A 121,896-nucleotide genomic window follows, 5' to 3' on the forward strand; every position below is an offset into this window, starting at 1 on the left:
TTACTGGTTATACCATGAAGGGGAAAAACTGCGTCTGAAAATTGGTTTATGTTACGCTTGGAGATCCGACAGGACTTTCTGCTATTGGATTGTCTGCACACACACACACACACACAAACACGCACGCACACATTCGCATAGACACACATATATATCAAAAGCACAGGATCAGAGTCTTAAGTGGGGAACACTTTGCAGGCCTGGCCAATTTTCCCGGCGATTTGCGAACTTGAGAACGCGGAGACCGTGTGAGTGATGGGGGAGCTCTTCACGCTGCAGCGGTAATCATGTTTTTACAGTGGGGCGAGGGGATGGCAAATGGGGGGAAAAGTGCTGCAGACAGAAAGAATAGGACACCATTACAAACCACACATTCTACACATTCTACCCACTTTAGCCTAAATTACACATTCATCATCCCGCAGGAGCTGGACGTTTCCCTTTGAAAGCTGAAGCTACGGTGAGGGCGAGGGTAATCCCTCTTGTGCACACACACACACACACACACACACACACACACATGAAAACACCCTGACTTTCTATGATGAAAATCACCTCACGCCAAGTTCTGGGCGGTGAGAGCAAAAACCTGGAATGACAGTTTCCCAGCAGCATCTCCATTCCTGCTATGATGATAACATCTACAACGTGGCGTCTGAACCCATGAATGATGTGTGTGCGGCGCTGGGTGGGGCACGTAGTATTACTCGACTCTTCGTGTGAGTGTGTGTTATTCCTCCGGGACTCTCCTGGTCTGTATATTCAATTTGAATAATGCATCAGAAGGTCTCCCTCTCTTCCTCTCAGTGTCTGTCTGCTCATCTCTGCCACCCCACCCCCACCCGCCCCGCCTGCCCCTCGGTCCACTCTCAGGGTTACTCATGCGTGAGATAGTGGAGGCAAGAGCTCTGTTCTCAGTGTGACCTCAGCACGCGATCGGGCTGCGGCGCGCCGAGGAAAACTGGGCCGAAGGAACGCCGAGCGAGCGAACGAGGGGAAAAAGATGAGGGGTGATGAATTAAACAAAGATGACAGACAGAAATAGAGATAAAGGAATAAAACAGAATCACGATAGAAGATGAATAATGAACAATGAGGGAAAGAACGCAAGGATGAGTTAAAAAAAAATAATCCCCATGGCCCTTTAGCAGTTTGTCAGATGCTGGAGCAACCTTTCCTACAGACAATACTCCCATGTTGTTGTTTGGGGTCAGTCTACCGGGTCAAGGTCACGGCTGCCACTCACAGGATGCGGCAGAGGCAAAAATAAATTAACCTGATAAAACCGAGAGGACACAAACTTACAGCATCAGACATGAAACCTCTGCAAGCAGCGGCCACATTAACATCTCTGTTGCCATATTGACTGTGTTTACGAGGGTAAGCGTGTGTGTGTGTGTGTGTGTGTGAGTGTGTGTTCACATAAATTTATTATTCTGCTCAAGGGCACCATCAGATTAACCCTAAGTGAAAAGGTTAATTAAGGTTAGTTTTTCTAAAATATTCGCTATTTGCCATTTATTCACTATTGTGCTTTGCTATCATTTAATGTTTTATGTGATTTTTTTTTTCCAGACCAAAAATGTTATCCAACAACATTTTGAGGGGAAAATGTTCCAGCATTTTTTGATATATGCGTTTTTTTTATTTCTTGTACCTTGTTCCATAATGTCCCCTGAATGGGGAGGTGCTGGTGCATTTCTGAAAACTGAAATCTGACCTTTTCTGCATATGGTGGTTTTTATTTAATACAGTTTGTGACCAAGAACATATGCATCTTTAAAATGCTATCTTTTTTTCTGTTTAAACATACAGGCTATTATAGCTCCCTGTTTATTATAATTGTAATGTATTTTATTTTAAAATGATTGAAAAAAGATTTAGTTTTTTTCACATACCTGTTCACATCCCAGTACTAATGTTGTTGTTGCAATTTCTTGTCTGTTTGGGTTTCTCCCCTGGTCTCCGTTTCAGGATTGATGAGAGGTCAAACTCAACTGATCTCTCAATCCACTGCAGCACCGTTTTCACATTCTGATGGTCTCCTTTCTTGTTTGGGGGCTTAATGATCTTTCTGCTATGATGAATGTTCCTAAAACTGCCCACACATACAAACGCTCCGTCCCAGTTTAAATGCTGCCTCCTGTGTGATCTTACACACTTTAAGTACAAATCTATACACAATACATATTTTTAATAAAAGATATATACATGCGCAGAATTACTAATGCACACAGGGACTATTAACCTGAATGCCAGTTAACACACACATGTGCGCACACACACACACACACACCGATGCAGGCAGGGGTTAATGTTAATGCCCCTTCTGTGATAACATGCACTTTCTCCTGATTGCAGAGAAGTATGAACTTCAGGATCAAAGTCAATGAGCCAATGGTATATAATATTGCACCTACAACAATAAACCAGCCATACACACACACCCACACACACACACACACACATGATCAAAGTAAGTATTGCAATGTTGCACCTTTAAGCTACAATAATAAACCTCTGCAGACCTGGGTCAGACTGGCAGGGTTACTCATACTTTCCCATTTGATTAAGCCAATATATCATTTCTCTCTCTTACTCACACACACACACACACACACACACACAAAGTATGGTCATGAAATTACTTTTAAACTCAACTTCACAAGTACAATAACAAAACACAACCAACCCAAATGAAATATACACAATTATTATGGGAGGCAGGGACCAACCGAGTTCTGGTTCCATTTAATGGTCTTCAGTCCCACATATTTCTTATTTCATCGGACGTGCGGGTGGAGGAAAAAAAGGGATATTTAATATGAAAATCCCTTATTGTAAATGGGTATCGGTCATCTGAATGAAAACTGGATGTATTTCAGTTTAGTATTTCTGTTCAAAATGATGAAAGCAGAGTGCAGTTATGACAGAATGTTAACTCCGTATACATCTTATGAGAGATTCTTTTCACCGGTGCACATGTGCACTGGTGTGTGCAGGTGTTCATGTGGGGTGGAGACATCACTCTCTGTGTGTGTGAGAAATAGAGGCATAAAGAGAGAAAGAACAAATGCACGTCTGTGTCTTTAGAAGGCACAGGTGTCAGTGTGGGTGGGCTGCAGCGCCGCCGTCCCTCGTAGGGTTAATATCCATTTCCCATCTCTCCTCCGGGCCCCTCAGCAGGCTGTGGCTTTCCCCCGCTGCAGCCTGAACAGAGCAAGAAACCCTCACTTATGAAATTACAAACACTTGAAAAGATCTAATGTGCTTTTAATTGTGTCTCAGCATTCAGAGATGGAGTTGTGGGGAGGGGAGTGGAGTGGAGAAGAAAGCGGGGGGGTCTCAAGTGTGTTTCACATTTCAATAGAAAGCGAATGCAATCGCCTCACAAAACCAGCGTATGCTGCATAACCTTACCGGCATAAAGGGAAGGGGAAGGGCAGTGGTGGGGTTGAGTAGAAAACACTCATTTACACACACACACACACACACACACACACACGCACACACAAATGCACTTGAGACTTCAAACACACTACATTTGCAGACCTAATTGACATGGTCTTTAGGGCCGGTGTTTTGTATCCCATTTTTGTTTTCTGCTTCTTTTCAACTGGGTGGCATGGAAAGATGCTCTGGCAAACGTCATAGAGGGAAGACCACCCTTCCCCCACCTTTTATACTTTTCAATCGATAGTTTCAGAGAATTCACATTCATGTTTCTTATGTATACATATACGTGTGTGTGTGTGTGTGTGTGTGTGTGTGTGTAATTAATTAATAAATGTATTTTTTATTACTTTGTGACATGTGGTTTGGTTGGCATAGAGAGTCAGAAAGGATTAGCTTGCAGACGGCACTAAAGAAATACCAGGGTACCCCCGGGCAATTTCACACTAATCATCCAATCATAGTGGCCAGTCTGCAAAGCCCCTCCACGCTAACGACACTGAATGTATTTAAACCTGGCTGACCCATAATTCATAAGCTCTGGTGATTACAATTTCCCTAAAAAATCCACAGCTCTTTTTGGTTACAAAGGTTAAATACATAAATCTCTGTTTGCTTAGCTTCAGACCCTGAAGGCCACTGGGGCTTAAGTGTGTCCCAGGTCAAAATGAAAAAGGGAGAAAAAAAAGGCAGACTGGGGGCCCCACGTGTCACTCTATTAACCCACTGCAGTCACTACAAAATAAAACACGATTAAACTATTAACCCCTGAAAACCGCAGAAATCAGCACCGTAGACAGCTCCTCTTAACTACTCACAAACTATGTTTTATTGCTGCAGTAACTACATGGATCAAAGACGTGGAATGGGTGTCCACCAAGGTTGAGAGTTCGAATTCCGGGGACTTCGGTGCGAGTGAATGGTGTGTGTGCGCCATGCACTGGGCTGGTGTCCCATCCCAGTGTTTCACAACTCTTAATTAACCCATGGGTCATGTGTTAATTTATCACTAAGATCACCAAGAACAATTCTATTGCGAGTCTTAGGACAATGGGTAAACCAGCAGACCATAAACATAACCCTATAGTCAACCCTATGTTCCTGCAACAGGACTGTGTGTCATGGGATCCTGGCCCTCTATCCTGGTCCTTATATGATTTACAATCTAAATATTCAATATGTATGATGTGATAACATGTTAAACATCATTACCATCCCAAATTTTAAATACTGGAAACTACCCTATCCCCAATTGCTATAATACATGCCATGAGCTCCATCTCCACGTCAACAGATTTAGATTTCAAAAAGCCGAAAAGTGAAAGAGAGATGAACAGTGGCAGTGAGGGTCATCAATATGTACAAGGAGAAAGCTACAATAGTCAGGTTGGCGGAGTTCCTTTTTTAGGGGAGGGGTGGGAAATTCTCTGGGCGGACAAAGCACGAGAAAGGGGAGGTAACCTTTCTCGTTATGATGACATAAGGGGAGACATTCCAGATCCAACCGTCTGAGCTGCCGCTCTCTGAGCGGTGAAGCGGAATGTGCACAGAATGCTTTTATACATATCACCAATGCTAGACTAGCTAGGGGAACTCATATTAATGTTAAATAATATCACAAAGTGAAATTTTCATAATTGAGGAGCTTTAACGTGTGTCTGATAAGCCTTTGTGCAGTTAACTATAAATAGAAAAATAACTAACATATTTATTTTAAAAAAGAGAACATACGAGTGTCTCCAATCAGATGACAGTGTAACTTTCTTTTTTGGTTTATCTCCTGTCAAGTTTAACTCATGTTATGAATAAATCATATGAGTTCATTGCTTGTCTGTATTCATATATATATTATATATATAAAATGTGATACATTATTGCCAGAAGGCAGATTTTTGGCGGGAAAACTGGATCTGGATAAACTCTGAAGTGTCCCTTCCCAACCGCATGAAACGAACAACTGTGTTGGTCTTCTCTCATGTGCAAGTCAGCTGTAAGTTCATCAGTAAATGTGGCGACATGTCTTGCTCAGTTTCTTGTGTTTTCTTCACCTGCAAAATGAAACAAAGAAGCAGATTCCCTGGGCACCACAGATTTTCATTAAAGTAAGATATACTGCATACAATAACTTAAACAGTATTAATATTGCAGTAACACGGCAATGCTGCATTACCACATCAATGAGAACAAAGTGAAAGTGTGAAAGAACCAAAAAAACACTTCAAAGGGAAAATTGTTACATAACAAGTAATCTAACTTAATACTCCAGTTAAAGAAGTAACGTCCCCAAACAAATTATGTATTTTACTGTTTATTTGTAACGTAAAATTCGATTAATTTGAATTCGATTAATTACGATTACAGACCATGAATTCTGTTGCATTTGTGGTCCTGTTAGAAAAATAACAGTAAAACGTAAAACAACGTTTTTTTGGCATCTTTTGTTTGTGTTCATCCATATCAAGTCTTTGTAGGCATACACTCAGGATTTGGAGTATGGATAAGGCCACCAGCCAGAAAAGATATTAGATGATACTCCACTTCAAGTGTTTACTGGTAAATTTCCCTGAATGATTTAGGGTCTGAAGCCCACGTCGCAGCCCTTGTTATGTGTGGTGGCAGATATGATCTGAACCAGCATTTGTTTCCTGCCAAACTTTTGCACTGCATCTAATGCCAACCGCCACAGCTTAATTAGCCTGCCAGAGATTTACACTGCCAGAAAAATGTGTTTTTAACTTGTGTGCAAATTTTTTGTGGCATGCCCCCCTCGCTCTCGCTCTCCTCCAACTCACCCCTGTTGAAAACAACTGGCCTCCCATCCTGCAGAGTTACTTTGGGTGGCACTCAAATAGCAGCACAACATCTGTGTGACAAGATGCCACCTCTAATACCAGCAGACGGGGCCTCAGAGGGCCGTGGCTGCGGCTGGAGCACAAATGTGCTGGCTTCACCGTGGGAAAGTATGGTAATACTGCAAAAGATATTTTAGGGCTACAATATGTTGTAATTAGTGTAACTTGTTCTGTGCAACTACACATGCTGCATGTCACCTTCAGTGAAAGCTATAGATAGATCAACTGGATAAAGACACGTTTGTATAAAATAGAATATTATTTGTCCTTTTTTTCACCATTTACAGGAACATCACCAACAATATTTGTAGGCCCACCTTTATACACCACCCTTAGGAAAAACCAAGGCCCAATGTCATTGGTTTAAAAAAAACTCATTAATTATTAGCCTGTTGCAGTTCTGTCATATTTTGTTATCTTCATATCCCATTACAAAAAAATGCGTACCCTAATCAAAACCCAATCATAAGTACACACACATGCACAACACAAAGGCATGGTATTAAATTTAGTTACACAAGACACAAGTTGTGTTAGTTGTGAGAAAAAAAAACTTGTATGCAAGCCCTTTAATGTTTACATTTCTATCTTACAATTGTACAAGATCGGGTGTAAAAACAGTACAACTTAATGTGTCTATGTATTTATATGACAGTTAGTCTGCAACCAACTTAATCTCTTGACACTGAGATCTTAACCCGATGGACACAGCCCGATTAGTGTCGACAGGGGAGAAGAACGTCTTATCTCTTAGGCTTTGTCCACTTCTTAAAAGATATAATCCATCTATTCACAGCTAATAAGTGGTGTCTACTAACATTACAGCACACACACACAAACACACGCGCTCCATCATCTGACATGTGTATGCAATGTTTGTGGCAGGTGTGCTGACCGTGCAGGGCCTGTATTGAGAGCCCTGCTTGTGTGACACCTTTATCCAGCATTGTCCCAGTGGCCTTATCCACTGATCTGGAGCCCGTGGACCACAGCCTAATTTGGACCCTCTAACAAGACAGACCACCGGGCCACCTTTAGTCCAGAGGCAATGGGCCGCGCAGAAAAGTGTCTCCGCCGTGCCCTTACAGGACCTCATTAGACGAAGAGATAGAGAGGGGGAGGGGGAGAAACAAAATGAAAGTGATAAAGACAGAGAGGCAGTGAAGGGGAGATAAAAAAGAATCCTCAATGAATGAAGGCATGTGAGGCCATTATGAGTGACACAGAAAGAAAGATAAGAGAGGTGAGAGTGCGTCTGTGTATGAGCATTTATATCAGAATCAATTGTCCCCATAAGGAGAGCAGTATTTTGTTGAAAACATTCTCACAAAAATATATGTATAAAAAACAAACAAACGTGTGTGTGTGTGTGTGTGTGTTATGATTGAGGTTAATCTAACAAATGTTCATGATTTCAGGAGCACACCCTCCAGTCCCCCCAACACGCCCGTACGCGACCAATTTAAAAATAATTCCTGTTGTTGCTAAGCAGTGCGAGGGCATGGCTCGGAGTGCAGCTCTGGTTGTCTTGGTTCTTACTCAGATGATAATTTAGGGGCTTTGGTGAACAGCCCTTCAAAAGCCCAGAGTCTGCTTCTGCTTACATTTATACAGGCCCCTGACATTATGTGGGTTTAAGAACAGTTTTGAAAAATTATACACCACTGATAGTAGGGCTTAGGTTGCGGTTTTCCCAATTACATTAAAGCAGAATCCTTGTGTGGCTTAGATGACATTAACACACACATACACACACAGAGCCCTGTGCAGTCCCATTACTGAATGAATACATTTTACGTGGAGTTTCTGGAAAATTCCTCTTGTTCATTTCAAATCTTGTGGAATGGATTACTGCCAGACCTTGAACAGATATCACAGAATGGAGAACATTTAGCGGTAGGAAAAAAAACGCTGGCCACGTGACAATCCAAGTGGCCTGACCTGCTTGGGGTGCATGTGCAAGGTACCGTCCCCACACACTGCTCCCCGGGCTCCTGTCATGCCTGCCCACTGCTCACCGAGGGTGATGGTTAAAAGCAGAGGACACATTTCGTGGTGTCACCGTGTGCTGTGCTGCAGTTTTTCACAATGACAGTCACTTCACGTCCAGGGACCTGCTGGATGTGACGCACGAGGAAGTAGACCTTGTACAGCACTGAGCACGCTGATAATGCCTTCCTGTAATATTTAAAAGTTTGCGGTGTCACAACGATTCTTAATCAGTATGGCGGCCATATAGCGCAAAAATAGTCAGGAACTGTAATAAGCTTTTAGCGTCGTAGCTATATTACAGGAATGCATTATCAGCATGCTACGTTTCGCCCCAGAAACTTGTGTGATCCTTACTTATGGCTGCTTTTTTAATGAACAACAGATTTCCCATAATGTCACACTGTAAAAACTGAGTAATTAATTAATGAGGTAAAAGAAGCGTATCTGTGAAATAGATTCACGTTTGAAGCCACCCTGACATGTTACAGAATGGAGAGCCAGTTCTAAAGGGGTGGTCCCCGCTCTGTTCCAGTGTGCTTGTCAGACATGAGCTGAGAATCTCTAATTACACTCAGTCACCCCCTAAAAGGCGGAGGGGACACAACCGCAGGCTGGGGGGGCTGGGAGTGCTCAGGGTGTTCCCACTTCTCTGCCCCCCTCCGAGGCACTGAACACTTTCCCACCCATTCCTATTAGAGGAGACAGTGAAATATTCAGAATTTTGGGGTGTATGCGTGTGTGTGTGTGTGTGTGAGGAGGTGGCAAGTAGGGTGGTGCAGCCGTCTCCACGGCGAGTGTTATGATTTATGATGTGGGCGATGAAATGCATCCTGGGACGGCGTACACAGTAATCAGACAGTGCCTGTGAGTGCTGGTGGTCCTGCAGCGACAGCACTGCAGTTGGGAAAACATGGCGTGCGCATTTTCATAGCGTCTTGAAGAAAGAAGGAGCTGCTATTGACAACCCCCCACCTCTAAATACAGCCTTTATCCAGCGCACTGTGTGATGTGTATGAAGAACACATGCTGCTCGGTCAACGGCAGGAGGAAATACGACATCTCATGACACAGTCACACAGTCGCTCATGTCAACTGTGTCTTTATTGTGTTTCTAGTACACAACGAGGGGCTGTCACCAGTGTGTGCTTTGTAATCTGTAATCAATGGCATAGCCATAAATATGAAAACGTTTCTTTTGCTCACACACAGCACTGCATTGTATTGGTTGGGTTCATGAATGCACGTTTTTGAGAATGCGTTCTTGTCCTGCCCTGTGTGGCCATTTCAGGCGGCAGGCCACACGGGGATAAGCAGTTTCTAAAAACGCGCGAGTGACTTATGTCTCGGCACCACTCCGATTCGGCTACTCTGGCCGAAAGTGCCGTGACATGAGAAAATTAGTTCTACGATTTACAACCGTGCTGGTTTTTAAGAGCAATTCGAACAATTGTGGCCGATCTGTGTGCCTGGTGTGAAGGTGCTGCAGTGATCATCTCAGACGGATGGACCACACGCATCCCACCCCAAGGCCCGCGCTGGCCAGATCAACCCTGCAATCATCGCATAAAACAGCATGATTTACACGTGCGCCCGGGATGGGTCAGCTGTCTCTTTCACAGTCACGCACACACAAACACACTCAAATGTCAAAACACTCTCTCACACACACACACAAGCTAACATTGTATTTTTCCAGAAGAATTTATGAGCTTGACCCTGTGTGGTTGTTTCGTTCTTCTTTATCATTGTCGTTTTGAGAGGAAAATGGTCTGGAAATGTGATGTGCTGGTGACTGATACTGTTGTTTAATCTACACGCCTCAACAAATATTTATTCAGGGCATGTGTTCCTCATCCATTTTACTCTGTTCTGCCGTCGCTCCGTCTCCAAACGTCCACCCCGGCGTAATTTTTCATCAGGCTTTTTGGCCTCTTAGGTCAATCACACCACCCTGACTTTACATGCAGTTCGGTTAGGTCTGTTTGCAGACGAGAATATAAATTGAAAGCTGCACAAAGCGTATAATCTATAACCATGATGGAACACCTTTAAAATAGACCACAGACCCCCAATGATCCATAATCATTTTTTTAATAAGAGACACAGCTGTCATATTTCAATGAATCCTTGTTTTAAATAAACAAACAATTAACAAATCAAAAAATTAAAAGCTCTCATACCAATGCAGAGAAAGCAAAAAATATAGATTCGGAATGCCATGAAACGTGCAGGAGTCAGCACGACTCGGTCCGATAGACGTGAAAGTATTTTGGCAGAGTTGGTTGTAAAAGCCTCATTCTGTGGAACTAATCTTCGACGTGTGCCAGGTCTGTGTGTGGCTCTGTGCTGAGCTGGGTGTATTTCTCTATGAAACACATGCGGACATATTTCTGTGTTTTTATCCTGCCAAAAGCCCTCGCCTAGCACGTTTCTTTCCACAAATTATTCAAAATGATTTTCTTGTATATAAAGGGGGCATGAAATCCAAATTAGAGCCAGAGGCCATTCATAAAAGTCTCACTGAAAGGGGGGGGGAAATTATTTGACTAAAGAACATTCTGGTTGCCATTCAGAAGCAATATACTGTAGATTCTTAAGCAATTATTTCAGAATTTGTTCAACCTGAAAACTGTGAAATAAAACTTGCACGTTATATATAATGATAATAATATTTATGAAATACCAGTTCCGGAAAACATTTACTGAATATCGTTATTTTTGTATATAAGTGTCATTATTATAATACAAGTTATTGTTTTTTTTTTACCCATTTAAATGTTTTTTTTTTACCCATTTAAACTTTACAATGTTTGAGGGACTCCAGAGGAGTAGACAACTCTTCATCTGTGTGTGAACTGACGTCATGCAATTTAAGCCTTGAAAATGCTAACAGGATGGAACAGTATGAATCAGCGGAAATTCAGTTGTTTAAAACGTGGGTACAGGTTTCCAGGACCCCTAATGACTTTGACGCAAATAAATAGCTCCAGAAAATGCATTGATAGAGATGGAAGGAGAGAAAGAGTTTCTTTGCACTGCAAATGACAGATGGAATGAAAACACTGCCTGATCTGATCCACTTGGGGTCTTCTATTAAACAACCCCCTTCCTCTCCCACCGCAACCACCTACACCAACACCACGTATCTGTGGACTCGCACAACATCCACCGTATCTCCTGGGTTGTATTGGAAGGAGCGTGCTGGAAAGCAAACATCAATCCTGCGAAAAGTCCAAAATATCGGTCCTGTCATAACAACATTCCGGCCCCTCGAGCTGCTCTGGAGTCCGCGGGAAATATTAAGTGCAGATGTGTGGAAGAGCTGGGCATAAACACAGGTTTCCAGTGTTTAAAAACGGGCACTAACGCAGAGGGGCTGTGGGTACCGGGTCAGATGCTGAGTAAATAAGTGGGTTGTAGCAAGACAATAAAAAAAAAAAAAAAAAAACAACGCTGCCCATCATGACTTAACAGAGCGCTCAGGCTTTCCGAGAAGGGCCCTACCAATCAGGGGCAGCGTATCCAAGCCTAATGCAATTAACCTACCACTGCAGTTAACAGGCGTGCTATTCTCCGCCTAAACATAGGTGTGGTTACGTAATGCATGACCCCCCCCAATCTCATCCAATCCCTGCTCCGAGGGTACACTTGGCCCTTCACAGGGGCGCAGGCGGACGAGCACCTTCCTACAATTTTACTTGGAGCCAAGCGAGCTGACGTTAATAAACGCTGTTCCGCGCATGCGCGGAGGCCCTAATACATGCGCCGCCAGGAGGGGAAAAAACCTGAAGGCATTTTGCTATTCGCTCCTTCTTTCCCCAGTTGGCTTTGTCCATTTTTATTATTTTTTTTTTTTTTTACCGCTCATACTTCCTCGTCTAATCCAGACCGTTTGTTACACAAATACAAATTTCAGAGTTATTATGTCGTTAGAAATCGTGTTTCGCTGCTGGAAACTTCAAAGCGCATCTGCCCCTTCCCCTTCCCGCACACATAGTTTGCCGCTGATGTAACAATTTCCCTGGGATATTTAAAACAAACACATTAGCCCCCAAGAATTCAAAACCTGTCTTAAAGTATAAGGCGGCGGAGCCGGTGATCGGCGCGGGTCCGAGTCGTCCGGCCGGCCGGCCGGCCGGCCGGCCGCCCCCGGGCTCCCATGCCGTGGAAACGACAGGATAATGGGGTGCAGGCGATAGCGGCCGCTGTTTATTCAGCCCATTTCTTCACACGGGCTTCCCAGCGCCCCCTTTTTTCTTCCCAGTGCGCGGTGGTCCCGTGATCCGCCTGACCCCGGCCATGTGGTTTCACTTTCTCCTCTGATCTCGCCTCCATGACCAGCGGGGAATGAAATACAAATTGAATAGTAACCATTCACAGGCCTCCCCCGTCCACGCCGCCGTTCGGGGAGCTTTGTCCGTTTCGGGGCGGGGTGGAGATGTCTCTTTTTTTTTTTTTTTTTTTGGTGTCGTTGTTGTCGTTCTTGCCTTTGTCTCCTGGCAGTGCTCCTGAATGTCTTGTTTAAAGTCGCTTTTTTAAATGATCGTCGCAGCGACTCTGATTGGCTGAGACGCCACGCACACCTGCGCGTTAATTCTGCGTTCGATCCACTAACTTCCAGTAACTTCCACCGCAGCACGTGAAACGACCGTATTCACAAAACCATTACACGTAAAATACGTTTGTGAGGTGATCTATAGTTTTACCCATTTATTTTTCTTTTGCCACACTCCTGGGAGGTGGATAGTTTTATTATTTATAAAGTATTCTAAAGAAAGCACGTGGACTGAATACAGAATACATTTGTTTTGTATTCTGATCACTAACCCAGTTACTTTACTCTGCGTCTCAACACTTCTTCTGTTTATTGAATACCAGTTTATACCCAGTTTATAAAAGTCAGAATAAACCACATGCTGCCATTGTCTTGTTCCTTGGCAGTGAAATCATTCATTCATATCAATGTTTATTAATTATCATCGCATTGAATGCGTGGGCGCTCCCGATCGCCTCCATGTCGCGACTAGGTGAGGTTCGAAGGAGGTGGCAGGCTCTGTTTGTTCAGCTTTCACCGAGGGCCCCGGCCTGGAGGAGTTTAAAAGCGGCTCACTATTGTTGTTCGGGCCTCGTGTTTTCTCTGGAGCTCTTCCACGCGCACTGCTCTGAGAAGCTGTGGAATTCAAGAGGGCTTCTTCTTGCCCGAGAGAAGGGCCGAGGGAAATCCACGGTTCCTTGGCTGTGTGAAGAGAAAGGTCTCCCGTGGGAGTGGAGAGAACGACCGAGCCCAGCCACATCCAAGCAGCGCCGCTATCGATTGTTCGTTTACACACAGCAGGCCAGACCTCAGTCTTCATTCGCTGAGCGAGAGTCCTCTAACCCCTGAGGTCGAACAGGTTCGAGGTTATTCTTTATTAGGCCGTAATCCACTTATCTCTTAATAAAAAATCGTTACAGGGCGATTCTCCGTTCTTAACTTGTTCCTGGTTACGAAGTGCATCCATCACCTGCTTCGCATTAAAGTTTCACGCATTTCTTCCCGTCCTTTAAACTCGGCTTCTTGTAAACTGCGCCGCGTTTACTTAGCCTGGATTTCATTGCGGCCGTTTTGCACGGTTTACCTTTGTTTGGTTTATTAGCCCGTGGGGTTACTTAAGCTAAACACCACACTCAAGTACTGGAGCTTTTGGTTTCAGATACCCTGACTAGCTTCTTTCTTTCTCTCTTTCTCTCTTTCTTTCTTTTTCTTTTCTTGGAGCCGGCTGAATGTCATTGGGTTGTGGGTGTCGGGGTTTACGGTGCAGATTTACTAACCATTGCAGAAAATGTCAATCGGGGCAAGTGACGTCTGGAGGAGAAACGTTCGGAGGGATGTATGGTTTTGGTTTGCACATTTCAACGTCATACGCTATTGATTGTTTTCACCCCAGAAGGGTAGCATACATACATTCAGTTACATACGAAAGAAGCCTCTGAATCTTGGCCTAAAATATTCAGTCGGTCAGAATCCCGTTAAGAAGCCTTTTAGACGATCGTGCACGTTTGTACAGTTTTAAATCCATTTAAAACCATCAACATATTGAGATCCATGCAAGTGTGGCCCAACACCTCCCTGGCTGCAGGGAGCAGAAAGATGGGAGGGTGGGCGTGCGTGAGGATTCATGGGTGGTCCGCCCCCCACGCTCTCGCTCTCTTTGTGGTTTGAGTGTGCCCTGCCTCCAGGTGCCGGGTGCCAGTCCCCCGCATCGGTGCGCGCTCCGCATTGGCAGTAAACGTGCAAGCGCATTGGTTGAGACCCTTCGCGCTACCCCGACTGACCTCGGGTCAGTGTGCTGATCTCTCCCGGACTTGTGGCGCAACGTAAGTTACTGCATTAGTATTACACGACACCTACGAGCAGTTCCAGTTCTGGAGTGATATTCGGCATGTGACGTAATCTGGCACTCTACCACAGAGGCCATATAAAATGTAATATAGAAAGCATTTTGAGGTTTACCTACACCACTAATTGAGAGTAAAAAAGTAAAATATGACTCCCCCAACATCTGCTAAATCAGGGGAGCGGCGATTAGCCATGTCGGCTTGATGGGAATCATGTAGAAAACAGCGCGGGCGTTTGTAACGTGGGGTGGGCCTTCGGGTGTGGTCTGGTTTCGGGGTGCAGGCAAGGAAGCCTTTCATCCTTTCCAGAGTTCCCCTTTAGCGATGAACCCAGCAGTAATTATCCTATTTACCCCAAACCCATGTGCACAATGCCCTGGTCAGGACCAGTGTCAGCCCACATTTTCCCCCCTTTTCCTGAGAAAAGCCCCTTTCTCAAGCAACCGGAGCCCAACTGGGAAAACACTCATTCTTTTATCTCCAGAATGGGCCGAGCAAATAAATTCTGATGAAGTGTTTACCTCCGCTAACTTTTTCCTCAGTTCAGAGCGTCAGCATAAATAGATGCATGAGGAGAACGGGATACGGAACAAACATGTAAACATCTTAAATCCACCCGGTTGCATTTTTGATTCTCTGCTATGGGAAGTAATGGTTTTCAAGTATGTTAATACGTAGGTACCACTTGTGGCCTTGGAGAAAGCAGGAATGGAGACAGCTGGAGTGGGGAAGTGTGTGTGTGTGCATCATCCCTTTAGATGCATCACTCACATGGCTGTAACAGCAGCGTCTGTTTCTGTCGCCTGTTTGGATTAAGACAGGGGGACGTGTTTTACGAGCTGCTGACTGCTGTTTCCCTGCCCCCTGTGTCCACACATTTATTTTTCGACCTCGTTAGAAAGCCATCCTTCACTCATCCTGGGCTGCTTGGGATTAAAGTCATGCGGCTCCTGGCGTAGTCAGGAAGAGAAGTGTTCAGGTCATTGGCAGTTGGCACCTTTAATAACTCGTGTTCATCAATATGTCATGCAGCATGAGGCCTTTTGCATTTCAAACTGAAATCAAACCACCACACCAACATTCTCTACTACTGATAGAGGGAGAAGTTGAGGGACAAGAGGATGAATGAAGTTCTTATGGACATAACAGATCATTACTGAAACCACAACTAGTCACCTGCACCGTTATCCCTGTGACACTTTGAAGGATAAAGGAACGTTTTTAGAAAGTATCATTTAATCGGAATATCGCCCAACCCCACCAAAAAGGATGATCCCAGAGCATAACGAAAGCATGGCTGTATATTACATCTATATCTTAATTCTTCCTTCACCACCGAATACTTTCTCATGGCTGAATTTTGGATGATTTCTTATTTTAAACTCACAACAGTATTCCCTGGATGTGGGTTCATATACAGAGGAGGCCTCCTGACTGTCCTCACAGTAAGAAATCACACACTGAATTACTGCTTTTTTGGGGGGGAATGGTTAAAGATGTATTTTTTTTCCAGGCCCTGATCTCTTTACAGGCACCTTATTGTAACTCATCATGATATTGTCTGTTTTTTTTTTTTCTTCACACCATAAGACCGTGAATATTTCTGTCCATGTGATGATTACCAGTGGGACGCAGTGCTCTGTGGTTAGTATTTATGCATTTGGATGCCTCTGTGCGCGGGGGCGGAGGGGCGCGCTGCGCTGGATTTATGTGTGGAGGAGTTGTATTCGCCCGTAGGTGTGTACGCATGTCTCTCGGACAGTTTCAAAGCGAGGTAAATGTAACCCAAAACTCAGGCAAGGCTGACTAAACATACCAGGCCCAGGTGGCTAATGGGCCAGTTGAAATGACCAGATGACCACCGCAAGAGCGGATCCATGCCGGCACTCCCCTCCTTCTCACAGGGGCTAACCTCCATCTGCTAAATATTACAGCCATCAGATCCTCTGTTTGTCCAAGCGCTGCTATGGATGGGTGGTCTTCAGATAACGGAACACGGGGGCTTCAGTGTCACTAAATTACCCAGGCCCCTCTCTGTTTTTCCTTCCACTCTTTCCAAAAACACAAGTTTGGGCCCGGGGTTGGACCTGAGCAGATGCGCGTCCATCTCGTCCATCTGTAAACATTACATGTCTTCCCACCACAGCCACACCTCCAGAACCCCGGGGGCTGTCAGTGCTGTTAAAGGAGCTTTTCACTGATCCACATATTCTTTTAGTTTAACTTGAAGCACCTTGCCCTGTTCTACCTGCTTCTCGGTCTGCTTTATCCTTTGTATAAGGACTGGTGCCACCTGGTGGTGGGAGGTTTTATTTTCCATCAATAGTCTCTTTGGCCTCACCTAACTGCAACACCACTCCTGTAGCACATTGAGGGTCCAAATAATTGAAATTGTTTCTCAGATACCTTCAGTTGCTGGTAGCTTGTTTACCTATTATTACCTATTACCTATTACTATACAACAGTAATTATGTTTGATATTGGCCATTTCTTGTCCTTGACCTGAAAGAAATTTGAGAACCGCTGCTGATTACATTTACATTTACATTTACATTTACAGCATTTATCAGACACCCTTATCCAGAGCGACTTACAATCAGTAGTTACAGGGACAGTCCCCCTGGAGCAACTTAGGGTTAAGTGTCTTGCTCAGGGACACAATGGTAGTAAGTGGGATTCGAACCCGGGTCTTCTGGTTCATAGGCGAGTGTGTTACCCACTAGGCTTTTAATCAGATCAACATGTAGAAATATCATGCAAACACATAATTTGAAATGCAAATTACATATTTTGATTTTGTTAATTACACTCCATTTTCTTTGAGTCACCAACAGCAACAAGTCTAAATGATATTTGTTATGTTCATTATTATTTACAGTGTAAAAATGCCCCCCCCAAAAAAAGTGTCTCAGACACTACATTTAATAATTATCTACAATTTAATTGTTTAGACAAAAATTAAGCAAACATCATTTTAATAAACCAAAATGTTTTAATTTTGTCAGCAACATTTAAAAACTAGAAATCCACCGATCCACTGTAGCCATCTAGTCAAAGCCTATAAAAAGTTAAATAGATCACCCATGTAAGCCTTTCACAATTAGGCAAAAGGGTTAAACTGTGATTCAGCAGGGAAGCTCTCTTTGTCCATGCTAAACCGACACACACACACAGTCACACACATAATGAAAGAGATTTAAATCAGAACCTGGTGTAATCTCTAAAAAGCTACGCTACTCTGAGACTCACAGACAAACAGGCACACAATGAGGGGCTTTAAATGGTGTAATCTCTGAGTGCACACAGAGAAGGGGCGAGGGGTTAGAGGGTGAAGGTCACCACAGCGATGGTCAGAGTGACCAAAGGGTCGGACAGACATACGGATCATCCCCTGTAATTTTATGGTGGCTAATCTGCCCAGATTGGCTGTGACTACAGGGATTATGAGGACAGAGATGAGCGCTGACTAAACAGTGATCACACATAGCTTTTTCCAGACAAAGATGTCCTTTAGGGGTGTGTGTGTGTTTCACATTTGGGGACACATTTCCCCACAAGGTCAGGGATAATATACAACACCTGCAATGACTATCTGCAAGTCCCCACATGGATTTCATTTCATATTGAGATTTCATTTTGAATTGAAAAGAATAAAATCCCTCTTTAGGGTTTGGGGTTATGAGTAATTGGGTCATATTTCTACATCTGAGCCACAAAATATGTATGGCAAAGATAGCACTTTCTGAAACACTTTAACAAGATCTGAGGTACTTTTTAGACCTTATTACCACTATGACTTCAACAGGCCATTCAGTGCTAACTAACGTGAGAGATTATGATGGCAAATTGCAATATAAAAGAAAAACTTTCTTTTTTTCAGCATTATATGGCATGTATTATCACATCATCCACCTTTTATGTAAATCTATGCATCAAATATGTCTGTAGAATTTGACAGATAAATCAGTCCTCAGATCTGGTCCTAGAATTAGTCTTTAATTTTAAATAAAACATGCAGTTTTTTTGTTTATTTAATGTCATCATTGCTACATGTATTCAAAAAGTCAGGAATCTTGCAAAAATATATATTTTTTTTATTAGATAGTATTTATTACATAATTACATTGTATTGTGAGGTGATGGTCAGGTGATAGGAATGTGAAAATGTGTATTCTGTAATTAATGAGCTATGGTATTCGCAGAAACCGTAGTTCATCATCCACACACCTTTGATACAAAAATAATGTTTGTCACACGTCTGTCAGTTGTACAGATATGGGAGGGGGTCTGAGATATTGAGGGTAATCAACCTAAATCGCCAGCCGAGCAGAATTAAGAAGACCCATCAACCTCAGCAGGAGAGGTTTCTGGGATAGCAAAAAGGCTGGGTTTTCCAAGTAGGAAGTGGGGGGTGGGGTGGGCAAAATTTTTTTAGGTGGGGATAACTACGCTCTCGCCAACACATGACCCACTTTCAATCATCCGATTGGAGCAAGGATTTCATGCCAAGGCGCCAAGGGAGTTCAGACTCACAAAGACACAACATTTCACTCAGTGCCAATTGCATCTGACCAAAAAAAATCGGCATGATGCAACACTTCCACGCAAATCAACCATGCAGTGGGCGATACACTAAACTGCTCATTGGACAGATCTCATGCACTTTTTTCCAAGATGCCTGAGTGTCCCTGTATCCATTCCTACATCTTGAATGAGTTGAATGAGTTATTTCCCCACTTGTCTATAGTGGGATCACCTGCTTAGATGTATTTTAATAAATTCTCTTTTTTAATATTCGATTGCTTTTGTAATTCTTTTCAATGTACTATATGTATGTATGTTTAATTGCTGGCCTAATAGAAAATCCTTTCATATATATATCACCCTGAATTCATTTGACAGATGCTTTCATTCAAGTTTTATCTGTTTAATTGATCCTAATGGTAAAGATTTTAGTGTCTTGGTGGAATTTACTATAGCCGACTTTATAGAGCAATTACTATTTGCATCACACTAGTTTTCCAGAGTCAGTCTTTCCAAAAGGAAAACTCTAAAGCTTCTGGTCAGGGATACTGTTGTGATTCACAACATGAATCTATTAAGATTCAAAACAGAGAGGCGAATCGGAAAAAGGGATAAAGGAGCTATTTGAATGAGAGAGTGAGGGGAATTCAAAACCTGTGCAGATCTGGGATTCAGTCTTCTAGGAATGGAGTCTAGGTTCCATTTGGATGCGCGCACGAAGCAGAGCACGAAATAGGAAACGTGGGGGAACTATATCAAGACGGGGCGAAGAGAAGGGGGAAAAAAAGCAAAAAAAAAAAAAAGAGAGAGAGAGTGGAGAGATTGCACATGGTGAGGTGGCTGGCAGACTAGCAGTTCCTTGAATTAACAGCTGAAGTTTCTTTTGAATGCCCAGTGCGTATAAAAGCCTGCCATCAACACGCATAATCTCTTAGCTGAGCCCATTGAAAGCTGGGTCCTTGGGGTTAATTCACCCATCGCTCCGCGTTTGAATCAACTCTAAACTCACATTGAGATGAAAGCCGGAGAGCCCCACGGACGAGCTGCATCACAGGGCCCTACTGGGCCTCATCGGCAAGGCCGGATTACTGCATGTTCGTCTGGTCAGACCTCCATTGGGACAGGGAAACTGAAAAGAAAAACAATAATTAGAGATAATTGCTTGTGTCCAAACATGAGCATTAAAGCCCCTCTCCCTGGCTCTGCCTCCTCCCCGCTCTCTCTCTCTCTCGCTCGCTCACTCGCTCTCTGCAGTATATGGAGAGGTAGAGAGGGACAGCCCCTGTTTTGACAGCTGGGCAGGCGAACATAATTCGTGACAGCTGAACTGAAATGTCTTTTAAACACGGAGGAGAGGGCGAGGTGGGGAAAGAGAGTCAGATTTGGAGAAATATTGGGGTGAAAAAAGAAGCAGTCGGTGTAATGGCTGGTGAAGGGGACTACGCATCATAAACCTTGAGGAAAGCGAGAGGGACTGCAGAGAGGCAGAGGTGGACCTGAAACCATCCGGAAAAAGCGATCAACATCAAACGGGCCACGGCGCTTAAACAGCACACCAAAAAAAAAAAAAAGAAATATTTTCCCCACAGATCGCAGCTGAACATGGTGTCATGCCAAGTTTGACGCATTGGGTTAATTTGCTGCTCTGCGGCTGTGACCCCTCACCCCGGAGGGTCGCCAGGGGTCAACCTAAACCCAGAACGAGGCAGCCAAAATCATGTCCGTCTGAGGGAGCAGTGTCAAAGGTCCTCTGCGAGATCCACGGTATATAGGCCAAAACAAGGACCATATGTGAATGGATACACTTCTGAAACAAAAATAACTTCTGATTTTCCGCCCCCTAAGCCCTCTGTACACACACGCAACATACACACCGACCCACCACAGACATCCAAATTCAATAAAGCCATAAAGATCAACATTACATAGACCTTAGCGTGGAATTGACATCATGTTGGCTGCCGCTGTTGTAAATTGCCAGTGACAGAAGTTTTCCCTGAAGGAAAATACTAATACAAACAGCGGATTACTTTTCCAAAATAGCCCGGCTTCTGTGTACTCCTCTCCTCACGTCCCTTTCCAGTTGGCGTGTGTGTGTGTGTGTGTGTGTGTGTGTGTGTGTGTGTGTGTGTGTGTGTGTGTGAGATGGACGGTGTTCTAGCGACCGGCCGCTGGTTCGACCCCTTTCACAGAAACAGGACGGTTGGGCTTTCCAGCACAGTCGCCATTTGGGTTCCCCCAGCAGTGTCTCTAATTCAGATTAGGAAATCTCTCTCCGATGCTTTTGATCCATCCCGCCCCGGTGTTTCAAATGGAGAGCTGCTAATGCGGCCAAGCTGCCATGGTGGCTTTTTACCAGCCAGATCATGTTCTTTTTTCATGTTCTCCTCACACACACACTCACCATGCTCCATATTCATTAAAAGCCATAAATCTGACAGAATTACACAGTGAAACTTCTGCACTGGCACTTTTACTTTCCTTTAACTACCAGCATTAAATTCATCTGAGTCTTCTTCCAGCTCACAGTGTATGTGTGTGTGTGTGAGAGTGTGTGTGAGTGTGTGTGAACATCTGAGAGAGCTTTACTTTAATTTATCAGAGTTAGTTAGACTATGCAGTATGGGTGTGTGTGTGGGTATGAAAGATATATTTATGAATATATCTGAGTAAGGTTAGATATGTATGCAGTGTGTGTGTGTGTGTGTGTGTGTGTGTGTGTGTGAGTTTGTATGCATGGTGTAGAAGGACAAAACACCTGAATACTCACCAGCATTAATTGGTATGTGAGGACACTTCTAGTTTCCCTGTAATTCAGACTGCATGACTAGTCTTAATTTAACTTGAGAAACCCCCTGTGAAGTTTTGTCCTTCTATACCAGCATACAAACTCACACACACACACACACTGCATACATATGCAACCTTACTGAGATATATTCATAAATACAGGTAGGAAGTGGTAATCTCCCGCCAATTATTATACAAAACTGCGGCAGAAGGGAGGCCGCGTCTGACATCGTACGCCAGATTTCCACAAAAACGGTGGAATCTACCTTGCTTGTGAGCTTGCATGACAAAGGTAAATAGTATTTGTAGGTTCAGAAGGTCTTTTCTTCCAACCGCTGTCAGACTCTATAACAAAGACCTCACTGTTGACCACACACACACAGACAAACAAACACACACTTCAAATACATCACAGTAATTATCAACTGTACAGGTGTACCCATTGCAATTTACCCGTTTTACCCATTACTTTACCCATTGCACATGTGTAGATCTCAATTGTACATTTGTAGATATATACAAATACATATTTATTTTTTTGCAACTATTTACCTCTGTTTTTGCTGCTATTACTTCTGCTCCACTTTCTGCCGTAACAAATGCAATTTCCCGCTTGTGGGACTAATAAAGGTTGATCTTATCTTATCTTATCTCTTGTTAATATCATGTTTTTACGTCACAACTCAGCTCCTCTCCACACACTACCAGCAGCACACCACAGTCCTGCCAGGCAGCCAGATAGCTGCCAGGAGGTGCTCACGACTTGCTGATGTCATTTTTCCAGAGAGGACATTACATCTGCTAACATCATCCCAGCAGCAGACATCTGAAGCCTATTAAGAGTCGACTATTTTATTAAAGTCAGGAACATGATCACACTGACAGAGATACAATATAACCACAGGAACATTCCTTTTAAAATGGAGATTAGTACATTTCCCTTATTAAAATCACATATGAAATATGTGTTCGTATTGCGGCCGCTGAGCTGACATCTGCTGTGGGATATTAAGTTAATAAAAGAGCAAATAAATTATGAAAAAGATAAAAAATTAAACAATGCCATTTGCAAATAAATAATGTCATTTATCATATATTGTTCATAAAAAATATTAATATAAAAGGTTTATACACACACACACACACACATACATACATACACACACATTATTATATATTATATATATGGGTAGTGGGTAGAAATATATATATATATATATGTATATGTGTGTGTGTGTGTGTGTGTGTGTGTGTGTGTTATATATATATATATATATCTCTATCTATCTATATATCTCTATATATATCTATCTATATATCTATATATATCTCTATCTCTATATATCTCTATCTATCTATATCTCTATATATATAAATTTTATGGACATGCTGTTTCACCACCATTTTTGCAGACACCAGCATTAAATCCCACTGAATTGATGAAATAGAATACGCTCCATCTGAATGGTCCAATCACCTGTTGCCCCGATGAATCCAGAGAACGAATCTCCTGAAGAGAAATGGTAAGACTATGCTGAGGAGGACCCATAGTGGCTCCGGAGGGGACAGTTTCTCACGCAGAATGGTTTTCTCAGGCTGCTCGCGACGACTGCCCCAGCGAGTGCGGCAGAGAAAGTGGTGGGCCGGCGTCTGGTAATAGATTTACCACAAGGCCCATAAAGGCCCGCTGGACACATTCATCTCAACACTCCCACTGTCATACTTCACATATTCCAGAGGTAATGGCATTCCCTGTGTGATCATTAGATGTGTGTGTGTGTGTGTGTGTGTGTGTGTGTGTGTGTGCGAGAGAGAGAAAGACTGAACATTCCTTATAATATCCCTTGTGTAAATCATTAGTGTTCAGCACATGGCTGTAATCGGTTTGTTTGCGCGCATGTCTGGAGTTCCGAATCGAATGTAAATGTGTGCTGGTGTTCAGTGGTGTCTGCGATTCATTTCCTGCTGGACATACTGATCTCATCACTGCAGGGTTTACAGTCGGATGTTCTCAAAAAGCCTATGTCTGTGTGTGTGTGTGTGTGTGTGTGTATGTATGTATGTATGTGGGTGGGTGTGGGTAGAAGTGACCATGTTTTCAATCAGACATTTGTGGGGCCGTTTTCCATTACTTTTTAATGTGCAAAGACTTGTGCAAAAAGAATCACATTAGTTGCTGTGTTTTGTGAATTTTTGCCAGTATTTCCTCTCTGTGCGTGTGTGTGTGTGTGTGTGTGTGTGTGTGTGTGTGTGTGTGTGTGTGTTAAAAATTCTTAACATTGACAAGTTGGGTGGCACACACCCCTTGCAAGGAGATCTGGTGGGGCGAAAGACAAAAACTGGGGAAACAGGAAGATCATTTAGATGTGACTGGTTTCACGTGGTTTTCATAAACAAGAAAGTTCCCCCGCTCCTCTCCTCCAGTGTGGTGTCCATTTGTCCTCCAGCACCTCTCCGGCGTGAACCGACACCACGTTGCCGAGCGAGGCGACATCTCATGCGTCGCGCGTCAGGAGCTGATTTCCGTGACAGAGTGACGCTCGGCTGCTAAAAATGGGAAGCAGGGATCCCCAGTCATCAAGGACATTTAGCTTCTAACAAGCCTTTGTTACTTTTAATGTGGAACACACACACACACACACACAAACGCACGTTTCAGGTCGATCTTCATTCACAAAAAGCCCAGACGTGTTATTTTCTCCGATCCCGAGAGACAACGTTTTATTTTGAGGGGTTTCGCTTCATGATTGCTGATTTACATTATGCATGACATCCTCCGTCAGCCTAATGACATGCTCGGCCAAGCCCAAGGTCTGAGTGGTGAGAGTGTGGGTCAAAGGTCAGGTGTGCTTCCGAACCTTCGAGTCAGTTTCTGAATCAACCTAATTTTTAGTGCCTGAGGCATGTATGATAATAATAATAATAATAATGATGATGATGATGAAGAGGAGGAGGGGGTCTGGCTGGCAGGTGTACAGTATACACCAGCGCTGTTCTCCATTACCGATAGAGCCGCTCCCATGAGAGCCGCCCCCCCCCCTCTCCCATTTGGACGTGTTTAAACGTTTGACGTGTTCCGTAATGCTTTCATAAAGCGGAGCTGCGCCATAATGAGGCTTGTCGGCCACCCGCGCTTTATGGCGCAGTGAAACGAATGAAAGTCACATTGGCTGCGGTCATTTCCAAATGAAGTATTTGCACTTGTCAAGTCCTCTTTTTTTCTGGGGGTCGGGAAGGTGGTGGTGGGGACGTCTGCAGCACAAATGTCGGCCGATATCAGCTATTTTTTTTTTAAGAGGAAATAATAGATTGTTAGGTCAGTATCAGCCAAAAGTGAAGAAGCAAGTTTCGTCCAGTCGATATCAGGAAACAGACTTTAAAGCAGAGACGAGTAATTTGCAGAATAATTTCCAGTCGAGGATGCTTGATTCATGGAAAAAAATACATTCACATAAAATAATGGGGTTTAATCGTTGATTTTCTTGCACATATATACGCACACACACACACATATTATACATTCATAACATAATGGAAATGAATCATAACGCAATCGGACGCAATTATGCTATTTAAATAATTAAAATGCTAAATTAATTTCAGCGTAAATAGGTACCAACAGACAAATAAGCGATTTTAATTTGAGATTATTTTGGGAGCTTTTGATAAATTAAATAAATATTCACACATTTCTGTACGTTTACCTGAAAATTAATTCATGTTGTTGTTGGGTTTTTTTTTATTACAATTTTTGGAATATACATGGAATAAAATACAGTGACGTTGTCGGGTATTTTGGTTACAGGTTAAAATGAACTGTTAATGTTAAACGGGTCTTTAGGTGATAATTGTCCTCAGAAACTACGGATCAAATATATCCATTTTATATGTTATATGTGTTGGAGACGCCAAATGAACGAATGCTCGGAATGAAACGCGCATTTCGCCCATTCAGTAAAAATTTAAAATGTGTGTGTTTTTAGTTAAAAAGGATTTAAAAAACAGAATTCCAGCAGTGTGCTGAATTGTCCCCTCGGGATAAGAGTTTATCTCCGCTCCCACGTGGTCTGCGCGTCGAGGTGGTGAGAAGCGCGGTGTTCGGTCCGAACTCGGTTTTTCCTATGATATATATATATATATATAGATAGATAGATATAAATATAAAAAGTCACCAAAAGCAGGCGCCAGACGCCGGGAATCAGTCTGGAAAGAGGTCGGCGTACGCGGGCGGGCAGACGCACTCCAGAGCCTGGTCCCCGGTCCACCTGAGGGAAGACGGGGGAGGCGGGTTACACTCGTGTCCCGCTCCACGTTAACAAGTAAACGCGCGGAGACTTTGGACAGGGACTCAGCTGACAGGTTCCTGCGCCGTTATTAACCAGTTAACACACACACACACACACACACACACACACCTCAGACAGGCTCGTTCACCGATGAACGATGACCTCGGTTCGGAATGACTTGATATTGACTAATAAACTCGGGCGTGGTCGTGAATAGACCGTTATTACCTGCCGTAATGCTGCGGCGGCGCGCTGACGTCATGCGTCACGGACGCGCACGGCGGAGGGAGGCACCGCGCCACGGCGGCTCTGGGCAGCCGGACCGGCTGGTCGATGTCCCCCAAGACGCTGGGCGGGCCGGGTGGCGGGAGGCACGACACGATTCGGAATTTGCAGACGCTGATCAGCGCGAACGTGCCGCCGACCGACAGCAGGATCGGCCCGAGGAGCTGCGTCCACTCGAATCGGGCGGGGAAGTCGATCCAGACCATGGCCGTGAACGTGACGCCCACCAGGGACAGGAAGATCCCCGAGAAGAGCAGCGTCGCGCCGGCCTTGTCGCCGTCCGACACCGGGCCGATGACGCTGTCGTGTGCGCCGGCGGCGGGGTCGCGGGTCCGAGTCCGGGACATGGTGGGCATGCTGGGGACAGGAGGACGGCGTGCTCTTCTGGTCTCAGCCTGGTTAAAACCTGAGCACCTAGTCCCGGTACCAAGGGGCATTAAGTTAAAGTTTAAAGCCAAGTGGACACGCATGAGGGGAAGATTGAACACTTTATTCATTTGATTTAATTCAGTCCCCAGGTTCAGTTGCATAATAGCTATTTAATATGTAATTGGATTATAATTTCCCGGGACATGATTTTTTATTTATTTGTTGTAGTAAAAGCGGTGTGCAGGGACGGTGTGAACCTTCACTGGTCTCATGATTCGATTCGATTACAATTATCAATGCCTTGACGCATCCTGTAAATTTTCTACATTGTCACACGATGTTTTCAAAGACAAGAGCTAAGTGACAGTCGTAACAGTCATAACTGATGTGCTGTAACCATAATAAATAGAGAGCGCGATGGAAACCCCAGCAGCGGCGTGAGATTCGGTAAGATGATAATATCTTGTCCTACCCAGCCCTGTACTCAGATCAGGCAGCCACACTCACTTCCAGCACTACTTTTTTAAAAGAGTTTTTATGCCAGCGCCAGAAAATCACCATGGAACGTCATTATGATATAATTGATTATGTTCTGCACTCCATCGATGCAGAATCGTCCACGTCTGCATCACGATGCATCGATTATACGATTCCTTATACAATGCACGATTCCTTATACAATGCATTGCAACAGTTCCTTTGGTGATGCATGATCAATATGCTGGTATTCAGTGTCAGTATATCAATGTTTAACACTCAAGGGAAGAACGAGGGGAGGAACTGAAGGCAACTTTCACCAGTACTGTTGGTAAAACACACACACAGTAAGTTTACTGTTTCAAAAGTGCAGTGGCTTGTTCTGCATTTATTTTATTTTCGCTTCAGTAATAGATTGTTGTATTTCGAGTTCGAGTATTGTGTGCATCATTATCCTGGGCAGCAGACTTGTAATTTATCATATTCGTGGTTCAGACACGAAGGTGAAATAAGGGCACCATCTAACAGATGAGTTTTGACGTTAGGCTTTAAGACCAACCCGGCATGAAAGGCATGTTGCACTCAGTGATGGGTGGGGTGAAGGTGTGCAGTCTACCTTGTCAAATATCATTTCACGCCAACCTCCACTTTATGTTATACATAACTTATCACCAGCGTGCGTACAAAACCCAGGGTCCATGCCGTGAGTGGATACAGACAGAGAGAGAGAGAAAAATCACTGCGCTGTGTGGAGCAACGCAAGTTCCCAAAATGTGGCCGCACCGTGACGCAACAAAGTCACCCAGTCACATCACACGTGCGCTTTAATAAACGCTGCCCAAATGTGTATATGTTGGTTAATCTTTGTTAGCCTGTGGGACATTTGTGAGGCCCGTGGGGCCCGGTTTCATGTAAAATCTTTCAATCCAGTTGATGCCTTAAATATTCACATAAAATTAAAAAAGATATACTGTATATTTCAACCCATTATTATAAGTTAGGTTACACCATTAGCAATTGAATTTAAGATTTTAGATATGCTGGGTGGATTTTTTTTTTTTTTACTTTCATGTGGGACAGCTTGCACTGCAAGTGAGGCAACCTTAAACCTTGACAAGATGTTGAGCTCATCACGTAAATCACGTCACAGAACACCGGTTAGATGGTACACTGTCATCAAATCAGTAGGCCCCATCCCACCGGGGCATGTTCCTGTCTTTGTGATCACCATGTCTCAGATTAGCCTTTTACCTTACTAACAACTGATTGATTGACATCCTTACTACTGGATGTCATTGTGGATGTCAGTGTGAGGCTGTGCTGCTTTTGTGTGAGAAACTCTGCCACAGCAGTATAGGTGGTCCATGTATCAGTAAGAGGCCGACTTTTATTACAGTTACAGTTAGTGACAGAAGGACACCATACATTCTAGATTTGTCTCCACACACACACACACACACACACATATTGTGTGGTAGACGTGTCATCTCTTTTGAGTGACGTGCATTAGGTGTGTTTGCGTCTGGTCATGAAGACACGCTTATTGATTTATGTGCCGTCCACAGTGTGGTTTCATCCGGGAGCAATAATAATGATCAGATTCATATGTACATTTACAAAAGGTAGCAGTCACCCCCTTATCCAGAACGACTTACGACCAGTAGTTACAGGGACAGTCCCCTCTGGAGACACTCAGGGTTAAGTGTCTCGCTCAGGGACACAATGGTAGAAAGTGGGGTTTGAACCTGTGACTTTGTTGTGTTCTGGTTCTTGTGTTACCCACTAGGCTACTACCAAGGGATTAGGTGCTGTGTATTGGTTTGTATTGACTGGAATTTAGTTGAAATTACTTTTGCCAAAATTGATTTTGCCATCTTATGTCTGAATTATGGTCTCTGTAAGCATCTATAAGCGCATGGAAAGCACTATACAAATAAAACCTCTTTATCTTTTTCTTACAATCATATTTTTTCCTGGCACATTACTCACACAAAATGCATAGACGGCTAAATAAATATTACCACAGCTCATGTAGAAGCACCCTAGGTCCCCCAACTCTTAAAGCTTACGTTCTCCAGTGGGAAGCATTTAGATCTCCGCCACGCTGGGTTATTTCTTCCCGAGGGAAAGCATGTCACACTGTGCCACGCCAGGTCAGACCACACTGGGTGGGGCCGGGTCGGACCGGGCCATGCAGAGCCAAGTCAGGGCAAGCCGTGCCCCTCAGTGCTGTGACCCTACGGCATGGCAGCAGAAAACAACACATGGAGAATCGATGAGCAGAAAGCGTGTTCACACACATGCAGCTCAGGGCTTAACTCGGGCAGACTATTTCAATTAAAAAAGTCCAAATATTTATAATGGGAACATTTCCTCCCCATGTGTCGTGTGTGTGTTCACTGATTCTGAGATGAGGAAGCGAATGGGTGTGTGTGCAGGATCAGGGTCTGGGGATACTTGTTTAATTTTCAGAAGGGGAGTCGGTTTCCCTGGTCCTGCTCATTTGTCCATGTGGCGTTGGGTGCTGCAACCACAACCGCAGTCCATTCACTTAAAGAAGTTAAAGAAAGTGACCGTTTCCCGTTAGGAGATAGAAACACCCCCCATCTCCCACCCCACCCCCCGTCCCCCCCGGAACACGAGGAGCGGGCTGATTGAGTCGATGAGCGTGAGGTCTGTGGTAACCCCACATCTCCCAGCTCCGGCCTCCTCCCCCCAACCCCCTATTGACCTCTCCCTCCTGCCCCTCTCCGTGCTGAGAGCCCGGCGTTGCACAAAGGCTACAGCGAGCTGCACGCTAGGCTTCATGGGGAGTCCAGCCTTCCTGCCATCACCGAGATGGGGGTTGGGGGCGAGGGGCTTTTAGCAGGTCACCCTGGCACGCACTTTCTTTCTCTCCATCTCTCCCTCCCTCCCTCCCTCCCTCCCTCCATTCACCAGGCTGGCCTACAGAGCCCCGCTCCGCTCACACTATGTGCCGCCGCCACACCTCGGCGCCGTTCCTCCAATCATTGGTGAACGGTAAACGCGGCTCAGCCAATCACCTCATGGCAGAAACCGCATCCTTCCAGCCGAAACCAAAGCAGCGAGCCAATGATTTACAAAGACAACGCACACGTCCCGTCATAAAGTCTGAGCTATAGATATTATCCCCGACGATCCATTTTAATTAAACAATAAACCCGGCAGAGTATAATTAACCAACAAAGGACGAGAGTCGGTGGTATATCATGAGTTTACTCGCCCCTGGCAACACTTCCTGCCACAGTCATGCATTATTTTTTATATGAAGCACATTCGTGTATTCACGCAGTAGTCAAAATTTCCATTTTTTTTTTCCAAATGGCAGGAGGAATCAGGAGAGCTGAGCTGCGTTCAGACGTTTTACCCGGACCGGTGTTATGAGAGCCCCCAGTGGGTATAAAGAAGGTGAAGCCTGGCCCCGTGGCAAAAGGCAACAGGACCCGTGGTGGTGACCTGCGGCAAGGCTGGGTAGGTGGGTTAAGGTTCAGGACCACCCCAGGAGTAAAGATGTGCACCGTTTCTGAAGTGCCCTTCAACGCCCCACCCCACCGACAATGGTGACAAATCGCCCGTGACGTGTCTCCGTTCAGCCGACACGGAAAGCCATTCTCCTTCTCTCCCTTCGCCCAGCCGCGACATCTTCTCATGCTTGACTCGTGTTGGAACTCTGAGCCAGGGAGCAGTGAGAACTTGACCGGGAGGAGACGCTGAGAAGGAGCGCGAGACTGAGAGAGGTGGCAAAACTCCTGTTTCTGCAGCTGGTGGCTGGGTGAGGACCGGCCGTGCCGCGTAATCCCCGTCGGCAGATGGCCAGTTGTATCGGTGCCAGGATGTAAATGTTTGGAGCAATTCCACACACTGGCACAGGCCAAGTAAACACACTCAATCAGCTTTCAGAGTGGCATTATCTCTAAGCTGTGAAGACACTTTAATTAATGCCCTCTGTGTTCAAACGCTCATCGCTAATCTGCAGATGACATGCGAGGGACAACGGCCGTCCTAGTGTTGGACGTGAGAGGGCTTTGTGATGTGACGGTGCGGGGGTTTGATATGATGAGGCCTAAACAAGCTCACAACTGCAATGGCAAATCATGAACAGTGTGTTTCTCTTAACGCTGGTTTCTCACCACGGTGCAGTAATGGTGTTGGCACACATACACTGTCATTCGTGTTAACGAATGCTCATGACAAAAGTAAATGAAAACGAATTGCCACTTCCCGCTTTGCAAACAGATCTTTATTTGATAACTAATCAAGACTTTATTCGTTTCGCGATCATGATGCTCCCATTTAAATACCTGTGTATGTCAAGTTCAGTGCTTCTTTTAAGTGATTTATATGTTCCTATAATTTATTGTTTAATTCGTTTTTTTTTTAAATATACTTTGTGATGAGATTTTAAAATGATATTTCAAATGTTAATTTCCAATAAAAGGCACAGTTTGGCCTGTATAATAGAGATGGTTGTTGGTCACAAGAACTTTGACATTCAGTCCCCACACAGTAGGGGAGAACCTACTGGCGGAATGTTAAATGTCATTTTAATTTACACTTTCATTTTAAACGGGGACTGATGAGGAGGAAAAAAGAAGGAGGAATGGAGAATGGAGATACTGAGAAAGCAAGTGGAGGAGCAGAGTCACATTTCATGGACTTACACCATCCCTGTTTGTTCAGATGGTTCTGCTCACCATGGCTGGGGAGAAAGGGATCAAAAGGCCAAGTCGTTTTTAAATAGACCGTAAATGGAAGTGATGTTGCTCACAAATAATTCAGTTCGATCACCCCACCGAGTCCTTGTGCAAACACAGCAACAGCCACATCCAGAGAATGTCCTGGAAATATCTAAGGAATGCAAAGCCATAACATTTTTGAGCAGAGACACGTTTTTAACACTAAAAATACATCACGGTTTGCTGAATGCGAGCGTCTTGTTGGATAATCAATTGAACAGAGGCAAAAAAAAAAAAAAAAAACGTTCATTTGCTTGTTTGCTTCATGCAGAAACACACTCGGGCAGGGCTGAAGAAACGGGCTGAATTACGAACACGGATGGTCTGCACATGTGTCTCAGTGCGGCTTTATTTCACGTTGCAAGGAGCCCTGGAAGAGTGCAACACATGTGGCAGGAGACCCGACAGCTTCAACCGGAGCAACGATGACACCGTTTATTACCTCATTTCCTTTTCATTGTAAAGTTGCCATCAGTCCATATGAAGTCATAAGATCTAATTGGCCTCTCTCTGCTGTTTATTGACAATAAAGTAATAAAGATAAAAGAGTATTCTAATTCAGCTATAAAGTAAAAATAAAGTGTCGTTATGTGGAGGTTATCCAGCAGACATACAGTTGCCCCAGCAGATCGCTTTACTGTGGCCACTCAGAGAGGCCGGATTATAAATGCAGAGAACAAGGTCTCCAGGAGGTCAGTAGGTAAATTCTCCACTTAAATTATTTTAAATGGGAAATTGCCCCACCATTGTGGCCACAGAGAGACCACTAACAAGCCCCTCAGTTTGCTTACTTTTCTATTGAATCTAAATTTTGGAACAGCACTGCTTATTTTAGGTTATATACACACACAAACAGCTGGCTAGTACTGACCAAATCTAAACTTTAATCTTTAAAAATCCTTATATAAGGGAAAGAGAGAGAGAGAGAGAGAGAGAGAGAGAGAGAGGGAGGGAGAGGGAGGGAGTGTGTGTCTGTGAGATAGAGATGGAAAGTACTGGATTTCCAAGACATAATAATAATAATAATAATAATAATAATAATAATAATAATAAGTAATATAGTTAATGTCAATTCTTAATGCCTAGAGCAAAATTCTGGGAAACACCAAGCATTAAAAAAAATCTAAAATATTGTAACCATAATATTAACTTCTTACTTTTACATCAAGTCAAATTTGAGGTCCACTTTCAGTATATAGGATATTCTGGTTTAAATTGGATACACTATTAAATAATATATTTCTAAATAACATTCTAAATAGCTTCCTAATAACCTAACGTAATTTTAGACAATAAAAAAAATTACGTTCTTTACATGAGTCTTACATCACAAAAAGTTAGATAAACAAACATAAAAACTGAAACATTTATTAAGCAGTTACAGAACCCTTGTCAGTGTCATGCAGATCCATATTTTCTCACCAGAAAACAATATAAAACTGTCAAAATGAAAGAACTGGACATGACACAAATTTACAGTGTAATTTGTTTTATATTTGTATATATATATTTATATATTACACATTTATTACAGACATGTCAAAATCAAAAAATGAAGACAATATGTGAGATATATTTGAAAAAAAAAAAAAAAAACATTTCATGAGAAAAAAACATTTATAAAATTTTTGCTTTTGTTTAACATTTCGGTGTAAACAAACAAAAAAAAAAGATTTGAAAAAGCTCAAAAGTATTCACCAGAGAGTTCAAGAGTATTCACCAGACGCATGCAGAGGCAGCAAGAACCAGCTCGCTAAATATACATTGCATATATGTATACACTCAGCTGTGGTACAGAGGTGAATGAGGAGAACGGCCAATGAGAACCGCCCTCCTGTCCGTCTCCGCTAATTCCTGCCTCTATCTGTACTGTAATGCCACAGGCCTACTTTTGGGGTTAATACTAATTAAAAATATTAAAGATACTAAAAAAAAAAAAAAAAAACATTAAAAGCAGTTTACTCTAAATGTTGTATGCCTTGTGCTTTAGACAACTTTATAATTATTAGTTTTTTGTTAAACAGAAGTTTGAAAGACTACTTTATCATCTGAAATCTGTTTCCTTCACACCAAAACAAGTTCGGTATAAATGGTGTGAAGCTGTAACAGTTAAGAGTGCATGATGGGGGTTCTTAGCCCTTAAAGGGAGGTGGTACTCAGTTGAGGACAAGGCGAGAACGACAACGTTGTCTCCCATCAGCACCAGGCAGTGTAGTTCCAAAGGACACTTAATCTGAGACTAAAGCAGACCTCCTACTCCCCAAAGGCAGGGTCTGCACTAAACCGAGGAGACGGCAGCAGCAGCAGCAGCAGCAGTGCAGCAAATCAACAGAAATGTCCTGGAGACACAGATAAACTGCAGTCAGATCTGCTGTGGTTTATTTGGAAATGCTGGTCATTCATTCTGATCCAGTTTTGTCATGTCCGTCTGACACAAGTGACCCACTCAGCAGGCAATACTCGGTCCTCTGGCCTTTGTTTTATTCAGATTTCAGTACTCATCCAATATTGCCAGTTAGGTTTAAGGCTTTTGTAGATTTTTTTTTCTATTAGTGTTTTGCTTACTTACACTTCTGCTACAGTCCGCCTTCATTAAACAAGCTGCTACAGTACAATAATACTTGATCAAAATGTATTTAGTGTGAATTTCATTTGATGTCTGGCAATAATTATTCCTCTTCCCTCTTTCTATCCCTACTCTCATATCAGGCTTGAGTTAAGGCTTTTAGGTTAATCACTCTCTCTTTTTTTGGAGCAGTAATGGGTTTTGCAGGCAGTTCTGTAGATAGTCTGTTCATCTTGGCACTTTGAACTCTGTTTAGTGATTATGACACGAAGAGGGGGCAATGCTGTTCATCAGCACGCAGCAGATCATTCCTACATGTTTAGGGCAGTCAAAGCGTATCCTGCAAGGTGATCTGTAGCAAGCGGCTGCTAAGAACAGTTTTAAGACAACATTTTCCCTTCAATATCCAAGAAGAATGTACAAAAACGAAGTGAGACCAAAAGAAATGATGCCCCTCCCAGTTATAGGTACAAAAGGAGAGTGAGAAGTCACTGCAACGAGGCACTGAGGTTTGTGTTATGTTTTTTTGTTTTCTTTTTTCCCCAGACTGCTTCATTTCTTAACATTTATAAAGATGAAAGAGTGCCACTCACGGGAGAATCCATTTTGTTTCAGAGAATGTATACCTTCATTGCACAAGATTATAAAGTAACTCAGAAAAAGAAAGACTGAGGACAATTAAAAAAAAAAAAAAAAAAGATTCTGACTTAAAGTACTTTAAATTAAGGCCTCTTAGATCCCACAGAAATACCAGAGCCTTAACTTTAATTACGTGGGAAGACTTTGGAAAAGAAACACAGAAAAGTTTAAAGCATAAATAACATTTAAACAGGAAACGCGGCATCCCTGTTAGCAGGGCACTGTTTAATGGTTAATGTAATGAATTTCACTTCCTCTTTGTGTGGCATTTTAACAGTCGTTAATACACAGAACTGTCCATCAACACAGCCTTAAAGATTGTTAGTGCAGGTTTTTCCTTTGTTTCATCAGGTGACGCACAGTATATTATATATAATCCATTAGACAATATTAACTATACATGTGAAAGCACACTACTACTCTGACTTTATAAAAGTCCAAGTAGATCAGAGAATTTTAAGATTTTTTTGTTTTTTTCCTGACATTATGCTTTATTATCCTTTTTTCTTCGTTTTAAGACAGTGTTAATTGCTCAGTGCTACTAAAGTGTAGTAAAAATGCATGGCCCCCTCAAAAAAGGTGCATCTTGAACATATGCAATCAGGATTTTAAAATATCAAGGAACAAAAGGCATGAGAAGGGGCCTTTGGCAAATTCATAGCCCTCTCATAGCCATCTCTGTGGATGAAAAAGGACAGGAAACGATCCTCTGTTTAAGAGAGTTCACGTGCATCCAGGTAGAGCGGTTCCATCAACAGTCTGCCATGTAGCGTCCTGTTAGAACCCACACACATACCATATAGACCATTATATAGAAATATAAAATCTGTTGTTTCCAAATAGCAACCAAGGTTGAGAACTATTGCAGTTGTTTAAGATTTCATGTCACATTTCATATGGCTTAAAGTGAACTTTAAGCTGCCACTACTAACCTGTAGCAAATCTCTTCTTGCTGAGGGAGAGTCTGTATCCGGTGCCGAGCAGCTCCATGTCCACTCCCGACAGGGTGCTGCCCTCGCTGAAGAACTGAACGGCGAGTGTGGCCGGGTTCGAGGGCCCATCAGAGAGCTCAAACCTCGCCCTGAGAGAGCCAGAACCTGGGCATGCAAATACAGCAAGAAATTAAATCTGATTTATCTAACAATGTAAATGCAAGCAAGCAAAGAGGATGTGTGCCTACCTTCATTCTCAGTCTTTTCAGAGATGTCACTCAGTTTCCACAGTGATTTACTTTGCTCCGCATTCCTGTGTAAAAAGCAGGTTGAAATGTTAAAAAATGTAAACCAATTGAATCAAATTTCATTTAATATTATGACTTATTATAATACAGAAATTCAAACAATTAAAACTTGGGGGCAGGGGGGGTAAGCTGGTCAGCACAATTAAAACCTGAGGTCGTCTCCATCACATACCAGATGGCACTAGGCAGCGACTGCATGCTGGTCACCCCGCCATCGACAGGCACTAGGACCTGCACGTTGCAGAGCGGCCCAGGCTGGGCCATGGACTCTGGGTTGTAGTGGTAGTCTACGCGCAGGTCGGTGGTACTGGGGGTGCACTTCCAGTAAACGGCCAGGTTCAGGGGGGTGGACTGGATCCCATTGGAGCAAACCTGTGACCACAAGAAATCAGAGATGCGTTGGTCAAAGATGGCCAGTTATCTCAACAAGAACAATAATAATTAATATGAATTCAAAGATGCAAAGCCCTAACCTGGTATTTCAGGATGTCCACGTTGTAGTAGGAGGCTGCCGGGTTTTGTTCTGATGCCTTTCTGAGAAAGGTAGTCAGGGCACCCATATTTAACCAGAAATCTTTTGTGTTGGTGTCACTTTGAGAGGAATCACTGAAATCACAAAAATGAAACTTATATTCATGTACATTGACACCGAAGAGCATACAAATGACAACAAACTGCACGTAGATCCACAAACAATATCCTTTATATATAAAGAAACCAGTGAAACAGGGAAGGAGGGAGAAGTGCAATCAATTATTCATGGATCCTTTGGCTGCACAGCCCTTCACCTATTAAATCACAAATCATGCTTGATTTGATTAGTCATGCCCAAGAGCAGCCAATGGGAGCAAGGAAGGACAAAAATTGAGAAACTGCTCCTCCATCACACTTCTCACGGGGAAAAGGTGATTGGTTCCCCACTCATCACCACTCATCTGTTCATGAATGTGCACACAGACCTGTGCAGCAGCTGCTGGTTGGGCAGGATCTGTTCCAGTTTGCTGGTGTTCTTTAGACTGAAGCTGAGAACGCTGGGGGATGGGCTGCTGGTGAACACCTTGATGATGCCAGTGGGAAAGGACAGGGTCATGTCCCCTGTGATCTTCACTATGCACCTGCAAGACCCAGCAAACCAGTCTGAACACCAGTCTACGCCATTTCTGTCCCAACCAGACATCTCTAGACTCACACAAACAGTCATGAATAACAAAGTAATATACAAAGACAATTAATTCCTTCTCTGTTTTATACAGTAGCAGATATTTCAGGCAAATACATATACATCTGACTGCCTGCCACCGACCCAATGGCACGTCATGGCCAGGTTACACTGCTCGTCCATTAAGTGACATTGTGTGTTCATGGCTGTTTGAATGATGAATTTGGAATGACTTAATTACAATACCAGCTTTTTATACCCACAGAATGTTGAAATTGATACCACATTGAGAAGGTTGCCTTTTGGTATTGGCCCAATATAAGGCACACATCTACACAATGAGACCATTACATGGAAAACACAAAAATATCTGATGTGAAACAAACACCGTACATATGACATATACTAAGTCTGTCATAATATTCCTAACTTACGGTGAGTAGTGTAAAACTTGGTTCTCAAACTGTATTACACACACCATTGGTGGTTCAGGGCTCCCTCTACTATTACACCAGGAAAGGCTTAAATGCTGTGTTTAAAAGCAGTGTAGTTATTATTCCTACTATCCTCATATTAATACTCCTTACTTGTGTGTTTGACTGCAGCTGACAGTGGATACGAGCTAATAATAATAATTATTATTTCCTCTGTAAACTAGCTAAGTAAGCCTATACTACGTTTTTTAAATTCTGGTCATAACTTCAACACCATATAGACCAGGCCCAGTTAAATCCCACATTAAATTCAGATTTCAAAGCATATAATGATGTTTTTTCATACAAAAAGGTTACCAAAGGCTCCAGACCCATCCCACACCTGATCCTCCTAATACACCTCAGAGCCAGCAGCCACAGCCAGTCTGCTGTTATTAGCTCACATGGGAGCTCTACCCCAGTGCTGTGTGTGATGCTGCTTCTGAAACGTTCCATTCGCTAATCGTGGCGCAAGGCAGCAATTTAACGGCAGTTACCCAATAAAAGGGTGTGTGTTTTCTCTGCCCCAGCCCATAATCTGCCCGTCACGGGTTATGGCTTTTGAAAGAATGGTGCCGGCCTAACTGAATAGAAGGCATACCACATGCAGTGCCTTACACACCCTTTCCACAATCACAGAGTGGAAAAATGCAATGGTGAAATACAGAAAGACTTGACATGAACAAAGAATATCATGTGAGCATGAGAGTGTGTATGTATTTGTGGGGGGGGGGCAAACATGACCATGCTGATGACCATGCAGGTCATATGAGACCTACTTTTTAGGGTCAGCTCCTTTGAAGTAGGCATTAACAGACTCTGTGAAAGCCACAGCAATGGGCAAAGTATCCTGGGACCCCAAAGTCACTGGACTCGGACCCCGAGATGTTCCTAATAGAGAGAAAGACCACATTATACAAACTCAAATACAAAATATACCAGAGTTTTCTTCTTTATATCAATTCCTTCAAGCTAATTGCCCATTTGGGGATATATTTCACCATTGTCAAGGGCTGAGCACATGTCTTTTCACCTAATATAGTGATTGCTCCTCTACAACCCAGAGCCTCAAAGCTCAGGGGATTTTACTCATTCAAAATAAGTTCTAAGAAAATGAAGTGGCACAAGTACAACTAAACCCTGAAGATCAAATCAGGAAGTGGCATCCCATTCATGCAAAAAACACACAGCAGCTGCTTCAGACCAAAATAAATAAGGGGTATCAAGTAAAAAAATCACTGCAAATCTGGTTATGTATTAATGGAATTATCAGCTTAGATGCACAGACACACACAGATCATTCCCCAAAATAGAACAAGTTCTGGTGCAAACGCTACAGAGAGTTAGAATTAGAGATTTTTTTTAGTTCACACATTAAAGCAGATCTAGTATCAATACGAGCAGCTTTTTGAGAGGAATTATGATACTGATCCCAGATCTGTGTTTCTGTACTCTACCTGCTGAGATTTCACACCGCTTCTCAAAGGTGGGTAGTTTCCCAATGAACACATCATCCTCTTATCGGGTCAAAAGAGTGGATGAAGGTGGGTTTACAAAAAAAGAAGACAGAAGCCAAAGTGAAGTGTGAGGGTGGGCTAAAAGATAAGCAGGTGAAGCATAATCCCCCCACACCACAGTGCCAGTAGCACAAAGGCTACCATCAAGGGGTGTCCAAAAACAGCACTGAGCTTTAGGTTTGGCACAAACATGTGGAATCAATGTGGAATCAATATGGATTCAATGCTTGTTAGCATTAAAGGGGGACAAATCTAAATTTGGAAGATTATATAAAAACTCAAGCAGATTATTTTTGAAGGGAATTTAATCTACAAAAAATATATTAAATTGGTTGCAAACTGCTGAACCACCATTCATAACAAAACAGAACCATAACGATTCAAGTTTAAAATAAATAAATAAATAATTTTATTGAAATTTCAAGATGGAAAAAATACAAAAGTGATATCTAAATGTAAATCGTTTAAATCCTGAATAGCCTGTAGTGCTGGGTGAAGACTTAAGTACCCCCACAACAATGCTGGAGAGATCAGAGTGTGCCGCAAGAAGCCTTGAGCTACTGTGAAGAATTCCATTGAAGATGATGATGATAAAGATGCAGTCCTGGAGATGTGTGAGTGATCTGCTGCAGTGAAAGGACTTGCAAGTTCTCCACTCAACTATAGTTTTATGTGTGTGTGTGTGCATATGCGCCAAACTCACCCACAGTTGGTGTGTTGCTGGCACTGAGCGAAGTGTTGGAGGACAGGGAGGAGGAGCTCTCTGCTCGTGCAAGGGGGGCGGTGGGGGGAGGGCTAGAGTTGGACAATTTTGGAGGGCTGAAGGGCCGAGCCTGCAACCAACCAATGCACAGACAACACCAGCCATCCATACGTCAGCTTACAGCAGAAAGCAATAACACAGGTCTGGCAAGGGATGGGAAGGGCTGCTTACAATCTCGGTGATGCCAGCAAGTTTGGCTGCTGGCAGTTTGGGCCGGGAGGAGGGCCGTGGTGGAGGCACAATGGCTGCAGCATTTAAAGGGGTGGTGGGTCTGTTTGGTGGAGCTGCTGAACACAGAGAGTCCGAAAGGTAGAGCAATAGGTTAGACAAAAACATGCTGATGAGAACAACGCACAAGGCAAGACAGTGACAGCAGACAAGTATTAAAATTACTGAAATAAATAAAGAAAATACTCAAAACCAGGAATTCAGTCAAAAAAAGTAACATCAAACAAAACCAAATTTAAGCGTGCATAAGGTAAACAAAACAGAAACAAAGTTAAAGCCAACAAACACAAAAAACAACACAAAATGAATCACATTATTCAAACCAAACCAAGCAGGAAAGTAAATTCACAAAATATATAAAAAAATATTAATGATAATAATAATAAAGTACATAAAAATTGAAAACGAAGCAAACAAAACAAAACAAAACAAAAAACTTAATGTGCAGATTAAACATTTTCACACAGATTAAAGTGCATAGAAGACAACATTAACAGTGTCTGACCTATAACGAGACTTTCAGTAAAAAGAGACAGGACTACTGTTAAGGTTCATGGTAATTTCCAGTTTCAAAATTCACACCATTCATAAAAATAAATTAGTTACCATGCACTTTTAGAATTTACATTATGTCACAGCATGCCACTCTGACTATGGTTACCGTCGGTGCTCTGGCTAGCTGGTGCTGTTGTAGCGCAACCCTCCGCTGCTGCAGAAGAACACTCCAGCTGGCAGGGTTTTTTTTCTCCCTTCAGGGCCACGGCCTTAACCGGGTCAGCAGAGCTGCTGGAAAAAAAGAGTCCCATCTGGGAAGGTGGCACGGACCGCGGTCTGCGAAGCTGCCGTGGTGATGCCACTGTTGCACGCTTAAATGGCATAAAGTCATCATTGAAGGCAATCCACTGGCTCTGTGACCAGGTGAGGCTGGAGAGGACGTCCCGCTCCACCTCCAGAGGGCTTACTGGGGACTGTCGGGTAAAGGTGGTAGGCCCTGAGGGTTCTGCAGAGGGAGCGCTGTTGGCCCTGGCTGGGGCAGGAGCAGCAGTGAAAAGGTCATCCGGAAGTTCCCACGGACAGATGGTGGCAGTGGAGGACAAGGGGAGAGGAGAGGGGGATGGGAGTGGCAATGGAGAATCCAGAGGAGGAGGAGGAACCCCTTTGGGCTGCAGCAGCCCTGTCGTGAGGGGAGTCAAAGCTTGGTGTTGCGCCACCTCAACTGCAGCATGCGCCAGAGAGAACAGAGGGTGATGAAACTTCAACACACAGTGTTGCCAAGATGCATAAATTATGCACAGAGGAAATTAAACAAAACATAGCCTACAATATTCTGCACTTAGCATAAAGTTTAGTGTGTCACTGCTCCAAGGCACACACAACCCATGCAGGCGCAGCTCAATCTTAACATACCAAACTCAGAAACAAAAACAAACTCCAAGCACAAAGGTCGTAAAAAATCCCCATCTGGTGAAATCCATCCTGATTCGATTTCCATTAAACACATTAACCACGCTTCAGATGCAGACGTGGATAAGATCACTATATTACCTTACGCAACAGAGGGAAACACTCTGTCACCTCCATGCAATCCAGGCCAACCTGCATGGCGCTCGTGTCTGATAGGACACCCTGGCATACGTGAGTACCATAATTTCTAAACGGAGCAGAGTCTGGAATGGGGCGTAATGGCATCACTCCTCGCTCGAGTGGAGAGCGCTGCTCACTTCTGAGTGCTTTAAGTGTGGCCCCACCAGCGCTGTGCACACATGCAAGGCTATCTGTGCAGCCGCTGAGCAAAAGGTGTCGCAGAGACCTGCTGGATCACATTAATAATGTAAACTCTGCACACACCAATTTTGAAAGTGAAGTGATTGTCATGGTGAAGCACAGCAAGCACAGCACATGGTGTACACAACAAAATGTGTCCTCTGCTTTTAACCATCACCCTTGGTGAGCAGTAGGCAGCCATGACAGGCGCCCGGGGAGCAGTGTGTGGGGACGGTACTTTGCTCAGTGACACTTCAGAGGCACCTTGGCAATTTGGGATTCGAATTGCTACCTTCCAATTACAGGTCCATTCCCTTACCCATTAGGACATTTCTACATTTCTTAAATGTACTAGGAATACTTAAGAATGAGAAACATATCACAGGAAACTGACAGCTGGTTATTTAAAATGTCAACGTTGATGGCAACCATGGCATTTGTTAGTGAAGTTAGTTCACTTTAAGAGTTGTATTAAACATTTCAACCTTCATACATGGTGCAGCGCTGTTACCTGGGCTGTCAGAAACCCAACAATTCTGCTGGTGAATAGGTGGGAGAAGGGGTAAAAAGAAAATGGATGCAAGGTCTAAAGAAAGGAGTGAGAGGAGAAACAAAAGAAACATCAATGAAGTTTGGATAATTCATGAATGTTGCTAAGGGGTGATATGGAGGTCTGGTCTCCCCGAGAAGTCAAAAGAGACTGAAGAACAAGAGAAGGTTGCTTCTCAGACACCATCTATACCTCTTCTATTGTGCAGAAATGTTTTTTGATTACTGATGAATAATGTAATTTCAGGAGCTGTTTTATGCTAATTTACTCCATCAGAAAACAGCCATACACTGGCATGGGCATTTTTATTTCCTGAAATTGAGATGGTGGTGGAAATGGTAGTCTGATCTGACTGTATACTATTTTCAGGGTGATTGATCCTTTGCAGTCAAACAGAGTATAAGAGGTCATGTAAACATGTCCCCTCAGTGATTTAACAGCTCAGCCCACTTTCATAATAATGCAAGAGGAACCCTGCCACTGCCCCATGCAGACAGGTCATCAGGTAAAGAAGAAAAAAGGCATCACTATCATCAAACGTGTTCTAAGCAACAGAACAGATTTGTGTGAAGAAAAACATGTTCTAAGCAACAGAACAGATTTGTGTGAAGAAAAACATGTTCTAAGCAACAGAACAGATTTGTGTGAAGAAAAACTTGTAGTAGATCAAAAGAAACTTCTAGCCAACTGATGATGAATGGCAAAAATGGAAGAGTGAAATCTTAATTACAGCTTATCTGAAATTGAACACACAGGCTCATCCACTTTAAATACATTTGTGCCACACACAGAGTCAGCCACAGCACTCTGCAAACAAACACCAAACCAATAAAATTGTTTCCTATAATTATAAACACATACAGTATATTATGATATATATGTAGCCTGTGAAGATTGTTCTGAGAATATGAGATAAAAGTAAGAGAATATGTGAAGGGTAAATCAAGGCTTTCAGAAGCAATCCTCAATTAAAAATATAAATTAAATGTAACATTTTTTTTTAAAAAAAGCATGGTTCTCTAAGTGATGCATGGGACATTTTGAGAACACAAGTTACATTATCCCCATAACTGGTGGTCAGCACTATGAACAAGTGTGACATGTGACATGTGGTACTTGTCATGCCTTAAAACTGGGTAGTTCAATACAGTTGTGACAAAAGCCATACAAGCAATTTGAAAACTTTTTGCAAAACTATTGCAACTTCCACAATAAAATGCTCTATAAGTATTCAGACAGAACTACCGCACCAAATATTTCAATGTATAATGAGTGTGAAAATTGTACAACACTTCAATAAAATAAATGTTTATGCAATACCAATATATTCAACTAAAATGACCAAGATGATGTGATGCACAGGACAACAATGTCAAAAAGCTACACGAGTGCTGTTAAGTTTAACATATGATAGCAGTGTTTTAAATACTTTGAAATTAAATTATGTTCACATCTTAAATATTAGGATAAGTAAAAGCACAAAAATATTATAGAATTTTTTAGCATTTTGGTTTCATTTTCTAGAGAATCCCCCAAATAAACCAATAAATAAATGACCACAAAAATAAACAAAATTATACAAACTATATTAAATGGCTATAAAAATTCTATACTAAAGGAAAAAGAAATTCAGTATTAAAATGAATTAATAAAATACATTATTAAAACATACTGGGGAAAATGTATTAAAATAAAAGCTTCAGATGGCCAATGGGAGCTTTAAAACGCCAGACGCTCTCTTTAGCCCATACACATCATCAATAATGGACGAGGTCAGTGCAGTGCCTCGCTGTCACAGTGGCCTGGAGGAGGGGGAAGTGTGTGACTTACTACTGCCCGGCAGAAGGGGGAGTTATTGGCTGGGTGGTCCTTTTGGAGCACAGACATAAAACAAAGCCTGTCTGACTGCACAGAGATTCTCCTTCCCTCTTGTACAGATGTTACAGTGTGTGGGTGTCCCGGTTATCACCGCCCAGCATCTTTGACATGAACCAACAGCTCATAATGCAGTATCTGTGCAGCATTGTACAGTCACTACCGCTCAGTAAAATGTGTACTTTTTGGGTAGGACACTGTATATTGCTTTTATGAATGGTTGTGGCAATTGCATTATTAAATATAATAACAGCAACAGTAATAAATAACCTACATATTAATTAACCCATTATTAATAAGCAACTAGTTCAACTAAATTTTCCACCTCATTATGTAGTTCTATAAATGTCTATTGTTTCCTGGCAACAAATTATTTTCAGGCAATTATGAAAGATTTAGTCATGTGGGATATCATCCTACATAGTAGTTGAGAGTACATATTGAGATAATATTTTAGAAGTATAATCTAGAAGAATAGTTTTGTGTTTTTAAGAACTATATTTTACTTCTGGTCCAATACTATATTGTACAACTAATCTGTCCTTTAGATTGGTGCTGGCAGAGAAACCAACGAGATGGGTGCTAGTGTTACCTGATGAGGACGAGACTGAAGAGGAGGAACCTGCTGTAAGGGATGGTCCAAATGGATCCAGAAACAGAAGGTCATTATCGGCCAGTCTGCTGCTGACAAAGAGACAAAGAGAGAGATTAAATAATGTACACATCTTTACAGAAGATTCTGAGTACATTGAACAGTACTCACTCATTATAAGTTGCCCTTGGTCTACCCATCTCATCACCTAAAAGAAAAAAAACTGAACTGAAGGTTTTTAACATAAAACATGTTTATATTGCAATTCCGGGTAAGAGATCAAAAACCTTCACCCCCCACCATGAATACACTACTATTCAAAAGTTCATAGCAATTTAGAAAAGCCCTTGTTTTCCAATGAAAAAATACGAGTTGAGTTTGAGTACAAAATAAAACTAAATGGATTAAAAATGGTCATTGACAACATAATGATTTAGTCGAACCCACATCTGCTAATGCACTCAACTAGAGTGAAAAAGGCATGTTTCATTGCTGCTTTAATCAGTGCAACTTTTTCAGACATATTAAGATAGCTGAAAAGGGCTTTCTAATAATCAATTAAGCTTTTATCAACAGTCATTTAATAATGTCTGGACTTTTGGTTTAATGTTATGGACAATGTGTGTCCAATATAAAACCTTAACTTTTGAATGATAGTGTACCATTTGGCCCACAGCACACATAATTCATTGGTACCTCTACAAATCATTAGACCTGTTAAAGGAAGAGAATGGTCAGTAAAAAGGGCTGCAGGGACAGGAGTATCTGCAGAAAAAAAAATTCCAGGGTTTGCCATGAGCCCACTACCCTCTCTCTCTGGCACTGTGAATGCCATCAAAACAGTCAAGAGTTTAAAGCCATGACATTCAGATCAGGTTAACAGTATAACAGGATTTATTGCAAAAAGGACAGCTCTGAGTTTTTGCCAGAACCTTTGTTTCTAAAAGTGTCACTTTTACTGACCACATGACATTTAAAAAAAACACTAGATATACTCTACATGAGAGAAGGGGACATTCATAAAATCTGAGAGGAAAACAGAATGAAAGATCTGATGGATTTTGATTAATTCAAAAGCTAAAGAAAAGCCCCATTTCCACATGATTTCCACAGATCTATTCCTTAGCACCTGGTCCTTTGAGTTCTCTGAAACGTCATGTGATTTAACCAAGATGGCTGTGAATAACTATTTTGCAGTTAGTTAGTGTTTAGACTAACACGGAGTACAGAACCTTGCGTGGTAAAGGCAGGTATTAGAGTGTGCTTCTGCACAGTGAGGGCACAATGGGGTTACCAATACTCACCATTAAGCCGAGAGTTTAAAGAAGACTGTTTGTGGCGTGACAGCACTAAGCGTGTGTGAAATAACACAAGTTAACAAAAAAAAGTACACAGACAGCACTGGTGCACTGTCCACATGTGTGTGTGTGTGTGTATATATCGATATATATAAAAAAACTAGGACTGAGGACTAGGATATGTTTGGCATAAAAGATCTGACTAGAGCAAGCTTTTCCATATTTCAGGGCTGTACTCTGTTTATGGAAGTCATAGCCATTTAACTTGTGTGCTGGTTAATGTATTTAATATGAAAATCCAAACAAAAAATATATTTTTTTTGTATTCACACCTAAAGCATTAAACAGCCCTTTCATAATATGTGTCTGTTTATGTATGTACAACCGGCTCAGTGGCAGTGATAGATTGACTATCATTCATACTTACCAGGCACACTTAAATGAGAGTTTAATGAAGTTTGTTTCTGAAGTCCTGACACCCCTAAGTGTATGCAAAATAATAAACACATGAAGAAACGAGAATTTACTCCTTCCTAAAATGAAACACCATGGCACAAAAAAAAAGCCTTTCCCCAATGCTCTGGCAACATTTGTTGAAATTAAACACTGAAATTATTAATTCATGCTATTCAACAGATCTGAGTGCATGGCCATGGTGCATTATGGCTACAGGGTCTGAAATGCTGCTGGTCGTTCTCCTCTGTAAAAAAAAAAAAGTCCTAAGCTGCAAATCAGAGTGACAGTTTCTTCCTTTTTTGAACTATACTATTACAAATGGTATTCGCTTTCAAACATGTAGAGAAGTTCAAAGCATGTCAGTGAAAACAAACCCATTGCAGGACGTGCACAAATCCATCCGATTAATTGCACCATGCATCTGCGTCCATTTAAACAAGGGTGGGGAAAGAGGCTCAAGGAAAAATGTAAAAATTGCAATTGCAAACAAAACACACACACAATTAAGCAATTAATCTTGCTCATAACAGGAGGAGGAAACACATTAAAAAGTTGTCTCTGTTTGTACAGAGCAGAAGTTGGCTTTCAAGAGATCTTTGAGTAAATACCCCAGGCCAAGATAAATGAAGCCAAAGAACCAAAGTGTTCGTCTGTTTTCAGAAATGACACGTCACAAGGAAGCCTGGAGGGAGGAAGAGGATGATGGAAATAAAAAAAATAAAAAGAAATAAAATACTCACTGGACTGATTCTTCTTCATTTGAACCTGCAGTATAAAAAGAGACTTAAAATTAGATAGTAATTTGCTAAAGATTATCAGCACATGGTGTGTGTTTTCATCAGTTACATGCTGTAAAAAAACACACACACACACACACACACACACACACACACACACACACATTTTCTACATTACTGGAATATAAGCCAGAGAGAAAACACTGCAGGGCTGTTAACTGTACCTAACTATAGTTAACAACGCCTTGCAACTAAAGCAGCATTTTATTGTTCAATTTTCCAAAAAAGAATATTTTTGAACAGACAGAATCACTTTTTACACCCCTGCAATAGCACACACATAAAATTTCTTGAAACACAGTTAAGGGGGTGTAAATTAATCCAGTTGTGACAGCGTTCAGGAGAAAAACACTTCTGTGTGACCTAGTCAGTCACAAAATTTTAATAAAGTACTTCGATAGAGAGGGTAATTTCTTAAAAGAGATAACCGGCAGAGAGGAAACACACAAAATGTGCTAAACCACAGGAAAAGATAATGGTACTCTCACACACACACACACACACACACACACACACACACACACACACACACCAGTCCACACAAAAACACAAAGATAAATTGCGAGCGTACGCACATACACACACACGCACACACATACAAACAGAACTAAAGCCAGAGTTGGGTCCCACAGGCACTGAGCAGCAAATGGGTTCAATTACAGCTCCCAGGGCCACACACCAGCCTTCTTCTACTGCTGTTACAATAAAGACAGAGAGAAATAAAGAGAGAGAGAGAGGAGGCAGCACAGAAGAGTGAAAGTAGGAAAATGGATGAAAAATGGAAAGAAAAATGCTCTAAATAATCTACACCAGATGACATGGCATTCGTCATCACCTACATTTTTTAACTTGAGAACATTTAACACAAAACATATCTGTCAACATGAAAGAGCAAAAACTAAAATAAAAAGGGGGTTTGATGGAGAGAAGGAGCAGACAAAAACACGATGGAGTGAAATCTTCAGATATTAAAGGTGAAAGTGAAAGACGTAAAAGATAAACAGAGACTCAAGCGGGACTCTTTCCCTCCTCTTTTTGGATGGAAAAATATTTGAAAAGTTAAATCCTGCCATTTGCTAAGCCCATTAATTATTCGGTCAGTGCCGAGTTCAGGCCTTTCGAAAAATGACAAAGTGTGTCTGTGAAGGACACATGCTAATGATGCAAAAATACAGGTGAATAAGGATTTTGTGGTGAGAAGGCCTAAAACAAACAGCTGCCTACCTAAACTGGCACTCTGGCAGACATGTTGTTTTAGAAATGCATCACTCTGACACGGGGGGTACAGAACAAGGGTTAACGGGCGTGAGGGAAAGCAACCAACTGATAAAAACGTTTAAAAGGACAAGTGTTTCTGTGCATAAAGTTGATTTGGCCACAGGGGTCGCAGAACAGGATCAGTGATCCACCGATATGAAGAGTCTGCAGATCAGCAGTGTTTTTTGGTCTAATGCCATCAGTGGGAGGCACAGTTGTCTGTATTGTTGTTTTTTTAAGGCTTGATTAATGGAGCGTCATAAAAATGTTTAATGGAATGCTGAATCTACATGATTGGTTGGTGGTGTTGGCCTATGTTCAAATTTTTAAAAATCTAAAACATTTTCAGCCAGCCACTTGCAAACCAATGATTTTGTGTTAAATATGATTTTTGTGTTAAAAACCCAAAGTTTTTATGATTCTTGCATAGTCCATTATTAAACCTCAAATCTGCTAACACTTCATTCAAAGGTGATCTGGATCTAAACTTTAATTACAAGAACCCTATCATTTTGATGGTGTAATAATTTTCCCTTGAGTAAATCTGTATCCTACTGGGAAGACGAAACTATTTGACTGGACTGGCTGAAGAGTTTCACCTCAGTTTAATAAACATCCCATAAAATTGGATGAGCCTTGTGTAAAAGAGATTCTTACAAAAAAAATCCTAGTGAAATTCTAAGAACTTCCTTAGTCCAAACGTCAGTGGCCATGTTCAAGGATTCCTGGATGCAGCTCAAACTGCACTATATCAGTGACCTGACAAGAGGAGGTTCCCCTTGCTGAGCCTTGGTTCCTTTTTAAGGTACCTTCCTTTCCCAGTTTTTTCATGCCACGGTCACATTTGGCTTGCTCATTAGGGGCCTTGAGCACTGTTCTAATGGCACTTTATGCCAATGTACATTGAAAAAGCTCTGTACAAAATTAAATTTACTGGTTGAAAGTGAAGTGATTGTCATTGTGATACACTGCAGCACAGCACGCGGTGCACACAACAAAATGTGTCCTCTGCTTTTGACCAATCACTCTTAGTGAGCAGTGGGCAGCCACTCGCCACCACTGCCCCTGATTGATTGAGTTTTGTGTGAGTGTGCATGGTGCAAAGTTATGTAGAAGAGCACAATATAAATACATTTTTACTGATTTGCCAACTGCTTCAAACTAGTGTTGCTCGTACATACCTACCTCAAGATTTCATGAAGGGAAGGGACAGTGGAACGACTGTGGTAATTTTTCCCAGCTGAGCTGGTGAAGCCCCCCCCGACATACACACACACTCTCTCTAAGTCAAACACTGTACTTCCTGCCCTGAAAACCCACGCACACAGGAAGACACATGGACTTGTTTACCAACAACGCACAGATGTTTCAGAACAACAGGACCCGCCAGGCTAGAGGATCTGCGCACGCGAACAGGACTTACGCCATGCTGGTCTGATGTAAGTTACAGTCAAGACTACTGGTCAGGCAGGGGTTAAGTAGAAAAGGGTTAAGATAACAAGGACACTTCCTCACTCATCCTAAGGTGCCACATGTGGATGCAGGAGCAAACCATGTTAACAAGCAGGGCAAAGGCTGGACAGAAGTCTAGCATTTATGGGAAATGAGACCTGTTTTATAACCAGTGAGTAATCAGGAGTTGTCAGGTAGTGGGTCCAAGTTCATTTGTATTATTAACATCATGGATAAGTTTTGGATGCTGAGGATTCTGAATCTGTTCTTTCTGAGAACATCTCCTGTGATGTCTAGCAGTATTGTATGCTAATACTGCCACCTAGTGCCCACTGAGGATTTTAACATTTACATTTACATTTACATTTATGGCATTTATCAGACGCCCTTATCCAGAGCGACTTACAATCAGTAGTTACAGGGACAGTCTCCCTGGAGCAACTTAGGGTTAAGTGTCTTGCTCAGGGACACAATGGTAGTAAGTGGGATTTGAACCCGGGTCTTCTGGTTCATAGGCGAGTGTGTTACCCACTAGGCTACTACCACCATCTATCATACCATACTGATAAGTGTATCAATGAGTATGTAGCATTTTATTGTGATTTCCTCACACTCTACAGTATAAACTGGCTGTGTGTGTGTGTCTGTACAAGGTTTATACTGAGGTTAAATAGTGATTAGTGATTTCTGATCCATAATGGACCATATTGGTTGAAATGTAAAACAGCATTTATTGGCTGATATTGAAGAAGGCCAAACTTAATAATATGGTTTTCTGCTTCACAACAACATAACTATCCATATATATGTTTTCTTTGTGTTTATGGTAGAGGCTAAAGTGCATGAACAACATTTAACTAATATTTAACAACTTGTGGGTGGATAAATGTTTCATAAATATTTGAGAAGAAATGTTTTAACATACTGCAGTGGAAGGTGAGAGGGTGATGTTTCCGATGGAGGCTTTGAGCTCATCAATGGTGGCGCGGTGCTGGTGTGTGCCATTGTCAGGTTGAACTGGTTTGATCTCCACATGGATTTTCCTGCGGTCGTCCTCTTCCTCAGAGTCACTGGACGAGTAGAATGAGTTGTCTTTGGCATGTGCAACAGTGGTTAAGGATCAGGGAGCATATAACAATCACCTTCACAACAACAAAGTCAAAGACACAGAAGTTCAGCTGCTGCAGAGCTGAGTCATGATGAGCTGACTGTCTTTTGTTTTTTAATCCATGATTCTTAATATTTTATGAAAATGAAACATTTTCATTTTATGTGACTAGAATATATTAATAAATAGTCTTTTTATATTACATACATAAATACTATGCACAGATTGGACAAAATTCATTGTAATATTGTTCATTAGGATTGTGGTAAATCGGTTTTGTTGCTAAGCCTGGGTAGAAATATGATGTTAAGGATATCATTCTCATTGACTTCGGGTCGGATTCGGTAGCCTTCCTCGTCCACCTGGGGTTCATTCTGCACACAGAACAACCATTAATTATGGTGCCATTTAGGGTGTTGCAAAGTATTGTGCTGGATTTCCAGCATTTTGCACATTTGTCATTGGCTTATATTTACAACACATTGTAATTATGAAAAGTTGTGATCCCCATTTCTGTAAATTCCCTCAAAAACAGTACAGCAGGGCTTAGATATAAGGTTAAAAAAAAATTAAAAAAAACACTCACGGCATCAATGGCTCCATAATGACCTGGCAGAGCACCATTGGCAGTGTTCTGAACAGGAACAAAGACGTAATCACAAAGATAATAGCATTACAAATCACGTATACTGCATCTACTGCTGCATCCAGTGATTCATCAGAGACACAGACTATAACGGCAGTTCCAGTCTGCCTCAGAGTGAAGACTGAAAATTTTTAAAACATGCACTCACTGTTTCTCCCTCAGCAGACTCCCTGTAAAAAAAAAATTGAAATCAAAATGAAAATACATGTCATTACGTGTGTGTGTGTGTGTGTGTGTGTGTGTGTGTGTGTGTGTGTGTGTGTCTACCACTCACGTGGAATCTGTGTCTTTGTCCTTCCGCCGTCCAGGAATAACAAATGGCTTCCTCTTCCGGGGTTTTGCTCCTAAATTCACATGATTAAATTTTTTTTTTTTAACAGATAAATTACAATAGAAATATTTGCCATTACGTCTACTTCAATTGGCATATTTAAGACAATTCAATGGATTCCAAAATAAATAAAAGAAAGAAAGAAGAAAGCACAGTTAAACTATGTTAAAAAAAAACACTTTTTGTTTTTGTTCTTACCTTCTGTAGCAGCTGCAACATTGCACTCCTCAAAGTCAATGGGGCCTACAAAAGTTAAGCACAATAAAGTGCATCACTTTCGGGGCTCTGATATGATCGTGTGTATTTATAGGATAAATCGGCTCTGAGAACAGCCAGTGTGGCACGCAAACATCTAAAACTAACAAACTCATCATGTTCACACTAACACTTGCAGTGTGGTGAAACATATTGTGGCCATATCACCTCTGTCACACAGCACACACATTACAACACACAAGTGTGGACAGGCCGTGACATGCAGTGTGTCGGCAGTCACACGCTGTGCCCATAGGGTGGCCAGGGTCAGCATCAGAGTCAACGGTGTGTCTGGTGGCCTTCAGCAAGATGTGACAATTCACACTGACTCAGAACAAACACTACTAACAGCCAGCACCCATAAACACGCACACTCAAAAACAAGCTTACATGCGCGCACGCACATACACACGTATTGTCTGTGTGGTGTTGGCATAAGTGCACGTGAGGCGGGGGCGAGTGAGATAATTAATCTGCTCGGATGCATATTTGGATAGCCAAATGGGTTAGACAATAATGAAATAAACAAATGAATTAAAAATAACAAAGAATAAAAACTGCAAAGACTGATGACCCATATCTAATCTGGACCAGAAGAAAACAAAGCGCACGCTTCATTTGAGGTTCATTAATTTTACATATTTACCTCAGAGCCTTCGCGCTGGAAACACAACGCTTCTGGCGTGGTTGAAGAAACACTGACACGCTGCGTTTTTATAAGGGTGGGAATCACTCTCTGTCTCACTCACACACACCCATTCATTGTAGTGACATTACATGGCGACTGTATGATCAGTCCAGCTTGGATTGATAACAAACACATTTTATTAAAAAAAATCACTAAGTTGCCACTAGAACTTGAAAGTGGAGTTCACTAGAGAGAACTAGACAGAACTGAGGGATGTGAAGGCCTAGTCTGCCAGTCAATTAGCCATTAGCTAAGATAGCTTATATTCCCACAGTTAAGACAATAGGCAGTTTACAGAAATGTAACCTACACTTCTACATAGATTTATGAAAACACAGCAATTTTATATTTATGCTAATGACTTCATTTTATGTTAATGGAAGTGTAAATGCTTTCTTTTCTATAGGTAACTTTATTGTACAATTGCCAATAGATTGCTATGTATTTGGCAGGAACATCTGTAGTTTATGTTTCAAACTAGAACTAGGGTGTTTATTTGTGTATAGTGGGCTCTTATAGGTTTTATATGTATTTAATGTATACATTACACAGACTTAATGTTAAACATACCTTCTGCATTCTGTTGGAGGGATATTTGCTGCAGACAGCATGCTAACCAGCTAGCACTCACCTGCCCTGTCATGCAATATCCTTTTGTACCTCAAGAGGTGACAGTGAGTTACTGTAGTATCAAAATCTGCAATTACACATGCCTAATCAGAACAGTTAGGTCCAGTCAGTCATGTTGACAGTGTTGTCCCCTGTAATGACAATGAGCTCTTTCCCTGCGGCTCCTCCTTACAGTAAACATATGTTTTAAATGCATATAATAGCGATAAATTAAGGTCCCATGCAATGAAATAAGAAACAAAGGTTATTTTGAAAATATATAATCTGATTTATCTGGTCTCAAGTTAGGAATTTTATGAAGAATATGTTTGTCAAGCAAATAATACTATGCAACCCATACAACACCACACCAGCCAAACCAGTGGAACAAATCATATTTAATCCAAATATGATGCAATGTTTAGCATGAGGAAAAACTCTGAACCTTTGCAAACAATTCAAACAGGGGGGAAAAACAACATCCAGTCAGGAAGCAAGCAATGACAACATGGTCCTATAACATCTGACAACATTTACATAAACCAAAGCAAACAAAATTCATGCCAGTCTTACCAAAATCAGGCAGAGGCTTAGAGAACAGTTTAAAACTGTCATATACAGAAAGACACCTCGGCTTGTAGCAAAATATGATGTTTCCCCCTCTCTTTTGTGTATGTGTGAGACACAGAGAAGCATGAAGTCATGCATGAACAGAGGATGCATTTTTAAATTGCATATGCTTCGCATGGCACTCGGAGCCGGGGAAGGTTTGCGTGCCTGGCCCGCTGCCAGTTGACAGCCCAGCTGGATATCGGTGAACACCGCTCACCCCCCCGCCTCGCAGCATGTCACTTCGGGATTGTTTCCGCGGTACAAAGTTTATTCAACCTCTCTCTCCCTCAGAAGGCACTGGACCGGTCACCGTTCTGCTTATTTAATCACCAGGCCGGTCAGGTTATTTTTCTGACAGCGGCGCGATCCCTAATGAACAGACTGATACAGCAGGAATTTTCTGAAACTGTTTTTAGCCTCAATTAATTCTGCTGTCGAAACAAATGAGGGGCGGACGGGCCCTGGTCGCTGCGCCGCGGCGGGGGAGGTCATGGTGTGTGTACATACAGACACGGCTGGACAGGGGACCACTTTGCATTGTGTACCTGATGCCATGTGAAAGCAGCTGTTGATTAGGTGCACTTAAGCCTGAACAGCGCTAATAATTTTCTAAACGGCTACGCTACTGTTCCTGGGCCTTACCGGCATTACGTACATTATATTTCAGTGGTTGTTTAAAAAGTGCACCTTCTTAATATAAACAGGGATGAAAAAGGGAGGGAAATGAAAAGTGCACGTTACATCATTATTAGCTACCACACTTATAGGGCTGGTATGACTGAGTAAGGAGAGAGTAGGGGAATGAGAGGGTTAATTAGACCTCAGAGATGCCCATCAGGCTCATTGGAGGTAATCTGCTGTAAAGGAGGGCAATCCTAACATTCCAGATAGCATGTGACAGGGTGGCTAGCATTAGCATGTGACGGCTAGCACAGCGCAGCCCTTGTCCTCTAAACAGAAGACTTTCACTACAGGTGTGCGTGCGTGTCACCTTCCCCCATGAGAGTTGACAACCCAGTCAACTTTACACTGACATAAGGGTAGGTTTAAATGGAAGTATTTCTTACCTGGACGTTCTTTGCCAGTTCCTTTGCTCTCTGCAAATTTCTGTATTAGGTTTTCTACTGAAGTGTTCTCCATGTTGTTTACAAACTCTTTCTGAACCTGTAAAAGTGAAGACAGAAATAAGAAATGTATGTGTTACAGTTCTGATGTACATTAAAAACATAATCTGAAAATTTTCATGAGTTCAAAAAAAATGTTCCAGGCAAGTGAGCATCACCCTTTCTGACAGTGTAAAATATAACTGCAGTTTGATACTGTAAACACTGAACAAGCAATTATATTTTGGATAATTAAACTAATTAGACTGTTCCCTCTCAGGGTCCAATTTAATGGTTAAATTAAGCTTTGCTGCCTTTTCTTTGTGAACTCTGAACTGTGATTCTGTCCAGAGAAGTAGTTATGTAGTTATGATATGCATTTAGACCAGTCACACACAGAATCACCACATCACAGCAAGGAGGAGTGTGATGAAAGGTAAGTAAAGTAACAGTTAGTCTCCATCGAGGCTCCTCTCCGTGCCTTTGTTTTTACTGTGGAGCATGAAGGTTGACGGCAGGAACAAGCTAAGAATATTCCAACCAAATATCTAGCCTCAATGCCTTTGTTATTTCATTACAATTACAACTCTACATGGAGTGGGTATTTCATGGTTTGGCTCTGCATTTTATTTTGCTGGTTTTTGTTTTAGCAATTTCTGACAAGCCTATTGGGAAATATGTGAGGTTGGTTTGTTGGTTTGTTTAGAGGAGGGGCAGAGGACAGTGAGTAGCTGCATGATCCACCATGACATCTGTGATGTTTGTGTTTCTGCCAACAAAGCAGAGCAGCTTCATACATGCACACACAGACAGGCACAATCCCTTTCTCTCCAGTGAAGTGCATTAGTGAGCATGAGGATGCTGCCACCAAACAAATAACACACAAAAGACACAGACAGACATGGAAAAACACCAACTGGTGCATGAAGAAGGACAGGCAGAGCACCTGCATACAGGTCCATTCAGCTGAGGCTGAGCTCCCTACTCAACACAGCACAGCACAACATGATCCGGACAAACCAAGTTCTATCCAGAAAAAGGGCGGCCACGTTCCCATGCATTTGATAATAGGAAGATATATATATAAAAAAAAAAGGGTTGACGAGTCTGAGGTCATAGTCAGTACAGTGGGAAACTAGTGCTTAGATTAACACACTCACTTAGGGCAAATCCAGCAGAATCCATGCAGATCTTAATTCAAAGAAAAGAAAACTGTGGTTCGAGGCTCTAGACAGTCAGCCAGACACCAGTCTACTGTACCTCTACAACAGAAATGCGATGAAAAAGGTGGAAACAGAGACTGAGAGAGCAGGAGGGAGAAGATGGAGATGGTGTCTACAAATTAAAGTGTGTGCGTTAGAGTTAGTTTCAAATTGGTCACAAAGGCAGCATCGTCCTGCACACTCCCAACAGTCTCTGTGCTCTGTAATAATACTTTGCACAAACTGCTGGGAGTCCGCCTCACACCCGTGCAGCTTCACTCTGGGTCACTAGCCAGCTGCCCACCAGCAGAACTACAGACAGTGTGTAGATCACTGCATCTGAGTGTGTGTGAGTGTGTGTGTGTGTGTGTACAAGAAAGTGTGTCTGACCATGAGCAAGAGATAATGTGTATGAGATACTCAAAGAGAGGGGAAGGCTATGTCTTTTTGGACACCACCCTCACTACCTAGGAATTATTTTGGAACGGGAGAATTCCACATGTTGAAATGCTGTCCATGCAACTTAGTTTGTTTGGGTGGTGTAGTGTGATCATGCATGTCTTCTGAATTTCCAGAACACTAGTTCCTGACTTGGCCAACTGTTACAATATACAGATCCAATAAACAGTAAACCAAACACAGTTTAAAACAACAATTTCCCTGTTATTTCAAAATCACTTCATTTCATCTGACTGAAATTGTTTTAATGCATAGCAGACTAATTAATGAAATCCTATTAAATGATTTCATCCATAGAGTGAGTTGATTAATTAAAAGAAATGATAGGACATTAGAGCCACAACAAATTACTGCACTTTTACATTTTGGTATGTAAGTACATTTGAAGGCGAGTATTTATACTCAAGTGGAAGTTTAAAGTTTAATTGAAGTTACATAATTTGGATACCACTGATACATTTACATTTGCAGCACTTATCAGATGCCACACCAAATTACAGTCAGTAGTTACAAAGTATGAATGGAGACACTCAGGGTTGAGTGTCTTTCTCAGGGACACAATGGTAGTAAGTGGGATTTGAACCTGGGTCTTCTGGTTCATAGGCGAGTGTGTTACGCACTAGGTTACTACCACCCACTGATAGTGAAAAAATTCCTAAGCATAAACTTAAAAAAAAAAAAAAGTGACATTCTTTAGTTTCTCAGAGAGATGAAATTTTAAAGGTCCCCTATCATGACAATTTCACTATCCGAGATTATTTAACATTATAACGAGTTTTTTATTACTGTCTATGATCCTGCAGTGGCTAGAAATGGCAATATGCATAAAGCATGCTGTATTTTTTAAGTCCCATCACATGAGACTCAGAAGAACCAGTAGGTTAATAATGTTCTTTTCTGGGAAAATGCCAAGACAACACGACTGCAACATTGTGGTTGGTGAATGGTGTTGATGACGTCATTTCCACGATTGTCCTCTCTCCTCCTCGTTAGCATTTAAAGCTGCACACAGTGAAACGGCGCATCTCATTGTGTGACTGGCTAAAATTGGCTTTAATTCTGCAACAAGGTTGAATTTCAAAAAGAGACTTAAGATACAGTATTAGGGCACTAAGACCTATATAAAAGCAAAAAACTCTAGTGAGATAGCTCACATGCTGCCTTGAGACAGATTACATTTACATTTACAGCATTTATCAGACGCTGCGACTTACAATCAGTAGTTACAGGGACAGTCCCCCTGGAGCAACTTAGGGTTAAGTGTCTTGCTCAAGGACACAATGGCAGTAAGTGGGATTTGAACCTGGGTCTTCTGGTTCATAGGCGAGTGTGTTACCCACTGGGCTACTAATAGTCATTTACAGATGTGTGAGGGTCACTCAGTCTGACGCGATTGGTCATTTAGGGTGGGATAGTATGGGAAGTATGGGAAACACAAAACACATTAACGAATGCTGAATCTGTATCGATCTGTTTGGCCACGAACAAAGGCCTGCCTTATTGGCTAGTATGCCTGTTGTTGAGAGTGAACGCTGCCATCTGAGCTGCGCAACTCAGATCTTGTGTCCGATCAGTGGGCGAATCGGATTTAAGAAAAAAAATTCTCTTCACATCAGTACGCCAGAGATCTGACGTGGCGCCGGAATGCTATCAGCCCTGTGTAGTGTAGCACAGGACTTGAGCCCCCCTCTGTGGTCACACAGGATGCTGCAGCTCAAAACCAATCTGATTCACAAATGCTCGTATGAGGAAACACCAAAACACAACGAATCAGAGCAGAATCATGAGATTCTGACAGGGTACTGTACTTATAGTAACACACACACACGCCTCTCTGCACCCAATCTGAGAGCGCTGATTGTGGCAGTAATTTATTTGTATAAATGCATAAATTGGACGCTTCCTGATTCTATGTCAAACAAATTATGAGATCAAAGCTGCCAATGGTGCAATGGATACACATTGCCTGAGTATGCAGGTTCTGAGAATAGTTGCTATTAGAATACAGGTGTGTGTGTGTGTGTGTGTTTACCTCTCCGATTTGTACATGTGTCTCTTCCACTGAGCAAGAGTAGGACTGGACGATCTCCTTCATGTGGATGATATGGTTCTCCTCAATGACCTGAAATTTCTGTACACAATCATACACACAGATTGAATTAAATATACACTCAACTATAAATATAACCATCAGAAACTAAATCAAGCCCATTTCCCCAAACTCTTTAAACTACATACAATAGGGCAGTTAACACCCACAACAAACATGAGGAAGGACCATGCCAGTTCAGTGTGTGTGTGTGTGTGTGTGTGTGTGTGTGCATCCTTTGAGTGCTGTCTTTCTGGGTGGTCTTAAATGCAGGCACATGATCTCATGTTTACTTCTTTGGTGTGATTGACAGTGTGGGTTTGGGAGAACCAGAGACAGGCGAGAGGAAACGTAAGAAAAATAGCAATAAACGAGATAATTACAGTGCGGGGATGAGCTAGCCCGACCACACACACACACACACTTTCTCAAGTGTAGTCGCAAATATAAAATTACACACATTCACCCTTATAAATGTGTCTTTTATATATCCATATATACAACCGAATCTGACTGACATCTGACACACACTATTTTTTCTTGTCTTCCCATTGAGAGTAAGAGCAACCAGAAGACAAACAAACACCCAGAGAGAAGCTGGATTGTTTATAATCTACACATGTGGAGACTCTTGTTGCAGCTCAGACTGAGATCTTAGCTTTGGATATGAGAGAGCTTGGCATGCACTGAAGCATTCAGTTGCTTGCGGTCCGTGAGTGTGTGTGCGTGTGCGTGTGCGCATGTGTGCGTCAAGGAGAGCTTTTGCACATCTCGCAAGAGTACAAACTGTGACAGTCTGGTGTGAATTTGGTTATCTAATCAGCCTTCAGATGGTTCCAATCCCAACTCCCCATAATGATCCCATTATAGACCAAAAAAATGAGAATCTCTCTCCTTACAATACCACACAAATGCACACACAAGCACACACACAATTGCACACAGACTTCAAAAATTATGCATGCACATATAAGCAAAAAAAATTCACAGGTATATACTTTATACCTCTGCAGTCTCAGCCATTTTCTGCTCAAACTCGCTCTTGGCAGCAGCATATTTCTCCACAAAGGATTTGTAGGCCTCCATGGCTTTCTTCACCTTCAAACCAGTCTGGGCACAAAGAACAGACAGACCACTTTCTAAATCAAACACTCTGATAAATCATTCAGATGTGCTCAGCTCAGGCCTGGAATTATAAAGAGTTATGAGTAGGTGTCCTTGTTTGCTGTAGGCATTGGGAAGAGGAAGTGGCTTTGGTTAGGAAGATCACACAACTTCAGTTGTCCATGGGCATGTTTCATTACTGGTTGCAGGTTTTCACCATGGTCCTCAAAATATGTGTTGCTTTGCTAATAAATGTCAGGTGTCTGTGTAAGGGTCATAAATGTGCCGGTCTAATTAGTGCTGCACCCCTTCGCCCTTATTTATGGAAGAATCAAGTCACATGGTTATAGGCAGACACAAACCAAGCACACAAACCTGTTCACCCAGTTTGCATTTCCCTTCTGGTTTGAAAATTGATGTGCAACTTGCTCAGTGTACGTAATGTTTTATATGTTGCTTAGAAGTGTTTGTTTCTCATTTATATAGCCATGGTTTATGTTCATGGAGAAAACAGCTATTATGCCAAGAGGATAAATTAAGCTGAATCTGAAGTTTATCAGATGGTGGGGGGAAAAAATCTGTAACTTCAGGTACTCGCTAAACAGTCTGTACCTTATCCAGATCTCTCTGTGTGGCCCCCTCTTTACGGAGTCTCTCCTGCTCCAGGGTTTTGCTGAAGTAGTTCTCCTTGGACTTCTGCAGGGCCTGAGAGATGCTCTGGATGTTCTGCACAGCCTCCAGCGTTGCTGCAACCTCCTCCTTTGTCTAAAAAGTTAGCCCATGATACAATCTCAGACAAACCTATGTCAAACCTACCTTCAACAAAACATTAAGGAAAGAACCGGGATATGCATGTCTGGCATGACCTTGCAATGAATCTCATTCATTACACATTACACTGTGTGACATAAGAAAAGCATTTTGTTTTTGTTAGGATTTCTCTCAATTTGTTCATTATTCACTATGTACAAATATTAATATTATAAAAAGCATAAAGCAAACGGAATGCACAACTAGTTAGTCAGGGAATAGTTTATATATGTCCGCACTATATCTAAAAAGAACGCAGATGTCATGTTCTGGTTTTCTCACACTGAACAAACACACACAAATGCATATACAGTGTTTTATGTTGCCAAATCTGCCAATTCACGTGTTTCTTATGAAGTGAGGTGCAGAGTTTAAATGTGGCACGCACACGCATGCATAAACACACATAAATTTACTTTCTCACACAGAAACACACACAAAGTTCAATCTTTCCAGTGTGATTCTATCAGATTGTAGTCTTTGCTCTTTCAAAAAGTCTACCTACTCGTGCACGTGGGTCAACAAATGCTCCAACACATGATCTCAGAACTCTATTGATGCGTGTATCTTTGCAACAGTAACAGCTGACTTCCTGACAAAATGGTGGACATATTTGGCCTAATTCCAAAGACCTCCTAAAACGTGCACTATAACATTATGACATGTTAGGAAATGTGTGTGGAGCGGCTGACAACCTCCTCCTGAACACCATTTAGACTTTAGGAAAAAGAAAACAGACATTAAACCACTTCAAATCAGAGGGGATTGTGTGGAGAGAGTGTCAGACCTGTCTTGGGGTGTGAACATAGCAGAGCTGACAAGGAAGGCTCAGCAGAGGTTTTATTCCCCAAAAACTGCTAGTGTCCTTCTATCGCTGTGCCATCGAGAGCATTCAATCATTCCAACTGCTGCCATCATGTAGAAGCATTAAAACAGACTATCCTCTTGCTATCAGGGTGCTAAATGTCACTTAATCATCTTCATACAACTTGAGTGCAACAGATACAATCTTGTGCAATGTGTTGTTTTTTTTGATGCCGCAAGGACTGCACCTAATTTTATTGACAATGAACATATTCTATTCTATTTATATCCACAATGCCTAGAAACCTTTTCAGAAAAAAACATTTGCAGGTGTCTAGCCATTAACAAAATGAAAAAATGAGGTTGATTTGGTACCTTCTTGTGCGCCTTGGCCTGGTCGTCCACATATTTCTGCACCTCCTTGATAAGTTCCTGAAGCTTCCTGACCAGCTCTAGGTGACAGACAGCCAGCTTCTCAGTGGATGTTTTAAACACATCCCACAAGGGAGCGAATGTACTGAAAACACAAACACATCAAATACATTTACATTTACAGCATTTATCAGACGCCCTTATCCAGAGCGACTTACAGTCAGTAGTTACAGGGACAGTTTCCCTGGAGCAATTTTAGGGTTAAGTGTCTTGCTCAGGGACACCAAATTCGAAATAAGCACACTGAAAAAAAGAAAGGGTCTGCATACTAACCCAAGTTGTGAGAAGTTGCTGGCCGACTTGGCCAATTTGGTCATTGATCTGCCATAGGTCTCTTCAATTGTAACCCTATAGATCAGAGGAGAGGAGAAGAGACAGATGAAACAATACTGAACTTAAGAGCATATTAAAACATTCACTGTCACGATAACTAATTGTCAGGAAAAACTAAAGGAGTGTTTTTTCGTGACGTATCAGGAATCCCAAAATTAGCTACTATTCAAAACAAAAAAATATTTTAAAAACATGAATGGTCATAAAATTCCCACCCCTATATGGATATTTCACAAACACCTCATAAATCACCTAAAATATATTCAGTAAGTCAGGGTGCATAATACCAGCAACTGCTGCTACAAGCATCACTGGTTCAATGTTCCAAGACTCTTAATTAACCATGTTATTTTAGTCAAGTATCATGTTTTAAAATTTGGCAGAATGATTAAAAAAAAATAATAAAATAATTCCCCCACATTTCAACATAAATCCAACCTATGCTCATCTTCTTCAAGTTGGCAGCAGAGCCTGAAATGTGGTTGTAGAGATGCAGAGATCAGGATGCAGCAGGAAGGTACAATTTCAAAAGATGTCACCAAGAACTGACAGTGGCCACAAGGGGGAACAAAAGCACAGCTAATTTCCTCAAGAGTGATTCCAAAAATTGAAATCCTCCCGAATTCCTGAAGGACGGGAAAAGACACTTCACTCCTCTGTGTGTGCATGTTTCTATATTTCTAAAATATATTCTGCACAACAACAGTTTCAGAAAGCACCAATGACATTGCTGGATTGTGGATTATTTAAATCAGGTCAATTATTTTAAGAACAATAACATTTTAATTTTTCGTGCAACATTCTGCAAACTTATTCTGCCTTTCAATTGTGTGGGTCAGAGGAATGTGCAGAATTCTTGGAGGACTTTGGATTTTTAAAAACATGCTCAGTGTTTACAATGTTTGCATCATTTGCCAGTAGAGGGTGCAATCTAACACAGACAGACAGTAGCAAAAAAAAAAAAAAAAAAAAAAACTTACTTATTACTTAAGTACCACCTACAGATAAGCATAATGCCACTATGACCACCATTAAAACACATGTGGTGTCATGTCACACAGATGAAGATGGTCAACGTTTTGTAAAGAAAAGGTGGTTTTAATATGAAATATGAATTAATATGAAATGAAAAGTATTTATGATCAAAACATACAGAAAACTGAAAAGACATGGAAACAACATTAATGCAGGACCTGTGGCTGTGGGAGAAACTAACATATACACTCCTACCTAACAGGCATCACCGGTGTGTGATTAGAGCCCACATTACATTACATATGTAATGTAAATGTAAATTAGAACCCAGCATTAGAACCCATGTGTAAATGAGTGGCACCTGGCTAACCCAGGACCGCCTAGGCATCACATGTAGACTGGGCCTACTAACAATGAGAAGATTAAGAATAATAATACAGAAAACGAGAGTTAAATAAATCATAGCCTACTTTGTAGAGGAAGCCTACATAGACAGATTCACCATGGGTGCATCTAGTTCAGGCCTGACGTTCTTTATAGAACAGTAAAGAGCTCTAACATAGTGGACAGAATTACTAACAGCTGATTGTTTTTAGGAGCTCATTATGTCACGCAGAATTCCGGTCCAGCCACATTTTTACATCCAGCCTCCAAAAAGGCACACCTGTCTCACACTAGTCCCGGATGTTTTAGCAACTTTCTCTCTCTCAGTTCAGTCTCCAAGGTCTTTCTCAGAGCTGCAGCCTCAGTCTGACAGCGTTCCCACACACAGGCAGCCACAGAGGATCTCTCTCTGTGTTTACCTTGGACGAACCACAGTCACAAGAAAACCAGAGAGCTCTCTAAACAGGCACTCCTGTAAAACACTCACAGATCAGCTGACATCAACGCGGCACGTACAGCGGGGGCATCCAAACAAAGGGACCCCTCTGAACAAAGTACTGTACAAGCCAGCTGCCCTTCAGCAATAATCATTTCAGAACATTAATTTCAACAAGAAGTCATCAAGGAATCCTGACCCATAAATACAGACAACTCTAAAATTCCAAAGCAAACATAATACAGTCCAAAGACCAAAAAGCCCTAAAAGACACACATTCCACAATGATTTGAAAAACCCAGAACAAAGTGTATATTATATATTATATTAAAGTTTTACCTTTCTCTGATGAAATCTGTAAGCTCCTTGCTGGATATTTGGCCATGTTTCATGTTGTGGTACAGCACGTCAAATCCATTGTTCTTTTCACCCTGTATCAAAAACACAAACAAGAGAAACAATTCAGGAACAATAAAATGATTTTAAAAAGCATACCAACGTTTTAAGAGATTAAAAAATACAACATTCTGTTGAGTCCAAAAAGATGGCTAGGATGAAGGTAAGGATACACACTACCAGGCTGCACTGGTCGAGAACGAGCGTCCTCATGGTGTGGATGGCTGCGAGCTGTGTTCTCAGGGCACTCTGGTCCACCATATTCATCCGAGACACCATGCTTTCTTTTATCCGACTTACTCCTACTTACAAGAACAACTTTTGGGTGCACGGACAAGTAGTGTCCACCGCAGTTCTCAGCCAGTTTGATCAAGTAATGGTTAACTGACGGTTGTAACCAAAGCCGGGCATGATCCATGGTATCCAGTGTCACCAGAATAAATAATAAATGCCATTTTAAAAATGAATGTGCAGGGGCCACAACGTATTCAGTAAATGTGTATGTTGAGTTTATCATTAAATACTAGCAACACCGGCATGCAGAAAGAGAACAAGTGTTTCAACACCAATGACTTGTCCAGTCAGTTCGCAGCCTAAAATGCCACGTGAGAGGAATTCATGTATTTCAAATATTAACCGCTGGAGGAAGAACACAAAACATTGCTATAAATAGACGGCCTTACATTACATGCATTACATGCGTTCCAGAGGGACTGACAAATCTTCAAAGCCAAAACAACCGGTCCATGTATTGATTGTTTCAGTTCTTGCTTTACTAGTCTTTTTTCCTGAAGTTTCTCATTCCAAGACATGTTTCTGTTCAACAAAGAAACAAACAAAAGTGAGACCCACTACGTCCAAATGCTACTTATCACAAACCTTTACTTTCTGATCTGAAAGCACTGACATGACCAGGCAGTCACAGTTGCAAATAGCTGACCACATTCCAGTGCTTGTCCAAGGAATTATGGGGAATATTGGTCAAATATGACTTGTTTCCACTGTGTATTGCACCTGATACATTGTACCCTTGCAGTTTACAATGCAGAGGTGTGTCAGCAACTGATACCATTACACTTGCTGAACTGGCTCTGTGTGTAATATATCCACCAACTTACTCCCCCGCATCTGAACCTGGTTGGTGGCCAAAAACTTTTTTTATTTCCACTTGACATGGGAACTGATCAGCGTTATGCTCATGCGAGTGAACATGAACAAGTGAGTGGTCATTGCCTAAGTGTCCTTTCTGCTGAATCTGTTGAAACAGGAAGCCAACCTTAAATCATTTTTCTCTGTACCGATTTCCACACAGAGTTTTGGTCCCGACATGCGAAATTCTGGGTCATTTCTGTCTTATTGGCTTGTCCTGAATATCTTGAATTCCAGCCCCCAGCTGACTGGAAAACTGACCTCTACAGTTCTCCTGTGTTCCTCACTGTTATGGTAGCAACATGTTGATATTGTCATTTGCCCATTTGTGTCATCAGATATTTGAATAATACAAATAACAGTAAAAGCACCTGCAGAAGTAGCAGCAGATCAATTTAGTTGCACTTAAAGATGAATGTTTGCAATAAAACTATATAAAATATTCACAATATACACAAGCTTTTCATTTCCATTATTTCCTGTGTAACAGTAAAAATGAAATTTATTTCATTTTGTACACGTGAATACAGAATACAACACTGAGAACGCCATATGCTTTAGAAACACCTGTAAAAACGGTGAATTATCAATATAAAAGACAAGAAGGTTCACATTGAGAGAGAAACAATGCATCTTGTTTCAGGATGCCTGTCCTCATCCCACAGTGTCCTCCATTCACACCATGACTCCACTTCCGGATAAAACGTCCACTCAGCTGTTTCCACCATGTCCAATTTGCTTGTTTAGCTAAAACTGCTTTTAGAAATGAGACTTGCAGCACTGCCTGTAATGCATTCTGTACAGCGTATGGGCAGTCAGGATGTGTTTAGCAAAAAAGGAAACAAAAAATATGTGACATTTATGCCCTCACAGTTAAAGTTAAGTAAAAATGCACACATACAGTACACTTTTTCTCAAATATAAACTTTATACACCGATACGTGAGTGATGCTTGACTAAGTGCAGTGTTTGGCACATTACTGCATCACTGCTCCAAAGGAATCAGCCCCATTGTGAGCCATAATCGCATTGGACCGTTCTGGATAAGACACAGATTAACACATCACAGTGTTTTTATATAAAAAAAAAAAGATCAAGAGTTAATGTGTTACAATAATGCTGAAAAACAACGGTCAACAACAATTAACATTCTAATCACGTCAAGGATTTGCGAACACAAAGCCATAATTGTTCTTGGATTCTAAAAGTGAGAGCAAGGCAGCATGCGAGAGGGAGAGAGATGTAACACCACCAGTGATATCAATGTACGAATGGATTCAAATATTCAATGCCTTCTGGAATAGAAATGCTGGACTGGATATGCCACTCACACAATGCCTGATTCACATGAAGATGGTAAAAAGGGGGGGAAGAGGGGGAGAGAAGGGGAAGGAAGGAGGGGAAGAGAGAAGTAATTGATTAACTGAATAAAAGTACCTTTTATGTCACTTTCATCATCAGTATTCAGAAGTGAGCTCAGAAATAACCTACCTCCCTCCCTCCCCCCCTCTCACACACACAAACACACACCTCTGCTTGATTCCATCAAGAAAGACACATGCCTAAAATGTTTGTTATTAAAGAATCTATGAGGTGCATCTTCCCTGAATAGGATCCTTGTTAGGATGCATTTGGTGAAAGCTCAGTCCAACAATAAGAAGCAGAATTTCAGCGGCACGCCTGTCTATTGTGGTTGTGAGTGCAGGTCCAACCGAGAGAAAGGCTGTGGCACCTCCACCCTTCCCAGCTAACACAAACACTGAAATCACTCAGCGCGCTAAATCAACAAACACAAGGTGCTCACGATCTCTTGAAAGGCTATCAGACTTTAATAGGCCTGAGACCTTCATTCCAAGCAATACAACACAATACAACACAACACAAATTCAGCAGCAGATGTGCTCTGTGTTGAGAAAATATTTATGCTACATGGAAATGGAGGCTCGTTGTTGGCAAGGTAAACGTGAATTAAAATGTCTTTATTGTGAACTGATTGTACTTTTTATGAGTGACAGAAACTATGAACTTTCTATTACTGTATGATTTACCGCTAATATTGTTCCATTCTATGTTGCATTTGACCTTTAAACAGTATCTGCAAAAACAAGGTTAAGTCAGACAGTTATGAAAGTTATGAATCCATTCTAAACCACTAGATTACTTTTTTTTTTTATATTATTCCAGTCTATATTATTTCTGTCCCATAGCCTGGTGGCTGGGGACTGCTGAAATTGAAGGTGCTGTGATGAATACACCAGTTTAGAGCTGACTGAAGGCACTTTTGAAATGGACTGTAAAAGAATTAGATTGGTGGGATATGGTGAGTGACTGGAAATGCAGGTGTCATAGTCAGAGCCAGGCTGGCCACTGCTGCCACATTACAAATGCATGAAAGCAAGACAACTGGATGCCTACAAACAAACACAATAACTAAAAATCCGTGTCAAAGCTCCCTTGCACTGATTTTCACACTGAAACATGAAAAATGTCAAGATTTGCTTCAGTTTTAAAGTCATTGTATCTTTCAGTGCCAAGACATCTGGTGAGCAGACGGTGGACGAGCAGTGGAAAAATACCAGACTGAAGAGCACACACAATAAAACAAATACTAGTGAATAATACCTGTGAGTGAGACCACTGGTTAATTTTATGAGGCCCCAATATTACCTCCCTACCCCATATTACTTCACATAATTTGGCAGCATGAAGTAGTGTGTGGTTTTAAAGTTTTTATGTTTTTTTTAATGGCTGAATACAACAAGGGAACACGTCTATTGTTGTATTTCTCTGGACTGGGCATGGTCATAGACCATGAAGTTCTTCATTCAAAAGCGCTTTTGGTCCATGACTAGAATGAACCCATTTTCATCACTAGATCACATCAAACCTCATGTTAGCCCAGTTATCTATCAAACATGACCTGCTGAGGTGTTAGAAAGATAATTCCATTTCCTTTAAGTCTTGCCTTCCACTGGGTGCAGGAAAATAATCTCTGCGATGGTTTTATGCTGCTTCTCTGTAATTATTAATGCAGTCTTTGTTCCTGTTGTACATGCTGGCTTGGTTTCTGAATATCATGATATGTCCCTAAACTAGCTTTACAGAAAGAAAACGGAACCGGCCAAATAAAGCAGAGAAGAAGTGAAACCAAAAAAGGACACAGCCTCTTGTTTTTTCCTGACAGTACAATAAAAAAAATTCTATGTGCCAATTCTGTATCTGGTTTCAGGAACAGAGGAGTAAGGGTGTGTGTCTGTGTCTTACAAAACATTCAGATGATCCACTGTTGAGAAAACAAACCTGAGATTCCATGTCTAGAGTTCTACGGTGAATTAGTGGTACATCCATCCTCACTGTACTCTACTGTAAAGATTACACCTTGACTGCGCTACAGTGAAAATGACAGTCGCATAACCTGAGCAAAACCACACCCACTTTCAGCACGAGGCATTAGATTTGGCTGAGAAAAATAAGGCTTTAATGATTATTAAAAATGACAAGTGATCCTTAAATCCAGAGTTTAAAGGTCTTAAAAATACTACAGAACTAGTGCTGCACGATTAATCTAATCGCAATCGTAATCGCGATGTCAGTCAAAAAGATGCGATTTAAATGATTAGTAAATGGATTGGATCGGATATGTTGCCTATCCATTCTCATTCTCTCAAAGTTGGCGAGCTAACTGAAGTCTCACATCTCACGTCTCACATCTCAGTCGGATGTGACGTGTTTGGTCACATGACTTTCGATTCGGAGACATATGGGTAGACGGCGCAAGACGAGCTGCATCGTACGTCAACGTCGCCGCCATATTGCGAGAGGCTCTGCAGTGGCGTGAAGCATATACATGTCTATGGAGAGAAGTGCAAAAAATGCCTCACTCTTGTGCTGCTTGGGGCTGTACAAACCGCTGTACGCTCCAAACCAGATCCCGGTGGATTACATTTCATAGGTAAAGCGGGACAATTGTTTTGAATATATTTGGCCATTATAAAATCCCATTTTATAAGTCTTAACCTTAGCTAAGCTAGGCTAAGCTAGCGAAGCTATGCATTCCTGTGTTCAAGTCAGCCTCCAAACAACGTTTTGGCTAAACGTAGGCATTAACTATTTAGACTGTTCTTAGCTGTTTAGTTAACTTTTTTCAAACTTTGAAGGTTTCCTAAAGAAATTCACCTCAGTTTACAAATCTTAACCTTAGCTAAGCTAACGAAGCTATGCATCCCTGTGTTCAAGTCAGCCTCCAAACAACGTATTGGTTAAACATAAGAACTATAATACGGGATTTTATAATGGCCAAATATAATCAAAACAGTTGTTTAGCCTTACCAGGGTTTGTCATTCGACAGTAATGTAAAGAGTTTTTTGTGATTATTTTATTTTTTTTGTGATTATTTTATATTTGTAGAATATTGTATTTTGAAAGCACTGGGCATTTCAGGTTGTTATAAGTAGTTTGTATGTTTCACTTTAAAATTAAACATTTCACTATTAGTTTGCGACTTTTCATTGATATACAAGCAAGTGTCCTTTATCATATCGCAATCGCATATCGCAATATTGAGCTCAATAATCGCAATATGTCTTTTTCCCCATATTGTGCAGCCCTATACAGAACCCATAAATAAAATAAAACAAAACAGTAATCCAGAGGTCGCTGCGCACTTCGAAGTTTACTAAGTGTCAGTGGCCAGTCCGAACCCCAGCAGGCCACTGACAGCATTCATGGAAATGACCAGGGACAGTCCTACCCTGTTTTGTGCCCTGTGCACAAATAAATAAATAAATCACAAGATTAAACCTGGAGGGACTGTATGATAAAATATGAACAAGCATTTAAATTTATTTTCTCTACATCCGAATACAGAAATTCCTAAAATTTTATATAAATCACTCGCATCATACAAATACCTGGTATTTTACTGGTCCTATGGGTATCATACAAATACCTGGTATTTTACTGGTCCTAAGCAATTTCAGTAGAATTGCTTAGTTATTGTTTTATCTGGTATACGTTTATGTTGATGTATCAGTAAAAAGTTTATTACACAACTTGCTGTTGCTGTGCCTTTGCTTTGGACACGTTACCCTTTCAAAAACATTTATATGTTAAATTTATATGTATATACCGCAAGATTCAATATTGGTGTGAGGCAAATATAAGCAGGAGTTCCTTGGTGCCTCCATGGATTTACACTGGAAAAGGGAGTCTCATCCTCTGCTTTCAGCCATCAATTAAAAAATATATATATTCATCTTGAGATGGGCCATTGTGCGAGACTCACACAAACACACATCATCGGCGGCATTAATCCGTGGACTGCTTGTGAAGTCAATCAGTGTCTCATAATACTATACCACAGTCCGCAAAACGGTAGACGTTTTTCAGTTTCAGCCCATACAAGTTAAAATTTGTAACACTCGTTATTAGGCTCCTAATTAAGATACCTTTAATGTCTGATTATGTTTATCTGTTTGTGGGAGGTTATAGATTATTGAGTCTACTGATTGTCCCCCGGTGTGTGCTGCACTGTGCCTAATGCCCAGCATCTCAAACACATGGATCTGATGAGGGAATCCTGCAGTAAGCGCTGGCAGAAGAGAAGTCATTCATCTAGTCCCATCCAGCCACCTCTAATTTACATTTACAGACATTAGCATTTATCAATGCCCTTATCCAGAGCAACTTTCAATCAGTAGGTACAGTGACAGTCCCCCTGGAGTAACTTAGGGTTAAGTGTCTTTCTCAGGGACACAATGGTTTTAATTGGGATTTGAACCTGGGTCTTCTGATTCATAGGCGAGTGTGTTGACCACTAGGCTACTACCACTTGTCCTGCTCCATGCCAACAAACTTCATATCTGTCGACGCACTGTGACCTGCACTTGCTCAAAACAGCCCTCCCAAGCCACCGAGCAGTTTAATGATTGCACTCTGGTTACCCATTCAAACTCTCAACAAGCTATACGCTGACGCAAAGTCCAGCTTTTCCGAGCAAGTTACCGAATCAAACGCAATGTTCTTTATCAGTGAACAGAGCACGGAGTTTCTCCATCTGAAACTGCATTAACAATGAGACGAAACCCTTATCTTTCCTGAGCAGCAGGTCACTGTGGGGAGGATAATGGCCAACGTGTGCCATCCTCTACATAAAATGGACAGAACTACAAAAAACAACACATCTAGCCACTGTTTGCCCTCACACACACCTAACAGGCTCCGGGGTCACACAGGTCCATCCAAATGCAAAATGTGCAAGGAAAGGATGCTGCCATTTATGAGATCACCATTGACCGAGTGTTGTAAGAAAAGTTGCATCTCGGTTCATGACTGTGAGAGGCGGGAAGTGCCGACGCAGCCAGCGCAGAACCCTTCAAGCGACGTGTTGTTACCTAGTCTAGTCATCCGAAGCCCTTAAACGATGCGTTGTTACCTAGTCATCCGAAGCCCTTACACGACGTGTTGTTACCTAGTCATCCGAAGCCCTTACACGACGTGTTGTTACCTAGTCATCCGAAGCCCTTACACGACGTGTTGTTACCTAGTCTAGTCACCTGAAGCCCTTAAACGACGCGTTGTTACCTTTGTTACCTAGTCACCTGAAGCCATTAAACGACGTGTTGTTACGTAGTCACTTGAAGCCCTTGAGGAAGCACCGTTTCACCTGACCGCCTCAAATGGAACTTCCCAGTCACAGACCGCCGAAAAAGCTAGTAATTCCTAGCAAGTAGAACATGAATGACAGGAATATGTGACATTTTGTAGGCTACAACAAAAATACAATGTTGCGGTTTTTGACTTAATGACTAACAAGCCAATGTAGGTAATTTGACATTTTTTAGCTCACAATTTAAAGAAACTTCTGGTCTCTCGTTCTAACTTTATTACGGAAGACAACGACGACGGTGCCGACGGGAATGACGGCCTAAGTAGCCAATGGCGTCCCGGGATGAGGAAACGGACATGCCAGTATGCTCCCGGACGGCCAATCAAGGCTAACGGGGGGCGTGTTCCTGCCGACCGTTCAGGCTAGATGGAGATCGCCGAGGCCCAATCCCCGGTGTAGTGAAATGGTTTTCGCCGAGAAAAGTAGCGAGGGCAGCGGGGCACTTGCTCGCACTGTGTGTGCCAGGAGAACCACATGTGCCGTCGAGCGCCGTTTTACCCAACAAAAACGCCTGCTGAACCACAACAAACCGAGGCCAGCTGTCATGTCTGCTAAAGGGACGGACATACACCAAGCAACTGGCACTCGACCATGGTCTGGCAAAGAAAACAAGTCAAAAAAGAGAAAATAATAGCAACAACGTACCCAGAATTTTTCCAGGAAATAGGGCGTTATCATCTTGTTTTCTTCACCGTTTCTTGTCAGCGGCACTCCAGGTGATGTTACACTGCGTGATATAATACAGTGTTATATGTTGTATTACATTTAATTGACGAAGTTAATCCGCCGTCTCCCCCCGTCTCTGTTGTGTCTGCTTTTCCTCTTTTTTCCCCCCCTTTTTTCCTCCCTCTCAGCCCGAGACTCCACCTCCTTCAGCGCTCCGCCGGGGTCCACTCGCTTCTCCTCCGCCGCGCAAAGTTCACAGCGCCGCCAATAATCCGACGAAGGGCGCCCCCAGCGGCGAGAGTTATTACACGCAGTCATTATTATTTACACACGCTACCATTTACTGCGTTCATTTCATTTATAACTTATTTTTGTATATGCATAAGAGGACCTATCAGAACGTGATCTTTACACATCCTTATGTCTTGAGTCATTATTTCTGACTTTTTTCTGACGTTTTTTTGCATTAAACACATTCTTGTGAGAACTGATGAGAATACATTTTATTATAATTTTATATGAGCTTTCTGTGGTGGGCTTGCATCTTGTCCTGGCCGCTTGCTAAGGAGTAAGCTGTGATTTCCATAATTCTGTTCCATATGCCGTTGGCAAGGTATACAGCTTGACAGGATGTGGTTTAAAAAAAAGACAGGGTATAAGTTTTATGTAAACAATTTACTTTCAACAATGTACAGATCCAAGCAGTGATAACCGTCAACCATCATACAAACGTCATTACAAAATTACTACAGTACAATATAGATTCTTCGCATGATCCAAAATATTTGGTGGCCCCAAAATGATTAACCTTAAATTCTCAAAATTTAGCAGCTTATCAAAAATGACAACCAAGTCTCTATTCAAAATGAACTTTTTTTTTTTTTTTTTTTTCTTATGTGAAGCATGAAGGCTGAAGTTTACATGGCTTCAGAAGTTAGGTGCTAAGAAAACTTTTTTTTCCTTCTTCCACTCAAGGAGACATTCTAAAAATTACAGTAGTCTGTGCAGTATTAAGAAAAATGTAAAGCTTTAAACTTTTACGTCTTTACATGAATTGTCAACGTTTAGTTCTTAACTTCAAATATGTTCTTATCAATAACCTATTTACTTCACTATGTGCAAATTTCTTCACCAGCCTACCCCAATGCCTATTTAACAATAAGTCACCAGTTAAATTTCAAGGCATCATCACAGTGTAAGTGTTGCATGCGCTTGTAAGTCATTTTAATAAACAAGTCACATTTTCATCTTCGCTAATTTCTTTTAATATATCTTGGTTTTCTTTGCCCCAGTGAACTTTCCATTAGAATGATCAGGCCCAAACAGGCAAAAGTTACAAAGTTCCTGGTGGATTACTCTGGACTCTGTAAGCTGGTGTAGGAAGTCTTGAGCATCACAGCAGAGAAGCCTTAAACTTACATGGAGCCTAAATGGCTGTCTGGGCAGTCTTAGTCAAACTTCTTCAGTATGGGAGATTCAAACAACAAAAAAGGCATACATATTTAAAATAAAAGTGATAAATAAATAAAATAAAAACAGTAAACACAAACCTCCTGAGGTTCCTATGACAAAAATATATGCACATAAAAAAACAACACTTAACAGTGGACTTAATCTGCAACAGCACAATAGCAACAAATGTACCATTTATATTTGTTTCTTTTGTTTTGGTGATTTTGTGTGACTGTAGCACATGAACTGAATTAAACCATGCCTGACACCAGGGATGGAATGTAACAAAGTAACAAAACACACACACACAAAAAAAAAAAAAAAAAAAAAAAAAAGATTATTTCTAAACAAAGCTACACAGCCATACAGAGGAATGGCCAAAAAAATGACCAAAATTGTACCTAATGATATCCCATGATGTTTCTAGTTGTTCTAATCTTCATCACTTCACAGTCTTTACATGAAAATTCTGTTGTGGGTTGTTTTACCATTAAAATAAAAATGAATTGTTGAATGTTAAACCATTTTGTTTTAATACCACTTGTTACATTTGAACATTTACAGATTTTAAACAGAAATATAGCAGCATAATGTATTTGAAAAAGTTTTCAGTCATTGTTGCACCTCCTAAGGACTGTGGAAAAACTAAGTTTGCAACATAGTTGTCACATTGCCACTCAGAAATGTAGTGTAGTACTTAGGAAGGGAAACAATGCTCATAAAAAAAACAGTGCTTTACGCTATGTAGGGATAAGTTCATCTTCATAAGTATATAAATAAATATATATGTTTTGTTAGCATTTTAAAAATTTACAAGGAGGTGGCTTACAGAACAAAAAAATACTGAATGAAGATCACTCTGACCAGCAGAGCTGTCTGTCTGGCTGGCATTTTAAGTCTCCCGTTTCATCATGGGATATGATCAGGTGATATTCACAACAAAGGACTAAAACGAAAACACATGCCAGATTAATAGTCCAAGATTCACAGTAAATAACTTATTTAAGCTAAATGGTTAAAGGGAACGTCCCACTGCTGATTTCAAACATCAGGAAACCAGTAAGGTGGGTTAATAAGAACTGTCGTAAATCCTTCTTAAATTATTTTACTACCCACTCACTTAATGTGGGTGATAATAGGGCCACCAACATGCACAAATCAAAACATCTGCGTACCCGGCTTGAAACATCCAACCAAAACTGGCAATACGAGAATCTATGATATCATGCCATTCACAAAACCAAAACTAAATAGACAGATATACCAATATAGAAAATAAGCAGTCTGGAACTGACAGCCAAGGACTGCAACAAACCAATAGGACAACTTTCTTGTTTCGAGTTGCATTGGGGGGGAAAATAAAAATAAAAAATCATTTGCAGAAGCCCAGTCTACGTTTTCCAGCACTGATTAGTACTGACTTGGCTCTGGCACTGAAGAAGAGTTTGCAAACACCACAGAATACCTAGAGGGCCTACCGCTACGCCTTATACCTCACGACCACAACAACACGTACGCAGCCACGCCGACCACATCAAACCCTGCTTCCGCTAAACGTCTGTGTGAGTTCACGCCAGCACGTCCCGGCAACAAAACCGCTCGGCACTCTGCAGCACAGAGAGGTGTTAAAGATCACAAGGACAGACAAGCACATGGGTGAAACAAAGCAGGTGGCAAATCTTATCTCAGGGCAATGCAAACATCTCACAATAATGCGCACAATCACACATACACACCACTGTACTGGACTGATCTGATGCATAGCCTCACTGCTCCTCACAGTTGTGTGGCTTTCCATCTTAGTGTTAAAGACAAGAGTCACCTCTGACAACAGTAAGAATTGTAAAGTACGCCTCATGGGTATAAGGGTTTGTCACACTATAGACGGTTGCCCATTTGAAATGATGGGGATTGTAACGCCCTCAGTTCTGGTCACAGGGTGAACTCTGTGATTGCAAGTTTATTATTATTTGTTTGGATTAATATTCATATTCATTAACCCGCTACTGTTGTGCCCTGTCTTGCAATTAACCATAGCATAAAAATTGTAACTAAAAACCAAGGGTCTGTCTGCATTATTTAAGTTGCTTCATTTTCATGCAGTCTAATTTTTACCTTCCACCCCACAACCCTCATGCTTATTATCTTATGGTGCACACACGCCTAACTATTAGAACCCCGACCCAATCCCCTTCATTTAACTCTTAAGGTATATATCAGCTGATGCATATAGACTTGGAACTAAATATACCTTATTTTCCTCTAGGCACTTCCTTTAGATTCAACTTAAACATATGGGTTTTCACCAAAACAAGATATCTAATTATCATATCTGTCCCCCTTATTTGCACAACAGGGTGATACGGATTTAAGATGACAAGGTCAAATTATAAGAGCTTAATCTTTTTCCATCCTTTCGAATGAAACGTTTTCCACCATTGCCAAGTTGGCTTGGTGCTTGTTTAATTTTTCCTGTTTTTTTCTTCTTTTTTTTTTAAATGATGATTCCCACCATGTTGCATCATTTAATGATGCAAATAACACCTCCCTCCCACCCCATCTGGAAGGGTTTTTTTGGGGGGCCGAGCACCCCCCCTTTATCCCCAGCCAGACCACCCTTCCCCCCAGTAAAGGGCAACATGTTCCCTGGGTATAAGAGGTTCCCTGTCAGCTCCCATAGTGAATGACCTGCAGAAAAAGAAAAAGGAGTATTAAAACACTTTACCATTCACAGCTCAAAAAAAAAAATAAAAGGAAACACTTTAACAACATAATGTAACTCCAAGTCAATTACACTTCTGTGAAATCAAATGGTCCACTTAGGAAGCAACACTGATTGACGATCAATTCCACATGCTGTTGTAAAAAAATGGAATGGACAACAGCTGGAAATTACAGGCAATAAGCAAGACATCCCCAATAAAGCTGTGGTTCTGCAGGTGGTGACCACTTCTCAGTTCCTATACTTTCTGGCTGATGTTTTGAATGCTGGAGGTGCTTTCACTCTAGTGGTAGCATGAGACGGTGACTACAACCCACACAAGTGGCTCAGGTAATGCAGCTCATCCAGGATGGCACATCGATGCAAGCTGCGGCAAGAAGGTTTGCTGTGTGTCAGCGCATGTCCAGAGCATCAAGGCACTACCAGGATGGGTGTGTAGGGTGTTTTAGTAGCCTAGTGGGTAACACACTCGCCTATGAACCAGAAGACCCAGGTTCAAATCCCACTTACAACTATTGTGTCCCTGAGCAAGACACTTAACCCTAAGTTGCTCCAGGAGGCACTGTCCCTGTAACTACTTTATTGTAAGTCGCTCTGAATAAGGGCGTCTGATAAATGCCATAAATGTAAATGTACCAGGAGTCAGGCCAGTACATCAGGAGATGTGGAGGAGGCCGTAGGAGGGCAACAACCCAGCAGAAGTAACGCTACCTCCACCTTTGCGCAAGGAGGAACAGGAGCACTGACAGATTGTTACCCACTAGGCTACTGCAAAATGACCAAAATGACCACAAATGTGCATGTGCCTGCTCAAACAGTAAAAAAAACAGACTATGTGGTATGAGGGCCCAACAGGTGGGGGTTTAGCAATCTGCTGGATTGGTAGTGGGTCAGTATTGGTGTTGGGTGGCATTTCTTTGGGGGGCCGCACAGCACTCCATGTGCTTGCCAGAGGTAGCCTGACTGCCATTAGGTACTGAGATGAGATCCTCAGACCCCTTGTGAGACCATATGCTGTTGCGGTTGGCCCTGGGTTGACCCTAATGCAAGATAATGCTAGACCTCATGTGACTGGAGTGTGTCAGCAGTTCCAGCAAGACAAAGGCAGTGATGCTATGGACTGACCTGCCCATTCCCCAGACCTGAATCCCATTGAGCACATCTGGGACATCATGTCTCCCTCAATCCACCAACACACCATGACTGAGCCTCATTTTGACTTGTTTTAAGGACATTACATCAAAGTTGGATCAGCTTGTAGGGTTTTTTCACTTTATTTTTTTGTGAGACTCCAAATCCAGACCTAGTAGCCTAGTGGGTAAGACACTCGCCTGTGAACCAGGAGACCCAGGTTCTCAGAGATAAACGGGTTCAAGGGCAGTTTTCCAGTGCTGCTAATGCCATTCCAAACCAGTGGGCTTTCGGAATAAAATACACATGAACCAGGAAGGAACACTTGCTAGTTATCTGTAGCTGCTGGTGGAAGAAGAACCAACCAACCCATCAGCCCATGCAAAAGTCTTGTTAGTAGTAATCTTAGTGTGCATAAAAACTTAGACCTACCCCAAAAAATGGCCTGTAGCTATGGTTAGACTCCATAGAAGGCTGCAAGTCGCTCCTTCAGAGGCAGAGGAAACTGATCAGAGAACCTTCTCCAGTTTTCCTCTCCCACCTGGTTCTTAAAACCATGGAGGATCTGATAAAACACACAGGCCCACCATACATGTTAACACAACAGGATATGTTCAGTAGGGACCTTTTCGGGTTTAACTTGGTCAGCAGTCCTTCATGTGAGAACAGTGTTTTATACAGACATCATGGTCTAGCCTTTACCTTGTAGAACATGTCTCTCAGATCATCCTTAGGGTTCACCCATGAGGCGACTGCATCACAGAAAAATATAAAGTCCTGGGGGGAGACAATGTAAACCAAAAACTGAGTTAAAGCTGAATTAAAGCTTTACACAAAAGACCTGGCACGACACAAAGGTACCCAAATAGACAATGTGGAAATTCTTAGACCTCACCTGCACCACCCCTCCAGGGTTGACCGTGATCATGGTGCAGATTCCACGAAAGGCAGAGTCTTTCTCTTCATTGTCTCTTATATTACGCAGAGAGGTGCACCTGCCAATTGAAACAGCCATTTTTTTAAAAACACAGGGCCAATCAGAGGCTCCTGATTCATTAAATATAAAGTCCTCAGAGCACCTTTAACATACGTTACACTCAGTAGTTAATGCATATTTAAATGTTCAGGTTTAGCATTCCCAAATTTACTTTTACAATGGCATGCCACTGCCTATATCTACTCATTTATTTCCCTAATTTTAACATAATATGGATACATAATTGACAACGCACCATAATAACTAATAACAATTACTTGTAATATAATTAGATAAATATGTTATATAGGTCTACTGGCTCTGATGTCTTTAAATAAACTTATTTGCTTCAGTAATTTGTAACATTTTCAAAAACACATGCAAAAAACACAGCATTATTAAACATATTTAAACCCATATAAACCTGACTATCACACCACTGGAATAATTCCTTATTTAAAACAGAATTGCAATGCTTAACATAAAAGTAATGGTCTCTATAGCACCTTTAATTAAACCAATGTTTTTGCTCTGAGTAGGGAACTGGGGAATGGAATACTGGGATAGACATGCAGCTGGAAGATCATACGTTCGGTAAGGGGTTGGATTCTTTAAATGCTCTTCTAAGCATTTTAAACAAGCTGTTTTATCCCCCTTCCCCCTCAAACCAGCAAGCATGTGACCAATATTATCCCATGCATTCAATTAGTAGTTAGATAGTGACAATAAACAACGACAAAAAAAACTGAACAAAAAGGAAAAAAAGTCAAATCAATGTAGAATACATGAAGGTGCTACTGAGGCAAATTAAACAACAAGACCTAAAAGGGACAGGATTAGTTACATGATTGGCAATGATTACAGACTGATTCATACAAAACAGAAAAGAGCTGACAGAGAAAGAAAGACAGAAGTGAAAGCAAGAGAGCAAGATAAAAAAGAAAGAAAGGTGGACAGATGAGCAATAGAGAGGGACAGGAAGAGAGAGGGACAGAGAGGAGGAAATGAATGAAATAAAAGATTGAATAATACACACCAGGGTCTTATAAACTGCTGTAGCATGGGTGCCACCTCTTGAGGACAAACGTAACCAAGACGACCAATTGTTATTGCTAAGGTAACGCAATCACGGTTATACACCACCAAACGCCAACCAAGACATGAGCGAATGAGAGGGAGGGGGAGGAGAAAACATAAAGAAAAAACAAACAAACAAACAACTCAGAAACAGAAATCAACAGAATCTGTGTATGATAATAAACACAAGATTTTCCTACTGTTCTTACAGCCCCAGAATAAATGGGGAGAAATTAAAATATGGCAATCTAAAAAACAAATCGTTTAAGGGAGAACTCTCAGAAAACACTTGTCCACACAACGGCAAAAGCCACTTTTTGATAAATAGGCACAACTATCTTCTGGTGCTCATGTATTTACTTTTTTCTAATCAATTCTGTTGCCAAAAATCAAGATCTGGTTTGGCTATGCACATTTATACAAAAGGCTTATTGACTAGTAATGTCTCCATGCTGGGCTTTCTGAGTCTTTCTCCCTTAAACTCGTAAGGGTTAATTTTTTTGGTAAGAAAAAATGCAAATGTATATTTTTTCTCTTTTCTTGAAAAGAAAAACAGATTAAGCTAAAGCCAACTACATGGAGAAGGACTAGATTCCATCAGGTTCATATGAAGCACAGAGGAGACCTAAGTTTAAGAGACACAGAACTATGCAACATTCTCATTAAAAACAGGCATTTATGAACAGTCCAATGACACATGCAGAAAGCAGATGATAGGCTTATTAGAGAACAGAGTTCAGTGCAGGATAATCTGATCCACAAGTATGGAAAACAGGACTGTGGTGGGGCCTGTGACAACACCCACTTGAAATGAGAATTACTAACATTAAATTAAAATTTGATACAGAATGTCTGAAGCCAAGACATGTGCCGTTTTTATACAGCAAAATATTAAATGGAACAAATAGGAGTATTTGGATTACAGTCTGCATTGATATCATTGATTTATATGTTATTTAACATATTATTTAACTAAATAATATACACTTTAAAATAATCTTTCAAGTTGGGGGAGGGGGATCAGATATCCTGCATCAAACATTTGCCATCCTTAACTAAACAACATTCAACATCTATTTGCAGATATGCATTCACATTTAAAACAGTAACTAAAAACAGATAGAAATAAACTGAGAAATAAACTGACACATTGACAAACAGGAACACATCTAAAAGTAGTGTGCCCTAGTTTCCCTCTTGGGTGTGTTAAAGAGGTTACACTTCACCCTTATACTTTCGAGATTCAACTGAGGCAGCCATTGTGGCTAAAACTGGCATTTTATAAAAAAAAAAAAAAAAAATACATAGGAAAATAAGAGTGGAGTGTAACTGTGAGGTTGTCTGCTAGATAGGTGCTATACATTTCTTGCAGCACAAACTGTGCTTAAGATTGAATTAGATATTATTCTCAGGTCAGCAATGGTTATTTATGACTTTTATGTTAAATAAGCATTCAGTGATATACCGTGTATGCACATAAGATACATAAAAGATTAAATGTAAGGTTAAAACATGACGCACTATTCAGCAACTATTTCCCTCTTTTTCAATTAATTAAAAAGATTTTTAAACACCAGTTTATTTTACATTTCAACCATTTCAAACTCCAAGAATGGACACTTAAAGGGGTTGCTCAGTTGGACAACAGGCAGTTATTGACAAATTAAGAAATCCAGTTTTCATATGGTTAAGATAGAATCTGAACACCTTTGCTTTAGGTGTCTTATGATGGGCATAACAAAACCACTAGCAATCCCTGCAAGTTCCATGCTCAGGAGTTGAGATTAATAGCCACTGCAGAGTTGGGTTTTGCTAGGGTTTAGGTAGGCCTCCCTGCTAGATGGGCTGCCTCTCTAGCACCCCTAGTGGTACCTGTGTTTTCCAGCAGTGTCTTTGGTGTGTTGGGTCTGTTTATGATCTCTATCAGCTGATGTAATACCATGGCAATATAGGGTTGCATATCAGCACCTGAATGAAAACAAAATTTAGGTTAGAACCTGGTTGTGCATGTTTCCTTTCATTTTAATGAAAGGATTTTAATTAATTAAAAAAAGATCTATATTTACCCATTTGAATAGAAATTTCACCAATAGCCCAGGTTGCATTGTTGCATACAGAAATTAACTCCGGGTTCAGATTTGTGCCCAGTATGGGCATGAAATCAGCTTGAACAAGACACAAGGGGAATTTTTTTTTTTTAATGTTTACACATATTGTGGGAATATTTATGGGTCAATGGAAGCAAACATACCAATACAAGGCTTGACGTGTTGGAAACAGGCCTTTGTCAGATCTCCAAGAAGAGCAAAGGAACTTTGACGAACCTCTGGCATTTTATCCTGTAGCCAATTGAGCAGAAGAAGTGAAATGAACACTGAAACCACAAAGAGAAATTATGGCTGAAACAGCTCATTCAGGTGTGACCGGTCTCTGCGGACCATCTCCATGGTTACCTGCATGCACTGGTACATGAGGGTGAGAATGTTGCTACGGGCAACCAGCTGCTCAATATTCCCACCGAGACCCTCTGCCAGTCCACTGAGCAAATCCAGAGCCACAATCATAAAGTCCTTATCAGGAGCCTCATACTGATCCGGCTGTGAGTTGTGGAGCTGAGGGGATGGGGGGGATGGTGACAAATAGTTATGCTAAGAATAGAATATTTGCATATGAATTGTTTTTTATCAAAAATATGTCTTTATTTGTATCTCACCATAGCCTGGGCAAGAGTTTTCTGAACTAGGTTCACACAGCGTTGGTAGACAGGTTCACAGTAGGGCAGGAACCCACTCTGTAGAGCAGTGGCCACAGATGAGAGGCACTAAAAGATACAGAGACACCACTGGTTAAACAAAGACAAGACTTTCAGACATGATTATAAATCATTGGTCAAGGCAGACCTCAAGGAGAGGGAACAAGTCTTTATCTTCATCCTTCAACTGGTTCCATTTTTGAATCAGTGGTGGCATTAGCATCTGGATATATTCCTTCAGGAAAAATTAATAAATAATTATTAATGTATAACAAAAACCCTCACTGAATCGTAGATATCCCTCCTTAGTATTAAAAAAAGAAAAAAAACGGGGTACATGAGGTTTGTTGTTACCGGTTTGTTGAGGTGGTGGCCCACAGAATCTGCCAGTGTACCAATGGCATCATAGAGAATAAGCAGGTTCTTGTGTTGGTACTTGCTGAAAGCGAACACCAGTGTGTCCAGGATGTAGGCTAGGTACGGAACCAATTCTGTGCAAGCCTCCTCCTCCAGAGTGGCAAAGGCACTGTTACACAAAAAGATCCAAAAGGGTGTTATATCCTGCTTATCTGAAGATGCATCAGCCCCTCGCCTTTTCAGTTACCCACCTGCAAGCAGCCTCCTGTACACGCTTGTTGCCATCCAGGATGCGTTTGAGCAGCTCGGTCATGAGAGGTTTGAGGTACGTGTCAGGCGGCTGACTGACCACCCAGTGTGCGTAGCGGCTGAGTGTCCAGCATGTGATTGAGCGGACCAGTGCTTTCTTATCTGACAGACACTGCACCAGGTGAGGGATCAGTTCCGGCAAATATGGAATCATGCCTTGCATACAGCCTGGGACAGACAATTGTTTATATTTCAACATCATGTAGAACCAGCTGGTATTTACATTTACGGCATTTATCAGACGCCCTTATCCAGAGCGACTTACAATCAGTAGTTACAGGGACAGTCCCCCCCCTGGAGACACTCAGGGTTAAGTGTCTTGCTCAGGGACACAATGGTAGTAAGTGGGATTTGAACCTGGGTCTTCTGGTTCATAGGCAAGTGTGTTACCCACTAGGCTAATGTATGCGGTGCATTACTCACCCTCCGCAATAGCCCCCAGCACCAGTATGCCAGACTCTTTGATGACCCAGTCAGGGTGAAACAGCAGTTCTTTAAGCAGTGGCAGGAGATGAAGCAGGAGGTCATCACGAAATACATTGGCAAGAACATCCAGAGCTGCAGCAGAGCACTTCCCTACAGAAAGGCACACAAAGTTTGTGAGAGAAATTGTAATTTAAATGTCATTTATAATTGCATATCTGTATGTATTTATGATCACTCACTCAAATTCCAGTCTGAAATGGTATCGTCATCATCCAGATCATCTTCATCATCATCTTCGTCTTCAATACCATCTGCCTCATGTTGCTGGGCAACTGTGCGTGATCGGTGGAAGCGTGGCCGAATATCCTGCTCATTATCTGGGATGGCCTCATCCTCCTCCACATCGCCCTGGCAACACAAGCACAGACACGGACAGCAATTCTTCAGCTTTGAGGCCGAGAGAAAAGGGAAGTCAAAAGCTAACAAGGAGCAGGGAGGACCTTTAGCAGGATAATATCGATCTCAGAGTACTTCATCTTACTGACAAGGACTGGAGTCAACCTGCAGTATGAAACAAAGGCATAATTAATCACAGCATACAAAGACTTAGCATCTAAGAACCTCATTCACCTGAAACCACATGAAAGCTGCTGGTCCATTGTGGAGAAACACTCCGTGGGTTACATTAATATATGGAGGTAAAGGTGCTTTGACAAGTGTGTGTGTGTGTGTGTGTGTGTGTATATTATATGGAGACTGATTAACTCATTACAACAAGAATGTGTGAAAACACTTTAGTAACGAGGTACTCACTTGGACAGATGTCCACACAGCACCTCTTTACATACAGGCTGCTCTGCAAGCGTGAGCCAGAACTCACAGGCCTCTAGAGCCACATTCTCATCCTGGTCCTGAGTGCGCTGCAGCATGTACTGTTCAACAGGGTAAGGAAGCATTATGGAAAAAGGTAAATTTGCCATACCGCTGCAGAAGTCCACAATATGGCATCTTTGTACCTATTTCAGTCTCTTTTCTTCCACCTGCAGCTAACTGTTGGAAAACACTGACGACTACCCCAGTATGTGTGGATAAGCTCATCTAATGGGTAGGGCTCTAACTAACAACTAATTTGATAGGAGTCTACAATCAATTAGTCATATTATAAATTGCATATTTATAAAATGGCTCCTATTTAGCTACTAGATTTACATATAGCTTAAGAAGTAATAGACAAGAAAACACCTTGCCAGGATTGACAATGAGGGAAAATGCCTTTCTTTTTCCTTCCACCATCTGAGAGGGTTTTCCTTTGTGGATATTGCTGGCTCTGTGAAGAACATCTTAACTCCCTCTCACCATTTTGAAGTTGTAAATAATTGTTTTCTTCTTACATTAACAATGATGCCTGATTTTTGGCCACCCTTGTTCTACTTTTACCTGTCGATAAACACTATTGCGACAGAGTGGCATACAGCAGACATCCCAACTCTCCCTACAGTTACGGGAGTCTCCGGATATTGATAACGGCTCCCTGAATTGAATAAAATATCCTGGAAACTAGAGCAAGAGGGTGTGACTCCGGGGGGATAAACTCCCTTAAATGAGTCTTGGGATGTCTGCGTATTGATGCACTCTATTGTAAGGCCAAAGTACTGCACGGGTAGAATGGATGGAAAAGTTCTCAAGCTGGTTACAGACTGAACAAGTAAAACGTGGTGAGTGCGCCTGAAGAGCAATTTTTGAATGTTGATGAACTTTGAGATGCATTGAGGTGCAGTCATGAGAAACAAAGCATTGTTGTTGGGTCAAAAGAAGATAGAGGACAGGTCGATTACAGCGATATTGAGACTGGTACAGAGACTGAAACTGGGTTCTGAAGGTCAGTGCCTTACCTCAATGATGTTGTGCATGTGAGGGAGAAGTCTATCCATCCGGACCTCTAGCAGCATTACAAGTGCTCTGCAGACATTCTTCCTCACCTCAGACTCCTCATCGCCAGCCAGTGCAAACAGATTCTGGGCAAAGAGAGCATAGTAGAGAGAGAGTGAAGTGATTGTCACATGTGATACACATTTAACCCATCACCCTGAGTGAGCAGTGGGCAGCCATGACAGGCGCCCGGGGAGCAGTGTGTGGGGACGGTGCTTTGCTCAGTGGCACCTCAGTGGCACCTTGGCGGATCGGGAATCGAACCGACAACCTTCTGATTACAGGACCGTTTCCTTAACCGCTAGGCCACCACTGCCCCCACATCAAGTCTGATGTTAGCAGAAGTTCTTAACCACATTGTTTACTAAAAAAGTAAACTACAGTGTGCAAAACAAATTGCTTTCAATTACACGTCATTATGATATGTTTGTAGCTTATACTAAGGGGGGGGGGGGGGGGGGGGGGGGAGCAGAGGTTAGAAGTGATCTGAGAAGTCATTAGATGGTTCAATCATGCAGACAGCAGCAAATTAGGAACACAAGGTAATTCTATAGGAACAAGAGATGTGTCAAGACCAGACCCCTCACCTCTATAAAAGGATCAATGTGAAGCATCAGAGCCTGAGTCCGACTGATGATGAACTGGTTCACACAGGCAATGGCATGAGACCTGCAACAGGAAATTATCAAATATTTCATAAATATTATCTGTGGGGCAAATAAGGTCAGTGTATTAAACAGAACAGCCTACCTGATCTTTGGACTACTGTGCTTGAAGAACTGAAGAAATTTGGGAATCATGACATTAAGAGGGCGGTCCAGCATGTCACTGTCCAAAATCTCAGCCGAATCCTCACAGATCTTTTGCAGTGCTCCAAAAGCACCCTGGACGGAAGAGCAACTTTTAAAACTACATTCTCTAAACCTGCCCATCAATTATCTTTTATCCAGAGCACATTTACAAAACATGCCAAATTGAACAAAAACGTAAATGCAGTTGATGTTTTTGTGTATCATCATCATCATCATCATGAGCACTTATCTGCATCCATTTACATATCACAATCTATGTTCATTAACGGCAAAATGGATCCGAGGCTCATTTACAAATTCAGTTTGACTGAATATATGTTAATCACAGCAAGTCTGGTGTAAATATGCTGATTATATCTTAAAAATCTAGCCAATATTACCCAGTCATAATTCACAATTTTAACCCACTTCAAGTTTGCTTTTGGAGATTGCACAACACATTTGCAAATTCTTGCAAAAATGGGAATAACTTTCAGTCTCCAAGTGTCTTACACCAAGTTCATAGTCACCTCTGCTCCTCATGAAGACTGCCGGCTTTACAGCTGTCATAAATCTTCATCTTAAAACTGCCCCCAGCACACCTAAATAAAGCCAACAGCACCGTTCTATAAATGTTTAGTCCTGCACCTGTCCTGGCTTTTTATAGAATGAGGGAGGGGCCCTCACAACATACTATACTGACTCAGTGATGGTGGTAATGGAAGCAATTCAGAACATATACACAGATTATACATCAACCACAGGGGTGGCTAACCAGGTAAACAGAGGTGGAAAATCTGCAGTAATTTGTTCAGTCATGGTATATGAAGATGTGCTAGGTAAAGAAAAGATCTAGGGGTTTATGCATGGATCGAAAGGCCATTACAGCTTCATGGTTGTTTCACATAAGGTCATAAGATCTCATACAACTACAGTTATTGTTGCTGCCCAATCAGCATCTATGAATAATGGTGACTGTCACTCTACTGTTTCCACAGTGAAGATAAAGGTCCAGGTCCAATTTAAAAATAGACACTTCAACTAATCTCCATGAAAGTAAAGTGATTGTCGTTGTGAAACACAGAACACGGTGCACACAACGAAATTGGTCCTCTGCTTTTAACCATCACCCTTGGTGAGCAGTAGGCAGCCGGGGAGAAGTGTGTGGAGACGGTGCTTTTCTCAGTGGTACCTCTGCAATTCGGGATTCGAACTCGGCAACCTTCTGATTACGGGTCTGTTTCCTTACCCTCTAGGCCACCACTGCCCCACCATGCTCTCCATGATACAGAAAGTAAATATGAGCAACCCTCCACATCATAGACACATCTTTTTCAAATGCCAGGACAGAGATGGCTTTAATTATAACATTATAAGTGAGAAACTACTGACGTTTTAGAACCTTTAAAGCAAAAGCATGGTTTCCTGTTTATGAATTAAACCCAGTACTGGTTTAAAAGAGATCTTCAATTGAAAATATAATATAGCTTCACTCATATATTTCACAATCCGTCTGTCAGATGACTAAGCAAAATCTTTTTCAGCCTGAAGTTCGACAGGGACAAGGCCTTACAATGTACCGCCAACACCTGAGCAGGAAACCTCAGTCACCCAAAAACAGCATGCACTTTGCCAGGGTAATGCACTAATTATCAACAGATTGTAAAGGCCTTGTGCCGCTACAGACGTCCTGTTGTACTGCTCCTAAGATAATTAACTTAAGCTGTTCCCACAGATTTGCAGCGTCAGAAGACGTTCAAAAGGATGAAATGCTCAGGACACAATGAAAGGTCACATTTAGACAACAGACCCTAAATGGTCAAAGATCTGGCCACCGTTTGTCCAGTGGTACACATGTGGCAGAGAAACACTCAACACACAAAGTGGTCACCGAAAGGTAAATGAATGTTACACTATGAGCCTTTTATAGTCAAACAGAAAGTGCTGTTTCCATGGTTAAGGGACAGATGAATCTTTATACAACATTCCTGTAATCACACGTCTGGATCTCCTCAGCAGAAAATAACTGACCCAAATCCCTCATCCTGGGTGAAGAACGAGCTCACCACGTGGCTGCACTGCACACAGAGAAACGTTTTACTCTGGAGCAATTAGAAAATTATCCCAATATACTTGTGTGTGTATCAATCCAATAACTGGTGACCTCTGAGATTCTCATAATGCATTTTACAGCAATCGTATGCTCAGTACAAAACACGGACCTAATAAACTTTGGTACAACAGGTTTGATGATCAGTGATGATCCTGATTGACTCACAGGCTGTAGTGTAAATTAGTAAAGAAGAATAAAACAGCAATTGCTACTGGTAAATGTCACCAGCATGTGTAAACACAAGATGGACAGTCACTTAAATTCACCTGTTTTTCTTAACTCTATAAATGTTTCTAAGGCACATTGTGAAACAGTAACAAATTTTAGTACCAAAGAACAAAACAAGGTGACTTCAAATAATGTGAGACACAGATTGAGATATTTTACATAGGAATCATATTTTCCAGATCTATATGCCCTATGGCACTGTGTTAAAGTCTGGAATAAGTTACATTTAAGTGCAGAATTCTTAAGTAAAATTAAATGAATAGTACGTCCTTGGTTATTAGCAATCACTCTGAATATCATGATCATAACTTTCATGAGTTATAAGGCAAGATACATAATGGGAATGTGCTTTGTTTAACAAACTATTGTCATGGAACAGTTCTAATCATGTTTCCTTCCATTACTTTACTGACCCCAGCTAACATCTGCACCCGGACTCTCATTATAATGTCTCTTCTGTGAAGTACAGAACCATCAGTCGCCTCGTACACATTGTTTTATTTACCGGTCGAGGAAATACCCCAGAGACCGTAGACAACACAGCTCACCCAAGCTATTTTAAGTTCTTGTTGCAAGGGAGTCTTTACCCATGATGCACTTGTGCATGATGGCCACCAGCAATTCATTTCCACAGGGAAAATCTGTACCCTGCAAATACATTTGCATAGAATTAAAAATTATAATAACATATATAGATATCGATGTGTTGGTATGTTGAAAGTACAGGGCGGAAACAAACAAAAAGGTGCTATTGTAACAGGAAAATGTTATTCACTTCACCTGTCATAATGTAGCTTACATACCATCATATTGCATACTATTGTATTACCTTACTGTGGTACTGTTATTGTGTGCAGAGTATCATTATAGTGACGCATGATTCAATCTTAAATTATTCGCAACCCCTTATCTAAAATCTAAATAAAAAAAAAAAAAAACATGCATTCAAATTACAGCAAAAGATTATGAAATATGTGTTTAAAACAAAACCTGAAAGTCAGATGCTGTAAATATAAATGTATACTGCAGTGTACATAGAGGCACTCATTTGGGTGCAGCTATTTCTGCCTGCAGGATGCATAAGCATTTATACACTATTTGTTTTACATAATCTCATGTGGAGGATGAATATTCAGAACATTTGGCAGTATGCATCACACCATGAACAATCTAGGCCTACGAAGTGATGTGTGAATGTCATCGGCTGATGTGAGGATTAAAAACAAACAAAACAAAAAAAAAAAGGCAACTCTGCACTGAGACAGCCCTGCATCGAACCCTGGTTTCATAGCAACAACATGACTGAGCCTCTCACGCAAGCCAGACCACGAGTCAGCACAAACACCAGCAGCTTCATGCGCATTCAACACACCACATGTCTGCACAGACACAGCAGACGGCAGTGTTCCAGCCGGCCAGAGGCAGACACGTACAATCAGTCTAGTGAAAGAAGGGAATCAGGTGAGTTTAGAAGAGAAATCCAGCTTCAGGGAAGTTACACATCAAGAAAACTCAGAAGCATCGGCATACAAAAACATACTAATGTCATTGATGCCCTTTAGATAACATTCCAAACTGCTCTCACTACTGATGCAGAGACATGCATATATTAAAAAATTGAGAAATATAGAAAAAAAATTGAGAAATGAATTTTATCGTGACAGTGCATTTCTTGGTGCCGGTCCCAAGCCCAGGTTAATGGGGAGGGTTTCATCATACATAAAATGTATGCAATCTCGATTGTGCGGACAACCAGACAGGTTGATCCGCTGTGGCGACCCCTAACGGGAGCAGCCAAAGGAGGAAGAAGAAGAATGTGGGAAAATGTGACTTATAACAATCAAATTACATAAACCAGCAAATAAAAATATTGAGAGGCTCAAAAATCTCAAAACTTGTATTATACAAAATATTTAATATGTGAAAACAAGCAATGCACTACATGTCTCCTACATTCCAACTGTTGGATGTGTGTGTGTGTGTGTGTGTGTGTATCTTACTTCACAGGTGTTGTAGTCCTCTGAGTCCAGGAGGAGGCAGAGCTTAGGCAGGAGCTCAGGCCAGTTTTGAAGCTCCCCTTTAGAGGCGATAGTGGTGATCAGAATACCTGAGAAGCAGCACGAGGAGGAGGGGACATAGATAAAGCACAAGCAAACGGCAGAACGATACAAGAAATGGAAGAGGAAGTAAAATGCTGTTACCATGGTAACAGAGTTCACGGATGCTAGAGCTGTTGAAATGCCTAATGTCCATCACAACCAACCCGCCACAACATAGTCAAGGTCAAATTATGCAATGAAGCATATGCTCAATCAACCTCCTGTCTGTGGGTTGATGGCATTCATGTAGATTTCTTCCTTTAGTCAATCCCATTCAAGAACAAAGGCCAGGCAAGGACAAGAGTCAAATAGATCGGCACTGATCTCCCAGACTCATCCACATAAGTGCATGTCCTATTCAACCAGTAATAAATCCAAACAAGCGCCTCGGGCCAACCCAAAAGACGCAGAAAACAACACAGGAGGACTCACCCACAGTTGCACGGATGAGTGGAGATGAGTCGCCAATGTTCTGCAGGCACTCATTCTTGATGAATTCTGAGACGCCGTTGGGGAAGTTCTGGTAGTGAGCTTTTACATTGTTCTTTAGGATGAGTCCACTCAGAGACCGTGTGGGTTCATCTGTGAGGAAAAGATGCTGTTCAAAAAAAGCTGCAACCGGCAGATGAGCGAGATACATACATCTACTTGATGCAAGCACATTAGGTTTAAATGAAGTCACACTGTGCATGCATTGTGAAGACGCTGATGATGCATTTTTGAATGATCTGGGAGTATTTGAGTGACTCTCCTGCAAAACAGATTGTCTAGCAGGACAGATCTCCATATCCAGAAGAGCAAACAGCTAATAAAAATACTGCTTTTGTTTGAGATTAGTAATGAGTTTATCTAGTACACTGATCAAATGTCCATTAAAACAAATTGTCAACGGCAAAAACAAAAAAAAAAAAATGTGTCATTAAATCACAGCAGACAGTTTAAATCATGTGCAGCTTGCACAACTGTTCCAGCAATAAAACAATGCACGTTTCACAATCCAGACATAAAAGCACCTATAAACTTTCTCCCAACATCCAACACGTCACCACTTTTTACACATACAACACACATCAAGCCAGACACCAGGGAATAAATCCATCCATGTTCTATGAGCACAAACAGGTACAGTCTCTTGGACAGGACACACACACACACACACGCATATTATGGACAAAGCAGATTTATCCAATTGTGAATGTCTTCAGATTATGGCACCCAAGAAAAAAAAAAAAAAAAAAAACATGGTCTATAAAAATATATATTAGTTGGACATCTGAAGGCGAGAGAAACAAAGAAACAATTTATTATGGAATGATGTATTCCCCACGCACCAGACAAACTTGATGTCTTTATCAAAACTGACACACTCGCAAGGAAACGAGGAAGTCGCCACAGTTACGCGCTCAGTGCAAAATGAACTAAATAAATCGCTGGCCCTGAGCTTACTTAATCGTGAGACATGCCATCAAGCTGGCAGACGCAGGTTTGACGAGCACCAAGCACTGAGGATTTAAAATTAGCATGACCCATATTCACACAGCGCTACTCTAATTCTCAACAAGGCATGGAAGACGTCTACTGTACCTGAGGCTAAAACGCGGACACGAGTCAGCAATGTGTGTCACCAGAACGCGAATGACTGCGAAACACACCAGGACATAAAAAATGTTGGCCGAGGCCTGTAGTTGAAAGACCTTACGTGGAAAGAACGTACCTTCCGATTTTAATTTTGTGAGAACAAATATCAAGTAGTTGTTGAAGTCTGGATACTGGTTGAGTTGCTCGAGTTTCTGGGATGGATGTCGTCAAGGAAAGATGACGTCAAACCTCTGTGTATTTGTGCATGTGGTGTGGAGCAGGAGGATCTCGGTTTATTGCATTGTATTTTGTGCGCATTACCCGCACAGGTCTGGTACACCTGGTCTAAAACATGTTTTTCTGATCAGCGGTTACGTATTAACATTCGTGTTGATTGGCCTTAGGGGTTCAATATGCAATTGTCTGCAATAAATGAGGAAGACCTCCATCAGTAAAACAGAGCAAGGTCACAAATGGCGGGCGTGTGCTCGGATCTGCCCTCATTGTTCCACGCGTGTAAAGCGCAGCAGCCGGTGAACAATGAGGCGGGGAAGACGCGGCTGCGTTTCAAGGTTACCGTCGCGTCGCCTCGGCGCAGGAGCAGCGACGTCGAGTGACGCCGACCTCCGACGGGCTTGTCGTTTAATCGACGGAGGGGTGGGGGAAACTGGCGCGAAATAAACACGCGCTTTGATCTGCAGCCGACGGGTCGCCGTAAGCAGCCACGCCGCGATCGAAACGAACACTGTAACGCTGACGGTGGCTCCGGGATTCGCCGCCATTCGTTCGGCGGTCTGGGGGGGCAGCATCGCCGCTCCAGCGACGGTCTGCAGGGGCCGATTCCAATTAGTTAACAAAAGGTGTTGCCAGGCAACAAATTAAAAGGCGGAGTGATACGACGTAATCACGCCCAGCGTTTTAATGCCGTGCGCCGGCGGTCGTGAGCGAGGATTATTGAACGTGTTCAAACGGCTCGGACCTACTTTGCGTATTTTATGTAGATGAGGAGGTCGAGTTCACAGTCATAATGGCCATCAAGGCGTTCCCGATACAGCGACACTAGCAACACGTCATTTTAGCAATAAAAAGGTACAAAAGCCAAGCCGCCCTGTAACTATTGGTAGAATGTAACTTAGCTCCATTGTGAATGCAGAGGTAAGCGTCTCCAGCTATTCCGATGACAGCCTGTGTAGCATAAAGGCTCGCGTTTATGTGGCCATTATGTCGCCAGGCGGAAAGGATACTTGTTGGACGGATCTCTGCGTCGTCGTGTCCGGCGACTGGGACTCTTTCAGCAGCTGTAGGATCTGTTGTAGTCCCTGCTCGTCTGGTTTCCATTCGCACTCCATCTTAGTTCGATTGGTTGCTGCATTGGGAAAAGCCGGACAGTCAAAAAAAAAAAAAAACATTAAAACCCTCGCCTCGTGACCTTCGACGACTCTGCCGGGCGACATTAACGGCCAGGCGCAGGTTACGGTTTCTGACCTTACCTGGAAGGCGGGTTTGTCACTGGAACGGTAGACTCTGAACCGTACAGACGCGGGCCCGACGGGGCAGGAACATTCAGTTTTGCAATAAGACCTCCTCATAGGCAGTCATGGCGCATTTACAGCGGCAGCCAGACGTCGGCGCGCCCCGGGTCCTGTCGCCCGCCAGCCTCACGCCCGCTTTTTTTACAGGTGTTTCGTGGGTTTAGTAGCTTCATGTGCCGTGTGTGATGATTTGTGTCGTTTGATGGCTAATGTAATTTAAATAGATACATAAGGTCAAAGAAGAAGGGTCTAAACTCAAATTACAAGCTATATGAGTGAAAAGATTGCGAGAATGTATTTCATGCATTGAAACGGAACCCCACCCTTTGCAAAAGTGTAAGACATAACCAAAATGTGGAAATGGTGCACATACATGTACTCGATTTGTAAATACTTTTCTTTGATTCACTCTTAGTCATTTCACAAGTGATACTGGATGCAACCAGGGGGAAGCGATTAGATTCACCCTGTCCCATTTGAGATCTCAACTGCATCCTATTACAATTACGCAATTTTGTTACAGAATCCAAGAAGATTATAATGGAACCACAGATCAAAACAGTCATAGTATAAAGTACTGTTTTTTTCCGTTATAAAAGCTCTTGGGCTGTTCATTTATAATGTAATGTCCTCAAGACATGGCATTTATTCAGACTGCATCTAATAACAAATCCAATGGCACTTAATTGTATAGTAATGCACACATGGATCTTTTTTCATGGCTCTAATAATCAAATTGTTTAAAGGTGAACAAAAGATGCATAATAAATCAAGATCAAGATTCAAGATTGGTTTATTGTCAGTACAACAGAATACACAATATACCATGTATTGAAATATGTCAGGGTCATGTCAGTTTTTTGGAGGGCAGTGGAGGCCTAGCGGGTAAGGAAGTGGCCCCGTAATCATAAGGTTGTGGGTTCAAAACCTGAACCGTCAAGCAGCCACTGAGGTGCCTCTGAGAAAAGTACCGTCCCCACACACTGCTCCCTGGACACCTTTCATGGCTGCCCACTGCTCACGGAGGGTGATGGGTTAAAAACACATTTCGTTGTGTCTCCGTGTTCTGTGCTGCATGGTATCACAAGTGTTTCACTTTTAAAGTGACAGTAAAACAAGTATAATGGTATTATTATTGTTCTGTCTTAAACGGCAAGTTTCTTTTTAATTTAGTTATTATATTTAGTTTTTAGTTATTATGAAAGTGAATTGTCATTGTGATACCCAGCACAGCACACGGTGCACACAACACAATGCGTCCTCTGCTTATAACCATCACCCTTGGTGACAGGCACCCGGGGAGCAGTGTGTGGGGACGGTGCTTTGCTCAGTGGCACCTCAGTGGTACCTTGGCGGGTCGGGATTCGAACCGGCAACCTTCTGATTACGGGGCCGCTTCCTTAACTGCTAGACCCCAATTATGGTGGGAATGCTCAGTTTAGTATCAGATTTTTTACTGAAGCAGTAAAAAAATTAACTTATTAGGCTTCTCCTGACTCATCTATGGTGGAAGCTTGAATTTATTTCAGGAAGGGTGGTGTTGGGTTTGGTAAACTGTCAGATATTTCAATGACCCATCCAGTTTCCTGAATCATTTGGTTTCCTGAAGTTTTACTCACAAAAACTACTGAAGAACCCTTAAAAATGTGTCCTTTAGTTAATTTAGTAACACATTAAAAGTAACATACAGGCCATGGTGTGGCCTTGTGTGGTGAGAGCATCATGGTGTGGCATGAAGAATGCAGGGGCTGTCTTCGCACAGCATTCCCCTGATCCCCACTCACATCATAGCTCCTTCTCATGACCTTAATCCATCAGCTTGACTCTGCAGTTGTCAGAAGATGAGACGTGCCACTGACAGACTTACTGTCAACTGCCTGAGGGAAAAAAACTTTTGATTATTTGCTATTTTCCAAATTCTAATATGGGAAAAATTATGAATGTGGAGACACTGAGATTGTGTGCTGGGTTGCCCCCAAACCCGAATACTTTTAGCTAATGAAAAACTAGTACAAGGGAAAGGAAGGAAGGCTTTCTTCAAAGGAACAGGCCCTCTGGTGGCAATAAAAGGAAACATTATCTGAGTGGTTTCACTTCAAGGGCGCAAACTCAGGCAGCAGTACACTGTGACAAACAACAATTTTCAGTACAGGTACCATATATTCATTCTACTCAATTTAAACCCATTAATATCTACAAAGCTATCGAGTTGGTAACACATAGCTAAAATGGGTGTTTTAGTTCATTTCACTTCATCAAATCATATTTTTCAGGAAACCTTAACAGTCCGGAAAAAATCAAAGAAAGTAATTATACTGGTAAGTTTCAAGAAGTTATTGCAAATTAATCTGTTCAAATCATTTCACCCATTAAACTCAGTATTTGAAACTGCAAAAATGTTTCACCAATTTTTTTTTTCAGAGTATTCATGCAGGAACTGAATATAATTAGAAATTTGTCATTGATAAAGGTATGAGCAAACATTTGTAAGAAACTCTGTGAAGAAACGTGCCCAGAGACACCTTCCAACAACTTTAGGTTCAACTATTGGTATTGTGTAACTGAATGAAGTCTGGTACACTTTCAAAATGCTGATTATTCAGCTGTTTATTAACTTCATTAAATAGTTATTTAACTAATATACATAAATGGCATTCCATTGCTTAACCAGCTTTCTTTTTGAAGTGCAAGATTAGCTAATGAAATGTTGATGTGTGACATTTCCTTCCTTCAAGAAAATGTAAAGATGGATACCAGAACAATTGAATGAGCCTTGTAATATGTAATAAGCAGATGTGACAGGAGAGGTAGATCATGCTAATTAATCCTGTGAGACAGATCACATTATTCAGGTTGGACATCATATATTATGCATCTGTCAGAAAGTGTTTGTGGTCAAACTGAAATTGTTAACATAGCCACTCCCCATATCCTGCTGTATTACAGTACAAATGAATGAACTGTAATGTATGGACAGGAGTACTCAATTTCAACACTGCATGCGAAAACAGGAAAATGAGCTTTGTGCGCAATTACATATATAGCTCTGACTGTGATTTTTGTACTGGTCTCGTGCTGCATCCGCTTTCGCTCACACAGCAAATGTACTTGCTGTTAGTTCAGCACCAGTCTAAACTACATTTCAGTCACTCCAAAAACAGGGAGGACTTCAGTGGCCGAAGAGTTCTCCGGCTTTTCCTTTCCTCCAGGACTCGCACAGGCTTCCGTTTCCCTGGTGGGGTGTGGCACAGCAAATCGTCCATACTCAGCTGGGTGACCTGACCGGCCTGCTGTAGCTGATCAAGAAGCTGCTCAACCTGTCTGGTCCATGGGCCATCTACACTCATCCTCTGCAACACCTTCACCTGACAAGACCAAAATCTGAATGAGTTACTTGTTTTGTATTATTAAATGTGCAGGAAAGTAATGAACACTTACCACTTCCCCACAAAACTCCAGCTTCTTAATTAGTGGACTTTCAGGGATGAGAGCAGAAGAAAGGACAGACAACGCCTCCTTAATAGATCCTGAAGTGGCTAATATCAGCACCTGAAAAACAAAAAACCCGCAAGTTATATTTGAAGGTCACACATTTTTATATCCCATATCTGACTAAGACTCACTCTGAGGTTTGTGCAGAGACGACTTTCTGTGTTCATTATCTGAGAATAAATGTTTTGGGCTTTCTCCAAATCTTTCTACAAAAAGAAAAAGACCTACAGGTTTACTGACAGATAAAATAAAGAGAAGTGAAGTAGAGATGTGTAAAGGGATGTTGAAGACTGACCTGTTTAAGAGCGAGAGCTGTAGCAAAACAGAAGGCTTGTCTAGGGATGAGTGTTCCTTTCATCTGTCCCTCCTCCAAAAGGACCGTACAGATTTTGTACGATTTTTGACTATTCTAGCAAACAGTAAAGAAGAGAAGTACAGGAAGTTGTATACAAATATCTTTGCATGAAAAACTGTTAATAAATTGCTTTAGCACTTCGAAAGTCATTAGTCCTAAATAAATTGTGTTTTGTCATAGGATTCACGAATTTGGACAACCAGGGAAGTGGTGGCCTAGCGGTTAAGGAAGCGGCCCTGTAATCAGAAGGTTGCCAAGGTGCCGGGTTAAAAGGAGAGGACACATTTTGTTGTGTGCACCGTGTGCTGTCTTACTAGTTTGTAACAGGTAGCAAAGGCAAGGGTGAAGGTGTCTTTACTGAATGGAACACCTTGGTTCCTCATCTCAGCCATCACATCAAGAGCCTCTGATGAAAGGAAAAAAAAGAAACTGCTTCATGTTCATGTCCATCAGCTGTTAGTATTTTATGAAACATGACAAAATACATACATTTCATGATCATATAATGCAGTATTGCACAAGAAATCAGCATTCAACTTACTCTCATAGCATCCTTTTGTAAATAGCATATCTATGCCAATGTTGAATGAGGTAGAGTCCAAAAAAAATCCTTTCATTGACTGACAGAGAAAATATCCCCATTACAACACCAATAAAACAAACTTCACTGAGATGTTACAACATATTTTACAACATGAAACCTTGTGCAATAACAGTGCTGTAGAAATGCAAATATATTATTCTGATTACACATTTAATTCATAAAATCATAAATATTAAACAATGTCTTAAATGTTGATTTAACAATATCTTAAAACAATTGTATTTGTGAACGACCATAGATCCATCCAGTGTGTGTTATAATGTATGCCGTTCAGTACCCTGTCAGTCAGTGTAGCAACAGCCATGTCCTCTAGTCCAAGTTCATAGCAGAGCCTTATAAATAGTGGCCCAAATTTGAACTCTCCAAAAGAAACATTTCTGTTCTCCTCATGGTACCTGTCATTGTCTCACACACACACACACACACACACACACACACACACACACACACACACACACACACACACACACACACACACACACACACACACACACACACACACACACGCACACACACACAGGTAAGAAAAATGCAGATCTGTGCTTTAGTAAAATAATCCCAGATGACTATCCCTCACCTGTAGATTGCGGCCCTTGCTGTGACCATGTCATCTGCAGTCTGACACAAGTGCAGAAGCTGCTTCAATTCATCCTTCAAAATCAACTCGTTCCTCTGAAGTTTCTGATTAAAACACTCAAAGTACTCATCTGCAATGAACACATGGTTCATGATTGGCACTGTGGCACCCACATGGCAGTCCAAACCACACCTGCACCTGAGCCTTCTTATTATGGACAAATATCAACTTTTACTACAGTACACCTTACCCTTTACTCCCAAAAGCCGATGAGCCACAGCAAGCTTCCTCTGCTGGAAGTCCTGGAGCTTCACAATGTCCTCAGAAAGGAGATATCTTTTTGCTGGGATAAAGAACAACATTAGAAGCTTAGGTGACTTACATGAATTAAGGCAAGAAGGTGGCTATGAAACATTAAGTCTGCGTATACAGCGTAAGCAGTATAACTAGGGTTGCCAACTTCCTCAACCCCAAATGAGGGACACTTTCTTAGAGGTGCGACCCCCGATTCAGCTGCAGCGTAAACATTGTGTTCGGCAAGGCAACTGAAGCAATGCATTATGGGATCTGTATTTTTTGTGATATCAGCGCTTCATATCGCCGGGCCATAATAACAGATCTATATAATGTGATCTCGCGGGATGTTACCGGCGCACCGCGAGTTTGAAACCCGTGAAACAATCTATAACTTATAGGGACGTTTTGTCATGCTTACAGTAGTCTATTATTGGCTGTGATTAGAATACGCGGCTGGAGCTGTCCCGGAAGGGGGAAAAAACATATTTCGTGTTATCCATGACAATTCGGGACGGTTGGCAACCCTAACTATCACACAGTTCACTCTATGCTCGGCACAAGCAATTTTCAAAGTAGACCATCTCGTCCAGAGATATACATCTTGCCTGCAGACCTTTAAGGACACATACCTCCAATTTGACAAGTTAAACACCCCGACTGACGTGCACCATGAAGTATACTCTTCCGTGGGAAATCATTTAAGAGCACTCGTACACTGACGCTCAGCGCTCTCAGCGCCATGTTGAGTCCGCTGGCTGTACTACTACACCACAACACAGGCACTTAACTACTGAGATACATTTAAACGTATAGACAAACAGTTATGCAGGGGGAACAAATTTACACGACTGATAAAAAATAAACAGCTTATTAATGTCCATTAAATGCAATTCGACGACAGTCGGCTTAACTTTTACTCAACGCCGCCACCCCTGCTCTGTATTGACAGTTGGTTCGGGCCAATAGTGCCGGTGTTGTACCGGTGTTGTACCGAATTCTGTGACCCGTCGAATTTCGTGACCCTAGATGGCGCTGTGCCGCGAAAGACGGTTAACAACGTAGAAAAATTATAATACACGATAATTGTTATCTGAATTAAGTTATTATTTTGTGTTAATTGTGTACTTTGAGAGCAACAAACAACTAAGTGAAACATGCAGTCTTGTTATTATCCATTAGTGTTCATTATTTTATCGAGGGTTAAATAAAGAAATGCAGGTAACGTATTTCATCCTCTAATACAACATTTACCATTGTAATCATGAACAAGAACAAGGGACAAGAGGTCACATTTTTTGACAGGCGCTGTCAGATATTGTGACCGTGCTGTAAGTAGGATCCTAACCGTCTTTCGCGGAATAGCGCCATCTATGGTCACACAGTTCGACGGGTCACAGATTTCGGTACAGCACCGTTTTGTGACACTGCGTGACGGGAACTTAAATTTACGATTTAAAAATGAAGAACATTTCAATTTAATCAAAGATGTAGAATTATTACCACAATTAAAAGTTTTGGATTCTATACCTAAGCGCAGCAGTTTTAAATAGTTTTAAAGAGCGACTACGGTAATTCCCATTTTGTCAGCAGAGGGCAGAGTTGTAAGCCTTTTGTATTCAGATCCGGAAGATGCTGATTGGCTTGAGATGGTTTTAAAAAGGCAATATTTACTACATCATATTCGGAGCATTAATATATTTGCTATATATTTGCTGGTTTATGCTATATTTGGTCGCACCTATACAATGATTGACATAAAATGATTGTTTAAAAAAGAGAGATTTCCTTGCCTTGCAAATTTTTACAGAAAACTATAAAATGATATAGGAATAAATTAAGTGTGAACACTTGTGAATATTTGAAATCCCCATGGCATATGTGACCTCACTTGTGACTAGGCCGAAGCCTCGTTGGTGAAGCCTGGCAACTTGGCACATAGTTTAATGATCATTGTTCGAGAAACTGAGAAAAGATAATGCTCTGACAACCATGAATTCGGAGCAACAAATGTTGCTGACTGTGCATTGTGTCATAATGAATGTCTTCTAGAAACCTAAGCACATGGTAAAATGTCTAAACGTTTATTCTGGTGTACTGAATTGTGTGTGTTGAAATAAAGGACTGTTGCATGCCTGAAACACAAACTAGTTAATGTGCTTTTATTATAAGAAGCGCTTAGTTTTATGGTCAATAAACAATGAAATTTTGATGACAACGACTGAAAAAATTTCAACATTTTTGTCCAGAAGAATTAGCTCTGATCCATTAAATGGATATTTGAACCTGTACCAGAAAATTGAACAACCATGGTTGTCCCATTCCTTGTTACAAATTTACTATGTTTTAAAGAACATACTATTTTTTGACCATTTGTATGGGCACACATTTAATTCTAAACTGAACATGTTGACCTGTCCACTGTCCTGAACTGAGCTGAAGCTGCGTTGGTTTATGTCCATTACATTGATTATGTTAAAAGAAGCTCCACATTTTGATCTGGAAATTGTGCCAGTTTACTTTACCACAGGCCACATGCCATCAGAATGTACCACTTTGATTTATTGTCATGCTTTTGTCTGGGTTGTGGAAAATGCCTGCGGTGCGTATGTCACCATTAGTTAATATCCTTGTGATGAGAGAGACTTGTTGGCACTGGGAGTGCAGCTGGCATGAAATGCTCTCAAAATGTCTGCAGTGTTCAGGCACAGCACACAGAACGTTTTACTTCTTCAGTTAAAATAATTAATGTCTTATGGAAAAATTACACGAAAGAAGAGGTCAGAAAACTGCTTGACCAGAGTTTTAAAAAATCCAGCATTTGAAATATTTGAGAATATAACCTGTGGTTTAACATTGGTATTGTCTCATAATAATTTTTGAGTGCATGTCCAAAAAAAAGTCACCACCTGGATTTAACAAAGCAAATAGGTAAGAGCCTCACACTGGATAATTATGGCATGGATGATTTCTAGCAATAAGTTATTTAACCCTTAATGGTGCAGTGAGGATCATACTGATCAGTAAACTAATTTAAAACAGGGAGCATAAAGATTGGTGTCTGGATCAACGGAAGATGTTTGTGTGGTCTGATGAGTCCAGAATAAACCTCCCGATCCAGAATGAGAAGTGATGCAGCCATCATGCCCAAGTCCTGCCATCATGCCCAGTTCCTGCCGTGCTATGTTGCTGCAGTTGGTCAGGTTTAGGTTCAGCAACATTATGTCCCCAAAGAAAGAGGTCAGCTGAATAACTGAATTTAATGAGGTTATTCTGAAAGTGGAAGTGAAGTGATTGTCATTGTGAAACACAGCTCAGCACACGGTGCACACAGCAAAATGTGTGTATTCAAAGTATGGACAGGGAGTGTCTGTATGAAACCCTCTGCATATATTTAAAGCATTGCGATCACAGTTATCTATTGTTGGCCACAGTAAACACAAGCAGTTCAAGAAGAGTTCATTTCAAACACAGAATTTATTGTGGCATTTCAGTACGCTTTACATCAAATGCTCCCAAAGTAGGGAAAAGGAGATATTGCACACAAATATCAGTAAAGCACAAAGTAATACTTTACTACCCTATACTTTGAGTATGAGTTTGGGAAGGGGGATTGATCGATGCAAGGTCACAAGACATATACACTATGCACGGCAGCAGACACCCTTCTACATTCACCCCAGAGAGTGATAGAGAGTGGGAGCGAAAAAGGCAAGAGAGGGGCATGGACAGAAGAGTGAGTAGAAGAGAGGGAAGAGCAGTGTTCAGTTGTGGACAGAAGTGTGTGAGTTGTTGTTGGTTAAAGTTTTTGCAAGTGTTTGCTGTTTGAAATCTGGTTACATTAAATGAGATGAGTCTAAAGTTCTTGGTTTCCCTAAATGTGATGCACTATGCTGAACTTTCCATTTTCCTCATAGATGGTTGAGTGATAGTTAAGTTCTATTTGTTTTTGTTCATTTCCACTTACATAGTGTTAACCAGCAAAACAATGAAATTCAAGAAAGTCAAAAACGCTTCTGGAAAACAGATTTCACTTGAATCTATCAGAAATGTTTGATGCCAATGATTTTAATTTGAGTGATAAGAATTGTTGAAACTGGCACACAAATCTAGTACCTGAAAATCATTAATACATAAAACAAGAACGTATCTCTTATTACAATTACTTTTGAAGTAATTGTGAAGTTGTCTCTCAATTTGCACCTAGCATATGTCTAAATATGTTCCTGAATTATGGCTTCAGAAAGATTTTCCTGTATTGTTTTCAAATTCAGGCATACAATGTCCATTCAGAGTTACCCATTTAGGAGACACTACATGGTTTACTCCATGCCCAACAAAGATGTCATTATCAGATTACTAAAGAGTACACTGCGTTATTCAGCAAAAATAGCTAAAACAAAAATTCATTTTTTATTGTCTTGCTTAATACTTTCAATTTATGATTAATACTTTCAATTCATGTTTGCATCAAGAATTCTTACCAAGTGCTTACCATTGACAGTACAACTAAATTTAAGTAAAATTTGCTCTGGTTTTGTCGTGTGCAAGATAAACAGAGATTTGCTTTTTATACTTTTTTATACTCTCTTTATACTTTATATAGATGAAGTGACTAAAGTTCAATGTCTTCTCTGTGATGACCTAAAATTAGAAAACATTTCTGGTCTTTCAAGGTCTTTGTGGCATTCTTGAATTTAATTATTTTTTTTGTTTAACCTCTGAAGATGGTATGTTACATGAATGACTTGTAGCTACCAGTGTCAGACAGACTTTTCTAATACTCTTTAGTTGACAGACATACACAATTCTTGAATGTAACAGCACCTGTTCACTTAATCAGTATAGTGGATCACAGCTAAATCTGCTGGAGGTCGATGCAACCTTTTCTAATATACAAGATGGCTACGGCTCACACCACTTATTTTCTGTCATTAATAAAGGCTAGCAATTATGTTTTGGCAGTTAAGACCAAATCCCCTTTCTGAAAGACTGCACAAGCGTTTAATGTATTACGTTAAACGTGCACATTTCTTTTGTCAATTCATTCAGCCACAAAGCCATTTACACCTAGAGGACAATGTTATTTCAAAATGTCCAATAACAAAATTGTTTTGACTTCCTACATTCACATACGGTCTGGTAAAGACTCCAGGCCTGACCAGGAACAGACATTTAAATCCTCCAAACAAGTGAAACTAGCTTCAGTAATGCTTAAAAAGTGCTACTCCTAAACAGTCTCTGAAAGAATATGTGGTTTTGGCAAGAAAAAGTTTTAGTTTTTTGGGGGGAAGCATTATGTTAGGGAAGTACTTTATCAGTCATAAATAAATGTATAAATAAAAGGTAAACAAAATGAAACTAACAAATCAACTGTTATGCTTACAAAAACACTGTTAATGTAAACGTAAGTGCAAAAATGCAGAGAAAACAAATATTGACACATAGTCACAGTTTATCTGGTTTACATATCTTTCGAATGGCGGGGAACCTAAAACAATTGTTTTGTATATTAGCTTCAAATAACAATGTACGTTCTGTTTAAATATAAATAAAATATAGGAAGGATTCAAATCATGAATGATTTAAAAAAAAAAAAAAAACTCTCCACAGTCATTAACTATGCGGTTGCTAGATATTTTGCGCTAAGCACTTTATTTGATTTACTGGTAAGATGTTGAGTCTGTGTTGTGTTTAAATGCAAAGCAATGTAATTTTACATAATTACTGTGAACGATTGACTTTTTTTTCTCATCTTCACATTGATAAGTAAATAGAGTAAGTGCATCATTAATTTTTGTACATTCAGTTTACTTCCTAAGGCCATTAAATCCAGTCATCCATAAATCTTTTAGTGTAATGTTTTACTAAGCTGACAAATTGTGAACATTGATTCGTAGATTGATCATACATGCAATTCCCTATGTGTTGACATCTCCGTGAGAGATTAATTTGATTAATTCCTTTATCATCCTTCTCCAATCACCCAATCACTCGAATCCAAAGGCAATTAATTACTCATGCCTCTAACCTAGGTTATCACATCAACAAAGTAGTCTGTGTATTTGAATTGGGAAATTCTTTTTAAATATCTTTTAAAATTTGCTCTTTCAGTGTGGAAACCATTTGTAACTATGGCAATTTTTCTTCATGAAACAGTTGGTCACACTAAAGTGTCATACTAAACCACACAGCCAGCATATAACGCCTTTTCTGAATTGTGTCATTACAGCTCAATCTTGCAGGCTGGAAAAGACTCATCTTGCATCACCACTGTGCTGCTACTGGCCAGTACCATGATGTTCAAATCTTGCTGCCTCTCATGGGTCTCCTGGTACCACTCCCTCATAACGTCTGAATCATGGGTTGGGATCAGGGTAACCTAAGGGAGGTAAAAAAATCAATGGGCCATTGTTATTAGCCAATACAATGTAAAGTCTATTACGGCAGCAGCAATAGTTGATGCTATCTAATGGTACCTGCATGTTGTTTCCCCATTGGGCTTTCCCTTCAAGGATAGAGTCCAGGACAGCCTTGCTAGGCTCCTGTGCAGCTGCATCATTGCCACTGACAACATAATAAGAGGAACGAATTCGCTTGAAGAACTCCGCGTCCACATTTTTGGCACTGCAGTGGTTTGGAATGTACACTAAGTCAAAGTACATTGAAGGGCAGTTGGGTCCTGATGATCCACTGCTGGTTTTGACTGTATGGAATGTACAAAAAAATGTTAAATGTTAAACATAGTTTCAAAACTTCACGACTGTTGAGAGAACAAGAGGATGATTATGAGATAATACCTGAAGTGGCACTTCTCGCACCTCTAGAGGCAGAAGTATTTGTAGCATTTTTGGCATCCTTTTCTTCCCCTGCCTTTGTAGCAGCAACCTTTTTGGGGGAAGCCATTTTTGAGTTCTTCAGAGCACTTGTTTTTGAAAGGCCACTCTTTCGGGATGGTGATGCAGACTTCTTGCTTACCACTTTTTTCTTTTTTGGCTTCTCATCTCCATCTGCTTTTGAATCTTTCAGTTCACTGCCTTCAGGTGGAAGGATCTCTGGGTCCACCATACAGACATCAGGATGGGGTGAAGATGGTGCAGCATCTCGGGCTGCATTTGGAGGAGGGTCCACATGGTGGTACGTAAGTGTTCTGTCTGTAGGAAGCGTTTCAGAGTCATCTTCAGAATCAATGTTGGCATCTGCAGTAATAGAAGGACATTCCTCAGTCCCAGGTGGAACATCAGAATCTGTCTGTGAGGGAACCGATTCACTGAATGAGGTTGGAGGTGTTTCCTCACATTGTTTACTGTGGTGCTTGCCTCGAGGTGGAGGAGGTCCTCCACCTGGTTTAGCCAAAGATTTCTCCTCCTCCAAAGGGTTCTCCTCATGCAAAAAGTACTCCAGTGGGTTTGGGTTTATAAAGGATGGTGAGAGTTCAGTCTTTGGATGCCTATATTCACAAGAAGTCACTAGACACAGATCAACATCTGTTCTTGACTGAGGTGAGAGTTTCCCCTTTGAACCATCTGGATCTCTGGGGCTATCTGCACATTTTGCTTCTTCTAAGCAAGAGGATTTGAACTGTGGGGAGACACCAGATAATTTCTCCTGAGAGTCCACCAGGTTAGATGAGAGAGGCAAATATGTGGGAGATGTAATTTTGGGTTCACAAAGTGTTTCAGTTTTGGGAGAAACCTGAGGCAGTGGAGAGTCTAAATAAGATGCTCCCTTAAGATTTATATCTTCTGGAAAACAATATTCCTTGACTGGTGATTTAGGACTTCTTTGACCTTTATTCATGACATCTTCAGCATCTGGCATACTCGTGAGTGCCAGTGAGGACTCGGAAGCTGGGGAGTGGGTGAGGGAGGAAACCTTTGGTGTAGCAGCATTTGAAGACATCTCTGTTGGACCTCCAACCTGACAAGGGGTTGGAACAGATGGTGTAGACTCAGAGGCATCAGATGGAGATGCTGTTGCTGCAAGGTTTGGGTCTGACTCTTTGAAAAGCATCAGTTTCTCACCTCTTGGTCTTTGGTCAGGTATGTCAGAGGGGCTATAGTCCACCTCTGTGGGACCATTCTCTGTAACCCCACGGGCCCCTGATGCACAGGGATGTTCAGGTGACTGTTTGCTAAAGTCCAGGGCTAATGAATGATCAGGAGAATCTTGACAGAACTCCATTGTGAGATGCACAGGGGATTTCAGTTCTTCAAGAGGTGTTCTTGATTTTGCAATTTTAGGAGAGATATCTGGGGAGATTGACATTGGCCGAGGACTGTCCTCTTTTGACAATGACACCTCACTTTCCTGGAACGTTGTGGGAGTCTGCACAACAGACACAGAAAGGGAATCATCCACCTCAGTGGAGTGAGGGGAGCCCACTTCAGCATGTAGAGATGGAGAGACATCGTCTGTTGTTGGTTCTGGAAGGGAGCTGGTAGCTAAAGATGCGGTTGATGCTGATGCAATGTGGGAAAATGTGTCTTCAGCTACAACTTCATCAACTGGAGTGGCTGACTTATCAGATGTTGTTCCTTCTGAAATAGACATTTTACTCTCTTCTTTAAATGCTGCAAACCTCCCTGCCTTCCCACCCTTTGTTGGAGATGCTGCTCCAAAAGGTGGTGGGCTTTGAACGGGTGACAGAATCTTCTCCACTAGTGGTTTGGAAATGGGCTCATCTAAGGGGCTAGTCTGTTTAGGAAAGCCTTCTTTGTCACTTGTGAGTTCAACAATTACTGGTCCCTGCACACATTCACTTATATCAAGTGGCATGGTTCCAGCCTTCTCCTCAACAGGAGACTGATAATAAGGTGTATGACCAGTGGACTGTGGTGAGGAGGTACCCTCCAATGTCTTATCATCTGGACTGTTTGTGGAATCCATTACTGTCTCGATCCCTGCAAGGGTAGTGCCTAATTCGATTGGTGAAGCCACACCAGATGAGACAAAGCTCATGTTTACATTCTTATCACCAGATGGAGAACGCACAATTGGTGTTACTATGGAAAAAGCAGCTAGTTTTGAAGAATCAAATGTAAAATTCTCGGGTGAGTCTTCCAGCTTTCTTTGAGTGAAAAACTCCCTGGAATATTTGTCCTCTTCCAATGATGATGGAGGAGAGATTGTAGATGCCGATGCATGATAGGCTACACCATCTGTGGCTTCACTTTTTGACTGATCAGATATAGGTGAGAGTTTCTTTTTGTCATACTGTTCAGACAATCCCGCATCTCCAAATCTAGTACAGTCCTGAGCAGGAGACTCGTTCTCATCATTTGTCACCTCATCGCTCATCATGTCCCTTGGAGTTGACATTTCATCCATTGGTGTAGGAACACTAGAGATCTCAATAGTGGACTGGGTATTTCCAGAAACTGTGTATTCTTCTGGAGGCTCATCATTCTCCTCATCTGATGCACAACCTGAACCTGCTGGAGAGACTTCATCATGAATAGAAGCAGCTGGAGAGACAGGGGAAGTAACCTTTGGTGGTGAGGACACAGCAAGAATTGGCTTCTCTGTCTCTTTAATTATGTATTCAGTTACAGGTTCACAATGGCCTTCATTCCTAGTTTCTTCTTGTGTTTCTTCCTCTTTACCTTCTGTAGACAGTTGTTCTGCTGTTTGCTCCTGTTCATCCACCTCTTCAGTCTCTCCCTTTTCTTCATAATCTCCTGCTTCAGAAGACTCCTCAAGAACTGTTCCTTCATCTTCAAACTTTTCACTGGTGATACTGCTGATTTTCCCTTTGGACTCAAGTTCATCAGGTGTCCCCTCACACTCACCTTCAACTTCTGTGGTGGTTATACCCTCATCCACAGATTCTCCAGCTTCTGGAGATTCTTTGATAAGTGTGAGTTCCTCACACTGTATGACTGTGTTTGATTCTTCAGATTGAGTTTGGGGTAAAGTCCCTTCATCCTCCACTAGTTCCTCTGCTTTCAGCTCCTCAAAGTACTTGGTCAGGTCTTCTGGAGATGACATCAAAGATCTTTCTGCCTCAAGTTCAGCAGTTGTACTCACAGCTGCTAAAACCTCATCTGGAGGTATTGCTGCATTGTCAGGTTTCCCTTCACAGACTTCAATGCCTTTTTTGGTGGATTTAACCTTTCCCTTTTCTTTGGACTTTGCAGGGCTTCCAGGATCTTTCTTTGACAAGTCATCTTTTTTAAAGATTTTTGGTTTGGAGACAGGCTTCTTGGAATCACCAGAAGGTGCTGCATTCCTTTTAAGGTAACTGGTGGACTTCTTTGCCTCTTTCTTAACATCTCTCTCCTCTTTTTTTATTTCTTTCTTTTCCTCCTTTTTGCTTTCTTTCATGGGAGAGTCCATTCTCCCGTCTTTCTTCGTATCTTTCCTCACCTCTTTCTTCAAGTCTTCTTTCTTTACCTTTTTCTCAACCTCTTTCTTTACCTCTTTTTCGTCATTTTTCTTCTCAATAGATTTTTTAGACTCTTTTTTGACTATTCTCTCCTTTGGAGTAATTTTTGGCTTGATTTCTGCTTTCTTTTTCTCTGGAGTTTTGGGGGATTTCTCTACTAGAGACTTTTTCACTTTTTCAAACTGTGAATTCCCCTGACGCATTGTTGAATCTGCCTTTACCTTCTCTACTGTGTCTTCCTTTGATTCCTTCCTGTAGCTCTGAACAGATTGCCGAGAAACTGATTTTAGGCTTTCCTTGCTGTCTGTTTTGTGTTTTAGCTTTGCTTGTTTTAGGGCTGGTGCCATATTTAATGAAAGGTCTTTCTGCGATACCACTTCCTGCTTAAGGAAATCTAGGTGTTTTAGTTTTTCCAAACCTTCCAGAATGTGATTCTGAGTTGCATTTCCAGGAAAAAGTACACGGACTATCTTCTCTGATGGATTTGCAGGATGCCAAACAATTAGGGATGAAATTGAGGACAAGTAAGATATTGGGAGTTCTGCCTCTTTCCCATTGGGTAGCAAAATGGAAGATGTGTCCTTTTCACTACCAGTCCATTGCTTCATGAAGTGCTGGAGCTCCTTGCTGTTTTTTGCTGGATTCAGAACATACATTTCCAGTTTTCCCACACCCATCTTTTGAAAAAGTATTATTGGTTCTATTGTGTCCCCAGAACTCCTTTGTAAAGGTTCTGGTTTCAAGGACAACTTGTTGAGGTACTGCAAAGTAAAGGCTGCTTCCTCAATATTCCTCCGTACCCTGTAATTTGGTTTTGGGATCTCCAAGTTCTGTGGAATGTTGAGGAACACTACACCGATGTCTGGAGAGATCATGTTCTTCATCCAGTCACTGGTTGCTGTAGATCCTTGTGACTGCTCCTCTTCCAGCTCTGCAATCTTCCTTTGCAGCATGCTATTGATTCCAGGCAAATTGTCATCTCCAGTATGAGTTAAAAGTATAGAATCTACCCGGTCTAAATGACGAACAAGTTTCCAAAAGCAAGACTTCCTATCAGAGCCCCCATTGATGAGCATGTTGAACCCATTAACTGCAAAGAGTGCTGAGTCTCCATGTCCACCAGGAAAAATGTAGCAGCATGGTTTAGACAGTTTCAGAAATCCACCTGAGGTTGGAGGTTCAAGCATGTCAAAGGGAGATTGTATCTCCACAGATTCCGAAAGGTATTCAGAAAATTCAGAAAGACCCTCCATTTCTGGTAGAATCAATGGACAATTCATTTTCATGTTGATGAAGTCCTGAAGATTGTGTTTGTCCAAATTGGAGTTTTTCCATTGACCTAGCTCTGGGCAAAATAGGGTGAGGCTTGCTTTGTTTGCTGGATGAATGGTGCTGAGAAGTTCTCCAATCTGTGGCTCAAATGAATCCATCTATTAGTTCATAACACAATGGAAAACATAATAGCACAAAATAAATAATACACTGCATATTCACCTCTAGGTCAGTAAAGATGTCAATGAAGTTGAAAAAGGAGAATGATCCACACTGGAGGATGAGTTCACCTGTGTTCTCAAAACATTGCCCTGATAGAACTAGCAGCTTGTGTCTGGCTGTATCTGAGATCATGAGACGGACCTAGGCAAAAGGATAAAGACATTTATTATCCAATTTATTAACACAATAATCTACTGTTAAAATGGCTTAGACTAACTGTTCTAATAATTTTAGAGAAAATAAATTAAATGAATTTCAGAGTGGCAGATTAAACACTCAGGTACAGCAATACAGAACCTGTGTTTGCACCACACTTGACATGCAGTAACTGTCGCAAATTGAAGTTGACAGATCACTTAGAAAATTGGCTTCAGTATCAGTTTTTTATTATTCTCACCTCAGTGCTTACAGCCTCATCAGAGGGGTTGATGAGCACCACTGTCTCCAGCACATCGCTTTTGTGATGCAGAATCTTCTGTCCTAAAAGGAGGACATTATAGTAATTGTATCTGAGAGATCAACGATATTTCAAAAAGCAAATGCCTTTGATTGTATGAATAGAACAGTCTTTTGATGCTTTAAAACCGCAGAGACCAAAAGCAGCCTTTCTGTGGAGAAAAAGTACAATTATCAGTTCAATAGCTGAAATAAGCAAACTTGTCAGAGGCTGCAACCCTGGAGCTGCTTTGATTTCTTTTGTTTCTTTTATTGAAAGACCCTGAGCACACGGCTAGACATTGGATGACAAGCCAGTCTAGCTTGGCTGATCAGCTGATACAGGCAACATTATGACACTTAAATAATTTTCTTTTATTTCCCTATTCACTCACTTTGTCACCTGATCACTAGTCACCATGTGTAACCAGTCAAGTTTTATAATAGTAAAACTATTACTCGACTAGAGAAATCCTTGTTTTCATAATCATCGCCATATTATTTGCCCTACTTTGCCCTATTGCATGCTTTATGGTTTCAAAATAAAAACACAATTGACCATTGTAACTGACTGTAAGGACCTTAAATTTATCAACCAACAAGAATCGATATTACTAAAATAAAAAGAAGCCACATCTGTAAACATGAATACCTCAATAAAACAGCACATAACATATTATAATTTAAGTTACATTTACAGTATTTATCAGACGTATATAATAAACAAATCTACTTCCTTAAGCCTTTTTTACTTTAAACAGCTTTTTTATTCTGTCATAATGACATTTTACAATTGATGCTTATGTCGTCCAGAATGATGAAATATAGACTACTGATTTACTAGTGTTTTCCAACAAATTCAGTTTCTCATGTTTCAAATAAGCTTTTCACATGCCACCTGCTCCATGTCCCATATCTCTCATTTCCAAAACAGAATATGCTAGTAACTGTTTTTCTCACGGGGAGGCTGTGCTCAATTTATGGCAAAAAAAAACTGACTTAACATCCCAATAGGCCCCCAATATGATTCTGTAACCGAGAATCAGAGCACCCATTCCTCATGCCAGGATCAGTATTTTGTGTTTGGCTTGTGTTGATGCCACTGAGAAGGACAGTGTAGGACAGCCAACAGACATTTCTGCTTAGTGTGCAATAAAAGAAGCCTATTGTTGGCACATTTCTTGTTAATCATATTTGCGTTCTTTTCCTGTAACTATAATTTCAGTATCTTTTGTGAGGATGATGCAGTAAAGATTGTGTTTATTGTTTTTTTTTATTGTGTGTATTTTTTATTGTGTAATCATATCATTTGTGACCCTTCAATACAGGGAAAGCAGAAATCCTTCATGGAGCAGTGTGGGGGAGACATCAGTGCTTTGCCATGAGAAAATGCCTATCCGAGGGAGACACCTCGACTTCTGTTCTCTCTCCGTAAGCGAATAACCTGCAATCTGCGCACCGCGCTCCATGCATCCTCTCCCTTCCTGCTGAGCACAGCAGGCTGCATGAGGCAAGTCAGGAGGGTGTTTGTCTCAAGCGTTCTCCATCTAGCTTCTGTCTCATCTGTCCTGTCTACTCATTCATTACTGTCTGTGATCCTCAACATCTTCCATTTCCCTCTCTTTCTTCTCTCTCGTTCTTTTTTCCCCGTTTCCTGGAAGCTGAGGGTTTCCACTTCAAGAGGCTATACACCCTGACGCCAGCAGTGCATGATCAACCTCCGGACAGGAACCGTGGCTAACAAAGAGACTCTCTCTCTCTCTCTCACTCTCCTTCCCTCTCGCTCTCTTACATGCTGTTTGTCTCTTTCTCTCTCACTCACACAGGCACGCAGCTGAAATCACTATACATTACTTACATGACTGAGCACAAGTGACCTCCAACGAGATTTCCACTTGCCGTAATGCTGCTCTATTGGGCTCAATTTCATTCCTTCAGTAAATGCTGACACAACACTTTCGGTGCTGAAGGATCAGGTTGCACAAATCCGTAACAATCAGTGTTGCATCTTGGATGCGTTTTTCCTGAGGAGTTCTCGGGCTGTGTTTTTAATGTTACTCGCAAGGATTTGTCCCCCGAGCCACTCGGAGCCGCTCAGAGTGCGGCCAAATGCCCAGCTCACCCCTATCTGAACCCAAAGGATTCAACATGAAGACTGTCTGAGTTCCCTGCGGACACCACGTCTCTCTCACATTTAAACACACAGATATGAACAAAGTGATGGAGACAAAAGTGTCATCTGGGACACACTAACCTCTAATGTGAAGAGCTGGATACACACACACACAGGGTGAATTAACATTCAATGTTTCAATGCCAAATTGCCTCCCTGTTTGGTGCCATGTCTTTCTCATATACACACATGACGAATGCAAAATTAATGTGGCTTCATTAAGTTCTTGAAAAAAATTGTCGATGTGTCTATTTTCAGTTGCCATTACCTAGATCTATTTGGTAAGACTATGCATCAGATAAAAACAAGTTGTGTAGTTATTATCTCCCTCATGATTTGTGCTCGTGAATCCTTTTCTCTTCAGGGGTCCAATGCTCCCCAGCACCCTTCCCTTAGTAATGGTCCTGAATACACACAATGTGCCCAACCAGCAGAAAACCTGAGGCTGGTCATGTCCAGAGGTCAAGTCAAAACAACTTATATTCAAATGTGGGTTTCGTGGGCGTTTTCTTTATTTCAACCCATTCTCCCCAAATCCTGTTGTTTTTATGTAAATACTGCAGCTTTGCTTCAACATTAGGATGCAGCAGTATCACTCCACCATCTGTTAGAAGGCAGGATGTGCCGCTTGGCTTCTCAGCGGGTCTCCAGCCATGTACTTTTATCAGGCAACCTTGTTTATGCATGGGACGCTCTTTTTATTAACCCACTCTCTTACATCCTCATTTTCCTCACCTTTCCTCCATGCTCACTTTTTCCAAAACATCCATGTACCTCCCCTAGCTTCCTCATTTATGCGTGTAGGTTTCACCCTGCCTCCCACTCAGACACAATTTATAGCCCCTCATCAGACCTCCTGTAGTCACCGCCGGTCCCCTGACACACCATAATGATGGATCTGTTCCCATCCATCAGAAAAATGATCCACAACCCCCAAAGCCAGCTAGTGTAAGTGAGCCTAATGGCAACAGATAATTATGTGTGTTGTTTACATTGGCTATCATGTGCAATATCAGCCTGTGTACTGTGAGACTATAATTACACAAAAGCATCTCAAGCTTAATTGCTGGTATTGGCAAACTCGTTTAAGGACCACTTGAGAACTCACCCAACAACTTGTTATGAAATGGAAAAACATTATCATGCTTAAAAACGTCCAGAGGTTGAGTTTTGAGGGCATCTCACAAGCAGGTCAGATGCAGAGGTGTCAGAGGGTCAGAACAAAATTGTCAGAAGTGAAATGCTGAGAGCGCAGACTTTCAGCAGCGGCATATTTCTGTCTAACAGTGAAGGCCAGCGGCCCCAGTACTCCAGCATAATCCCCTGCCTTTCACCTGATTTATTACTTCGCCACAAAACTTAATCACACACTAGGCTGCAGAGAACAGGACCGATGGGAAGGAAGAGAAAGAGGGAAAGTGAGCAGATGCAGATATTATTGGGCGGGAGTGAGAAAGGCAGCGAGGTAGGAAAACGGTGGGGGTGGAGATTGAGATGAGGCAACAGAAATGAATTAAGATTTGTGGTGGACTGACCAGTCTGACAGTTCAGTGGCCTGGGAGAGGGGGAGATGCCTTGCGGTGTGATTTAGAGTGAAGGTCAGTGCAGCCAACTAAATTTATGAGTATTCATTAAAAAGTTGCTCATGTAAAAATACATTTCAAATTGGAAACTAAAGATCACTTTTCATATAATATAATGAGCGGTGTGTATGAGAGGTGGCTTCAATTGCATTCACAGTTTATGCATTACAGTACATATAATTTTCAATACGTTACAGTGATACAAATTCGAGAACTCATATTCTTTATCCCTGAGGTTTAAATAGTCCATTCAATTGCTGTGAATAACTGTGAATAAACCCACTAAATCAATTGCCTTGCATCCTGCAACCTGCAATTTGACCTCTAACTTGTACCGAACATTCAATCTCCAGCCTAATTTGTTTTACCAGTGTAATACAATCGATCATTTCCTTAAAATGAAGTACAGTTCGAAGAAAGGTAGTTTAGTTAAATTAAATAAGAAAGGTCATAGTAAATACATAATTGTTATATTTTACAACAATTTTCTCACAAATTAAACCATGGGAACCAATTAAGTCTCATTTGCATTTTGAGACATAAAGATAAATGTCACTCATTATTTACCTCCTATCCTTCTCTCAATATGTCTTGTCATTGTATCAGTGTGATGGTCTAATACTCCCTAATAATAACCAATACGAATGCAAAAATTGAAAAAACTGAAGACAGATAGAAGTGCAAGAATAGAATAGAATTTTTGATTATAGTTGCTCTCTGAATCTTGCTGCCTCAGGTTCCGACCAAAGACAAAAACCAAGCGGGGGAGTTTCCTAGCAGGTCATTACCCAGCATTCCCAGCACAGTGTTGCAAGGCAGCCTAATCAAGTGGGTGAGGGACAGAGAGAGGGGTGGGGGGGTCAAAAAGAGAAATGGAAAGGAAGCGCTCACAGATTCTGTTTGTGGGATGCAGGGTGGAGCTGGGGACAAAGCACAGACAGCACCCAGAGGAACTAGAATAAAAGAGACTGCTGTCACCTCTGACTGCTTTGTGCTTATTGCTTACTGGCATAAATATTTGAAGACAGCCATTTTTCAATTGAAAATAGAGAGAAAGATCAAGTCATTCTACAAAACTCAAATAACACTTCAATAAACCTAACCAATCTTGATCAGTCTCGATATTCTCATTGAAAATCTCTTTAGTCACATGGTCAATTGGTTTACCTCGTACATCCGCAGAAAACCTTGCCGAGTGTCGGGAAACAAACAGTTTAAGTTCTTGGTCCAAGTTGCAGTCAATCAGGTTTGTGTCCCAGGAACGAATACCTGCAGGTCAGAAAAAATAAATCTTGAAATAATGATTATTTCTGCAGATTTTGTAATAATAATAATAAAACAGATCTAGCAACAGGTTTTCCTTTTTCTGGTGTCATTGTCATGTGTTATTAATTCTTTTTGTCCTGGAATAAATTGTGCAAAGCTCAGCTTGGGAGAAAATCAATGCATGGAAATATCAATAGAAACACTTTCAGCTGAGTCATGATCAATGCGGTTTTTATATCAGTCTAATTTCTTTTCTCCATGACAACTGCAGGCGGGTGCTTGTCAGCATCTTATATTACCCAGGCTCTCTTTACTGTGGTTTAATATGACATGAAGCAGGTGTATTAAATGTGTATTATAGTACACATTTTTAAATAAATTTTTGGTGGCTTTGTTTATGAAAAAGAGCATTTATAATAATTCCTAGCATCCATTATTTGGAATTCTACTTATTAATCAACTTGTAATCGAGGCCCCTAAAAACCATTCGAAGGAAGACCACTTCGCGTCTTCTCCCGAAACGCCCTTTTCGGCGGAAGGTAGGCGCCTCCGACTTGCCGTAGGGACCGCAGTGCGGCCCGGGCCACGCCCACAAGCCGGCATCGGATGAGACGCGCAAGTGATGCTCGTCCACATGCCCGGACATTATTTTAATAGCGCACAGTGTCAGGATATCGTTTTAATTGTGTCAACGAGAATATTATACGCTTGGAATTGTGAGGCAGACGGTGGTCAGGCTGCGACATTACGAAAAACGTCTCAAGAAATTCTAAACAATGACAAGCAACCGCGTTCAGTGGCAACAGGCGACACCCAAACACCTTCCTCTGGGGACAGCCCTGCCCTCAAACAAAGGACCGACGCAGGAACAAAAGCTTCTTTTTTTCTCTCTTTGTCACCAGGAATGAACCACGGGGGGCGGTAGTCCGGTAAAGGGCGCTGACGCGAGGCCGATCGCTATCGGTCCGATTAACAGGGCGGGGCAGACGAGGCCACGATCTGAAAATCTGAGAGTCATGAAGCGTCCGCCACATCCATGCACCAGGTTCAAGGTTATAAGCGCCAGACGCGCCTGTGCTGATCACGCGACCGATCCCGAGAAGAGTAAAAGGGGTTCGCACCCCCGTCCGCCCTTTACCTCTCTCAATGTCCGCAATGGCACATTTCAGGTGCTCCTCCGTCACAAGTTCGCCGATCACCACCAGCAGGTAGAACTTGCCGTCGTCAAAATGCTGCGGCAGGCTGGCGGAGGTCGGGGACGACATCTTCACAGTGCTCGCGGCGGGACCGTCTGCTGCTGCTGCTGCTGCCGATGCCACCAGCGTCGCCATGCCTGCCTGGCTGCCTGTCGCACCCTCTCTCCCCTGCGCGGCTGCAGCTGGAGCCACCAGGCGCACGGTGGGCGCTGCGGAAGGAGTGGCCTGCGCTTTTACCCCGTCATCCGCAGCAAATCAGAACCTTAACGCCTCACCTCCTGCCCAGAGTTTAACGAGGTGCAAAGTACCCGTTATATACGAAATATGAACATATAATGCGCTTTTTTTGGGGGGGCTGATATGGCATTATCACACAATACCGATTTTGTCAGACCACCATTTCCATTACAATTTTGTCTTTTATTATCCAGAAAGTGAATACCAAAAACTTATTTTTACATGATTTTAACATGATTAGTTCCTGGCTGGTGCAAGAGGGGTCAATGTCCCTTAAAAAAATAGATTACCTACAAACTGAATATGGACAGTACATTTACATTTACATTTACATTTACATTTACATTTACGGCATTTGGCAGATGCCCTTATCAAGATGCCCTTACCATCGATGAAGAGATCAATTCCAGTTCACTAGGACCCCCAACTATGAATACAATCTTTTTATTCACTCTGTTGTAGATTCTGTACACAAGTTCGACAATAAGAAAGTTAAAATTTAATCTAAATGTTCTTTAAAGAGGAAGGTCTTGAGCTGCCGTTTGAAGGTGCTCAGTGACTGAGCTGTTCTGACCTTGAGGGGAAGTTCATTCCACCACCGAGGGGCCAAGACAGAGAAGTATTTACTACACTAGCTGAAAAGTCCACTGCAAAAGGCACAAATTAGATGACGGGTTTCCCCTCTTGTTTGCTCATCCCCTACGTACTCCCCCTTCCCCCCAGATAAACATCCAACCACTGTAAGTATGCAAATTTCTCAGGTGGGCATACACTAGTTATTCACTTTCCACCCCAGCAGCTCACAAAGGAAAATGTAATGTTGTGAGATACATCCATTTTTCAACTGTGCCAACCCTTATTTAATTTTGCTCATATTGGTAATAGTGAGATGTGTCATTGTTGAGTTTGAATATATTTGATATAGGCCATCCAATTAAGGGAAACATTTTGTATTAATGTTAGAGTCAGATGAGGAATATATATATATGATTAGAAAAATATATAGATATTCCCCCCTGGGGGATTGCCACCATATAATGGTCAGGGGGTTTATGGGCCCCTAAGCTCAGGCTTCAGATGGGACACCCAAGTTGGATAGGTCTTAGGGTGGAGGTCTGACAAAGTTACGGCCATGATCCAACAAAATGTTAATGACTTGATTCTGGTCACTACAAAAATATCAAAGATAATCACAGTGCGTTGTGTAAAGGCCTATGAAACTGTACATCCCTATTCCTCACTGAAAGCTTCTGCAACAGGAATGTGAGGAGCAGAAATGCATTATGAACCAATGGAAGGAGGTCATATCTTCTTGTGGATCATGTGCACCTGGATGGGTTTGCATTGATTGTCTGGGAAGGAGATGGCAAGCTGACCGAGGTAGTGGGAAGAATTTCCTCACCATTCTGTCAGTGTTGGCCTTAAGGAAGCAGAACAGCTTCCGTGACCTCAACAGAAGAATGAAGGACCTCAGCCATCTTCATCTTTCCACTTGAAATGAATCAAACAGACTAAACACCCCTTCAGGGTGTTCCCTGATAGCACTGGCCTCTTTCGGCAGGATAATGCACCATTTAACACAGCAAATTGCTCAGAATTTATTTGTGAGCAGCAGCTGATTAATTCCTGTCGCCACAACATCAGAGGAATTGTGATACGTTTGGCTTTGCTGGCACATTTCGCAGAAATGTGGCTTTGCCGTAAGCGTAAATATTTCAAATCCTCACACTAGACTCTGTGATGTTTTCTTAAGCCCACCAGAGGGCCAGAATGATCCAACATATCAAAGATTCATCACCCATATCTTGGGATGTAGGACCCGATTAAATATGTAACAAGCTGCCAGGCTGTCAGCCACTCTGGCCATGTTAAACAAGGCATGGCACAGACATGGCTGATGATGGCCGTCCTTGGGGAAATGGTGCTGGCACGGCAGGTTACGTTATGAGCCAGTGGCAAGGCAAGGCAACTAATGGGGTTTGTTGCTATGGCACCCCTACTTCAGGCTGCCATCTGCCTGTCTCTAGATCTCTAGATAAGGCATTAGATTAAGCTATTATAATTACCACAGCAGTGGATACTGTACAGTGCTGTGGTTCAGCAGTTACAGTTCTTCAGAAGGTACAGACTGATTTTTAAAAAGCTGGCACAAACAAAGATTAAACAAATAACAGCAAGTGCATCATTGTCCCCCCTTGCAGGTATGTCTTAGTTTAAGCTTTTAACAGTTTTAATAGTCTATTATTTAAAAAAGATATGGCCCCACAAATGTGTAAACCTACT

General features: G+C 41.6%; 5 protein-coding genes and 1 long non-coding RNA gene across 23 annotated transcripts; 1 reads left to right on the forward strand and 5 right to left on the reverse strand.

Moving 5' to 3' along the window:
* Nucleotides 1-25,599: 25,599 nt before the first annotated feature.
* On the reverse strand, nt 25,600-26,969 carry tmem174 (transmembrane protein 174). The gene is made up of 2 exons (XM_028973769.1): nt 26,504-26,969; nt 25,600-26,254 (listed from the first exon to the last, which is right to left on the reverse strand). The coding sequence occupies exons 1-2, from the start codon at nt 26,914-26,916 to the stop codon at nt 26,188-26,190; spliced, it is 480 nt and encodes a 159-aa protein (XP_028829602.1). The 5' UTR covers nt 26,917-26,969; the 3' UTR covers nt 25,600-26,187.
* An 8,251-nt stretch (nt 26,970-35,220) lies between these two features.
* fcho2 (FCH and mu domain containing endocytic adaptor 2) lies at nt 35,221-74,254 on the reverse strand. 17 transcript variants are annotated; one of them, XM_028973977.1, is made up of 31 exons: nt 74,028-74,254; nt 65,509-65,600; nt 63,315-63,389; nt 62,985-63,126; nt 61,608-61,760; nt 60,897-61,001; nt 59,835-59,933; nt 56,106-56,202; nt 53,073-53,117; nt 52,818-52,887; nt 52,692-52,713; nt 52,484-52,531; nt 52,214-52,271; nt 51,715-51,890; nt 48,024-48,048; nt 47,255-47,308; nt 46,834-46,878; nt 45,701-45,737; nt 45,530-45,618; nt 43,024-43,098; nt 41,410-41,964; nt 40,692-40,807; nt 40,461-40,590; nt 39,698-39,757; nt 39,020-39,131; nt 37,568-37,723; nt 37,082-37,214; nt 36,781-36,980; nt 36,549-36,613; nt 36,301-36,465; nt 35,221-36,142 (listed from the first exon to the last, which is right to left on the reverse strand). In XM_028973977.1, the coding sequence occupies exons 1-31, from the start codon at nt 74,058-74,060 to the stop codon at nt 36,120-36,122; spliced, it is 3,255 nt and encodes a 1,084-aa protein (XP_028829810.1). In that variant the 5' UTR covers nt 74,061-74,254; the 3' UTR covers nt 35,221-36,119. The 17 variants fall into 17 exon arrangements, with proteins under 17 accessions (XP_028829810.1, XP_028829809.1, XP_028829812.1 ...); XM_028973976.1 differs by having other exon boundaries at nt 45,530-45,621; XM_028973979.1 differs by lacking the exon at nt 46,834-46,878 and having other exon boundaries at nt 74,028-74,253.
* On the forward strand, nt 73,731-74,535 carry LOC114786679 (uncharacterized). Its single transcript, XR_003749229.1, has 2 exons — nt 73,731-74,098; nt 74,237-74,535. It is a non-coding gene; the product is annotated as an uncharacterized LOC114786679 (long non-coding RNA).
* A 169-nt stretch (nt 74,536-74,704) lies between these two features.
* On the reverse strand, nt 74,705-95,613 carry tnpo1 (transportin 1). Of its 2 annotated transcripts, XM_028973994.1 has the most exons (25): nt 95,479-95,613; nt 95,233-95,354; nt 94,125-94,200; nt 92,843-92,992; nt 92,312-92,418; nt 87,930-88,063; nt 87,767-87,848; nt 87,143-87,265; nt 86,064-86,182; nt 85,751-85,811; nt 85,490-85,658; nt 85,248-85,400; nt 84,767-84,992; nt 84,513-84,684; nt 84,307-84,393; nt 84,120-84,227; nt 83,860-84,018; nt 83,658-83,745; nt 83,473-83,571; nt 83,279-83,374; nt 81,366-81,441; nt 80,249-80,348; nt 80,056-80,130; nt 79,786-79,918; nt 74,705-78,188 (listed from the first exon to the last, which is right to left on the reverse strand). In XM_028973994.1, exons 2-24 carry the CDS (start codon nt 95,335-95,337, stop codon nt 79,811-79,813), a joined length of 2,673 nt encoding a protein of 890 aa, XP_028829827.1. In that variant the 5' UTR covers nt 95,338-95,354; nt 95,479-95,613; the 3' UTR covers nt 74,705-78,188; nt 79,786-79,810. The 2 variants fall into 2 exon arrangements, 1 of the variants encoding a protein (XP_028829827.1); XR_003749228.1 differs by lacking the exons at nt 74,705-78,188; nt 79,786-79,918; nt 81,366-81,441.
* Nucleotides 95,614-96,878: 1,265 nt separating this feature from the next.
* Nucleotides 96,879-101,613, reverse strand: ptcd2 (pentatricopeptide repeat domain 2). Its single transcript, XM_028973632.1, has 10 exons — nt 101,475-101,613; nt 100,799-100,891; nt 100,549-100,678; nt 100,249-100,366; nt 99,909-99,987; nt 99,682-99,773; nt 99,308-99,421; nt 99,144-99,218; nt 98,959-99,069; nt 96,879-98,885 (listed from the first exon to the last, which is right to left on the reverse strand). The coding sequence occupies exons 1-10, from the start codon at nt 101,584-101,586 to the stop codon at nt 98,667-98,669; spliced, it is 1,143 nt and encodes a 380-aa protein (XP_028829465.1). The 5' UTR covers nt 101,587-101,613; the 3' UTR covers nt 96,879-98,666.
* Nucleotides 101,614-104,300: 2,687 nt separating this feature from the next.
* map1b (microtubule-associated protein 1B) lies at nt 104,301-119,591 on the reverse strand. Its single transcript, XM_028974232.1, has 7 exons — nt 119,319-119,591; nt 118,082-118,183; nt 113,121-113,203; nt 112,724-112,864; nt 107,643-112,638; nt 107,322-107,548; nt 104,301-107,224 (listed from the first exon to the last, which is right to left on the reverse strand). Exons 1-7 carry the CDS (start codon nt 119,509-119,511, stop codon nt 107,069-107,071), a joined length of 5,898 nt encoding a protein of 1,965 aa, XP_028830065.1. The 5' UTR covers nt 119,512-119,591; the 3' UTR covers nt 104,301-107,068.
* Nucleotides 119,592-121,896: the final 2,305 nt, after the last annotated feature.

This window comes from Denticeps clupeoides, chromosome 3 (assembly GCF_900700375.1).
Source record: "Denticeps clupeoides chromosome 3, fDenClu1.1, whole genome shotgun sequence".
NCBI lineage: Eukaryota > Metazoa > Chordata > Actinopteri > Clupeiformes > Denticipitidae > Denticeps > Denticeps clupeoides.

What these genes read in the sequence shown, in the direction of transcription:
- tmem174 (XM_028973769.1), bottom strand. Translation starts at nt 26,916, where the DNA reads ATGCCCACCATGTCCCGGACTCGGACCCGCGACCCCGCCGCCGGCGCA. An exon ending in CCGCCGCAGCATTACGGCAG is followed by an intron (nt 26,255 to 26,503) that starts GTAATAACGGTC and finishes GTCTTCCCTCAG; the next exon opens with GTGGACCGGGGACCAGGCTC.
- fcho2 (XM_028973976.1), bottom strand. Translation starts at nt 74,060, where the DNA reads ATGATAACGCCCTATTTCCTGGAAAAATTCTGG. An exon ending in TGTTGCAGCTGCTACAGAAG is followed by an intron (nt 52,888 to 53,072) that starts GTAAGAACAAAA and finishes ATGTGAATTTAG; the next exon opens with GAGCAAAACCCCGGAAGAGG. An exon ending in TTTAAACTCTCGGCTTAATG is followed by an intron (nt 45,738 to 46,833) that starts GTGAGTATTGGT and finishes TTTTTCTTTTAG; the next exon opens with GTGATGAGATGGGTAGACCA.
- tnpo1 (XM_028973994.1), bottom strand. Translation starts at nt 95,337, where the DNA reads ATGGAGTGCGAATGGAAACCAGACGAGCAGGGACTACAACAGATCCTA. An exon ending in CACAAAATTAAAATCGGAAG is followed by an intron (nt 92,993 to 94,124) that starts GTACGTTCTTTC and finishes TTTTCCTCACAG; the next exon opens with ATGAACCCACACGGTCTCTG. An exon ending in GCTGGGGGCTATTGCGGAGG is followed by an intron (nt 84,993 to 85,247) that starts GTGAGTAATGCA and finishes TGTCTGTCCCAG; the next exon opens with GCTGTATGCAAGGCATGATT.
- ptcd2 (XM_028973632.1), bottom strand. Translation starts at nt 101,586, where the DNA reads ATGGCGCTGAGAGCGCTGAGCGTCAGTGTACGAGTGCTCTTAAATGAT. An exon ending in GTCTCTGCACAAACCTCAGA is followed by an intron (nt 99,070 to 99,143) that starts GTGAGTCTTAGT and finishes TTTGTTTTTCAG; the next exon opens with GTGCTGATATTAGCCACTTC. An exon ending in TGGAGTTTTGTGGGGAAGTG is followed by an intron (nt 98,886 to 98,958) that starts GTAAGTGTTCAT and finishes TGGTCTTGTCAG; the next exon opens with GTGAAGGTGTTGCAGAGGAT.
- map1b (XM_028974232.1), bottom strand. Translation starts at nt 119,511, where the DNA reads ATGGCGACGCTGGTGGCATCGGCAGCAGCAGCAGCAGCAGACGGTCCC. An exon ending in GTTTTCTGCGGATGTACGAG is followed by an intron (nt 113,204 to 118,081) that starts GTAAACCAATTG and finishes TCCTCCTTTTAG; the next exon opens with GACAGAAGATTCTGCATCAC. An exon ending in ACATCTTTACTGACCTAGAG is followed by an intron (nt 112,639 to 112,723) that starts GTGAATATGCAG and finishes TTTGAGCCACAG; the next exon opens with ATTGGAGAACTTCTCAGCAC.